Here is a 144,179-nt window from a genome sequence, read left to right on the forward strand (position 1 = left end):
CAGGACAGAACACAGGCAAAAAACAGACTCAGGAAACGGGATTCGTGACAGTACCCCCCCTCCGACGAACGCCACCGGGCGGACTACCCGGAGCGCCAGGGTGGAGGCGGTAAAAGTCACGAAGCAGGTCATCGTCAAGGATCTGACGCCGAGCAATCCAACTCCTCTCCTCTGGACCATATCCTTCCCAATCCACTAAATACTGGAACCCTCGACCCCGCCGTCTGGAGTCCATGATGCGGCGCACCGTGTAGACAGGACCACCTCCGATCATCCGAGGAGGAGGAGGACGAGGAGGAGGGGGCAACAGAGGACTGAGGAGAACCGGCTTGATGCAGGAGACATGAAAGGTGGGATGTACTCTTAGTGTAGCAGGCAACTTGAGTCGGACCACAACAGGATTAATGATCTTCTCCACTACAAACGGACCAATGAACTTCGGTGACAGTTTCCTCGACTCAGTCCGTAGAGGAAGATCCCGTGTAGCCAACCAAACCCTATCTCCGACGGTATAAGCGGGAGCAGGAATACGGCGACGATTCGCCTGGATCTGATACCGGTCAGAAACCTTAAGGAGGGCCTTCCTGGCCCGATGCCAGGTGCGGTGGCAACGACGAATGTGGGTCTGGACAGAAGGAACCGAGAGATCCCGCTCCTGAGAAGGAAACAAGGGAGGTTGATAACCGTACAGGCACTGGAAGGGAGACATCCCAGTGGCAGATGAAGGGAGAGTATTATGAGCATACTCAACCCAGGGTAATTGAGAGGACCAAGAGGTGGGATCAGAGGAAACAAGACAGCGCAGCGTGGACTCCATCTTCTGGTTGGCTCTCTCCGCCTGACCATTAGATTGGGGGTGAAATCCAGATGTGAGACTGACTGTAGCTCCAATGGCCAAACAGAAGGATTTCCAGACAGCAGAGGTAAACTGAGGACCACGGTCAGAAACAATGTCACAGGGCAACCCGTGGACCCTGAACACCTGCCTAACCAGGATCTCGGACGTCTCAGTGGCAGAAGGCAGCTTGGAGAGGGGAACAAAGTGGGCAAACTTGCTGAATCTATCCACAATGGTCAGAATAACCGTGTTACCAACAGAAGAGGGCAACCCCGTGACAAAATCCAGGGCCAGATGCGACCAAGGTCGCCGAGGAATAGGTAGGGGGTGAAGAAGCCCAGAGCTGGCCCGATTGGTACTCTTATTCTGTGCACAAACAGGACAAGCGGCAACAAACCTCCGGGTATCTTCTCCCATGGCAGGCCACCAAAATCGTCTGCGCAGTGGCGCCCTAGTCCGAGCAACACCAGGGTGACAAGCTATCTTGCTGGCGTGGGACCACTGAAGGACAGCAGAACGAACCGACTCAGGCACGAACAACCGACCGGGTGGACCGTTACCGGGCCCGGGCTGTGTCCGAAGAGCCGCCATCACCTCCTCCTCAATCCTCCATGTAATGGCTCCCACGACCATGTTCTGGGGAAGAATAGTCTCAGTCTTGGCCCCACTCTCCTCCGTCTTGGAGAACTTCCGGGACAGGGCGTCCGCCTTCCCGTTCTTCGACCCAGGTCGGAACGTCAGGAAAAAATTGAAGCGTCCAAAAAACAAAGCCCACCGGGCCTGACGGGAGTTGAGACGTTTAGCCGATTGCACGTAAGCCAGATTCTTGTGGTCAGTCCAGACCACAAACGGTTGCTCCGCTCCCTCCAACCAGTGACGCCATTCCTCCATGGCAAGCTTCACAGCGAGAAGCTCCCGGTTACCCACATCGTAGTTTCTCTCAGCTGGAGAAAGACGACAAGAGTAGAAGGCGCAGGGATGGAGTTTACCGTCAGTGGAGCTACGCTGGGACAGGATGGCGCCCACCCCCACATCAGACGCATCCACCTCCACAACGAACTGACGGGAAGTGTCAGGTTGAGAGAGAATCGGGGCGTTGGTGAATCGGCTCTTCAAATCTAGAAATGCTCGGTCTGCCTCAGGAGACCAACATAACTTTCTGGTGCAAGACGTCAGTACAGTTAAAGGGGCGGCCACCCGGCTGTAATCACGGATAAACCTCCGATAAAAATTTGCAAACCCCAGGAATCTCTGGAGCTGCAATCTCGTACCGGGCTGGACCCAATCCCGAACCTTCTCTTGGTCCATCTTGATCTCTCCCCTGGAGATGGTGTACCCGAGGAAGGACGTCGTGTGGGCGTGAAAATCACACTTCTCAGCCTTCACGAACAGACTGTTCTCCAACAACCGCTGCAGGACCTGCTTGACATGCTGAACGTGGCTAGAAAGCTCCTTCAAGAAGATGAGGATATCATCCAGGTAAACGAACACAAAAATACCAATCATATCTCTCAGAACGTCATTCACCATACTTTGGAACACAGCAGGAGCGTTGGTCAGTCCAAACGGCATCACCTGGTACTCGAAATGTCCCATCGGAGTATTGAACCCAGTCAACCACTCGTCCCCCTCTTTGATCCGAACCAAATGATAAGCATTACGTAAATCAAGCTTCGTAAAAACCGTAGCACCCTGTAAAGAATCAAAAGCCGAGCTCATCAAGGGCAGGGGATACTTGTTCTTGACCGTAATATCATTCAAACCCCGATAATCAATACACGGTCGAAGAGAGCCATCCTTCTTGCTCACAAAAAAAAAATCCTGCTCCCAGAGGTGATGACGAGGGCCGAATGAGACCTGCAGCTAGAGACTCCTTGATGTAGGTCTCCAAGGCCTCACGTTCAGGTCGAGAGATACTGTATAACCGTCCCTTGGTAAAGGCAGCTCCAGGAAACAGATTAATTGCACAGTCATAAGGTCGGTGGGGAGGAAGGGACAGAGCCTTCTGTTTACTGAATACTTCACCCAACTCGTGATATGTTTCTGGAACCAGGGACAAATCAGGAGGAGCAGAGTCACTGACCTGACTGGAAACGGCAGGAGAACAGGCAGTCCCAAGGCAGTTAGCATGACAATCAATGCTCCAACTAGTTACCTTACCCGTCACCCAATCAAACGAGGGATTGTGTTCCTTCAGCCAGGGGTAACCAAGAACCAGAGGAACATGGGGCGAGGACAGAATGAAGAAGGAGATAAACTCTGAATGATTCCCCGACAACAACATCTTAACCGGTTCAGTCCTCATAGTGATCCGTGCCAGACTACTGCCGTTCAGAGTGGTTGCTTCAATGGCTTCCGGCAATTGCTCCTTGGAAAGCCCCAGCTGTTCCACCAAGTCGGCATCAATAAAGCTGCCATCGGCACCTGAATCGATAAAAGCGTTCATCTCTAAGCTCTGATCCTTATTCATAAGGGTCGCAGGAAAACGGGGTCTGACAGGATCTTTGAGAGGTTGAAACTGGCTCGCTAAAATTCCTCCCAAAACTAGCGAGCCTGGCAGTTTAACGGGCGCTGTGGACAAGCGGAGATGTAATGTCCCGAGCTACCACAGTAGAGACAGCTGTTGGTCTCACGTCTACGTTGGCGCTCCTCCTTAGTTAGCCCGTGTCGCCCCACTTGCATTTGTTCAGGATCTGGTGGCAAGACCCCTCCACTAATCCCGTGTGGGGAATAACGATCAATACGTTCTGGTTCACTTCCTGAACCGAATGGTAACCGAGTTGCTGATTGATTGGATGGGCCCCACTGCTTCTCCCTCCTTCTCTCTCGGACTCTATTATCTACCCGAATAGATAAAGTGACCTAGCTGTCTAGGTCACTAGGCTCTGGATAGGATATCAGCTCGTCCTTGAGTTGCTCCGACAACCCCTGGTAAAAAGCTGCATGTAGTGACTCCTCATTCCAACCACTCTCCACAGACAATGTCCTGAACTCGATCATAAAGTCTGCCACACTGCGAGCTCCTTGGCGAAGAGTGAACAAAAGTTTAGCTGCGTCATTACCTCGGACTGGATGGTCAAAAAGCTTTCTCATCGCTCCCGTGAACTCCTGGTATGAAGCCATGCAGGTCTCCTGTCGTTCCCAAACGGCTGAAGCCCATTCCAGAGCTCTTCCACGCAGCAGTTCAATAACAAAGGCTATCCTAGCCTTGTCAGTGGCGTAAGAATGGGGCTGCAGATCAAACACTAACCCACACTGCATAAGAAACGAACGGCATCTTCCCAAATCCCCTTCATATTTATCAGGCGTCGGTACCTTGGGTTCACGGAAGGAAACCGCACCAGACACGGCAGGTGAGATGGGTGAAACAGATGGTGAATGAATCGCCGGCAAGCTGAGCTGATCCTGGATTTGTGTCAAGCTAGCAGAATAGTTCTGGATTGAACCCGCTATCTCCTGTAGCGCCGTCTTGTATTGTCCCAATGTCTTCCCCTACTGGGTAAGTCGCTCTGGATTTAGCGTCTGCTAAATGACTTAAATGTAAATGTAAATGTAATGGCATGGCAAACGGAGTCCAGGTCCGCTGGGATCATCCTTGGCCGGATCGTTCTGTCACGTTCTTTCAAAATCGAACCCAGAAGGAGACCAGGACAAGGAGAGTAGGAAGAAGGTGAGTATTTATTTACAAGTGAATGTGAATGGGTAGATATATCCAGGTGGCGTAGCGGGCAGCGGTGGTGAGTTGATGGGAGTAAATAGGTGGATCCAATGGGGTAGCGGAATCCTCCGACGACCAGGCGGGAATGGGGTAAATGATCCGGGTGAGTAACTGAAGGCAGAAAAAATGGAGGTAAGTTTAAGGCAAGCAATACGTAAAAAACAACAAAACAAATTCTATCCAACTTGAGGCTGATACTATGGCACAACATACTGTTCATGGCTAACGATCCGGCAGGGAATGGATGTCAGGTCCGGGCTTATGAAGAGGAGAGATGATGATCAGGACCAGGTGTGCAGATAGCTGATGGGATACAGGTGCGGGTAATCAAAACTGCCAACTGGCTACATTGCCCGGCAACCAGACAGGGTGCGTTCCAGGACGCCGGAAAAAAACACTCCAGGACAGAACACAGGCAAAAAACAGACTCAGGAAACGGGATTCGTGACACAAAGGGTATATAACAAAGTATTGAGATAAACTTTTGTTATTGACCAAATACTTATTTTCCACCATAATTTGCAAATAAATTCATAAAAAATGGCCATGGCCTTTTTTTGCCTTTACCTTTCTTATCTCACCTCACTTGCTCACATTGTATATAGACTTATTTTGTTTTATTTTGTTTTACTCCATGTGTTGTTGTATGTGTCGAACTGCTTTGCTTTATCTTGGCCAGGTCGCAATTGTAAATGAGAACTTGTTCTCAACTTGCCTACCTGGTCAAATAAAGGTGAAATAAAAATTAAATATATAAATCAACATTCAATCACTAACATACAGAAAACACTACTACACTTTTAGTAAAGAATGCTATCTAGTACCTAAAAGGGTACTTTTGTGGCATGGACACAAAAGGGTACTTTTTACTTTATGTGGCAGTCCCCACCCTTTGAAGAACCCTTTTTGGTTCCAAGTAGAAATATATAGGGTTCCATGTAGAAGCCTTTCCACAGTGGGTTTCCCAAAAGGGTTCTCCTATGGGGACAGCCGAAGAAGCCTTTTGGAACCCTTTTTTGTAAGAGTGTACTACTGTTGTTTAAAATGTGGTTGAAAACATAAGTGCTGTTACATAAGACACATTAGCCCTCGATCAAAATGTAAATACTAGGCTATAAATAAGGATATGTTGAAACCAATATAGAGGAAATGAGAGATTTCCAGTGGTCAAAATGCCAGGAGTTAAATTGTGGGCTAGCATATATCTCTGAGGAACTATGTAGATACACAATATGGCTGCTATATATGTGTGGGCTCAGGATTAATGGATTGCGGAGAGCCAGTGTGTGTGTGTGTGTGTGTGTGTGTGTGCGCGTGCGTGTGTGTGCTTTCTGTCCCTGAAAAGTCCCTCAGACCTCTCTCAGCTCGAGCCTGACTGAGCCAGCTCCCATGCTACCATGCTGTGGTTCTTGATCTTGCTCGGCCTTCAAAAACATCCACTTTAAAAACATTGCCAAAGATATCTGTCCCGGGGACTCTTAAAGCTGGCCTTGCTTGGTTTTCGTAAATAGACTGTCCAAAAAATGTTGTGGGTTTGGAAGGGCCATCCACGACAGCATGGCATCATTGTTGGCAGAGACTGGTAACATTGGCCAGACATGGCCACCGCCTCCTTCACACTGTGGAGAATGCACTTACGGGAAGATTCTTGTGAAATACCAACCAGGGAAGGGCTCTGGTAGAGCCAAACATGCTGTTTGAAAGAGAGTAGAAAAAAATAGTTCACATGCAAACCAGGAAGGGAAATGTTTGTATTGTAAGATTTTGTTAGTTGAACATCTGTCATATGTAGGGAAAATTCCAAATAAAGTGTTTAAGTAGTAAAAGCTTTCCTTCTTTGAACGGTGCTGATGATGCCGAGCCTGGACAAGTGTGTACGGTAAGATGCTGGGCAAAGGAGAGGGATATGTGTGTAGGAAGGCAACATACTATGAGGGCAAAATCGGTTGGATCAACCCACCTAAATACAGCCGATTACTAATACATCTTGGGTTAGGTTTAAGGCTTAGGGTTAGGCTTAGGGTTAGGCTTAAGGTTAGGGTTAAGGTTAGGGTTAGCATGCAGCCATGTAAACAGTCCAGACCTAGGTTTAATAGTAGCGAAGTAAGCTAAACCAAGAGCTAAATATTTGAAAGAAAACAAATACGAGTTGAGCCCTAATTGTTTGACATAATCACCTGTCTTCACTATAGAACATCAAATCAATATAGAAGACACAATGTAGTAAGTGCATTTACTTTTCTCAAACCAATACTACACAGTGCACATACACAGTAGCTACTTTAATAAATTATACAATGGGTTTCAAGTTGCACCATGCTCTCCGTTGAATTCCTTAGAATGTTCAGATCTTTTGAGTAATATATTACTCAACATAAGACATGCTCTATTGCAGTCTGCAATCTACTTTTTAAAGTAAAAAAATGAGTCTTGTTTGCTTTGTTTGGCGCCCTGGCGGGAAAGGTTCCAGATGGTTTATGTGTGTGTGTGTGTGTGTGTGTGTGTGTGTGTGTGTGTGTGTGTGCGTGTGTGTACATCTGTGTGTTAGTGTCTATGTCTCAATGTGGGTGGATAGGGTCAGTTGAGAAAATGCTTTGGAAGAACATCAGTCAGTCAGTCAGTCAATGAGTCGGTAGTAGATAAGCCAGAGCAAGGAGGCAGATAAGACATGATTGAGAGCTGCACTAACATGAGCTACAGTGTACAGAAGCACTGTGTGAGAGTTCTCCTTGTATAGGACATGACTGCACAGCATCAACCGGTCTTGACATTTTGTTCACTACAAGTTTCAAAGCACTGACGAATTGAGCTACTGACTGTCATCTGGTTTGATGGAAAACATGGATATCGGTAATTGTGCCTCTCACAGTCATTCAGCTATTATATTTTATGGGCCCATTAGTAGCAAATGGAGCATGAGAGAATTCCAAGAGTGTGCAAAGCTGTCATCAAGGCAAAGGATGGCTACTTTGAAGAATATAAAATACATTTTGATTTGTTGAACACTTTTTTTGTTTACCACATGATTCCATGTGTGTTATTTCATAGTTTTGATGTCTTTGTTATTATTCTACAATGAAGGAAATAGTCAAAATAAAGAAAACCCCTTAAATGAGTAGGTGTGTCCAAACTTTTGAGTGGTAGTGTATATTGCACTTGTAATATCTGAAAAATGACCATTATCTTTTTTACTTCTTCTAAATGGCTTATAGCTAAATACTGTAGATGTCCAGCTACATTAATAACGCAATGAGACAAACGAATGGTGCCTGACTAAAAGCATAAATCATATCGCGTAATCAAATCATGTTTTTTTTTTTAAATCAAATGGTGGTTGGAGGTTTTTAGAGTGAGTTCTGAGAAACCCAATCTCGCCTTATATGTTCTTGGGTGTCCTCCAAAGGCCTGTAGATAGCAGGAGCTATGGTGAGGTCTGAGAGCCACTCAATCACACTGCACGAGGCCATGAGAGCCAATGCGACATCTTCTGCAGTAATACACAAGCCAAATGTCTCTGAAAGTCATTGACATCAATAGTGTCGGCAAATGAAACTCTTCGCCATATATTTTCTAGAATCGGTTAGGTTTTTATTAACATACAGATTTTTATGTTATGTCAGTATGCTGCATATTGTATTTTGTGCACAAGTACTTAAATAGTGTCTTATAAACCCATATGGGCTGGGCCCCAAATGGTGTACGACACTGAAATAAAATCAAACAAGGCAATGGTAAACATGTGATCCCCCATGAATGCCTCCTTGGGCCACGTGTGACATTTCAGTTATAGTGTGTGACCACAGATGATCCATTATGTTGACCAGATTATCAAGTGGCTGCTCTAACAATGAAAACAAACGTCTTAGAAAATGGAAGGCAGTTAGCATGGGTACTAGTCTCTTCAGCTAATCCACTCCCTGTAATCCACGTCATGTGCCAAATACTTTTTGGCAATGACAAGGAGTGGCAAAATAGTGGATTGTTAGCAAAAAAGACTGGTAGTCGGACGAGAAGGCAGTCATGGGGAGGCAAGATCAGGTGGGACCATTCTAGCCAATGAGAGGGCAGATACGCATGTGAACAAGCAGCACAACTCCGATATGAAGTGATTTTTGCTGGGACGTGACGTTCTACTTATCAGTCCACTCGTAAAAATCTAAGCACTACTAAACTTCTAATCGAGCAAATAAACCATTCCATTTTTTGTTCAACCAAATTTGAAACTCATTGACCTTCAAACAAAAACTCCTTGCATGAGTGGAAAAATAACCACCTGCTGGAGAATACAGACTTTGTGCCCACTTATCCCTCTCGCTTCGCCACTTCCTCTCTGGTGTGACTAACAAATTGTGTAATTTGTTAGTCAGAAGTTTTGCCAAAATCAGGTGTCTGAGATATTGCATATGACTAACATACGAACAATTGACAGTTCCCCCCCCCCTGATTTCAATCAATCATATACCATCCATTACATTGTAGTATGATTGGCTGTAGTAGCAAACTTATTGCCCAATAGTGGTAGATAGAGGATAGTTTATTCAGCAAATACATGCCATTTAGCAGACACTTTAATCTAAAGTGATTTACAGTCAGTCAGTCAGTCAGGCATACATACATACATACATACATACATACATACATTTTATGTATGCATGTTCACACGAATCTAACCCACTACCCTGGCATTACAAGTGCCATGATCTACCAACTGAGCTACGAAGGACAATTTGGTCCTCAAGGGTTCTCCCCCTGCTGTTACAACAACAGCCCCACAGCACCACCCTCTGGACAACGCGTGTATATAATCTACAGACTGACTGAAGCGCTGTAATACCACACACTGGCTCTCCTCTGTAATACCGCTGGCTATCGCTGTTGTTTTGCTATTAAGTTAATTTAATTTAAAGACTATAAAAATCCCTTTGTTAAGTTGTGAGAGAGACCACAATCCTCCTGCTAGCTAAGTCATCAAGGCAAAGTGGTTTGAACAGTCTTCTTCCACGGTATGAAAACAAAACAAGACAGGTCTCAAACAAGCTGCCTCAATAAATACTGCAAGGTTGGATCTTACCTGTTTTCCTCCCTATCTTCCCTGGAGAGGGGATAACAAGCCATTGCTTATCATTTCTCTTTTTAAGTCTCAGGTGATGACATCCCGTGGTTCCTGGATGGGGACAGGAGGCTAACATCCTGTAATGTACAGCACAGGATTTATAGAGTAGCTACTGTATGTCAGAAGTCAATGATGTCATCTTAAAAGAAGTGCTGATAAGATAGAGGTGTGTGGGTGGCTGTGGAATGTTCTTCTGTAAACATTTAAGTGGTATACACACACACACGAGCACGCGCACACACACACACACACACACACACACAGAGATTGGGTGGGGAGAGAGGAATGTTTATTTTACGTCTTGTAATGGGAATGGGAATCAAAGAGCACCTGGGAAAGGGAACCATGACGAAACACTGATGTGACAGAACACAAAATTGTACATGTAGCACACGTTAGCCCTATGCAAGGCATAACGGAGTGGCCAGCAACCGGATGCATTCGGGTTTCAGGGATACAGCTAATTTAACCTATCTTCCTATTCAGCTGAAAACTGGATGTGGGAACTTCTCAGAGGCGTTTTCCTTTATGCCTGCTACGTTACATTAGCCCAATGCTAAACTCACCAGATGGCAGTGATTCAATTATATCATCAAATCATATCAAATTGGATTTGTCACATGCGCCGAATACAAAGTTGCATGCTTACGAGCCCTTCCCAGCGATGCAGAGAAATAAAAGTTTTAAAAAACTAGAACAACAATTGTAACACAATAAAATGATTGTGGGGGCTATCTACAGCATCTGCAGCAACTGAAATGACTGCAACACGTAACAAAGAGTCGCAGTTAGTTTCAGAGTGAGTGGCAAGGAATAAGTTAGCCCTAAATATTTATTAAACTAAAAGCATTGTATTTGGGACAAAACATTCACTAAACCCTAAACCACAACTAAATCTTGTAATAAATAATGTGAATATTGAGCAAGTTGAGATGACTAAACTGCTTGGAGTAACCTAGATTGTAAACTGTCATGGTCAAAACATATTGATACAATAGTAGCTAAGATGGGGAGAAGTCTGTCCATAATAAAGCGCTGCTCTGCCTTAACACTATCAACAAGGCAGGTCCTACAGGCCCTAGTTTTGCCGCACCTTAACTACTGTTCAGTCGTGTGGTCAGGTGCCACAACAAAGGACTTAGCAAAATTGCAATTGGCTCAGAACAGGGCAGCACGGCTGGCCCTTGGATGTATACAGAGAGCTAATATTAGTAATATGCATGTAAATCTGTTCTGGCTCAAAGTGGAGGAGAAATTGACTTCATCACTTCGTGTATTTATGAGAGGTATTGACATGTTGAATGCACCGAGCTGTCTTTCTAAACTACTGGCACACAGCTCGGACACCCATGCATACCCAACAAGACATGCCACAAGAGGTCTCTTCACAGTCCCCAAGTCCAGAACAGACTATGGGAGGCGTACAGTACTACAGAGCCATGACTACATTGAACTCTAACCACATCAAGTAACTGATGCAAGCAGTACAATTAGATTTAAAAAAACAGATAAAAAAACACCTTATTGAACAGCGGTGACTGTGAAGCAACACACACAGGCACAGACACACACACACACACACAATAACATAAGCCCTATACACACGTAGACATGGATTTGGCACTGTAGATATGTGGTAGTGGTGGAGTAAGGGCCTGAGGGCACACAGTGTGTTGTGAGATCTGTGGATTTATTGTAACGTTTTAAAATTGCATTAACTGCCTTAATTGTGCTGGACCCCAGGAAGAGAAATCTGTGAATGTATTGTAATGTTTAAAAAAAAAACAATTTTATAGGCTGCCTTAATTTTGCTGGACCCCAGGAAGAGTAGCTAATACAGATACAAACGCAAGAGGAATAAAATAGACAATAATTCAGTTATATACAGGGAGTACCAGTACCAGATCAATTTGCAAGGGTATGAGGTATTTGAGGTAGATACTGTACTGTATGTACATAAAGGCACACAGCAAATGAGCCAGTGTTGATTTTTCAGTGTTACATTTCTTGTGTTGATTCAGGAGTTAAATTCACACTGTAAGAGTGGTGTAACCCCCAGTTGTCACGTCTCTCGTCGGAATGAGGATCGGACCAAAGCGCAGCGTTTTAAGTGTTCATGATAGTTTATTTCTCACAAAACACTCGAACAAAATAACAAAGTGAAAAACCAAAACAGTTCTATCAGGGGCAGACACTAAAACAGAAAAGGCTGCCTAAGTATGATTCCCAATCAGAGGCAACGATAGACAGCTGCCTCTGATTGAGAATCACACTCTGCCAAAAACAAAGAAATTGAAAACAGAATTAAGGAAACTAGAATGCCCACCCTAGTCACACCCTGGCCTAACCAAAATAGAGAATAAAAGCCTCTCTATGGCCAGGGGGCGTGACGTTAATAACCAGAGTTATTGTTTTACACTTTTAGCACAGCAATCAAAACCACACCCATCATTATCATATTTCTAAGCATGCTCTAGATTTTTTATTTTTATTGTTTTTTTATATCTGTGCTTTTTTCATGTACATTGCTTGATTACTTAATCTTACGATACACAGAGATAAGTAATATACATTTTTCTAAACTTTAGGTAGTAGTTTAAGTAGCCATGTACCTTACTCTGACACGCAATCTGCATGTAAATTGCAGGTGAATAATCATCCCAGCTGCTGTACATCTGAACTCTGTCCAAATTACAATAGGAGTTACCAGCATAATGTGACTGGTCAACCTCAGCCATCAAAGTATGTCATTGAGTTGAATTTCTAATGACAGCATTTTATTGAGCACTCAATTAATGAAAGCAACAGGCCTTTATACCTTTGTCACTAACAAATACAGTCATGGGAACTCTACAATTCACTCAAAAAGAAAAGGCAACCTGGGTAATATGCTAATTAGGCTTTACAGCACACAGTGTTAAAACAACATCCTAAAATGGTTTGCAAAAATGTATTTCTTACACTGAGAAAGTTTAACAGCTTCAGCACTAAGCAAAGTGAGTCCTGTTTAATCTAAATCAAGTGTATACTGTAGCTGTTGCGTATTACTCAACAGTAGAGCTATGCAAACACCACAATCAAGATCATTTGAACATTTTCAAAAGTTATATTTTAAAACTGGTTAACATTCAGAGTTAAATGTACATCATTGGTTTTTCTGTGCAGGGTAAAGTGACAAGGCATCAGAATAGGTAACAATAAGAGTAAGATTAAAGAACAGAGTAGCAGCAACATATGATGAGTGTGAATGTGTGTGTGTGTTTGTGTGTGTCGGTATGCGTGTGTGTGTTATGTGTGTCTGTGTGCATATGTAGTGTATGTGAATGTATGTGGGTTTGTGTGAGAGTGTAAGCGTAGTGTGTGTGAGTGTGTACAGTATATAATGTGTATACCAAATACATTTAAACTCAGTTTTCACAATTCCTGGCATTTAATCCTAGTAAAAAGTCCCTGTCTTAGGTCAGTTACGATCACCACTTTATTTTAAGAATTTGAAATGTCAGAATAATAGTAGAGAGAATTATTTATTTCAGCTTTTATTTCTTTCATCACATTCCCAGTGGGTCAGAAGTTTACATACACTCAATTTGTATTTGTTAGCATTGCCTTTAAATTGTTTAACTTGGGTCAAACGTTTCGGGTAGCCTTCCACAAGCTTCCCACAATAACTTGGGTGAATTTTGGCCTACGTCTCCTGACAGAGCTGGTGTAACTGAGTCAGGTTTGTAGGCCGCCTTGCTCGCACACGCTTTTTCAGTTCTGCCAACAAATGTTCTATAGGATTGAGGTCAGAGCTTTGTGATGGCCACTCCAATACCTTGACTTTGTTGTCCTTAAGCCATTTTGCCATAACTTTGAAAGAATGCCTGGGGTCATTGTCCATTTGGAAGACCCATTTGAGACCAAGCTTGAACTTTCTGACTAAAGTCTTGAGATGTTGCTTCAATACATCCATGTAATTTTCCACCCTCATGATGCCATCTATTTTGTGAAGTGCACCATTGTTGAATTGCTGCAAAAAAAACACTACTAAAGGACATCAATGAGAAGAAGAGACTTGCTTAGTACTAGTTCGTATATTAGTACTAGTATCAAGAAGCCTAGTCAAGGACGCATCAATGCAATATTGGCACATACCATATTGCTAGAGATCAACGGAACAAAAGTAAACCTTGAATTTGTAGGTGTGAAATATCCCTCTACTGGCCAGGGTTGATCCATTTTAAGAAGTGCCAGTGGTTGGTGGAAGTCAAAGATCTTTGATAGGCGATTTATGTTTTTTTGCAAGTATGGTTTTGCGTAGGCTATTACGGTACTTATAATAGGCTATTTGGGCGGAAAGCTAATCCTCTTGAGGTCTGGAAGCACAGCATCCTGAGCGCATACAGTGTGATTTGTTTATCTGATAAAAAATATTTTATTACTGTGTAAATTGACTGGATATATTCACTGCCGTGTTAAGCCTAACATTAAGCTCATGAATTATGGGCTAACATGCATATGCTTCTAACGCTACATCTCGAGCCTTTCTCTGTCTTCGTGGTTTTGTTGTGCAATTAGGCACCTGGCCTCCCCACTGCCGGCTATTCCGCTTAAATATTGTGGAGTTCCAGGAAAAGCCAGACTACAAGGTTGGACACTTATTTTGAGTTATTTTATTTGACTAATATCCTAATTGAAGAGAGATGCACACTTACTCTTGCTTGCTGAATGTAAAATACATTCATTCTTTGGAAGGGTACTAGTTCTATGTGGAACCATCATGACTCTAGAACCCTTTGAGCTCTTCAATGGTTCTTTGCAGTTCACAAAAGGGTTCTTTGCTCTTTAAGTGATAATTAAAATGTAGGGGAGGCATCTCATTAGAATAAAAAAGAATGGTTCTAAATAGTATCAAATAGGGGTTATTTGGCTTGTAGCTATAGCAGAACCATTTGTGGTGCTATTTAGAAGCCTTTTTTGAAGGTTCAATAAAGAACCATACTCAAGTTCTAAATGAAGCCTGTATGGTGCTATAAAGTACCCATTTTTATGGTTCTATAAAGAACCATTAAAAAGCTCTATTTACACTCTAAAAAGAAAAGGTTCCTGGAGGATCCTTTAGGGGTTCTTCAAATTGAAGCTGTGGGGGAACCCCTATAGTTCTTCAAAGAACACCTATTAATGGTTCCTCTAAGAACATTTTTGACACCCCCCATTATTTTTTCATTATTATTAATCAGCATAACAATTACAACAATAGCACTATTTTTTAGTTGCCAGTGTTTTATCATGATTTTAGTGGCAAAGCAGAATTATTTTCTTTTAAATATGAGGAAAACCCCAAGTCAAATGTATCCTCTGGCATGTGGATGTTGATAATTATAATTATGCAGATGAGTAACAAAACGTAGACACAACAGTATTCTTACCTTGGTTTTTGTGGTAAAAATCGAGAATTAAAAAACGTTTAACTTTTGACAACAATTTTCATACACTTACCTTTTACAGAATGTAGATCCTCTGGGATCTTCATTGAAGAGCTAAGGGAAAAGCTGCTGTGACGGAGTCCTATAAGGTTTTAGAGAAATCATTCATTAACATTTATTGTAGATGATACATGTGATCTGCATAACATTATGAGACAAACCAATACCAATTGTACCTTTGTGGGCCTCCTCGTCAGTATACCTACAGACACATAAATATACTACATGACTGAAGTATGTGGACACCTGCTTGTCGAACATCTCGTTCCAAAATCATGGGCAATAATATGGAGTTGGTCCCCCCTTTGCTGTTATGACAGCCTCCACTCTTCTTGGAAAGCTTTCCACTAGATGTTGGAACATTGCTGCGGGTACTTGTTTCCATTCAGCCACAAGAGCATTAGTGAGATCGAGCACTGATGTTGGGTGATTAGGCCTGGCTCGCAGTCAGCATTCCAATTCATCCCAAAGGTGTTCAATGGACCTTGATTTATGGACCTTGCTTGTCATCCACAAAGTTGGAAGCACAGAATCGTCTAGAATGTCATTGTACGCTGTAGCGTTAAGATTTCCCTTCACTGGAACTAAGGGGCCTAGTCTGAACCATGAAAAACAGCCCCAGATCATTATTCCTCTTCCACTAAACTTTACAGTTGGCACTATGCATTCGGGCAGGTAGTGTTCTCCTGGCATCCGCCAAACTTAGATTAGTCTGTCGGACTGCCAGATGGTGAAGCGTGATTCATCACTTCAGAGAACGCATTTCCACTGCTACAGACTCCAATGGCGACAAACTTTACACCAGTCCAACCGAGGTTTGGCATTGCGCATGGTGATCTTACGCCTGTGAGCGCCTGCTCGGCCATGGAAATCCATTTCATGAAGCTCCTGACGAGGCAGTTTGGAATGCGGTAGTGAGTGTTGCAACCAAGCACAGATGATTTATACATGCTACGCGCTTCAGCACTCGGTGGTCCAGTTCTGTGAGCTTGTGTGGCCTACCACTTCGCGACTGAGTTGTTGTTGCTTCTAGACGTTTCCACTTCATAATAACAACAGCACTTACAATTGACTGGGGCAGCTCTAGCAGGACAGAAATTTGACAAACTGACTTGTTGGAAAGGTGGAATCCTATGACGGTGCTCTTCAGTAAGGCCATTCTACTGCCAATGTTTGTCTATGGAGATTGCATGGCTGTATGCTAGATTTTATTCACCTGTCAGCAATGGGTGTGGCTGAAATAGCAGCATCCACTCATTTGAAGGGGTGTCTACATACTTTTGAAGTGTTAGGGCAAAAAACAAAACGTGCACCCTTTGTGTCCAGTTTCTGTTTTGGAAATAATTTTTAAAAGAGTGAAAGTGTCAAATAACACAGCCATTTGCACAAATAATAAAATATAGATTGTATCATCATAAAACAATATGAATTTAGATCATGATGGGAGAAACCTTACCTTAAATTGAGGAGATATTTCAATTTTTCAGTTAAGTGCCTCCATGAGCTGTCATCTCAAATTAAAATAGAACATTTTCAGTTGGGCAATTAGGTTCCTGCAAGAACACCCAAGAACTAAAGAGGTTCCTCGATTAAATCCACCTCCTCTGGGGTTCTTGGAATAACCTTCTGGGGGCATTTTTCAGTGCCAACCCTAAGGATCTTAGAAGAACCCTTGCTAAACCCACATTTTTTAAATATAGCACCAGAAATAAGGGTTCCACTATGGCTACGAGACCTTTTGTGGCTATATAGAACCATTTTTTATGGTTTATTATAGAATCTTTATAGAGAGTGATTTTATAACCTTTCTTTATCTGAAAGGTTCTTTGTAGATCATTTTGAAGAACCATACAGGGTTTGTTATTCTGATCAGCCATATTATATTGTTAAAATTCCATAGGTGTTGTGTTAATTGTGTTAATATTTTGTAGTCGTTATTGAGTAGACAGATTGGACACCAATTATTGAGGAGAAGCAAGCCTTTATTGGGATTAGGGATTAATGTAATCAGACCTTGAGTTAAACTGGGAGGGAGAGCATTATTTGTGATGCTTTCAAAAAAGACCTCAGAAAAGGGGCTAACTGTTGAGAAAACGTTTTGTAAAACTCAGCAGATACAGTATACCATCAGTCCCAGGAGACGTATTCTGTTTAAGGTGTTCAATAGAATAAATGATCTCTTCAACTATTATAGGGTCATCACATTATTCCCTCTCAGTCTCCCAAATGTATTGTGTTTTTTTAACCCATATTTCACCAGGTAAGTTGACTGAGAACACATTCTCATTTACAGCAACAACCAGGGGAATAGTTACAGGGGAGAGAGGAGGGGGGTGAATGAAATTATTTCACATCCCCCCCAGAGAATAATTTTTGTTGTTGTTGAGGACACCTCACAATACTTAGCACGACACAACTTCCTGTAGAAGTTGCAACTAAACATAGAGATTCATTTGGGATCATCTGTGATGAGACCATTCATATTTAATTGTTGAATTTGATTATTTTTAGAGTGGTATTTTTCCAACCTGAAAAAAAACAAGATGAATTTTGTTCACCCTCCTCTAGCCATTTCTTCCGAGATCTGACAAAGGCTCCCTCTGCTTTCAGTTCATACTTATCATCCAACTTGTGTTGTATATCAAACAGAACAGATTTGTCCTCCTCTGAGAGACTTTCTACAGGCTTTTGAACAAGAGAGGATCTTTGTAGTTACAATTTCTTCTTCAGCTCCCCTTGTCTTGGCAAGAATAATCCCATATTTTCATAAGTACTTTCCAACCTCATATTTAAAATGCTTCCAGTTATTACTGTATGAATTGTCATTCATAGCTTTGTTCCAGAAGTGTGTCATTCAATTGCTTATCTCCATCTTGACCAACTCATGTTTTAATATAGAGCTATTAAGCTTCCAGTATGATGCTCTGCCAAGGCCATTATCAGAGATAAAACGTTTAATGTCAATATAAATAGCTCTATGATCTGTAAGGGGAGTGGCAAGGATGTTAACAGAAATATTATGTTTATCAAAACATTTAGACACCAGCCAAAAATCTATGCGTGGTTGTCTGGAGCGTGCCTTATTACTCCAAGTGAAAGACTTGTCATTAGGAATCTTTGCTCTCCAAATATCTATAATATCAAACCTTTCCATAAACTGCCTCAAACTTGTATTCATAGAAGTGGACTGTCCCTAAGGCCATCTATCAATACAATTATTCAGAGAAATATTCAAAATCCCCACCTACTGTAAGTAAAATATTAAGGAACTTGGTTAGCCAACGGAGAATATGCTTTTCCAATGATTCAAGTAACTGATCATTTTCAAGTTTGGAATTGTACCCATAAATGTTAGTAATAATAATGATGATGTTGATACAGTTGATAACAAGACAAAGAAAGTGACCAAAAGAGTCACAGTCAGAGTGCAAAATACTTCCATTTAAATTATTCTTTAGAGTGATTACTCCAGCAGAGCGTTCAGAACCCTGAGAGAGCCTTACAACATTTCCCCACCGAGATCTCCAGAAGTTGACGTCGGATGAATTTGAATGAGACTCCTGAAAAAAAAACATAAATCTGTTTTGAACTGTTTGGCAAATAAAAATCAAATTAAAATCAAATTAAATCAAATTTTATTTGTCACATACACATGGTTAGCAGATGTTAATGCGAGTGTAGCGAAATGCTTGTGCTTCTAGTTCCGACAATGCAGTAATAACCAACGAGTAATCTAGCTAACAATTCCAAAACTACTACCTTATACACATAAGTGTAAAGGGATAAAGAATATGTACATAAAGATATATGAATGAGTGATGGTACAGAGCGGCATAGGCAAGATGCAGTAGATGGTATCGAGTACAGTATATACATATGAGATGAGTATGTAAACAAAGTGGCATAGTTTAAAGTGGCTAGTGATACATGTATTACATAAAGATGCAGTAGATGATATAGAGTACAGTATATACGTATACATATGAGAAATAATGTAGGGTATGTAAACATTATATTAAGTAGCATTGTTTAAAGTAGCTAGTGATATATTTTACATTAATTCCCATCAATTCCCATTATTAAAGTTGCTGGAGTTGAGTCAGTGTGTTGGCAGCAGCCACTCAATGTTAGTGGTGGCTGTTTAACAGTCTGATGGCCTTGAGATAGAAGCTGTTTTTCAGTCTCTCGGTCCCAGCTTTGATGCACCTGTACTGACCTCGCCTTCTGGACGATAGCGGGGTGAACAGGCAGTGGCTCGGGTGGTTGTTGTCCTTGATGATCTTTATGGCCTTCCTGTGATATCGGGTGGTGTAGGTGTCCTGGAGGGCAGGTAGTTTGCCCCCGGTGATGTGTTGTGCAGACCTCACTACCCTCTGGAGAGCCTTACGGTTGTGGGCGGAGCAGTTGCCGTACCAGGCGGTGATACAGCCCGACAGGATGCTCTCGATTTTGCATCTGTAGAAGTTTGTGAGTGCTTTTGGTGACAAGCCGAATTTCTTCAGCCTCCTGAGGTTGAAGAGGCGCTGCTGCGCCTTCTTCACGATGCTGTCTGTGTGGGTGGACCAATTCAGTTTGTCTGTGATGTGTACGCTGAGGAACTTAAAACTTACTACCCTCTCCACTACTGTTCCATCAATTTGGATAGGGGGGTGTTCCCTCTGCTGTTTCCTGAAGTGCACAATCATCTCCTTAGTTTTGTTGACGTTGAGTGTGAGGTTATTTTCCTGACACCACACTCCGAGGGCCCTCACCTCCTCCCTGTAGGCCGCCTCGTCGTTGTTGGTAATCAAGCCTACCACTGTTGTGTCGTCCGTAAACTTGATGATTGAGTTGGAGGCGTGCGTGGCCACGCAGTCGTGGGTGAACAGGGAGTAAAGGAGAGGGCTCAGAACGCACCCTTGTGGGGCCCCAGTGTTGAGGATCAGCGGGGTGGAGATGTTGTTACCTACCCTCACCACCTGGGGGCGGCCCGTCAGGAAGTCCAGTAACCCAGTTGCACAGGGCGGGGTCGAGACCCAGGGTCTCGAGCTTGATGACGAGTTTGGAGGGTACTATGGTGTTAAATGCTGAGCTTTAGTCGATGAACAGCATTCTCACATAGGTATTCCTCTTGTCCAGATGGGTTAGGGCAGTGTGCAGTGTGGTTGAGATTGCATCATCTGTGGACCTATTTGGGCGGTAAGCAAATTGGAGTGGGTCTAGAGTGTCAGGTAGGGTGGAGGTGATATGGTCCTTGACTAGTCTCTCAAAGCACTTCATGATGACGAAAGTGAGTGCTACGGGGCAGTAATCGTTTAGCTCAGTTACCTTAGCTTTCTTGGGAACAGGAACAATGGTGGCCTTCTTGAAGCATGTGGGAACAGCCGACTGGGATAGGGATTGATTGAATATGTCCGTAAACACACCAGCCAGCTGGTCTGCGCATGCTCTGAGGGCGCGGCTGGGGATGCCGTCTGGGCCTGCAGCCTTGCGAGGGTTAACACGTATAAATGTTTTACTCACCTCGGCTGCAGTGAAGGAGAGTCCGCATGTTTTGGTTGCGGGCCGTGTCAGTGGCACTGTATTGTCCTCAAAGCGGGCAAAAAAGTTATTTAGTCTGCCTGGGAGCAAGGCATCCTGGTCCGTGACTGGGCTGGTTTTCTTTTTGTAATCCGTGATTGACTGTAGACCCTGCCACATACCTCTTGTGTCTGAGCCGTTGAATTGCGATTCTACTTTGTCTCTATACTGACGGCTTAGCTTGTTTGATTGCCTTGCGGAGGAATAGCTACACTGTTTGTATTCGGTCATGTTTCCGGTCACCTTGCCCTGATTAAAAGCAGTGGTTTGCGCTTTCAGTTTCACGCGAATACTGCCATCAATCCACGGTTTCTGGTTTGGGAATGTTTTAATCGTTACTATGGGAACGACATCTTCAACGCACGTTCTAATGAAGTCGCTCACCGAATCAGCGTATTCATCAATGTTGTTGTTTGACGCAATACCAAACATATTCCAGTCCACGTGATGGAAGCAATCTTGGAGCGTGGAATCAGATTGGTCGGACCAGCGTTGAACAGACCTCAGCGTGGGAGCTTCTTGTTTTAGCTTTTGTCTGTAGGCAGGGAGCAACAAAATGGAGTCGTGGTCGGCTTTTCCGAAAGGAGGGCGGGCCAGGGCTTTATATGCATCGCGGAAGTTAGAATAGCAATGATCCAAGGTTTTACCAGCCCTGGTTGCGCAATCGATATGCTGATACAATTTAGGGAGTCTTGTTTTCAGATTAGCCTTGTTAAAATCCCCAGCTACAATGAATGCAGCCTCAGGATATGTGGATTCCAGTTTGCAAAGAGTCAAATAAAGTTCGTTCAGAGCCATCGATGTGTCTGCTTGGGGGGGAATATATACGGCTGTGATTATAATCGAAGAGAATTCCCTTGGTAGATAATGCGGTCGACATTTGATTGTGAGGAATTCTAAATCAGGTGAACAGAAGGACTTGAGTTCCTGTATGTTGTTGTGACCACACCACGTCTCGTTAACCATAAAGCATACGCCCCCGCCCCTCTTCTTACCAGAAAGATGTTTGTTTCTGTCGGCGCGATGCGTGGAGAAACCAGCTGGCTGCACCGACTCCGATAGCGTCTCTCCAGTGAGCCATGTTTCCGTGAAGCAAAGAACGTTACAGACTGGGATCCATTCCGTTGTCCTGGGTGGAAGGCAAAACACAGGATCCGCTCCGGGAAAGTCATATTCTTGGTCGTACTGATGGTGAGTTGACGCTGCTCTTATATTCAGTAGTTCTTCTCGACTGTATGTAATGAAACCTAAGATGACCTGGGGTACCAATGTAAGAAATAACTCGTAAAAAAAACAAAAAACTTCAGAGTTTCCTAGGAACGCGAAGCCGAGGCGGCCATCTCTGTCGGCGCCGGATAACCCCCTAGCATTGAGTGAAACTATAGACAACGACAAACTGGAATATAGAACAGAAGTACTACGAGCTAATATAGATTTAAATGATTGAGTGAGAATAGTTTAAGCATAACAAATATAACTGCCAGACCAAGAAACAACAAAGAGTTTGTTCACTGCCTATAATGCATGTAAAAATAACAAAAGTGAGAGAAAAAAACAAATAATAAATAGACATTACTCTAGTAGTCCTGTACAGTTAGAACGAAAGTGAAATCACCTAACATGCTGACCACACACACATACATGTTATTCAGTCATTATTCAGTCACACATAAAACGGTCAACCGAATCGTTTCTAGTCATTTCTCCTCCTTCCAGGCTTTTTCTTCTTTGGACTTTATATGGCAATTGGCATTTAACTTTTATAATAAGGTGTATTACCACAACTGACCGACCGACCTCAGTTCATCTTTCAATCACCCACATGGGTATAACCAATGAGGAGCTGGCACGTGGGTATCTGCTTCTATAAACCGATGAGGAAATGGGAGAGGCAGGATTTTCACCGTGTTCAGCGTCACAAATAGAACTGACTTCTATTTTAGCGCTTGACGCTCTTTGGCGTGCGAGAGCGTCAAGCGCTAAAATAGAAGTCAACGCGGTGAAAATCCTATTTGTGACGCTGAACGCGGTGAAAATCCTGCCTCTCCCATTTCGTCATCGGTTTATAGAAGCAGATACCCACGTGCCAGCTCCTCATTGGTTATACCCATGTGGGTGATTGAAAGATGAACTGAGGTCGGTCGGTCAGTTGTGGTAATACACCTTATTATAAAAGTAAGCCGCTTTCCCCTCTTTTTCGTGCTTTTCCATTAGCTGGCCACGTTTTTTCTCTTCTTTCTCTGTTTGGTTTTTCTCTTCTTTCTCTGTCTGCTTTCGAGAGGTCTTCAGCTGTCTTCTGTTGTTGTCACGTAGGAAGTTTGATTTTTTTTGCTGCTTTCCAAGTGGCTTCCCTGTAGATCCATGATGGGAACTGGAGAATGACACCTCTGGGCTTGGAGTCACCCTGCCTTCTCGTGACGAGGTTATGTACAGTGTCAACAACATCTGCTAGCTTAGCCTTCTGCTCAGGTAGGACAGCTTGGCAGACTTTGATGGTCTCTTGCCGCATGTTCTCCCCATTTGCTTCAGGAACTCCATACAGTCTCAGATTCCCTCCTCTTCTTAGACACACTTTTCGATGTGGGCAACCTTCTACATAACATCCTTGATTTCCATGCATGCAAAATCAAACATTTTTAAGCTCTCGATTTTCATTGCGTTGTCACTGACCATTTTCTCTATGGCATCGGACCTTGTATTGATGAGCCTGGAAAGAGTGGCAATAACATCATTATTGGCAATGGCATCAGGGCCCAGTTCAAACATGCGTTTCTTGGAAGCTGGAGGTTTGCTTGGGGTTATAGGCAAAGAAGGAAAATCCTCGTCTGACACCGTAAGTGTCATAGAATCTGTCAGGCCAGTATAGTTGTGGCAGTTGTCAATCAAAGCATTTGCCTCCTGCATAACAACGTTGGATGATGCCTGAGCATTGCTAGCTGAGAAGGTAGCCATAAGATTTCTCTTTTTGTCAGCGCGCTGTGACATTTTGAAAAATACAATCTTAAATGACTTGGTGTTTTGGATCCTCCCCGGATCAAATGGAATCTTTCCTAGTGGTTTACTCACGCTGGGTCCTCACTAGTTACCACCACCACAAAGTCTGAAACTCTGCCCAAAATGTTACTTCTAAAATGTTACTTCTTAAAATGTGATTTTAAACCTAATCCTAACCTTAACCCCCCTGCTAACCTTATGCCTAACCCTAACCTTAAATAAAGACCAAAAAGCTCATTTTAGCTTCATACATTTTTGCGATATATAGGCAATTTTGACTTTGTTGGTGAGGTAACTAGTGGAAACCCTCGCACAGTTTGAAGAATGGAAAGAAACATATGTTACAAAACATCAAAATATGTGTTGGCCGATTATTCGCCGATTGTCATTGAGTCAACTCTTACGGCATGATTTTTTTTATGCGTCTTGCAGACAAAAGGACCTTTATTGTAGAAAGAAAACTTGGGACGCCTGAAAAGGGGTTGGGATATGAGACTGTCTTTGGATGATAAATGCAGCCACATGGGGAAAAACATTGCTTAAACCTCTTAAGGATCCAACACTTTAAAAAAAAAAATTGCCTAAAATGACATACCCAAATCTAACAGCCTGTAGCTCATGACCTTCAAGGATATGCATATTCTTGATACCATTTGAAAGGAAACACTTTGAAGTTTGTGGAAATGTGAAATCAATGTAGGGGAATATAACACATTAGATCTGGTAAAAGATAATTATTTCTTTTTTTTTGTACCATCCTCTTTGAAATGCAAGAGAAAGGCCATAATGTGTCATTCCAGCACAGGCACAATTTAGATTTCGGCCACTAGATGGCAGCAGTGTATGTGAAACGTTTTAGACTGATCCAATGAATCATTGTATATCTGTTCAAATATATATCTGTTGTATCAAGTCTGCCCAAATGTGGCTAATTGGTTTATTAATACATTTTCAAGTTCATAATTGTGAACTCTCCTCAAACAATAGTATGGTATTATTTTACTGTAATAGCTACTGTAAATTGGACAGTGCAGTTAGATTAACAAAAAATTAAGCTTTCTGTCCATATCAGATGTCTATTCAGGGATTTTTTTGTTTGTTACTAACAACCTCATGCTAATCACATTAGCCAACAACCTTCATGCGGGGGGACACCGATCCTGCGGGGGGACACCGATCCTGTAGAGGTTAATTAAACCACGACACAGAGTTGGGGGTGTTCGTTTAATTTGGAATAAGCTTTTATTTTAATATTTACCACTGTAGCAGTAGAAATAGCAATACAGTGCATTCGGAAAGTATTCAGACCCCTTGACTTTTTACACATATTGTTAAGTTACTGCCTTATTCTAAAATGCATTAAACAAATACAAATTCTCATCAATCTACACATAACACCCCATAACGACAATGTGACAATAGGTTTTTAGACATTTTTGCAAATGTGTATATATATATATAAAATACATAAATACCTTATTTACATAAGTATTCAGACCTTTTGCTATGAGACTCGAAATTAAGCTCAGGTGCATCCTGTTTCCATTGATCATCCCTGAGATGTTTCTGCGTCTTGATTGGAGTCCACCTGTGGTAAATTCAATTGATTGGACATGATTTGGAAAGGCACACACCTGTCAGTAAAAGGCACATAACAGCCCACTTGGAGTTTGCCAAAATGCACCTATCAGACCATGATCAATAAGATTCTCTGGTCTGATGAAACCAAGATTGAACTCTTTGGCCTGAATGCCAAGTGCCATATCTGGGGGAAATCTGGCACCATTCCCACGGTGAAGCATGGTGGTGGCAGCTTCATGCTGTGGGGATGTTTTTCAGCGGCAGGGATGAGGAGAGTCAGGATCGAGTGAAAGATGAATGGAGCAAAGTACAGAGGGATCCTTGATGAAAGCCTGCTCCAGAGCGCTCAGGACCTCAGATTGGGGCGAAGGTTAACCTTCCAACAGGACAACCACCCTAAGCACACAGCCAAGACAAAGCAGGAGTGTCTCTGGGACAAGTCTCTGAATGTCCTTGAGTGGCCCAGCCAGTGCCCAGACTTGAACTGATCGAACATCTCTGGAGAGACCAGAAAATAGCTGTGCAGCGACACTCTCCATCCAACCTGACAGAGCTTGAGAGGATCTGCAGAGAAGAATTGGAAAAGTCTCTAAATACAGGTGTTGCCTAGCTTGTAGCATCATACCAAGATGACTCAAGACTGTAATCACTGCCAAAGGTGCTTCAACAAAGTACTGAGTAAAGGGACTGACAACTTAAGTAAATGTAATATTTCAGTTTACATTTTTTACAATGAGCAACATTATCTAAAACGCTGTTTTTGCTTTGTCTTCATGGGGTATTGTATGTAGATATACGAGGGGAAACAATATTTAATCCAGTTTAGAATAAGGCTGTAACGTAACAAAATGTGGAAAAAGTAATTGTGTCTGAATACTTTCTGAATTCACTGTATACAGGCTGGACAGGCGGTAATCACTGCCAAAGGTGCTTCAACAAAATACTGAGTAAAGGGTCTGAATACTTAATACTGAATACTTACTTTAAATTTGATAGCTCCTTTTATTTTTTTATTTTTTGCCCCCAAAAAAATGTAACGTGTTTTTGCTTTGTCCTTATGCCATATTGTGTGTAGATTGATGAAGATTTTTTTAAAGTACATTTTAGAATAAGGCTGTGTGTCACGCCCTGGCCATAGAGAGGCTTTTATTCTCTATTTTGTTGGGCATTCTATGTTCATTTTCTATGTTTTGTATTTCTTTGTTGTTTGGCCGGTGTGGATCTCAATCAGAGGCAGCTGTCTATCGTTGTCTCTGATTGAGAACCATACTTAGGTAGCTTTTTCCCACTGGGTTTTTGTTGTTAGTTGTGTTCTGTTTTTGTGTCTATACCAGACAGCACTGTTTTGGTTATTCCCTTTGTTATTTTTGTATTTAGTGTTCAGTGTCAATAAAATAACATGAACACGTAACACGTTGCACTTTGGTCCTCACATTCTTCCACCATCAGCCGTTACACTGTGATATAACAAAATGTGGAAAAAGTCAAGAGGTCTGAATACTTTCTGAATGCACTGCAGCAGAATGATTGAATTAGCATTATTTAGGAACCCCCCATCCATTTGAGGGGACTCATGTCCAGTGGCGACCTGTCTTTCAGGGCCCCGCCTGTTTTGAGCCCCACCTGTTTAGCTGTTTTGCATGTAATTTCGGCATTCATTTGTGTTCCATATCAGTTTGCAAACAATGTACAAACAAAATTATCCCTGACTTAATAAAGCCGCATACAAATATGGTCTTTTTCTTGAGTCAGATAGCTCCAAATTGCGGGTGTTTTAGCCTAGCTCCGTGCTTTCTGTGGTGGAGGGGCAGCCAGCAAAAATACAGAGCCGTAGGCGTTGGTAATCTTCTCTTAAAGTGCCATGATAGGCTCAGTGTTCGATTCTATAGGGCGAGCTGGGCAGTTCAACCCCCCCATTGGGTGCTGCCATGGATTTACATTAGAAGTGTCCGTCCAAGAAGGCTCAAGGCCATTTGCCACAGATAAAATGATGTCCAATCACGGGATATCTACCGTAGCTTTGATTGGACTGATCATGTCAACATCACACTTTCAAAATATTAGCTAGCATACTATACATGCTTATACTTAGAGCTAAGTGTTACTGATTTAAGAATAAACATTATGAATTTACTGAACATAAATGTGATAATGTTTGCGTGTGGTTCAAAAGTCAAAACTCACGGTGACGTTTGCTATTATTGAAGGAGAATGCAGTTCTTATCGACTTGCAGAAATCCACAAGGAGTCAGTAGAAACCATATTTCTTTAAGCAAGTCAGCCATATCAGCTATGGTTTTTAAAAAGGCAGTAAATGAGGCTGAATGAACTGTTTTGCTGCCAGACGAGGCTCCGCTGATAACCAGGTGTAGCGGTGGTAAGAATTAACTTCATGGTGCTGGAAGGAAAGCTCTGCTCTTGGGTCAGCTTTATGTAGGCCTGACTGCGGGCAATGTTTGTCACTGTTAAAGAGCAATTCATATATTGTTTAGCGTTGTGTAGCAGCTTTGCAGGTATACATCTAAATAAAATTGGCTGAGTTTGCCCCACCAAGATTTACGTGCTAAAATTCCCACTGCTCATGTCTCATTCATCTTAAACATCTTCAACCGATCGCTATCTGCACCTACCCGCCTGTCCAACATCACTACTCTGGACGGCTCTGACTTAGAATACGTGGACAACTACAAATACTTAGGTGTCTGGTTAGACTGTAAACTCTCCTTCCAGACCCATATCAAAATCTCCAATCCAAAGTTAAATCTAGAATTGGCTTCCTATTTCGCAAACAAAGCATCCTTCACTCATGCTGCCAAACATACCCTTGTAAAACTGACCATCCTACCAATCCTCGACTTTGGCGATGTCATTTACAAAATAGCCTCCAATACCCTACTCAACAAATTGGATGCAGTCTATCACAGTGCAATCCGTTTTGTCACCAAAGCCCCATATACTACCCACCATTGCGACCTGTACTCTCTCGTTGGCTGGCCCTCGCTTCATACTCGTCGCCAAACCCACTGGCTCCATGTCATCTACAAGACCCTGCTAGGTAAAGTCCCCCATTATCTCAGCTCGCTGGTCACCATAGCATCTCCCACCTGTAGCACTTGCTCCAGCAGGTATATCTCTCTAGTCACCCCCAAAACCAATTCTTTCTTTGGCCGCCTCTGCTGCCAATGACTGGAACGAACTACAAAAATCTCTGAAACTGGAAACACTTATCTCCCTCACTAGCTTTAAGCACCAACTGTCAGAGCAGCTCACAGATTACTGCACCTGTACATAGCCCACCTATAATTTAGCCCAGACAACTACCTCTTTCCCTACTGTATTTTATTTATTTATTTATTTTGCTCCTTTGCACCCTTTGCACATTCTTCCATTGCAAAACTACAATTTCCAGTGTTTTACTTTCTATATTGTATTTACTTTGCCACCATGGCCTTTTTTGCCTTTACCTCCCTTCTCACCTCATTTGCTCACATTGTATATAGACTTGTTTGTACTGTATTATTGACTGTATGTTTGTTTTACTCCATGTGTAACTCTGTGTCGTTGTATCTGTCGAACTGCTTTGCTTTATCTTGGCCAGGTCGCAATTGTAAATGAGAACTTGTTCTCAACTTGCCTACCTGGTTAAATAAAGGTGAAATAAATCAAATAAAAAATAAAAATTCAGCAGGTCTGAGACCCCCTGGGCCCTCGCAATTTGCACTCTGAGCTATGTGTTTGTTGTGTAAAAATGGGCTGTATTTATGGAGCAAAAATAAATGGAACCATATTACCACTAGAGGATGCTATCACTCAGTTTGATGCAAAGCTACCTGGTCCTCAACCAGACCGCTCTCTGTGTAAACACCCATTCTCTTACTTAGCTTATTAGAAGAGTTCTCGCATTTTCTATTTACCTCAGTGATCGTAATTTGAGTAATTCAGCAGATACTCTTATCCAGAGCGACTTACAGTAGTGAGTAAATACACACACACAAACACACCTGTCTCTCACTCACTCACTCACTCACTCACTCACTCACTCACTGCTGAATATCACTTAAGCAGAGTAAGAGCTCCAGTGCTGTGTCTAAAGATGCTATTGACTTTGCAGTGAAAGAAAGAGAGACTGCCATGCCATGCTGCCCCTGCCAAGTTTCCCCTCCTCAACATCACTGGCCTGTCCTATGTACTAATAATGACCGCTCAATGCTGGTCTGACATGGACAGACAGGGAATATTTTATGGATCCTTAAGTAGTTTTTGCGGGTATCTGAACTTTACTTTACTATTTATATTTTTGACAACTTTTTACTTTTACCTCACTACATTCCTAAAGAAAATAATGTCATTTTTTTACTCCATTTTTTACTCCATACATTTTCCCTGACACCCAAAAGTACCAAAAGTTACATTTTGACAGGAAAATTGTCAATTTCACGCACTTATCAAAAGAACATCCCTGGTCATCCCTACTGCCTCTGATCTGGCGGACACACTAACAAATGCTTCATTTGTAAATTAATGTCTGAGTGTTGAAGTGTGCCCTGGATATCCGTAAATAAAAAATATACAATTGTGCTGTCTGGTTTGCATAATATAAGCAATTTGAAATTATGAATACTTTTACTTTTACTTTTGATACTTAAGTATATTTGAGCAATTCCATTTACTTTTAGTATATTTAAAACAAAATACTTTCAGACTTTTACTCAAGTAGTATGACATTTGAGTACTTTTTCCACCACTGGTTGAAGCATCCATCATCAATAGGAATGACAACCGTTGTGTTCTCAGATATTCAAAAACGTGTCTTATAAGAGTAAGAGAACAAGAAAAAAGCCATAGATGTTGTAGTTCGGAGGAAGGGAAAGAGGATACCTAGTCAGTTGCACAACAGAATGCATTCAACCGAAATGTGTCTTCTGCATTTAACCCACTCCCTCTGAATCAGATGTAGAGTAGCTGTGCTCAATTTTTTTCCAGAGTCAGTGTCAGCTGAGGTAAAATAACTAGAGCAGCTCATAGCCCAGCCTTCCAACCAGTCAGTCAGTCAGACGAGGACAGTCTCTGCCCAGAGCACAGTCAGCAGTGGTGGAAAATATATACTTAAAATATACTTAAGTATCAAAAGTAAAAGTATGAATACTTCCTAAATGCTTATTATTAAGCAAAGCAGGTGGTACTATTTTCTTGTTTTTAAAATGTACAGATGGTGGCACACTTCAACATAATTTACAAAAGATGCATTTGAGTTTAATGGGTCCACCAAATCAGAGGCAGTAGGGATGAACACGTTATTTTGTGTGTGAATTGGACCATTTTCCTGTCATGCTAAGCATTCAAAATGTAACGAGTACTTTTGGGTGTCAGGGAAAATGTATGGAGTAAAACGTACAATATTTTCTTTAGGAATATAGCAAAGTAAAAGACATGTAAAAGACATGTTCCCAGCACAGGAAGATGTGCAGACACAACACTGAGGGGTTGCCTTCAGCACACACACACGCACGCACGCACACACACACACACACACACATATTAAAGGGCAGGCATAGCGGGGTGCCTGTGACTCATGCCTTGATAAAAGAGGTCTGACGATGTAATGGGAAATTATTTGATTTGGATTTTATTTACTGTTGATATGGATTTATATGGAACGTATTGGAGCAACAACGGCTCAGCTGCGAAGTGGTAGGCCACACAAGCTCACAGAATGGTACCGCCGAGTGCTGAAGCATGTAGTGTGTGTAAATCGTCTGTTGCATCACTCACTACTGAGTTCCAAACTGCCTCTGGAAGCAACGTCAGCACAATGTTCGTCGGAAGCTTCAGAAAATGTTTTTTTTTTTATGGCAGAGCAGCCACACACAAGCCTACATTTGGTGGAGGAGGAATAATGGTCTGGGGCTGTTTTTCATGGTTCGGATTAGGTCCCTCAGTTCCAGTGAAGCGGAATCTTAACGCTATGGCGTACAATAACATTCTAGACGATTCTGCTTCCAACTTTGATGCAACAGTTTGGGGAAGGCCCTTTCCTGTTTCAGCATGACAATACCCCTGTGCACAAAGTGAGGTTCATACAGAAATGGTTTGTCGAAATTGGTGTGGAAGAACTTGACTGGCCTAACCTCAACCCCATCAAACACCTTTGGGATAAATTGGAACGCCCGCTGCGAGCCAGGCCTAACTGCCCAACATCAGTGCCTGACCTCACTAATGCTCTTTTGGCTGAATGGAAGCAAGTCCCCGCAGCAATGTTCCAACTTCCAGTTGAAGGCCTTCCCAATTAGAGTGGAGGCTGTTATAGCAGCAAAAGGGGGACCAAATCCATATTAATTGCCATGATTTTGGAATGAGATGTTCGACGAGCAGCTGTCCTCATACTTTTGATCATGTAGTGTATGTAATAAACATAATTGTATGTGGGGGAAGACACAGACAAGACGCAGACAGACACATTCCCTCGGGCCAAGGGAAACAGGAGTTACTTACCATGTAAGTAAAATATTTTATTATGTTGTTTTCACTTTACCGTTACATTGACATTTTAGTAATTTAGCAGTTGCTCTTATTCAGAGCGACTTACAGTTAGTGCATTCATCTTCATCACTTGTTAGTCTATAACTACTGATGTTCCTACCTTTGACCTGTTTAACTGCCAGTATCAAATGCTTGCCATTGTTGAAGACTGAGCCGTGGACACATTGATAATGAATCGAAATCTGGAAAAATTTGGAAAAAGTGAAGGGGGTCTGACTACTTTCTGAATGCACTATACTTAATGAAACCACAGTAACAGGGCAGGAGCTTAGCAACCAACGTGAAATAGGCTACAGATCTGAGAGGTCCTTACTGTACAAGCATTAGACAGCCTTACATTGTGTTTTAATATCTCGACATCATAATAACTGAAAGTAGAATAACATATATAAGTCTACTTACTGTTGGCCTACTGTTTCTGCCTGAACTCTTGACCTGTAACAGACCCATATCCTTATCAACATTAATCACAGCAGGATACTGTCGAGACCTCCTCTCCATCACCGGCACTTGGAGATAACTACTACCCACAAACCCCTTCTCTCTCTCTAATCGTCCTGTTGTGTGTGGCGCCATGGTGATGAGGTCTTAATCTCTGACACCACGCTAAGGCAGGACAGATGGCCACCACCTGACCAAGGAACCATAGAAACAGCACCCCGCCTCTGAGGTCAGATATGTCATTCGTCATGGACACTGGAGAAATCTACCGCAATCCACCTGATAAGGAAGCGAAGGTGCAGGAAGATCAGAGAGTAAATGACCTCATTTAACTTTTCATGTGTATAACTTCTCTAAATGTATGATCCCATTTGCCCATTTTTTTAAATAATCATTCGAAAATGTATAAAGACCAAAGACCAAAACATTCAGTCCAGGTGTACCTTAATTCTATTTTTTATTATTTTTAGCAATTCTCAATACGCCTTTTAGGGGCTCTGACAGTCCTTTTTGGTCGTTCTGCTGTTCTGACTGAATTGTCCATTTCTAAAGGCATTTTACACTTCAGCAGTATCCTCCTGATGATCCTCAGTCCCTTGAGTGAATGGCTGAAGCCTTAGATCTACTCTGTTTCGTCTCAGTTGTGATCCATGCTCTGTTTGGTACTCATAGGATCGCGATGCAACTTCTCTCTGCACACACCCTTGCTGCATCCAGGTTCCTATAGTGATGTATCTGAGTCGTACATGATCTCCAGGTTTCAGTTCAGGCAAGTGTCTTGCACTTTTGTCGTGTCGCTGTTTTTGATTGTCTTTCTGGTCTTCCTTCGCGAGGTTGACTTTGTGAGCACCTCTGGGTGTTAGCCAGTCCTCATGGATGGGTAGGTTGGTTCTAATGCGACGTCCCATCAATTTTGTGCAGGTGAAAGTCCGTTCTGCAGCGGTGCGCTGCTGTAGATCATCAGATTTTTTTAGGAAATCCTCCTTTCCATCGTGTGCCTTTTTCATCAGGCTTTTGACCATTTTGACTGAACTCTCTGCTAAGCCGTTGGACCTTGGGAAGTTGGGGCTGGAGGTGTTGTGTCGGAATCCCCAGTCATTAGCGAACTATCGGAATTCGGAACTTGAGAACTGCGGGCCATTGTCCGAGTACAGTTCAGACGCAGCCATGTCTTGCAAAGACTGATTTCAGGTAGGTGATTACAGCTTTGCTGGAGGAAGTTGGCAGTGTTGCTACTTCAGGGTAGTTTGAGTAGTAGTCGGTAACAACAATGTGACTTTTGCCATTGCTGTCAAAAAAGTCAACTCCAACTTTGTAGTTGGGTACTGAATGAAGCATTAGCGGCTGTGCTTGCTGCTTTGGCCTGTAGGTCAAACACAGTTCACATGAAGCAGTGGTCTGGCTGATTTCCTGGTTCATTCTTGGCCAGTACAATACTTCTTGTGCTCCTCTTTGCATTTTTCCTCACCCAAGTGGCCCTCGTGTATTTTCTGTAGCATTTCTTTGCGTAGTGTCATGGGAATGACAATCTTGTTGCCTTTGAACACTATGTCATCCACAAAGGTGAGCTCTGCTCTGCACATCCAGTAATCCTGTATTCTCCTTGGACAGTTGTTTTTCTGTGCATGCCATCCTATCAGTGTTGTTTCTTTCAACTCTGTTATTGTTTGGTCAGCTGCGGTCTCTCTTTTGATCTGATCCATTCTCTCAGAAGAAACAGGAAGTGATGCTACGATCATGGCGGCGTAGGCCTGAATCTCAGTGTTTTTCTGTGTGTCGAAGCTCTCTTTCTTTTCGACTGCTCGGGAAAGAGTGTCGGCGGCGAACATGAATTTCCCGGAGTATAGATCATCTTCACATCATACTTTTGCAGTCTGAGAAGAAGAAGTTACAGGTCTGTGAGAGCCAGAAATCTTGCTTGTTTGTAGGTGACCAAATACTTATTTTCCACCATAATTTGCAAATAAATTCATTAAAAATCCTACAATGTGATTTTCTGGATTTTTTTTCTCATTTTGTCTGTCATAGTTGAAGTGTACCTATGATGAACATTACAGGTCTCTCTCATCTTTTTAAGTGGGAGAACTTGCACAATTGGTGGCTGACTAAATACTTTTTTGCCCCACTGTATATCTTGACCAAAAATACAGATGCCTTTTAAATTCTCATATGTGTTAACAAATACGACTAATAAATCTGTGGCTAAAATAAATAAAATATGGGTGGGAGATTGGACAACCATGTCTAATTCCTCTAGTAATAGAGAAACGAGGGTATGTTCTATTACTCATAGCCACCAAACTGCTAGTATCACTATACATCATCCTTATCACTTTACAGAAATTCTCCCCGCACCCAAAAGTAGAGAGAGTTCAAAAGTAGAGTTGTGCTCTAAAGTGTCAATCATTTTTACAAAATCTAAAAACAATATAACCCCATCTTCTTCTATGAACTCACTGTAACCTTTTTTCAGCCTATTAGCATAGACATTGGCTTGTGACTTATAGTTGCCAACAACGTGATTGGTCTCCAATTGTCAGAGTAAAAGAGAGTCCTTCTTTGGTTTTGGGAATAAGAACTGCCATGTAGTAACTATCATTAATGTGTTTGACTGTTATTTTATAAAATAATTACATACCTCGTTCAATTATTATGCAAATAAATTAATCATATAACAATTCATTAAGTAGTAATCTGGGAATCTGTCACCAAGGAAAAAGTTATTTAACGAGTTACTATCTCCTGACTAAACTCTAAAGATATAAATATCTCTTACATCAGTCAGTCAATTAATTAATTATTATTTACCTTATCAGTCTCATTCTGAATGTCGCAAAATTCCCTAGCATAAATTATGAACGATATACAAATTGGCCTAATTATTTATTTATTAACTAACTAAATAATCAAACAGAAATACATAAACACAGTATAGTTATTGGTTACAAACACAATGCAATGAAAGGTCTCTGGTGGACTAAACCGATATGACAGCTTGTTACACAAAATGGCGGATTCAAAAGAGAGGGACAGAGAGAGACAAAGGAATTCCACGATCGTACATACAGCTGATAACTATGCTCATGGAAATGTGAATACTTTGCTCATGAACAGGAGCTCATTTGAAAGAATTGCAATGTACATATTTACGTGTGGATGTCTTTGCTGTCTCTCTGTTGATAACACTCAATCCATCTACGGGAAGTAATTTGACAGAAAGTCTCTGGTTGTCCGCCTGAGGTCAGCATGTCCTTTGTAGCTGTAGCGTCTCTGTCTCGGGGTGTCTGTTAGACCGGATCTTCCAGAGGAAGTGTTCGTTCGAATGGATCTTTCAAAGTACCACCCGGTGGTTCTTGTCAAGTTTACTAGACTAAACAGCTCCAGTCTTCTTCTTCTTCTTCGAGAAAGAGATTTTCAGAGTTTCTAACCATTTCGTACTTTTCAGCTCACGCGGTCAGTCACGCTGGTCTAATGTAGAGCTAGATCCTTTTTACACGCCTGTAGCAATCCGGCAATGTACTGGTCTCTAGAGATTTCAATGCCTACCATTTCAACGTGCAGCCACGCTCCACGTTTTTCTCATCTCATAAAATCGAACCATTCGTGACGTCAAGTTCAACCGCATCCGCCTGCTTGGTCTGGTATGTTAATTCTTCACGAGGGGTTTTATGCACTCTGGCAAATGGGGCGTTCCATGACGCCGACATAATGTCTGTGCTCACGTGGGTGTGGTCACTGACTGGGTAAGACTTTATATGAACAACTATTCTCTCATTTAAAAGGCTAACATCACATCTTCTCACAAATAGTTTCATATTTAATCATATAAGTTCCTCAACATTTAGATGTGAATCTGATAACTGGGCCGTATATATTTGTAGAGGTACAGTTATTTAGTTATACCGTCCTTCATGATATCACAAAACAACAACTGTTGGACTTGTCTATTCTTTAAATACCCACGGATCATTCCCAATGTTTGGATAACAGAAATATTGTTTTATTATCCAGCCTTTTGATGTTCTAGTTTTGGCTGTAGAAAGAGTGTATTTACTTATTAATAATCACTTCAAGATCATCAGATATAATACATTAACATACATGGATGAAATGCTTTACCTAGTCTGCCTACTTTTCTCCAAATTAAAGAAATAATATGTAATTTCTCACCTTTCTCAATCCATTTGGCCTTGAGCGGATGAAGGCACGCTGTACCTTATCGTTGTATATGTCGTCCATTTCATATTGCCATTTAGCAAGCTCAGCTTTTTTCATCATCATTTAAATCAAGTTTACTGCTCAGCCTGTTAACATCAACAATAATATAATTATTTTTTGAGGTAGCATTTCATCAGTAGTGATGGCAAGACATCGAATTCTGAATTGAATAATTTCCCATTTGTTAGTATCAGAAAGAGCAGAATCGAGACAGGTCTCTCTGATAAGATCTTTAGACTGTAAACAAAAATGATAATTATTTAAAAGAAAATAGTTACATTTCCAGTGTCCTTTAGAAAAACTATTGTCATCATCAAAACAAAAAGAAAGGACAATGGTCTGTCAGAGGAGCTAAGGAAATACTACATTCACTGACAAGATTCAGAAGATTGGACGATACCAAAAAATAATCAATTCTAGAGTTGAATCTTCTGTCGCTAGTTGTAAGAGTTCAACCAATAAAATAGTTTTAAAGTTGGATTCTGAGAGCGCCAAATATCGGAAAGTTGAAAATTGGAGCGGAAATGAAGAATTGAGTCATTAAAACAATGGGCTGAATGCCTGGTGGGATACCTATCCATCAGGTCATCAGGTCATCAGGGGCAACCATTATAATCACCTCCAACAATAATGTTATCTGTTGAGTAGTCGTTTTTTTCAACTCAGTTAAGAGTTTGCTAATAGATGATAGAAGAAGATTGTATGTTAAAACCTTAAATAGTTACCAATATGTAACGTGACCCATTATATTTGAAAACAGTAGTTATCCAGAGACCCTCATCATCACACGTGCTTTCTAAAACTGTACTTGGAAAATGTCTAAAAGTGATTGCCACACCAGCAGCATGAGATGAGCCATGATCTTGTCACCCTATTGTGATGTCACCCTATTGTGAAGTCCAACATTTTAAGTCAACACCTGAGGAATATGTCTCTTGTTCAGGGATAAAAAGGAAAGAGAAATGTTGAAGGAGAAGAGTATCTGAGAATAAACAGGGACCCTGAATAATATAAAAGTAACATAAGCGCTTTAGAATTATCTTGACGAACAGTAACGACCATATAAAAGAAAAGTAATGGATATATCGTGTAATAACATATCTTATGTTAATAATTTACATCTTCAATTGAACTCTCAAACGTTAAATGAATAAATAAAACTCTGAAGACTAATCAAGCCATATGAAGGAAATAAATTGAGATTTACTTACATGATATCGATCTTGAAACAAAGTGAAATAACTAAAAACGGACTGATATTTTAGCAAGCCATCAAATGACAGCAAACAACAAACACACTTAGTGTGCTTACCTTGGTTAATGTTTACATACAAAACTCGCCACTACAAAACAATATGGCCCTATGCAATATCACCTACAGTGCCCTCGGAAAGTATTCAGACCCCTTGACTTTTTCCACATTTTGTTACGTTACAGCCTTATTCTAAAATGGATCGAATTAAAATAATTCCTCAGCAAACTACACGAAATACCCCATAACGACAAAGCAAAAACAGTTTTTAGAAATGTTTTCAAATGTATTAAAAAAGAAAACAGAAATACCTTATTTACATAAGTATACAGACTCTTTGCTATGAGACTCTAAATTGAGCTCAGGTGCATCCTGTTTCCATTGATCATCCTTGAGATGTTTCTACAACTTCACTGGAGTCCACCTGTGGTAAAAAATAAATTGATTGGACAAGATTTGGAAAGGTACACAGTTGACAGGTGATGTCAGAGTAAAAACCAAGCAACGAGGTCGAAGGAATTGTCCATAGAGCGCTGAGACAGGATTGTGTCGGGGCACAGATCCGGGGAAGGGTAACAAAAAATGTCTGCAGCATTGAAGGTCCCCAAGAACACAGTGGCCTCCATCATTTTTAAATGTAAGAAGTTTGGAACCACCAAGACTCTTCCTAGAGCTGGCCGCCTGGCCAAACTGAGCAATTGGGGGAGAAGGGTCTTGGTCAGGAAAGTGACCTAAAACCTGATGGTCACTCTGGCAGAGTGCTACAGTTCCTCTGTGGAGATGGGAGAACCTTCCAGAAGGACAACCATCTCTGCAGCACTCCACCAATCAGGCCTTTGTTGTAGAGGGGCCCAACGGAAGCCACTCCTCAGTAAAAGGTACACGACAGCCAGTTTGCCATTAGGCACCTAAAGGACTCTCAGACCATGAGAAACAAGATTCTCTAGTCTGATGAAACCAAGATTGAACTCTTTGGCCTGAGTTCCAAGCATCATGTCTGGAGGAAACCTTGAACCATCCCTACAGTGAAGCATGGAGGTGGCAGCATCATGCTGTGGGAATGTTTTTCAGCGGCAGGTACTGGGAGACTAGTCAAGATTGAGGCAAAGATGAATGGAGCAAAGTACAGAGAGATCCTTGATGAAAACCTGCTCCAGAGCTCTCAGGCCCTCTGACTGTGGCGAAGGTTTACCTTCCAACAGGACATTGTCCCTAAGCATACAGCCAAGACAACACAGGAGTGGCTTCAGGACAAGTCTCAGAATGTCCTTGAGTGGCCCAGCCAGAGCCCGGACTTGAACCCGATCGAACATCTCTGGAGAGACATGAAAATTGCTGTGTTAAGCAATGCTCCCCGTCCAACCTGACAGATCTTGCGAGGATCTGCAGAGAAGAATGGGAGCAACTCGCAAAACACTGGTGTGCCAGGCCTTTAGCGTCATACCCAAGAAGACTCGAGGCTGTAATCGTTGCCAAAGGTGCTTGAACAAAGTACTGAGTAAAGGGTCTGAATACTTGTGTAAATGTGATGTTTCAGTTTTACATTTTTATAAATTAGCAAAAATGTCTAAAAACTGTTTTTGCTTTGTCATTATGGGGTATTGTGTAGGTTGATGAGGCGGGGAAAACTATTTAATACATTTTAGAATAAGGCTGAACCTAACAAAATGTGGAAGAATTCAAGGGTTCTGAATACTTTCCGAAGGCACAGTATATGCTGTGTTCAGATAAACGGTTGCATGAATAAAGGAAGTGTGATCATAATCATTAGGATAAGATATCCTAAATTCCCCCTAGCCTTCAGATGTGAGCCAAATGGCACACTTGCACTTGATACTGTATGTGTTTTTAGGCTATGGATGAGAAAGAGAACTTGACATTTCCAAACGTTTATGCGGCTTCGCGATCTATTGACAGCAAGGGTTGCATTAAATAGGCACAATATTTTTTTTATGATGCATTTGAAGTGAATTCATTCGCAAAAAACATACAGACAAAGCATTCACTGTGAAAGTTGATACAAGTAGGCCCTTCATACTGTATATAGGCTACGTGCAGCACTTTGTTCAATTTATCTGAATCAGTTATTTGCTTTCTTGCTCAAATCGCGAGCAACACCTGCCAAACTCAGACATTTCTCTCAAAACACAGGAATGTCAATTCGCACGGGACTACTTTTCCCTAAAAAACAGTAGGTCACTCTGGCTGGAATTGTTACTCTCCTGCCATGTAGAAATTACTGACATGGCGGATTCGGACGGGAGGAAAATTACAGATGTGGTGTTTTGTGCTCATGCGCCTTAAATAGATTACCCCACCTCCCCCAGTAAAACTAATCTTGTCCGAATAGGGTTTATGTCATGGATAGAGTATGTGTTCTTAATGTTTGGACACTTCGTGTGTGTGTGTGTGTGTGTGTGTGTGTGTGTGTGTGTGTGTGTGTGTGTGTGTGTGTGTGCATTGTTCAATCAATTGGTGAAAGAGAGCCTCAAATACCACATTCATTTGTACATATCCACTGTATACATGATTTGCGGCAGCGTTGGTTCCTGTTTCAAACACGTCTTCGGTCACGTTTGTGTGGGTCAATCAAAAATACCCTAATGATTGGACGACAATAGATTCTCCCACAATACAGGTGATGGCTGCAGGATGAACTTGGAGAAGAGCAACTGCAGGAACATGCAGTTGACTGCAGCCAAAACTTCAATAACTTTGGTCACGTGATTTTTTGATAAAGTGCAAAACACTTTGAAAGGCGGTGACCAACCTGACAGATCTCATCTCCTTAACATCTTCTTAATTCACTGTAAAACCAAATAAGTTCTGGCTACTCAAACATTTTGATGAAAGTGATTCCCCAAAAAAGATCTGTTAAGAAACGTATAAAGCTGAAGTGAGCAGTACTACCTTAATATGAGTAATACAAATGTTTTTTAGAGTAAGGTATATGTAAGTTTAATGACCCCACTAAGCCACGCACGCAATAATTTCCCAATGTACCTTGCCTTTTCGATTGAATTGTGGAGTTACCACCCATGACTGTATTTGTTAGTGACAGAGACATGTTTGTTGAATTCATACTTTGTCAGTTCTGTGACCTTCACCAAGTGAGACCTATCTAATCGCACTTAATATATCTGGGTACATTTATTTAAAGTGATTTTGTAGTCATTACTCAAACTGATAGTGTCACAGTGGGTTCAAATTTGAGATGTATCAGCTGTAAAAAAATATATATAATAATTATGCCCCCACTAAGCCACGCCTCCAATATATACTGTGTGCTTTGTCTTTTTCGAGTGAATTGTAGTTACCACCAGGAGCACAACTTTCACTGAAATTGCATTTTTTGTCCCCCTCAGTTTTAATATTGGAAAGTGATAGGAAACGAGGCAACGGTGTGCTTTTGTCAAGTCCTGACCATGGAAAGCCTGTATTTTCTATGGTAGAGTAGGTCAGGGCGTGACTAGGGGTGTTTAGTCTAGTTTATTATTTCTATGTGGGGTTCTAGGTTTATTTTTCTATGTTGGTGTTTGTGTATGATTCCCAATTAGAGGCAGCTGGTAATCGTTGTCTCTAATTGGGGATCATACTTAAGTTGCATTTTTCCCACCTGTGGGTTATGGGATATTGTTTATGTTAAGTTCCTGGTTAGCACTGCATTGTCGTCACGGTTCGTTTATTCTTTATTTTGTTTTGTATTTGCTTAAAGTTTCACTATCATTAAAATATGTGGAACTCAACATACGCTGCGCCTTGGTCCGACCATTATTATTACGAACAACTTGATAGCTTTAGGACCATGCGGACGCTTCCGAGCGGTCGGGTAGGCTGTTTGGAGTGTTTATCCGACTGCATATAAGGAATATATATATATATTTCTATAAGTCCCCCCACTTCTAAAAACAACAGTTTTGGTTACCACCCATGGCTGTATTTGTTAGTGACAGAGACATGGTTGTCAAATTTGTTTAGTTTCAGCCATGTGGCCTTCACCAAGTGAGTTCCTAGATGCATGTTATCATTATAATTAAATTATTTATGACAATACATTACATATCTCATAAGGCCTTAATTTGATGCCTAGCTTCACCCCAATAGAGTGGCCTAAAACTCATGGTTTTACATGCCACATTGGGTCTGCGAGTTGGGTTGCAGAATTCTGTTCATTTTCCCCAAATTCCCAGATTTTCAAAACATCCTGGTTGAAGGATCTCCGGGAACCTTCCAACTGGGATTTCTGGGATGCTTGGGCAATTTATTAGAATTTTGCAAGTCACGTTATGCTGATTTGCAAAGTGATGTGTAATTCCTATTGGAATTAGTGACGTTACATTTGATACCACAAAATAAATAACGTTGTTTTCTAAACTATTCTAATATGTTGGATTTAATGCACCTGTTACTGTGATGGTTGTTCCAGTTTAGATGATTGAGGTAGTCTCAGTATTTCATCTTCTTTACTCAGTCATTTTTTTTGCAGGTTGTGTGGTGATTAACAATGCTACTTGTTGGACATCCTAATTCTGGTTGTATTAAAATAGGACGTACACATCACTTTGCCAGCCAATATACATTTACATTTACATTTAAGTCATTTAGCAGACGCTCTTATCCAGAGCGACTTAATGTGGTTTGCTGGCCTTAATGTGGCTTTTAAATCAGGAGATTCCTAACACCGCTGTGTTAGGTTATAACCAGGTCCTCAAAGAAAGGCCTTACGATGGATGTAATGTAATGTCATAAATAATACAATTTTAAAAACTAATAAGGCTGGTGAAATTGTTCATTGAGGGTTCTAGGAAGAACCCTCCAAAGATAAAATGGTTCTCGGTACTGCACCTTCATAGGGGTTCTATGAAGAACCTTCAGATGATCAAATGTTTATTGGTAGAACCCTTCATAGAGGGTTTTAGGCATAACCCTTCATAGTGGGTTCTAGCTAAAACCATATACAGGGGATTCTCTAAGAACCCTAAATAGAGGGGTCTAGATTGAACCCTCTCTGCAAAGGGTTTTACCCAGCACCAAAAAGGGTTCCCCTATGAGGACAAACCGAATAACCCTGTATGGTTATACGCACCTTTTTTTCCTAAGAGTGTAGCTGTCTGGCTTTCATGTCCTTGTCTTTTGAACACTCCTTTCATGTCAAAAGCGTCTTCTTTTTTTTAACATAATTGTCAGACAGTCAAGATAGGCTTTGTTCTAATTAATATGTACACATCTGTTTATTGTGATGTATCTTACCATATCAAAAACTGGGGATTCACAATGAGGGGAGCTGGATAATGTAATTAAGGGAATACTAGGGAATGCCGTGATATTATCAAATCAAATGTTATTTGTCACATGCGCCAAATACAACAGGTAATTTGATTTAAGGCACTTGGGAATGAACGGCATATATGCAGTTGTAAAAAAAATCTACTGCAATATATCGTTTTACAAATACAACTAAAAAGGTCTTTGTTTGTGGATAGCAAATTGCATTTGTGGAAAGCGATTTACATTTGTGGATTGGTGATTTACATTTGTCGATTGGTGATTTACATTTGTGGACTGGTGATTTACATTTGCGGAAAGTGATTTACATTTGTGGATTGGTGATTTACATTTATGGTAAGTGATTTACATTTGTGGAAAGTGATTTACATTTGTGAAAACATTTGGCATGATATTGATCCCATAGTTTGATTCGCTGTGGATGGGACCAAGAGCGCACCAGAGCACCGATTTATCGTGTCCCTCTCCTCCCCCAGTTGCAAATCATGACACAATGTCTAGGGGTATAAAAGCAGGACCACTCCTTTCACGGCGCACTGTAAGTCTGGTGACGATCACTCAACTCCGTAGCCGGACAGGGGTGTGTGCTGCCTGGTGTGAATGCGAGGATGGCGACGCTTGTGGAGTCCGCAGATATTGAGACTTTAAGTAGCTCGAGCAACGTTATGGCATCCCCGATGTCCGCGAGTCTCTCGCACCGTTTTGTTGACAACAAATTTTACCTGCTTGTGGTTATTGGGGAAATGGTCACGGAGGATCACTTGAAGTGTGCCATTGCCGATATAGAAAAAGGTAAGAAGATTGAGGGATGGGATATCCTATTACGATTTTGAGGATGTGGGGTAGGCTAGCCTATGATGGTAGCGGCAGCAACAACATACTTTGTCATAGGCTACAACTATACTCTATCTTATTTGGAATATTGTGAGAAGAACTAGCCTAGGCCTACATCACGCGCCAAGTCTGGATCCATGCTTTTGAAACTTCGGCTACTTTACGCATAACACTATCTAATTTTGGATGTATCCACTTCCATAGGCATTATTGACAATGATGCTCTCGGGCAACCAGAAAAAACGTGAACATGATAGTGTTGTTGTTAAAGTGATGTGTTATTGCAGGCTGCGCGCACGGCCCATCCCAGTGTGGTATCTGCAAATCTGTGGTTAACGCAAATCAAACAGATGGCATCGGTCCACACCTCAACACCCTTCCCCCCTTCACCTTCCTCCATACACCATTTCTATAGGACAGAATATAGTATGTTATGGAAAGGTATAGCCTACCTTTCCATAACATAATATATTCTGCAGTGTTACTTTAAATCAGTCACACACGTGGAAAAGCTGTCGGGATTCGGGAATGATTCAGCATTCTTATTGTGCGTCAATGAGACATGTTTTTGCTTTTCTTGGGGATGTGATGCGGATCAGGGCCAGGATATAAGACCACCTGCGTCAATACATTTGTCATGTTTTGGTTTAGTGCATCCGTTGTTTCGTTGTCGGAAATGTATTCATAGGCCTACTGTTATAGAGGGGCCAGGGCCTATATTATGCCCTTTACCCACACCTAAACTATAAAAATATATATATTTTTGGTGTTACATAGCATCGCTACACTTTGCATTCGCACTTACTGAGACAGCTTTTGTTCCACAGTGTCACATTTTGCCTATGGGAACAACAAAGGAGGGTGTAGGCTAGGCTTCTTATTGGCCGGTGTGCGCACTCCAATAGTTCCATATTTTGAACACGATGTTGCTTTATGTACATGCGTGATAACACTCCTATTGCTGCTGCATCTTAAATCATCCACCGTGCCCGCCCCAACAGGACCCATCCCATTCCTCATCCTTGCTTTCTCATTCCTGTATCATGGTCTCTCTCATCCGACACCGGCATGTAGGCGTGGCCCACTCCGCACTGCGGTCCCTACGGAAAGTCGTAGGGAGCAGTATTCAAACATAAACATAAAGGCGTTTGGGAATGACGGTGCTTGTTTCGTCTGTCAGCATTGGTTGGGCCTTGGGTGGTCATACAGGTTGGCATGACAAGAAGAAACTGTGGCGGTAGAAAAAAATGTGTGGGCGGATTACAGCGCCATGTTTCGTAAACGTGTGGAACACTGAAAAACCTGCTGAGGCCTACTGCACAGGAATGATCAATGACAATTAATGCTGTGGTTTTCTCCTATATTCTATTGTTTACAGTATAAACACACTATTAACAGAATTGCATGGATTATAAAAACAACATATGATGGAATCCTACACGTTCATATTTTAGGCCATATTCACAAAAAAAGATGTTTATGCTTAGTAGATGGGGCCTATATTTTGAAGAGTTATTTATGAATTATGATGGCAAATCTGTTCATATGCCTTTGCTAAAAGAATGCATGCTTTACATGAATTCCCTAAGGGATTTTAAAGGGAAAACTAGACATTTGTTTTGAAACCTATTATAATATTTATGCATTTGTTATTATTATGTGTTTGGTTGCGTTCTTGGCTAGCTTGTTGCATGTGTTGTTTAATGTCTGGTTTGAACGGGTCATGTCAGATATCAATCAGGAATTGGACACAGCTGCATCATGCTGTGCACACAGTTCCAGTAATGCTTCGTCATCTTCTAGCAGGGCATTTTCTCTCCTGATGAATCAATCAGCACAGACCAGGCTTCACCCTTTGGTGTTCTACTGTTTGTGTCTTCATCACCTCCATGATGTTATCCCTGGACTTGACCGTGTCCAGACTGCTTGCAAATACGTTGCACCTTATTTTGTCCTATAGGCCTACTGGTTGTTATCTGCACTTTGGGGTCAATGTTGTTACTGTCTTGTATTACAGTGTGGCAAAAAAAGTATTTAGTCAGCCACCAATTGTGCAAGTTCTCCCACTTAAAAAGATGAGAGAGGCCTGTAATTTTCATCATAGGTACACTTCAACTATGACGGAGAAAATGAGGTAAAAAAATCCAGAAAATCACATTGTAGGATTTTTAATGAATTTATTTGCAAATTATGGTGGAAAATACGTATTTGGTCAATAACAAAAGTTTATCTCAATACTTTGTTATATACCCTTTGTTGGCAATGACAGAGGTCAAACGTTTTCTGTAAGTCTTCACAAGGTTTTCACACACTGTTGCTGGTATTTTGGCCCATTCCTCCATGCAGATCTCCTCTAGAGCAGTGATGTTTTGGGGCTGTTGCTGGGCAACATGGACTTTCAACTCCCTCCAAAGATTTTCTATGGGGTTGAGATCTGGAGACTGGCTAGGCCACTCCAGGACCTTGAAATGCTTCTTACGAAGCCACTCCTTCGTTGCCCGGGCGGTGTGTTTGGGATCATTGTCATGCTGAAAGACCCAGCCACGTTTCATCTTCAATGCCCTTGCTGATGGAAGGAGGTTTTCACTCAAAATCTCACAATACATGGCTCCATTCATTCTTTCCTTTACACGGATCAGTCGTCCTGGTCCCTTTGCAGAAAAACAGCCCCAAAGCATGATGTTTCCACCCCCATGCTTCACAGTAGGTATGGTGTTCTTTGGATGCAACTCAGCATTCTTTGTCCTCCAAACACGGCGAGTTGAGTTTTTACCAAAAAGTTATATTTTGGTATCATCTGACCATATGACATTCTCCCAATCGTCTTCTGGATCATCCAAATGCTCTCTAGCAAACTTCAGACGGGCCTGGACATGTACTGGCTTAAGCAGGGGGACACGTCTGGCACTGCAGGATTTGAGTCCCTGGCAGCGTAGTGTGTTACTGATGGTAGGCTTTGTTACTTTGGTCCCAGCTCTCTGCAGGTCATTCACTAGGTCCCCCCGTGTGGTTCTGGGATTTTTGCTCACCGTTCCTGTGATCATTTTGACTTCACGGGGTGAGATCTTGCGTGGAGCCCCAGATCGAGGGAGATTATCAGTGGTCTTGTATGTCTTCCATTTCCTAATAATTGCTACCACAGTTGATTTCTTCAAACCAAGCTGCTTACCTATTGCAGATTAAGTCTTCCCAGCCTGGTGCAGGTCTACAATTTTGTTTCTAGTGTCCTTTGACAGCTCTTTGGTCTTGGCCATAGTGGAGTTTGGAGTGTAACTGTTTGAGGTTGTGGACAGGTGTCTTTTATACTGATAACAAGTTCAAACAGGTGCCATTAATACAGGTAACGAGTGGAGGACAGAGGAGCCTCTTAAAGAAGAAGTTACAGGTCTGTGAGAGCCAGAAATCTTGCTTGTTTGTAGGTGACCAAATACTTATTTTCCACCATAATTTGCAAATAAATTCATAAAAAATCCTACAATGTGATTTTCTGGATTTTTCTCATTTTGTCTGTCATAGTTGAAGTGTACCTATGATGAAAATTACAGGCCTCTCTCATCTTTTTAAGTGGGAGAACTTGCACAATTGGTGGCTGACTAAATACTTTTTTGCCCCACTGTATATATATATATATACAGTACCAGTCAAAAGTTTGGACACAGCTACTCATTCAAGGGTTTTTCTTTTTTTAACCAATTTTCTACATGGTTGAATAATAGTGACAACATCAAAATGATGAAATAACACATATGGAATCACGTAGTAACCAAAAAAAGTTTTAAACAAATCTAAATATATTTAAGATTTTAGATTCTACAAAGTACCCACCCTTTGCCTTGATGACAGCTTTGGCATTCTCTCAACCAGCTTCACCTGGAATGCTTTTCCAACAGTCTTGAAGGAGTACCCACATATGCTGAGCACATGTTGGCTGCTTTTCCTTCACTCTGCAGTCCAACTCATTCCAAACCATCTCAATTGGGTTGAGGTCAGGTGATTGTGTAGGCCAGGTCATCTGATGCAGCACGCCATCACTCTCCTTCTTGGTCAAATAGCCCTTACACAGCCTAGAGGTGTGTTGGGTCATTGTCCTGTTGAAAAACAAATGATAGTCCCACTAAGCTGATGGCGTATCACTGCAGAATGCTGTGGTAGCCATGCTGGTTAAGTGTGCCTTGAATTCTAAATAAATCACAGACAATGTCACCAGCAAAGCACCCACACCACCACACCTCCTCCTCCATGTTTCACGATGGGAACCACACATGCAGAGATCATCCATTCACCTACTCTGCGTCTCACAAAGACATGGCGGTTGGAACCAAGAATCTCAAATTTAGACTTATCAGACCAAAGGATAGATTTACACTGGTCTAATGTCTATTGCTCGTGTTTCTTGGCCCAAACAAGTGTCTTCTTCTCATTGGTGTCCTTAAGTAGTGTTTTTTTGTTGTTGCAGTAATTCAACTACGAAGGCCTGATTCACACAGTCTCCACTGAACAGTGGATGCTGAGATGTGTCTGTTATTTGAACTGTATGAAGTATTTATTTCGGCTTCAATTTGAGGTGCAGTTAACTCTAATGAACTTATCCTCTGCAGAAGAAGTAACTCTGGGTCTTCCTTTCTTGTGACGGTCCTCATGAGAGCTAGTTTCATTATCGCGCTTGATGGTTTTTGCGACTGCACTTGAAGAAACTTTCAAAGTTCTTGAAATGTTCCGGATTGACTGACCTTCATGTCTTAAAACCTCTTAGGGAAGTTCAGAATTCAAGCAGATTTTCGCAGCTTTTTGTTAAAAATCGCGCAACATTTCAGCGCCCTGCTATTCATGCCAGGAATATAGTATATGCATATGATTAGTGTGTGTGGATAGAAAACACTCAGACGTTTCCAAAACTGTTTAAATCACGCCTGTGGCATTTACAGAACGTGCGTTTCATCGAATAGTGCATGAAAATCTGTTCACTGAAAATGGAAAAATATATTCTTCCGCGACTACAGGCAATTGTTCAAAGCGAACAGAATTACATAGAGCCGAGTTTTCATTGGCTACAGCTTCCCCAGGTTGTCTAGAGTCACGTCATTTGTCGCGCAATTGATTCTTGGTCTAACCGAAACAAGGGAACTCCTTTCCTACTGTCCCCGCCCAGATTTTGGTTCGCCCTTTTCAAGACATAATTTTCTCCACAGACAAGCTAATCATTTCACATCGCCTCCTGAGGAATTTTATCGCTTATTAACGTGTACTAATACCTAAAGTTGCATTACAAAAGTATTTCGAAGTGTTTTGTGAAAATTTATCGTCGACTTTTTGAATTTAAAAAAATTACGTTACGTTATGAAATGCTATTTTTTTTTCTTTACTCGCGACGGAGTCGTAGCTCGAAATCTAGGCTATATATGGACCGATTTAATCGAAAAAAGACCCTAAATGATGTTTATGGGACATCTAGGAGTGCCAAGAAAGAAGCTCGTCAAAGGTAATGAATGTTTTATATTTTATTTCAGCGTTTTCGTTTGCGACGGCTAACGCAAAATCTGTAGTTTTAGGTGACGGTGCAGTATTTTGAGGGTGCATGGTATCAGATAATAGCTTCTCATGCTTTCCCCGAAAAGCATTTTACAAATCTGACTTGGTCGATAGATTCACAACGAGTGTAGCTTTAATTCAGTATATTGTATGTCAATTTTAATGAAAGTTTGAGGTTTATCAACCTCTATGGTGGCGCTCTTGAGCATTTCTGCTGATTGTGGTCCCCACTTCGGTACCACGTCCTCAAAGTAATGAGTGACTGTCGTTTCCCTTTGCTTATTTGACCTGTTCTTGCCATAATATGGATTTTGTCTTTTACCAAATAGGGCTATCTTCTGTATACCACCCCCACCTTGTAACAACACAACTGATTGGCTCAAATGCATTATTAAGAAGGAAAGCAATTCCACATATTACCTTTTAACCAGGCACACCTGTTAATTGAAATGCATTCCAGGTGACTACCTCATGAAGCTGGTAACTTTTTTGGTTACTACATAATGTGTTATTTCATAGTTTTGCTGTCTTCACTAGTATTCTACAATTTTCTTTATTTGTACTATTTTCTACATTGTAGAATAATCTCTCCTTGGCACTGCTGCTTACATATATATATATATATATGTATATATATATATGTATATGTATTTAAGCAGCAGTACCAATGAGAGATGATAAACAACAACATAATCCTGGTTATCATGGCTCAGCCTTGGCCAGCAGCACCACCCAAAGCACTTGGCAAACCGAAGTAAAGCACTTATAGATATTTCCATTTATAGATTTCCTCTCTCATGCCAAATGGTATATTTTAATTCCAGGACAGACCCAATGAACTGGAAGAGTGAGACCAATGTTTAATAGATGCTGGTGACAACATTGAAACTTATAATTTGAACAAATCTGGACCTGTTGCCAACCCAGCTAACACATTTGGTTCCTTGGAAGTTGTGGGAATGTACATTTTTGGTTCCCTATTGGTTCTGGGAATGAAGCCATTAGTTTCCTGACCTGTAAAACTGAATGTTTTTTCAACGTTCTGAGAACAGAAGTGAATATTTAGCCTGTTCTGAGAATGTTCATTTTATGTTGTAAATAAACAATGTATTTCTGTTTTTTTTTTATATATATATAAATTTGCAAACATTTTTTTTTTTTACTGTTTTTGCTTTGTCATTATGGGGTATTGTGTGTAGATTGCTGGAAAAACACATCAATCTTAGAATAAGGCTGCAACATAACAAAATGTGGAAAAAGTCATGGGTTCTGAATGCTTTCCGAAGGCACTGTATGTCCTGCCTCAAACATCATTATGCCTAAACCAATATACAGCTACACTGGCATCAAAAGACATTCAAATCCAAAACAATCACTGCTGCACACCAAAGCAAGGGAGATTCTGAGAACGTTTTACTTTCCTATGATGTTTTATTTACCTTCTGAGAACACAAATTACAAGTTATTTGAAGGTAATTAAATAAAGTTCTGAGAACATGTTTCAATGAGTCTTTCAATAACACTGCTAGCTTAGGTTAACTGTTTTGAACTCCAGGCACAGATAGGACACATGGAAATTCATATGCTTAGGCATTAATTATGCAAACATATTTATTTTTTATTGTGGCACGGCGTCAGTGAGATTCAAATCTATGATCTCCTGTTCTCTATCAATGGAATTAGTCCGCTGGATGGAGCTAGCATGACATGTTGTTTTAACGCATACATAGCTGTTCATTTTAGTCTATTCAAACAGACCCTATTTCAAAGGAAACAAGTGCTCATTAAGATCAGGATGGGCCAATTAGTGGGCACAGCCAACACACCTCGGCACACTTAACAAGATAGAGGATAGAGAGAGTTTTGTTGATGCTGAGAACGGAATGTAAATGTTTTTAAATAACATTCCTAGAACATTACTAATGTTTTCTTGTGTTTTTTTATGGAACGTTTTCTTAATGTTCTGAAAGCATGACTTTAAATAGAACCATGAGGAAACCTGTAGAAAACATTATGCTGAAGGACTGAAATTCTCACAGAAGAATGATGTTTCTTAACATTCTCTAAACATTTTGAGAACATTACTTTAAATAAAACCATGAGGAAACGTGAAGGAAACGTTATGCTGAGGTACTGCAATTCCCACTTAATGTTCTGAGAACCATATGTTTCTTAGAACATTATGTGCTAGCTGGGTATCCTGCAGCATTCCCAGAACATTATGGGAAGGTATGCAAATTAAACATAGGACAACCACGCTCTCACCAAGCTCTAAGAAACATATGGTTCTCACAATGTTACCTGCTAGCTGGGATGGCCCTTGATGCAACATGCATGGGGAATATTCATAGTGTGCTAGCCTCTGCCTGGCTAGCCTAGTGATAGAAGAAGTGGGTTTTTGCACTGATGTCTTTCTGTTCCTCAATCTTTTTGTTTTGTTTTCCGTGCAGGGATTCGCTCATGGGACACCAACCTCATCGACTGTAACCTAGACCAAGAACTCAAGCTCTTTGTCTCCAGACATTCAGCCCGTTTCTCTGCAGACGTACGAGGTAAGGTCAAGCACAAAACAAACGTGAAGATGTGACAACGCACCATTGGCAACTTTACAGTCTATGCGTGTTTAATGTTGGATATTCACCCTATACTTCACTTCTTTACATTTTCAGAGGATGCCTCTCGCTCTCTCTCTCTCTCTCTTGCTCTTTCTCTCCTTCTAACTCTCTCTCCTTCGTCAGGTACTAGGTGCAGTAACGCCCAGCAGTGTTTAGTGTGTGATCTCTGTGCTGTCTGTGATTGTATTATGTGTCTCTGGATCTGTAGTGTCAGAAGTGAGCTTGGTTGTCTCCCTATAGAGTGGGCAATAAAGCAGTGGTCCTGATAGACTAATAGCTAGCAGGACATGTGGCATCACAGTGGACAGGGTGACCTTGACCGGGAACAGACGTGCAGCCGACCTTTTAGCTTCACAAGGGGTCCCATTTTATAGGCCTTATTCCATAGGGATAATCTACCTAATATCCATGTTATTACATTGCAATATACAGCTTTTATTACTATGGAATATTGTCTCTGTATTGTAAAGTATAACCCATACAGGTCATGATCAGCTAGGCTGCCCATTGGGCTGATGGCTCCAGCCAAAAGAGAATAGATGGCAGGTGTCGTGGTTTGTGTTGATTACAAGCACACACCTACCTGGTGTAAGTTTGAACTGTACCTAGACAGTATACATAGATTCATATTTTTACTATCCTTGGAAGAGAACATTTCCCACATCTCCACGAGTACAAAGGCTATTTTAAGCTTAGGGGTTAGGTTTAGGGTTACAATTAGGGTTAGGGCAAGGGGTTAGGTTTAGGAGTTAGGGTTACAGGTTAAGGTTTAGGGTTTAGGGAAAATAGGGTTTTTGAATGGAAATCAATTTTAAGTCACCATGAGGATAGAAAAACAAGTGTGTTTGTTTGTGTGTGTGTTTGCCTTTATGATCTGACCTCTCTGACCTTCGGTTGTGTCATTGTCAACTGACAGCCGGTGAATCAGCAGCAGTTTGTATATTTACATACCTAGAGGTTTGCATATTCAATTTGTTTAGTTTATTCTTGCCAATGATTGTGTGATGTTGGGATATCCTTGGTGGATGCAGTGGAATACATTGAGTCATGCTACATTCAAATAATATGAAATCCTCACAAACAAACCAAAATAGATGCTAAATATAGATGAAAACCAAAGCCATTTATTACCATAGTGGTCGAACCTGGATTCTAGCTGTGTGGATTCTAGCTGTGTGTCTAGTCAAAATACACTTCTAATGTCGACCACTAAACAGTGACACAGCAGGGGTCAGTAGCCATTTTACTTTCACCTCACTGAGCATAAAAGCCTTTAAGTGAGGTGAACTGTCCTCCTCTTTATTCCTCCTGTTATCCCTCTCGCTCTCTTTCTCTCCTCCAGCCTCGCCCTCTCTTCCTCTCTGTGTGTGTGTTGTTGCCGAGCAACGCGGCCCGGGTGCAGATGCACAGGAGAACCGTGGGTAATTAGCTCGATGAACCCCCCCAGTGGCCTGGGTCTGGGCCTCACAATGACTGATGGAGGGAGGGATAGAAGGAGGGAGTTGGGGGAATGAGAGTCAGATGAACTCCTCAGTAGCCTGGGTCTCACAATAAAAGGAGGGAAGAGAGGGATGCACTGTAAAAAGAAAAAAGTTTAAAAAGAAGAAAAAATAAACATGTTGATTCAACGTACAATATGATTGTGGGTTTGCTCAATAAAATAGCATTGAAGTTGATTCAACATAGGATTGTCATTTTTTAATTTTACTAGGCTGTAACAAATTCTTATTTTCAATGACAGCCTAGGAACAGTGGGTTAACTGACTGTTCACGGGCAGAATGACAGATTTGTACCTTGTCAGCTCGGGGATATGAACTTGCAACCTTTCGGTTACTAGTCCAACGCTCTAACCACTAGAATACCCTGCCGCCCCGTAATGTAACCAGCTGCAATAGAATTGTGAGTTGGCTCAACATTTGGGCATATAGCTGACCCAACATACATTATCAAGTTAAATTGTATGTTCACTCAACTTTGAATTTCAGGTTAAGTGAACAAACAATTCAACTTGAGAATGTATTCTACCTTATTTACATATTTCCCAGAGTGCCTTTCCAGTGAATTGTAGTTACCGCCCATGCCTGTATTTGTTTAGCGACAGAGACAGCATTGTTGTATTCGATGCATTGTAGTACTTTAGCCATCACCAAGCGAGTGCCTAAGTCAAGCCTGGGCAAAGGTTGGCCTGCGGGCTATATGTGGACTGCAACTTTCAATATGGCCAATGGAATCATGCTCAGATCACAAAAATAATTTGGTTTACTAAAGTTTTGAGAAAAATATTTGTTATTCAAATTAAAAGCCCATTGAATACTTGCCTTTGTGTAATGATTTAACTCCCATGGTTTGTGGGACATTTATTTTTAAGGAACATATAAACAACTGCACGAGGACAGACAGTGACACACGACAGGCTAACACACGTCACAGTTACAAATAGTAGCTAGCTATAAATTGCGCAAAAATTTGTTTTTCAAAGATTTCAAAGAAAAGGAAAGTAGACAATGAATGTAGGGTGTTCCAGCAAGAGTGGACATAGAAATATGTCCTTATTGAGGTGTCAGGGAAAGCTGTGTGCTAAGGGTGCAAAGAGAGCATTGCTGTCTTGAAAGACTACAATTTGTCCCGACACTTCCAGATGAGGCATGCAGAGAAATATAGGAATATGTCTTCTGAGCAGACGGCAAGTGCATCAAGTGCAGAGTTGCTTTCTCATTTGCAAAAGCAGTAAGGACGTTTCACAAAACTGCATTCATTAAACAACGGAATTGCGAGAGCTAGCTACAGTTGAAGTTGGAAGTTTAGGTAGGAGTCATTAAAACTCGTTTTTCAACTACTCCACACATTTCTTGTTAACAAACTATAGTTTTGGCAAGTAGGTTAGGACATCTACTTTGTGCATGACACAAGTCATTTTTCCAACAATTGTTTACGGACAGATTATTTCACTTATAATTCACTGTATCACAATTCCAGTGGGTCAGAAGTTTACATACACTAAGTTGACTGTGCCTTTAAACAGCTTGGAAAATTCCAGAAAATTATGTCATGGCTTTAGATGCTTCTGATAGGCTAATTGACATCATTTGAGTCAATTGGAGAAGTACCTGTGGATGTATTTCAAGGCCTACCTTCAAACTCAGTGCCTCTTTGCTTGACATCATGGGAAAATCAAAAGAAATCAGCTAAGACCTCAGAAAAAAAACTGTAGACCCCCACAAGTCTGGTTCATCCTCGGGATCAATTTCCAAACGCCTGAAGGTACCACGTTCATCTGTACAAACAATAGTACGCAAGTATAAACACCATGGGACCACGCAGCCGTCATACCGCTCCGGAAGGAGACGCATTCTGTCTCCTAGAGATGAACGTACTTTGGTGTGAAAAGTGCAAATCAATCCCAGAACAACAGAAAAGGACCGTGTGAAGATCCTGGAGGAAACATGTACAAAAGTATCTATATCCACAGTATAATGAGTCCTATATTGACATAACCTGAAAGGCTGCTCAGGAAGGAAGAAGCCACTGCTCCAAAACCACCATAAAAAAGCAAGACTACGGTTTGCAACTGCAAATGGGGCAAAGATCGTACTTTTTGGAGAAATGTCCTCTGGTCTGATGAAACAAAAATAAAACTGTTTGGCCATAATGGCTATTGTTATGTTTGGAGGAAAAAGGGGGAGGCTTGCAAGCCGAAGAACACCATCCAAACCATGATGCACGGGGGTGGCAGCATCATGTTGTGGGGGTACTTTGCTGCAGGAGGGGCTGGTGCACTTCACAAAAGAATGGCATCATGAGGTAGGAAAATGACGTGGATATATTGAAGCAACATCTCAAGACATCCGTCAGGAAGTTAAAGCTTGGTCGCAAATGGGTCTTCCAAATGGACAATGACCACAAGCATACTTCCAAAGTTGTGGCAAAATGGCTTAAGGACAATAAAGTCAAGGTATTGGAGTGGCCCTCACAAAGCCCTGACCTCAATCCCATAGAAAATGTGTAGGCAGAACTGAAAAAGCATGTGCGAGCAAGGAGGCCTACAAACCTGACTCAGTTACACCAGCACTGTCAGGAGGAATGGGCCAAAATTCACCCAACTTATTGTGGGAAGCTTGTGGAAGGCTACCCAAAACGTTTGACCCAAGTTAAACAATGTAAAGGCAATGCTACCAAATACTAATTGGGAATGTGATGAAAGAAATAAAATCTGAAATAAATCATTCTCTCTACTATTATTCTGACATTTCACATTCTTAAAATAAAATGGTGATCCTAACTGACCTAAGACAGGGAATTTTTACTAGGATTAAATGTCTTGAATTGTGAAAAACTGGAGTTTAAATGTATTTGGATAAGGTGTATGTAAACTTCCGACCTCAACTGTATGTACTGTCCCACAAAATTGCTAGACATAGCAAGCCAATTGCTGAGGGCGAATTCATGAAATAATGTTTAATTGACTCTGCAGCAATACTTTGCCCCGACAAGATAGCAGTTTGAAAATGTTTCCCTGTTAAGACGAACAGTGAAACGGCATGTTGAGGACATTGCAGAGAATATGGAACAGCAGTTGAAAGACAAGGTAAATTATTTTGTGGTTGTTGATATTCTTACGAGGCCTAACCCCAGACTTTGAAATTACAGAGAAGCTTGCTTCAGTGCAGTTAATGAAGACCACAGGGAAATATTTGTTGGAGGACGTTAGTAAGTGTGTGGCAATGCTGGGACTGAGTTGTGAAAAGTTATCCAGTCTGACCACTGATGGGTGACCAAACTTGGCAGGAAAAAACATTGGCCTTTTGAAAATGATACAAGATCAAGTAGCTGAGCTGAACCCAGATCAGAAAATGCTTTTCCTGCATTGCATTATTCATCAGGAGGTGCTCTGTAAATGTGTTCTGAAAATGAGCCATGTTGTGGATACAGTCACTAAAGTGGTAAACTTCATAAGAGCAAAATCTTTAAACCACAGGCAGTTTGTCTCACTGTTAGAAGAGACAGAGTCGGGTCATGCAGATCTCCCCTACCACACAAACAGTAGATGGCTGAGTTTGGGGAAGGCACTTGAAAGGGTTTGGGACCTGAAGTCGGAGATTGCTGAGTTTTTGCAAATGAAAGGAAAATATGTGGATTTCCCTCAACTGCAAGATAAAGAATGGTTGGCTGTTTCTGCCTTCACCGTGCAAATCATGGCCCTCATGAATGAACTGAATTCCGAACTACAAGGGAAGGGCCTTTTTGCACATCCTTGTCAAAGCCTTCAAGGGAAAATGACTCCTCCTGACCGACCAAGTAGAAGCCAACAATCTCACCCACCTTCCGACACTACTAGTCTGTTCCCTGTCAGATGACCAGCGGAAGAAGTATACATCGCTGCTGCGTGCTTTGAACGGTAAGTTTTCTCAGTGTTGGAAAATTACATGCTGTTGGTTTCCTCTCCTTTCACCTTCAATGTGGATAACGCTCCCACTGACCTGCAACTTGAGCTTATCGATCTTCAGTCTGATGCCGTGATTGGAGAGCTATTCAAAACAATGTCACTGATAAGGTTCTATGCATCTCTCGATGAACAAAACTTTCCAAACATTAGGAGTCATGCTCAGAAGATGTTTGTACTGTTTGGGTCAACCTATGTATGTGAACATACATTTTCAGTGATGAAATATAACAAGTCAAGGCACAGGTCATCTCTCAGCAATCCTGCGCATAGCGATGTCAGAAACTATACCTGACTTCACTGCTCTAGTCAATGCCCATCAGAGACTTCACTCCCCACACTGGTTGAGTAGTTTAAATGTAATGTTGAGCTCTCTCTCTTTCCTGTGTTGTTGTGCATGCCCGTTAACAAGGGTTCTGTCCGTGGTGCTGAATGCACAGTGTACTTTTCCCTCCGTGTAGTTCATTGCATGTGTAATAATGAAAATACCTACCAAAAGGAGAACATGGATGTGGTTTATTTCTGTGCATGTTAAAAAAGTATAATAAGTATCATATCTGGAGGCGATTTACAGTAGATATATCGGTCAACACAGTCATACACATTATGTATAATCCTGTAATATGATTCTGGCCCGCAATGGCAAAAATATATTCTAATGTGGCCCACCATGGAAAATAATTGCCCAGGCCTGGCCTAAGTGAACATGTTATCTTTAAAAATAAACACTTTATGACATTACATTTATCATAAGGCTTTTCTTTGAGAGTTACACCCTAACACAGTGGGTTGAAACTCTTGGTTTAGAAAAATGGCATTATGCTTGCTTGCAAAGTGATGTGTATTTCCTATTGGAATTCAGCCACAGAGTGGATATCCAACTATATTGCTTATTGAGACTACCTTAATGATATAAACTGAAAAAGCCATCTCAGTAACAGGTGCAATAAGTCCTTCTACTAACAGATTAGAAAAAAATCGATGTTATTTATGTTTGTGTAGCATACGATTAATCAACCAATCAAAGTACATGCAAAAACACAGATATTGAAACAAGCAATTCTGAATATCAACCTGCAAGATAGCATGCTGGGAAATATGATAGTGGAAAAGGTTGAGTTGTTTTAAGCAAACATGAATTCGTAATTTCACTCAACAAAATTGTTTAAATTCAGCTGATTTTGAGCGGAGTTTGTTGACACTAACACATTATCTCATATTCTTGTCCTTCTGAAGTCCACTCAACTTGCAAAATTACGCTGATTAAGAAGTTGGTGAAGTTGGCTTTTTTACAATGTGGAGGGAGAGAATAATAAGCTGTGTAAAGTCTTATAACATAGTAAGGATGATTTATGAGAAGCTTCTCATCTAGTATTCCCCACAATCAAAAATGTAATTAGATATGATATAAATAAATAATATGCTCCTAGGAGATAATTGACTAGAAATGTCATTACCATTTTGCATGGTGTATAAATGATGGTGTTATCCATGTTGAGAAATGTACTATGCTGGTGTGCTTTTAAACTGTCTTCATTGTGCTGGAAATTGGCCTGGTTTTAACACCGCTTCCCCAATAAACACAATTATTAACAAACATAATTAAGCAAGTGCATCTGTTCTCATGTGGATCCTCATTTAAAAGCTTTGAAAACATCAAAAGCCTACCATACTAACAGCGTTATCACTTATGGTTAATAAAAACAATTGAATCCTGGGCAATGCCATGATAACGGAGTGACACCGAGACTCATATTTTTCACTTTAAAATGTATGTCCAACCAAAACCAAACGATTGCAAAGTTAAACAAACTATACAAGTCTATGCACAATGACTACTTTTAACCATTTCTACAGAACATCTTACAAAAATACATTTACTTGAAGAACAGTAGAGATGCAAAGTTTAGTAACAGAATGACAGTTTGTGCACAATACCCGAAAGGACACTTTTCACCAAAACCACTAGTTATTGCTGAAAGGTTTAGGTTCCACAGAATAAATCAGGAATAGGGAGAATCAGTGACGATGGTTGCTGCTGCATTAAATAAACTATCAGAGCACTGTGAGTTGAATGATGTTCTAAATGACACCATTAGAGACAGACTAGTATGTGGCCTACGGAGTGAAGCTATACAAAAGAGACTATTGACAAAGTAATCTGACCTTGGCAAAGGCCATTGAAGTCAGTGTGTCCATGGAACGAGCTGCTAAAGAGGCTCAGCAGTTGAGTTCATCAGTAAAAGTGCACAGAGTTGCAAATGATATCAGAGACAGGGAAATCAAGGCACATTATTATTATATATATTTAATTGTATCTTTATTTAACTAGGCAAGTTAGTTAGGAACAAATTCTTATTTATAATAACAGCCTACACCAGCCAAACCCAGACGACGCTGGGCACTGCCCTATGGATTCGAACCAGGGTGTCTGTAGTGATGCTTCTAATGCTGAGATGCAGTGTCTTAGACTGCTGCTCCACTCAGAACCCCTGTGGTAATGTGGGACATCAGGCGTGTACATGCTGCTGTAAGGACATGGATTTCTGAGCCTGTGATAAAAAGGGCCACATCAAACGAGCCTGCAGAAACAAAAAGAGCTCCGAGAAAATGTCAGAGACTGAAAACAAGAACGAGACATTCCAGGAGCAGATCATGCATTCTGATGAAGAGAAGCGGATTGCTTTCGCATCGAGGACATTGAACAAAAGCAGAAACTATCGCACAGATAGGACGAGAAGCCCTAGGCATCATCTTTGGAGTGTTTCAGTTTCATCAGGATCTGTACTGGAGGAACAGCTCCAGCTTCCGTCACTTAATGCAAGCTTATCAAATAAAAGGACAGCTCATAATAATGGATGGAACAGAGCAAATGGAATGGCATCAAACACATGGAAACCTTGCGTTGATATATTTAATACCATTTCACTTATTCCGCTCCAGCCATTACAACGAGCCCGTCCTCCCCAATTAAGATAGCACCAACCTCCTGGGTGTAGACTAACAGACAACAAAAGTTTTTACCCTTGTAGGATGGTAAAAATTAGGGCGACTAAATCAATGGAGGCCAGAGGAAATAAAGTGGTCATAAATCAGGAAAATAGGCTGGATGCTGTGGGAGAATGAAGGCTACCATTGAACTTGTCATCTTTCTTCTCAAATCCAGAGGACATAAAACAATATAGAGGTAAGATAGATATCGATTTTGAGACATGAGTATTTTTATATTTTAGTATAGGGTGTTCATATTAAATACTGTTACGGTTTTCTTCTGGTGAAAGAAAGGACCAAAATGCAGCGTGGTTATTTATAAACATCTTTAATAAAGATAACGTGAACAATAAACATATACAAAACAAGAAACCGTGGAAAACCAAAAGCAGTCTTAACTGGTGCAAAACACAGAGACAGGAACAATCACCCACCAAAACCCAACACAAAATAGGCTACCTAAATATGGTTCCCAATCAGAGACAATGACTAACACCTGCCTCTGATTGAGAACCATATCAGGCCAAACATAGAAATAGACAAACTAGACATACAACAGAATGCCCACCCAGCTCACGTCCTGACCAACACTAAAACAAGGAAAACACACAAGAACTATGGTCAGAACGTGACAAATACAATGTAACTGTTTCAAAGACTTCTCACAAAAACAAGCGTATCTCTGTAAAAATGTCAACGGAGCACTGAGCGTACCGCAAATTTTTTTATTTTCAAAGCCTGATTCAGCTTGTGTCATGTTTATTTTGCTATTTGTGACCCGCGGAAACATCTAGGAATACTACGACCACAAAACATTTTGTAGATAAAGCTGCACCGCATCTGTCAACTTAGTTCAGTGCTTATTATTGAAAGTAATTAAACTACGAAATACAGCTTTTAAAAAATATATATAATGTTAATGATATGTTAGAGAAAGACCCCTTTTGAACAATTCAGAACATGAAGAATTAGATTTGTCTTGGCAAAGTCTATTTTATAACATAAGGATGTGAAATGTCCTCACCAAGCGCGTTTTCACCCATTTTGGACACACCCTAAAGAGGGGAGACGAGGTCAGTGAAATATCAAGGGACCTCTGGATTCAGTTCAAATCAAATTTGATTGGTTACGTGCACATGGTTAGCAGGTGTTATTGCGAGTGTTGCGAAGTGCTTGTGTTTCTCGTTCCGACAGTGCAGCAATATCTAACAAGTAATCCAATTCCACAACAACTTCCTAATACACACAAAGCTAAGTAAAGGAATTGAATAAGAATATATACATATAAATAGAGTTGAAGTCGGAAGTTTACATACACCTTAGCCAAATACATTTAAACTCAGTTTTTCACAATTCCTGACATTTAATCCATGTAAAATTTCCGTTTTTAGGTCAGTTAGGATCCCACTTTATTTTAAGAATGTAGAGAGAATGATTTATTTCAGCTTTTATTTCTTTCATCACATTCCCAGTGGGTCAGAAGTTTACATACACTGAATTAGTATTTGGTAGCATTGCCTTTAAATTGTTTATCTTGGGTCAAAAGTTTTGGGTAGCCTTCCACAAGCTTCCCACAATAAATTGGGTGAATTTTGGTCCATTCCTCCTGACGAAGCTGGTGTAACTGAGTCAGGTTTGTCGGCCTCCTTGCTCGCACACACTTTTTCAGTTCTGCCCACAAATTTTTATTTATTTATTTTATTTCACCTTTATTTAACCAGGTAGGCAAGTTGAGAACAAGTTCTCATTTACAATTGCGACCTGGCCAAGATAAAGCAAAGCAGTTCGACACATACAACGACACAGAGTTACACATGGAGTAAAACAAACATACAGTCAATAATACAGTATAAACAAGTCTATATACAATGTGAGCAAATTAGGTGAGAAGGGAGGTAAAGGCAAAAAAGGCCATGGTGGTAAAGTAAATACAATATAGCAAGTAAAACACTGGAATGGTAGTTTTGCAATGGAAGAATGTGCAAAGTAGAAATAAAAATAATGGGGTGCAAAGGAGCAAAATAAATAAATTAAATACAGTTGGGAAAGAGGTAGTTGTTTGGGCTAAATTATAGGTGGGCTATGTACAGGTGCAGTAATCTGTAAGATGCTCTGACAGTTGGTGCTTAAAGCTAGTGAGGGAGATAAGTGTTTCCAGTTTCAGAGATTTTTGTAGTTCGTTCCAGTCATTGGCAGCAGAGAACTGGAAGGAGAGGCGGCCAAAGAAAGAATTGGTTTTGGGGGTGACTAGAGAGATATACCTGCTGGAGCGTGTGCTACAGGTGGGAGATGCTATGGTGACCAGCGAGCTGAGATAAGGGGGGACTTTACCTAGCAGGGTCTTGTAGATGACATGGAGCCAGTGGGTTTGGCGACGAGTATGAAGTGAGGGCCAGCCAACGAGAGCGTACAGGTCGCAATGGTGGGTAGTATATGGGGCTTTGGTGACAAAACGGATTGCACTGTGATAGACTGCATCCAATTTGTTGAGTAGGGTATTGGAGGCTATTTTGTAAATGACATCGCCAAAGTCGAGGATTGGTAGGATGGTCAGTTTTACAAGGGTATGTTTGGCAGCATGAGTGAAGGATGCTTTGTTGCGAAATAGGAAGCCAATTCTAGATTTAACTTTGGATTGGAGATGTTTGATATGGGTCTGGAAGGAGAGTTTACAGTCTAACGAGACACATAAGTATTTGTAGTTGTCCACGTATTCTAAGTCAGAGCCGTCCAGAGTAGTGATGTTGGACAGGCGGGTAGGTGCAGGTAGCGATCGGTTGAAGAGCATGCATTTAGTTTTACTTGTATTTAAGAGCAATTGGAGGCCACGGAAGGAGAGTTGTATGGCATTGAAGCTTGCCTGGAGGGTTGTTAACACAGTGTCCAAAGAAGGGCCGGAAGTATACAGAATGGTGTCGTCTGCGTAGAGGTGGATCAGAGACTCACCAGCAGCAAGAGCGACCTCATTGATGTATACAGAGAAGAGAGTCGGTCCAAGAATTGAACCCTGTGGCACCCCCATAGAGACTGCCAGAGGTCCGGACAGCAGACCCTCCGATTTGACACACTGAACTCTATCAGAGAAGTAGTTGGTGAACCAGGCGAGGCAATCATTTGAGAAACCAAGGCTGTTGAGTCTGCCGATGAGGATGTGGTGGTTGACAGAGTCGAAAGCCTTGGCCAGATCAATGAATACGGCTGCACAGTAATGTTTCTTATCGATGGCGGTTAAGATATCGTTTAGGACCTTGAGCGTGGCTGAGGTGCACCCATGACCAGCTCTGAAACCAGATTGCATAGCAGAGAAGGTATGGTGAGATTCGAAATGGTCGGTAATCTGTTTGTTGACTTGGCTTTCAAGACCTTAGAAAGGCATGGTAGGATAGATATAGGTCTGTAGCAGTTTGGGTCAAGAGTGTCCCCCCTTTGAAGAGGGGATGACCGCAGCTGCTTTCCAATCTTTGGGAATCTCAGATGACACGAAAGAGAGGTTGAACAGGCTAGTAATAGGGGTGGCAACAATTTCGGCAGATAATTTTAGAAAGAAAGGGTCCAGATTGTCTAGCCCGGCTGATTTGTAGGGGTCCAGATTTTTCAGCTCTTTCAGAACTTCAGCTGAATGGATTTGGGAGAAGGAGAAATGGGGAAGGCTTGGGCGAGTTGCTGTTGGGGGTGCAGTGCTGTTGACCGGGGTAGGAGTAGCCAGGTGGAAAGCATGGCCAGCCGTAGAAAAATGCTTATTGAAATTCTCAATTATGGTGGATTTATCAGTGGTGACAGTGTTTCCTATCTTCAGTGCAGTGGGCAGCTGGGAGGAGGTGTTCTTATTCTCCATGGACTTTACAGTGTCCCAGAACTTTTTGAGTTAGTGTTGCAGGAAGCAAATTTCTGCTTGAAAAAGCTAGCCTTGGCTTTTCTAACTGCCTGTGTATAACGGTTTCTAGCTTCCTGAACAGCTGCATATCACGGGGCTGTTCGATGCTAATGCAGAACGCCATAGGATGTTTTTGTGTTGGTTAAGGGCAGTCAGGTCTGGGGAGAACCAAGGGCTATATCTGTTCCTGGTTCTAAATTTCTTGAATGGGGCATGTTTATTTAAGATTGTTAGGAAGGCATTTAAAAAAAATATCCAGGCATCCTCTACTGACGGGATGAGATCAATATCCTTCCAGGATACCCCGGCCAGGTCGATTAGAAAGGCCTGCTCGCTGAAGTGTTTCAGGGATCGTTTTACAGTGATGAGTGGAGGTCGTTTGACCGCTGACCCATTACGGATGCAGGCAATGAGGCAGTGATCGCTGAGATCTTGGTTGAAGACAGCAGAGGTGTATTTAGAGGGGAAGTTGGTTAGGATGATATCTATGAGGGTGCCCGTGTTTAAGGCTTTGGGGGGGTACCTGGTAGGTTCATTGATAATTTGTGTGAGATTGAGGGCATCAAGTTTAGATTGTAGGATGGCTGGGGTGTTAAGCATGTTCCAGTTTAGGTCGCCTAGCAGCACAAGCTCTGAAGATAGATGGGGGGCAATCAGTTCACATATGGTGTCCAGAGCACAGCTGGGGGCAGAGGGTGGTCTATAGCAGGCGGCAACGGTGAGAGAGACTTGTTTTTAGAGAGGTGGATTTTTAAAAGTAGAAGTTCAAATTGTTTGGGTACAGACCTGGATAGTAGGACAGAACTCTGCAGGCTATCTTTGCAGTAGATTGCAACACCGCCCCCTTTGGCAGTTCTATCTTGTCTGAAAATGTTGTAGTTTGGAATTAAAATTTCTGAATTTTTGGTGGTCTTCCTAAGCCAGGATTCAGACACAGCTAGAACATCCGGGTTGGCAGAGTGTGCTAAAGCAGTGAATAGAACAAACTTAGAGAGGAGGCTTCTAATGTTAACATGCATGAAACCAAGGCTATTACGGTTACAGAAGTCATCAAAAGAGAGTGCCTGGGGAATAGGAGTGGAGCTAGGCACTGCAGGGCCTGGATTCACCTCTACATCGCCAGAGGAACATAGGAGGAGAAGAATAAGGGTACGGCTAAAAGCAATAAGAATTGGTCGTCTAGAACGTCTGGAACAGAGAGTAAAAGGAGGTTTCTGGGGGCGATAAAATAGCATCATATCATCATATAATGTACAGACAAAGGTATGGTAGGATGTGAATACAGTGGAGGTAAACCTAGGTATTGAGTGATGAAGAGAGAGATATTGTCTCTAGAAACATCATTGAAACCAGGAGATGTCATTGCATGTGTGGGTGGTGGAACTAATAAGTTGGATAAGGTATAGTGAGCAGGACTAGAGGCTCTACAGTGAAATAAGCCAATAAACACTAACCAGAACAGCAATGGACAAGACATATTGACATTAAGGAGAGGCATCCTTAGTCGAGTGATCAAAAGGGTCCAGGGAGTGGAGAGGTTGGTTTGGGGGTCACGGCGATTTAGACAGCTAGCCAGGACATCGGTAGCAAGCTAGCATAGGATGGAGGTCTGTTGTTAGCCACCTCTTGCGTTCCGTCAGTAGATTAGTGGGGTTCCGTGTGGTAGAGGGGATTAGTCCAAATCACACAACAACAAAAAAATAAAAACAATAGATATAGTTATAGAGGCCCAAGAAGAAACATAATAATAATAAAAATATATAAATTGTCCGATTGTCTATTCTGAGAGCAGCCGGTAAGACAGCTAACGGTTAGCAGGCCGCAGATGGGCGTTCAGGTAACATCAGCCGGATCTCCTTCGGGTAGATAACGTCGGCAGTCCAGTTATGAAGGCCCGGTGGGGCTCCGCGTAGGCAGTAAAACGGGTCCGGATAGGTGACTGCAGCCCAGGAGTGATTGATGGAACTCTTCACCTGGCTAGCTCCGGAGTAATTGATGTTTGCTCCGGAATCGACGAAAGCAGATAGACACACGGATAGCAGCCAGCTAGCTGTGAGATCCGGGAATGAGTGTCCAGAGAGCAGTTGAAATCCAGGGACATGGGAGAGAAAAATTGGTCCGGTATGTTCCGTTCCGAGCCGCGCTGCGCCGTACAAAACTGGCGATAGATTTTCGAGCTAAAGGATAGCTGATGACCACAAACCGTGGTTAGCTGAATACTAACGAGTTGCCAGTAAAGAAGCTAACTAGCTTCTGAACTAGCTTCTGATTAGCTTCTGGCTAGCTCCTGGCTAGCTTCTTTGAGTTTCTGGCTAGCTTCTGGCTAGCTTCTTGGAGGATTGCAGATTTGAGGTAAATAATACTTATTTATAAATATAAATTGGTGAGGCGGGTTGCAGGAGAGTGTTTTGAAGATGAGTTGATGGAAAATAAAAATAAAATGTATGTGAAAAAACTTGTAAATATATATATATACAGGACACGACAAGACGAGGACAAAAGACGTCTGAACTGCTATGCCATCTCGGGCGTTCTATAGGATTGAGGTCAGGGCTTTGTGATGGCCATTCCAATACCTTGACTTTGTTGTCCTTGAGCCATTTTTCCACAACTTTGGAAGTATGCCTGGGGTCATTGTCCATTTGTAAGACCCATTTTTTATTTATCTGTTATTTTACCAGGTAAGTTGACTGAGAACACATTCACTTACAGCAACAACCTGGGGAATAGTTACAGCGGAGAAGAGGGGGATGAATGAGCCAATTGGAAACTGGGGATTATTAGGTGACCGTGAAGGTTTGAGGGCCGGATTGGGAATTTATCCAATTTAGCCAGGTTAACACCCCTACTCTTACGATAAGTGCCATGGGATCTTTAATGACCTCAGAGAGTCAGGACACCGTTTAACGTCCCATCTGAAAGACGGCACCCTACACAGGGAAGTGTTCCCAATCACTGCCCTGGGGCATTGGGATATATTTTAGACCAGAGGAAAGAGTGCCTCCTACTGGCCCTCCAACACCAATTTGCGACCAAGCTTTAACTTCCCGACTGATGTCTTAAGATGTTGCTTCAATATATCCACATCATTTTCCTGACTCATGATGTCATCTATTCTGTGAAGTGCACCAGTTCCTCCTGCAGCAAAGCACCCCCACAACATGATGCTGCCACCCCTGTGCTTCATGGCTAGGATGGTGTTGTTGGGTTTGCAAGCCTCCCCCTTTTTCCTCCAAACATTATGACCAAGAAGTTCTATTTTTGTTTCATCAGACCAGAGGACATTTCTCCAAAAAATACAATCTTTGTCCCCATGTGCAGTTGCAAACCGTAGTCTGGCTTTTTTATGGAGGTTTTGGAGCTGTGGCTTCTTCCTTGAATGGCCTTCCTGTGAAATCGGGTGGTGTAGGTGTCCTGGAGGGCAGGTAGTTTGCCTCCGGTGATGCGTTGTGCAGACCTCACTACCCTCTGGAGAGCTTTACGGTTGTGGGCGGAGCAGTTGCCGTACCAGGCGGTGATAGAGCCCAACAGGATGCTCTCGGTTGTGCATCTGTAAAAGTTTGTGAGAGCTTTTCTTCAGCCTCCTGAGGTTGAAGAGGCGCTGCTGCACCTTCTTCACCACGCTGTCTGTGTGGGTGGATCAATTCAGTTTGTCCGTGATGTGTATGCCGAGGAACTTAACTTACTACCCTCTCCACTACTGTCCCGTTGATGTGGATAGGGGGGTGCTCCCTCTGCTGTTTCCTGAAGTCCAAAATCATCTCCTTTGTTTTGTTGACGTTGAGTTATTTTCCTGACACCACACTCTGAGGGCCCTCACCTCCTCCCTGTAGGTCGTCTCGTCGTTGTTGGTAATCAAGCCTACCACTGTAGTGTCGTCTGCAAACTTGATGTTTGAGTTGGAGGCGTGCATGGCCACGCAGTCGTCGTTGAACAGGGAGTACAGGAAAGGGCTCAGAATGCACCCTTGTGGGGTCCCAGTGTTGAGGATCAGCGGGGTGGAGATGTTGTTACCTACCCTCACCACCTGGGGGGCAGCCCGTCAGGAAGTCCAGTACCCAGTTGCACAGGGCGGGGTCGAGACCCAGGGTCTCGAGCTTGATGATGAGTTGGAGGGTACTATGGTGTTAAATGCTGAGCTGTAGTCAATGAACAGCATTCTCACATAGGTATTCCTCTTGTCCAGATGGGTTAGGGCAGTGTGCAGTGTGGTTGCGATTGCGTCGTCTGTGGACCCATTGGGGCGGTAAGCAAATTGGAGTCGGTCTAGGGTGTCAGGTAGGGTGGAATTGATATGGTCCTTGACTAGTCTCTCAAAGCACTTCATGATGACGGAAGTGAGTGCTACGGGGCGGTAGGCGTTTAGCTCTGTTACCTCTCCGCGCACCTCCCCACTCTGCAACAGTACGTCACCAGTCCAACTCACTCAACTCGCATCCTGGACCAGTGTTATGACAATGTTATAAGTACGCATACAAGGCAGTGTGCAGTGCACCTATCGGGAAATGAGACCATTACTTTATCCATCTCCTACCGAGATAAAGGCAATAGGTGAAACGCGAAAATCCCATTCAGGGGATAGAGGAGAGTAGGGAGGAGCTCAAAGATTGCTTTGACATCACAGACTGGGAGGTGTTCTGGCAGGGATCCCCACGAGTTGACAGACCGTATTACGTCACACATCCAGTTCTGTGAGGATACTGTCAATAACACAAAAACTGTCAAAATATTTCCTAACAACAAGCCCTGGGTGTCTTAGGACTTGAAATGTGCCTCAATGAAAGGAAGTTTGCATTCCTGAAAGGAGATACTGAAAATGAATTCAGGTCAAAAATGTGGAAAGCAAAAAACAACTTCAAGGATAAAGTGGAACAGAGGTTCTGTACAGGCAATCCAAGACAGGCATGGGAAGGGCTTACTGCAATGATGGGATGAGAAGGGAAATGAGAGAACAATAAAATGCAGACTGTTCATTCTTTGTAAAATAACTAAACAGTTTTTATGGAAGATTTGACTCTGTCTATTTTAAAGACAAATGTATACAAATATGTGAGAGCATCCCCAAATCCTCTACTGTCCAGATAACAGAGAATGAGGTGGCCTCATGCTTGTCAAATATTAAGCCACACAAAGTGCCGGGCCCAGACAGACTACGGGGCAAAGTACTGAAGGTCTGCGCCGACCAGCTCAAGGGAGTCTTCACACGACTGTTTCAACTCCTGCTGAGCATCTGTACAATGCCAAAACTCCTGGAAGGTGTTGACCATTGTACCGGTGCCTAACACGTCAGGGGCCTAAGACGTCACCAAATGACTTTCGACCTGTGGCCCTCACGCCCCTTCTGGCCAAATGCATGGAAAGGGGTGTTAGTAAGCATCTTACCTTTTCCATTGCAGATCAACTGGACCTGAGCATGATACCCTGACCTTGGTGAACATGGTGGCTAGTCACCTTCAACATGCAAAATCCTATGAACACATTTTATATATTGATTTTAGTTCAGCTTTCAATGCAATGCAAATACACACACTGCTGAAACGACAACTGGGCCTGAATGTCAATGAAGGCCTCGCATGTTGGATCAAGGACTTTTTAATTGACGCCCACAGAGGGTTCTCATGAATGGGGTCCTCTCTGATGAACTGACCCTGAACACACGGGCGCCCCAGGGGTGTGTCCTTTCCCTGTTGTTGTTCACTATCTACACTAATGAGATGAAGATCCAAGGAAACAATGTGAGCCTTTTTAAGTACGTGGATGACATGGCTCTGGTAGAACTCTTTTTTTAAAGATGCTACGTCAGATGGGGACAGCTATTTTAAACAGACCAACAACCTTCAAGAATGGTGCCGGAAATCGTCTGAACATCAATGTGGAAAAGACAAAGGAGCTGATCATCAATGGCAACAACTTACCAATGTCCCAACTACTCTTTCTGAAAGACCAACCAGTGGAGGTGGTTGAGTGTTTCAAATTGTGACACAAATTGATAACAAGCTGAGGTTTACAGAGAATGCAGACTGTATTTTTTTTAAAGCAAGCCAGCGCCTGTTTTTAATCAGGAAATTGAAGGGGTTTGGGGTCAGCAGCTTGGTGGAGAGCATCCTCACGTTCAATATGACAGTCTGGTATGGTAATCTGAGCATGAGGAGCTAAAGCAAACTGACCAGAATAGTAAACACAACTAGCAAAATAATTGGTCGACCACAGGCGCATTTGAGCAGTCTGTTCCACAAGGCAACAAAAAGAAGGCACTGGCTGTTTGAGAGGCTTCCCTCTGGCCCGCACTACAGAATGCCCATGGCCCAGAAGAACATGTTCAAACATTGTTTTTTTTCTTGTGCTGTTGGACTACTAAATGCAAACTAAATTGTGTCGGTGTATGTAGTTATCTATCCAGTGCAGTTGGGACAGCGGTCGGTTGTGAGTGAATGTTTTAATGTCCTCTATGTTTTTAGTGTATGCAACATGATGGACTGACTGGTTTAAATACATTTACATTTAAGTCATTTAGCAGACGCTCTTATCCAGAGCGACTTACAAATTGGTGCGTTCACCTTAAGACATCCAGTGGAACAGCCACTTTACGATAGTGCATCTAAATCTTTTAAGGGGGGTGAGAAGGATTACTTTATCCTATCCTAGGTATTCCTGAAAGAGGTGGGGTTTCAGGTGTCTCCGGAAGGTGGTGATTGACTCCGCTGTCCTGGCGTCGTGAGGGAGTTTGTTCCACCATTGGGGGGCCAGAGCAGCGAACAGTTTTGACTGGGCTGCGCGGGAACTGTACTTCCTCAGTGGTAGGGAGGCGAGCAGGCCAGAGGCGGATGAACGCAGTGCCCTTGTTTGAGTGTAGGGCCTGATCAGAGCCTGGAGGTACTGAGGTGCCGTTCCCCTCACAGCTCCGTAGGCAAGCACCATGGTCTTGTAGCGGATGCGAGCTTCAACTGGAAGCCAGTGGAGAGAGCGGAGGAGCGGGGTGACGTGAGAGAACTTGGGAAGGTTGAACACCAGACGGGCTGCGGCGTTCTGGATGAGTTGTAGGGGTTTAATGGCACAGGCAGGGAGCCCAGCCAACAGCGAGTTGCAGTAATCCAGACGGGAGATGACAAGTGCCTGGATTAGGACCTGCGCTGCTTCCTGTGTGAGGCAGGGTCGTACTCTGCGGATGTTGTAGAGCATGAACCTACAAGAACGGGCCACCGCCTTGATGTTAGTTGAGAACGACAGGGTGTTGTCCAGGATCACGCCAAGGTTCTTAGCGCTCTGGGAGGGGGACACAATGGAGTTGTCAACCGTGATGGCGAGATCATGGAACGGGCAGTCCTTCCCCGGGAGGAAGAGCAGCTCCGTCTTGCCGAGGTTCAGCTTGAGGTGGTGATCCGTCATCCACACTGATATGTCTGCCAGACATGCAGAGATGCGATTCGCCACCTGGTCATCAGAAGGGGGAAAGGAGAAGATTAATTGTGTGTCGTCTGCATAGCAATGATAGGAGAGACCATGTGAGGTTATGACAGAGCCAAGTGACTTGGTGTATAGCGAGAATAGGAGAGGGCCTAGAACAGAGCCCTGGGGGACGCCAGTGGTGAGAGCGCGTGGTGAGGAGACAGATTCTCGCCACGCCACCTGGTAGGAGCGACCTGTCAGGTAGGACGCAATCTAAGCGTGGGCCGCGCCGGAGATGCCCAACTCGGAGAGGGTGGAGAGGAGGATCTGATGGTTCACAGTATCGAAGGCAGCCGATAGGTCTAGAAGGATGAGAGCAGAGGAGAGAGAGTTAGCTTTAGCAGTGCGGAGGGCCTCCGTGATACAGAGAAGAGCAGTCTCAGTTGAATGACTAGTCTTGAAACCTGACTGATTTGGATCAAGAAGGTCATTCTGAGAGAGATAGCGGGAGAGCTAGCCAAGGACGGCACGTTCAAGAGTTTTGGAGAGAAAAGAAAGAAGGGATACTGGTCTGTAGTTGTTGACATCGGAGGGATCGAGTGTAGGTTTTTTCAGAAGGGGTGCAACTCTCGCTCTCTTGAAGACAGAAGGAACGTAGCCAGCGGTCAGGGATGAGTTGATGAGCGAGGTGAGGTAAGGGAGAAGGTCTCCGGAAATGGTCTGGAGAAGAGAGGAGGGAATAGGGTCAAGCGGGCAGGTTGTTGGGCGGCCGGCCGTCACAAGACGCGAGATTTCATCTGGAGAGAGAGGGGAGAAAGAAGTCAGAGCACAGGGTAGGGCAGTGTGAGCAGAACCAGCGGTGTCGTTTGACTTAGCAAACGAGGATCGGATGTCGTCGACCTTCTTTTCAAAAATAAATGTGTATGATGTGAGAATGTATGTGTATGTGATCCGTTTAAGGGACGGTGATGCCAAAGAAAAATGTCCATTCTGGATGGACAATAAAGTTTTATTCTATTCTATTGAATATGTTAGTCCATATTTACATTTCGTCAGCCAACAAGATGATTAGGCTCAACAAACAGCAAAAGCACCAGCCTATGTCAATTTACTCATCACCCATAGTACAAAAGTTGCCCTTTTCTATTGGTCAACTTGTCCTTCTGTGCGAGAAAGAACCCTAATCCAAACATAGTCTGGGACAGTTGTTGGATGCGACAGATCCCAAATTAATACAAACACTCGCATCAAAAAAATGTTTAAAAGCAATGAGGCTGATGCAACAGTTCAGAACGTTTAGCTTCACATGTTGATAAACTATTTAGGCTATTTCTTCACATTATAAGCACAGCAATACGCACACGTGTGAAAGTGTGAATGTTCCAAAATTCAATCAATTAACAATCCAACACCTTTCTCAAAAGTGACCACAAATGCGATTATGCATGTAATGCTTTATCATAAAGGTGTTTTTTTTAATGGTGAAAATTATCTTCCCCTATCTTGCGTCGCCTATGTATGCCAGTTTGGCTCTACACCAGTTATAAAGCAGATTAATGTGCTTCATTTTAAGAAGTTCTTTGGCCACTTTAGTTGTGATACAAACCTTATCAAAACATATAGGTCTATGGGCTAGGTTACATGAGGGGTTCGACTATGATTTGAAAAAGTAGCAAAAAAAAATGAACGTGCTGTTTCTTGCTTTACTGCACACTTTGGGCATAATTCGCAAGTGATAATATATCGTTCACAAGTGATAGGTTAATATTGTCACCCACAGAATATTCTTAATTTAATATTGTCTTTACATATACTAAATAATATATGTGTAAATTCGTTTTGATTTGGAATGGACCATTATAATGCACCTGTCGTAGAAAAGGGGAATGTATGCGTTTCCTGTGGTTCATGTTCATGCCAGCTAGCTAGGCTATACTCCTGTTGTAAAGTGAAGCAATGTGCTTAATATTAGGAAAGTTGAGAAAATATATAATAGGCCTAGCTTGTAGAAAGCTGATGGGATCCTCCTATTTTTAATAGAGGCCATCAAAACTGTTTTCTCACGCAACTGCAAAGCCTATAGAAATATTGCACAACATGAGCTCTCATGAAGTGTTTGATTTGATGTTCGATTACATTTTCATTGATGTCAGTGATTAGAGGGACAATAGAGGGCTGTTAGCCAACTTTAGGAGTTAGAAAGCTTGGTAGGCTACTAATGACCATCAGCAGCATCAGAGCTTGGAGAAGCCTAGTTACTGTGACTAAACGGGCACTTGGAATTTGACTGTGGTGATTTTATTTATTTGTTATTTAACCAGGCAAGTCAGTTAAAAACAAATTCTTATTTACAATGACGGCCTAGGAACAGTGGGTTAACTGCCTTGTTCAGGGGCAGAACGACAGATTTTTACATTGTCAGCTCAGGGATTCGATCTAGCAACCTTTCGGTTACAACACTCTAACCACTAGGCTACCTGCCACCCCTACAAATGACTTGTGACCGCCGGTGTGGCGGTAAAACAGTCACTGTAACAGCCCTAGCCATGGGATGTTTTTTCCACACTGTCAATGCCATTGAAACTATTTCTTTGAAGTTTTTCAATACATTTTAATATTTGTAGCTACTTTAAGTAAATACCTGCAGTCAACTTGTGCAATAACGTTAGGAGATGAAGCAGATCGCGTTCTTCATTTCACTTTATTTTACATTATGAAGCTTACTGTAGTTCCCCAGTGTGTATTGACAGGGGTCGCATTTTATATTGTAAGTCAAGTGTTTTTTTGATTCATTCGAGTAATCAGGGTGTGCAACTATAGAAATAATGTAGCCAGCTACATTTCCTAATATTTTGCTTAAAGTTAATCTCACATTTTACCAGAGAAAGTAGGCTGGGTACTCTGAGAAATGTACCAGAGAAAAGTAACTACACATCAGTCACAGCGTTGTCTGCTGATAGAATGCTGTTCATGAATTCTCATCCGAGTGGAGTGGTGCAACTGAAGAACAAAATTTGTCTGATGCCGAGCAGAAATTCCGCATTAACACAAGCCTTAAGATGAACTTGATAGTTATCTAAGTAAGTTACTGAATTAATAAGGCGACAGGGCTTCATATTGTGTAAGCTTTCTGCCGTGTTTGAGAGGTCAAAGCCCTTTGGATGAGTTATCTGTACAGCTGATATCTTTTGATTTCCTTTTTTTGTTTTTTTCTCCTCCCTTCTTGGCTCGTTTGCTCCTACCCCAACTTCTCAGAGCAGAAAAGTCCAGCCCATTGCCCTAGCGACTCCAGACTCCACACAGAAACAGGGTACACACTTTGCTTCAGGCGGCAGGGTAGCCTAGTGGTTAGAGTGTTGGACTAGTAACCGGAAGGTTGCAAGTTCAAACCCCTGAGCTGACAAGGTACAAATCTGTTGTTCTGCCCCTGAACAGGCAGTTAATCCACTGTTCCTAGGCTGTCATTGAAAATAAGAATTTGTTCTTAACTGACTTGCCTAGTAAAATAAATAAAAAGAGTCAGACAGTCTTCAGACAAGCATTTGCACAATGTCTCTCGTTCACATATGCTTGTAAATGTCCAAACTCACCAAAAATTATATTCGGTAGCTCCTATCTATAGATGTATAACTTTATGAGCTGGATTTTCCGTCTTTGCAATTTGTTTATTTTCTTATGCATATTTAGCTAGTAGCCTCTGTGGTAATTCACTATTACTTGTGCTAATGTTGTTAGCATTCTAATACACACAATAGTATTTTTGGTGCCCCCTTGTGTACTAATCCGGTAATACCTTAAATCCCTGGCTAAGAGAAGGACGGTATGACCATATGAAAATCTGGATACCGCCCAACCCTAGTTTCACATGGCCTTTCCTTCCCACTGAGAGATAGGTGGAGGGGTTGGAAGGACGGAGGGGTAGAGGGATGCAGGGGGTGGAAGAGGGTAGCAGAGAGGGCCCTTTTATCATCCAAGCAACTGTAATTGTCAGGGGTCAATCTAGCTTCAGTGGCCCTTCCATTATTGTTATCTCTTTCTTTTAAGGGGTAATCTAAAGGGATAAAGTAAACAGAGGCATTTTCCAAGGTGCACGGAGATGGGTGTGTTAGTTGTGTTTCTAGAAAATGAATGCTGGGACTGTGGCCTAGTACTGCATATAGCTGAGTTTTAACATTTTATTTTTGGGTTGAACTGTTCCTTCTGTTCTCTGCAGAAAAGTAAAGTAGGGCACTAACCAAAGCATTTGATCTACATAGAAACCCTGAAAAAGGGGAACAAAACGCCCACTTTTTCATTCCATTAGCTGCAGGGCTGTGCACAGTCCTTTTTGGGGGGCATATGCTCAACCCAACAAACAAAAAAAACACTCAAACGCTGTCACAGACTCGTCAAGCAATTATTACAAGAGGAGAATGCAGCACAATCTGACGAGTAAAGTATTTTGCTAAACTATTTTGAAGTGGAAATGCTGCACTTATTAATAATGACCAACACTATTTCAGTTAAAATAGACGATTGTAAGAAACACTGTAGCCTTGTTGCCATGCGCAAACAACCACTGTGCAATTGTAGCCTGTCATTACAGCCATAAAAGGTTATGCATTTTCTAAGTGCAAGATAGGCTACAGAAATAAACTGTGTTTTATACCTGCATGTGGGGCTGAAAGTCATTCATGTAAGCAGCCAATTTCAACTAGGGATATATCATGTCACTTCTCTGGATTCCAAAGCAAGCAAAATCATATGGCCTATTGGTAACGGAGGTTGCAGGATTGGATGGAAAGCATGTTCTGTCTGCATCACCTCATCAGCCTGCCAGCAGTATGCTCATTGCCAGCGAGGTAGTGACAAAAACTTTGTTGAATCTCAAACGAACGATAGCAACGCCACAGCTAGCAAGATTAGCATTAGCTCTGAGAGCACTGACGACAGTTCAACACGGTTCCTCTCCGCAGCCACTTCCAATTCTTCTGGCATGCTTGCTGCTCTCCTCCGGGAAATTCAAGATGGTAAAAAAGGACTGTCACTAAAAATGTACAAGAAATCGTCTGAACTTCATTCTTCATTTGACGGCCTGAAATCCTCCCTGAATGATCTGCTTTTGAGAGCAACTGAGGCTGAGTTGCACATCAGCACCATTCAAGATACCATCACATGTCATGACCAGGTGATCAAACAGCTGCAGAAAGACTATTCCTATCTCAAAAACAAGGTGGACTAGATGGAGAACCAGAGCAGACGTAGCAACATCCATGTGGTGGGATTGAAGGATGACAGCAAGGGCCGTGATCCCGTCGTTTCTTCACTAAGTGGATACCTGATGTCCTGGGCATAAACAACTTCACCAAGCCACTAGAAATCGAACGCACCCACAGAGCCTTGATGCCAAAACCCACACCAGATAAGCTCACACGGTTCCTCTATTACCAGGACAGGGAGAAGATACTGTGACCTGAAAGAGCCAAAGGGGACATCACCGTTGCTGGCAAGAGGGTCCATCTTTTCCCAGATATGAGCGTGGATCTCGCATGTCGTCGCAAGCAGTTCACTCCAACCACCACAGACCTGAAGGAGAAGAATATCACTGACTACCTCATTCACCCTGCGTGGATGAAAGTTCAGTACAATAGCCGAAGCCATCTCTTCGACACGCCGAGAGAAGAACTGAACCGCGTTTGAATTACAAAGGTCTATCGGTGGAATTTGACGCAGTTATTGGATTTATTTTGTTTTTGCTGTCCTGGGACTGAACTGCTAATGTCTATTTTGAATTTGGATGTGATTACCCCACGATTCGGCCGCTACAGGTGAGTGGGACTGTTACTGAGTTCTATTACAATCGTTATTATGGGACATTTACGGGACAGCATATTTTGGTTTTGATATTGACTGGGCGACGCAAAATCAGTAGGCCTAGGCCTACTGCTTTTTCCCTCATTTATGTTTCTCTTCTTCTCCTGAAAAGAGACTCAAGCAGCCCTTATTGTTGACAGTAAAATATTCAGCATAGAAAGCTCGTAGATTTTAGTTTATGTCAAAGTTTAGCTAGTAAGAGCAAGATGGAAAGCGAGCAACAATGTATCTCTGCAAATGTTTTAGTCCAACTATCGGGTTGGGTTTTTTCTATGGTAAATGTTGTTTCCTTCCTAAAGAGACACATGGCGCCGGAAGAGATGGCCACCGTTTTACGGTCTCCTAACCAATTGTGCTATTATGTGGGGGGTTTTCTTCGCGATATTTGTAAATGATTTTGTACATAATGTTTCTGCAACCGTATCTTACGGAAGAAAATAGCTTCTGGATATCAGGACAGCGATCACTCACCTCGGATTAGACAAAGATTTCATCATCAACAACAAGCAGGACTCACACGATATTCTCCAAACACCCTACAGGGCAGACATCCCAATTATTCGCAAAAGGAAGCGACACAGAGGACGAAGAGCCGGATGCCTCGTCCAGACCCATAGAAGACAACTAGGAAAGCTGCCGTTGCCGTCAATATTACTCGCCAACGTGCAATCATTGGACAATAAATTAGACGAGGCACGATCTCAAATATCCTACCAACGGGACATCAAAAACTGTAATATCCTATGCTTCAAAACAACGATCCTACGAACTTGGAGAGAAAGCCCATATAGTATTGGCATGGCAACAGGAAAGTAACACAATTAATTCTATAGAAACTCTTACTAATGAGATATCCTTACACCCTACTGAAATGAATGATACTTTGAAGAAATACTCTATACTTCCCAATCAAAGATCAACTCATTTCTCTCCTCTCTCAACCTCCCATGCCAGAGGAGGACAGAGAGTGCCTGAGTGATCATTTCTCAGTCCCTGAATTGTTGGAGGCCATTAAATTTTACCTTCTCATTAATCTCCTGGGGAGGATGGTTTTTCCCCAGAGTTCTATAAAGAATTTAAGGAGCTATTGGTACCCTACCTTACGGAGGTACTTTTCAGAGTCATTTTCTGAAGATGTGATTACAGTAATTCCCAAGAAAGGGGAAAACCTCTAAAGTGCACCTCCTATAGGCCACCAAGATGTTATCTAAGAGACTGGAGTCACCCCTCCCTCTGCTGGTCATCCCAGATCAGACTGGCTTCATAATTACAGTTTTTTTTTGATTGCTTAAGCACGATTTTCAAAACAGGGCCCGTGTTTTCAAAACACTACACACAATTAGCACAACCGCACACCCAATTAGCAAAACACTACAGATCATTTGCAAAATTAAACACTTGTAAAAACTATACACTTCTTTTTAAAAACCACACTTTGTTTACCATATGAAACACACACGTTTCACATTACTATACTCTGTTTGCACGAGTTACACTCTGCTGTGATAAACCTAAAACACTTTTAGCACTTCTACTTCCCTATGATTAGAGTAGGCTACTATCAACAGAGTACAAATATAATGTAAATTCATCAAACACTACACAAGACCAATGTTGCAGACTGAAGAAACTCATTTATTTCTCAACACGCCCAAAATGTTGACATGGAGATTCATAATACTGTAACCAAACGTCACTTTACGTATTGTAAGTAAAAAATATTTAAAAATTAATAACTACACATTGTCTCTTCGCCTAGCTGGATCTGGCCAGAGAATTTCATCAACATCGCAGGCAATGTTGTCATTAGCAAGACACCTTGGAAAGAAATGTCTTGAATGACGAATCCATCCTTGCATTGCTGCTACCTCCATCTGGTCACAGGCCTCCTCCATGGCTTGGATGAGGGGTACCTCAGCCTGGAGACGGAGATCATATACCTTCCACCGCCATGCCGAGAAAAACTATTCTATAGGGTTGAGGAATGGAGAGTATGGTGGAAGATATAGGACGGTGAAATGTGGATGTTGCTGAAACCAGTTCTGAACCAGAGCAGAGCGGTGGAAAGACACATTGTCCCAGACAACAATGTATTGCATATGATCGATTTGATTTGCTGCTGTTATGTTGTGCAATTGGTCCAAGAATGTATGTTTGAGTGCTGTGTTGTAAGGGCCCATATGGGCATGGCGGAGGAGGATCCCATTCTGTGTAATGGCTGCACAGAGTGTTATATTACCCCCACGTTACCCTGGGACATTGACTATAGGCCTGTGGCCAATGATGTTTCTTCCCCTCCTTCGTCTTCTCGTCAGGTTGAACCCAGCCTCATCTACGTAAATGAACTCTCCATCCATTCGTAAAACTCTCTGAAAAAGTGTCAGGCAAAATTTTGTAGTTCAGTGTAGATCTAGTATACATATTACAGTACAGTAAAAGATTATGAGACAGTTTGCAAGATCAGACTGCTAAAGTGAATACATACCTCTGCCGCAGTCGTTTCACCCTTTCGGAATTGCGCTCGAAAGGCACTCGATAAATTTGCTTCATTTGAATTCATTTTTTGGGGGGGGATTCGTGCCAGTGTTGATGTTGAGACCTTATGGATATCGTTGAAAATGGCGTGGTTATTGACAATGTTAGCTTGGAGCTGCTTGAGTGTTATAGCATTGTTGGCCAAAACCATGTTTACTATCTCCCTCTCTTGCTGTTCTGTGAACATAGGAGGCCTTCCCCCTTGGCATCCCTGACCCTCAATCCTATGTAGAAGAAAAAAACAGTATACAATAGTACAGTAATTTCACAGGAAAAGGTAACAGAAGTGCTGATAGTGCATAGAATACAGTACTGTAAGCAGTTACTGAAACCGTGCGTTTTTGATATGATGATATTTTTACAATACCTATTTTCCAGTCTAAATGTTCTCATCACACTTGCCACTGTATATCGGCTTAGATTTGGCTGTACTCGCAGTCCAGCCTCCCTCAGCATCAGGCCGTGGTTGACAACGTGGTCAACCAGTGTTGCGCGGATCTCATTTGTCAGATTCGGTCCTCTTTGAGCACCTTCTTGTCTTCCCCTTCCTCCCCTTCCTCCTCGTCCTCCCCCTCATCCTCCTCGTCGTCCTCCTCCTCCTCTTACTCTTTCTCTGACTCTTTCCATTGTGCTTGAAGACCAATGAACTCACCTGCTGCTTTTTATAGTGCTTATACACCTGATTGGTGTGTCTACAATTAAGCAAACGAGTGTTTGCACACCTGATGACTGTGTTGAACCAATAGGTTGGAGGGTGTGGTCATTTGACAGTCAGTGCTTTGGTATTGCAAGGACGTGACTTCATAATAGATTTTTGTGTATAATGTATGTTAAGTGTGTTTAGTGTCTTGCAAATCACTGTGTGTAGAGTTTTGCAACAAGTGTGAGGTTGACAATGTGCTTATAGTTATGCAAATATGGGCTGATGTTTTGCTTCTTGAGTGTAAGGTTTTGCTAATAGTGTACTACTTTTAATTTTAGTGTGTAAGCAATCCAAAGAAACTGTAATAGATTGTCCTCCAATAATCTCAGAAAAGTATTTGATACAAAAACAATACCTAGTGTTGCAGTGTCCCTCAACACCGAAAAGGCCTTTTCTTTCACTTTTTAGAAAAGTTTGGTTTAGGCATCATGTTTTTAAACTTGGTAAAATCACTCTCGTAAAACTAAGATCTCATAAAACTAAGATTGCAATCAATGGGATTACTTCCTCTTCTTTCCCTCTCTATAGGGGGAACAGACAGGGTTTCCCTATTATCCCACACCTCTTCGCCCTCGCCATTGAACCGTGGGCTGAGGCTATAACAGAATATGTGCTTTGAAATTCACTGCTCGACTGAGGGACCTTACAGATCATTTACAGATAATTGTATTTGTGGGGTACAGAGATGAGGTATTCATTCAAAAATCATGCTTATCTTATCATGTGACTTGTTGAGCACATTTTTACTCCTGAATTTATTTAGGCTTGCCATAACAAAGTGGTTGAATACTTATTGACAGTTCAGCTTTTCATTTTTAATTAAGTTGTAAACATTTCGAAATAAACAACATAATTCCACTTTGACATTATATGTAGGCCAGTGAAAAAAAATCTAAATTTAATCCATTATACATTCAGGCTGTAACACAACAAAATGTGGAAAAAGTCAAGTGGTGTGAATACTTCCTGAAGGCACTGTACACGGCTTTGAGTTTGGGCTATCAGTTTTTGTGGTCGACCTTATCTTGTTTCTAACGAACCCAGAACATTCCCTCTCTCACTTGCGGAACCTATTACAGTGTTATAGTTCATTTTCTGGATACAAGATACATTTTTTTTTTTAAAGTGAAATTTGAACTTGACCGTCATACCATCAAGCATAATGGTTTCAAATATTTGGGCATATTGATGGATGGTAACCTGAAGAACCTCTATAAACTCAATTTGGCCAGCTTGTTGCCAAAGGTGGAGGGTAACCTGTGTAAATGGAAGGACTTGCCACTCGTTTTACTGCGTAGAATTCATGTAATTCAAATGAATGTCCTGCCCAGATTTCCATATTTGTTTAAATCTCTCCCAATCCCTGTACCCGCAGCATTCATTTTCTCTCTCAACAAGCTGACTAGACACTTTATCTGGCACAGTAAAACGCCTAGGGGTTAGCCAGGACAAACTGACCCTTGATTACGGTCAAGGGGGCTTAAACCTCCCCAATTTTAGAATGTATTACTTGGTTGTGCACTCTAGACTATGGCCCTTCCCCCTCATGGTTGAACATCGAAAGGTTTCATGTACGTGAGGACACTAGGGCAGATTTGTTTTACAAATGGGACATAAAGTCTATAAAAACTATCACAGACAACCCTTTAATTATACATTCCGTCCTGACTTGGTTTAAACTGCATGAGCTGTTCAGACGAGAGGGATTAATTCCCCTTAAACCCCTCTATGGAACAATAGATTGCTTCCCATGTTTCTCCAGAACAGTAACTTTAGATCATGGCCTGATAAGGGTATTACTCTTCTGAAACATTGTTATGAGGAGGGAAATCCTATGTCCTTTGAACTGCTGCAACAGCAATACCACTTGTCTAACAAGGACTCCTTTAGTTACCTACAACCTCATTTTATCAGGGTGAATCTCAAGGGCCAGTGGAACTTATCGAAGATGTCACCTATCGAACAACTCTGCCATGTGGACCAACCACTGTTCAAGACCATTTCCTATGTTGACGATCTATTTATGTCAGGATTACCACTGCCTGGGTTAGATAAACCCTGAATTAGATGGAGAAAAAAATATCTGGATATCAATCTTAATGAGGGGTTATGGAGTGACCTATGCAGGGATGGTGTTACATCTACATTGAACTCCAGATACAGACTGATCCAGTTTAATTTCCTCCATCAGCTCTATATCACCCCATCTAGACCTTCACAAGTTCCACCCTGGTATCTCCTCCCTATTTTTTTTTTAGATGAACAGTAGATGAAGGAACATTCCTCCATTCAACTTGGCAGTGTTCAAAACTACAGTTTCTGGCAAGGGTATGTGATGCCATATCCTCAATCCATGGGGTTGCGTTCCCCTTAGACCCAGAGGTTTGTCTACTGGGTAACTTTACTAATTCCTATCTTTAAAAAAAGCAGAAATATTACTAGCAATTGCCAAAACATGTATAGCCTTGAAATGAAAAGCAGATACCCGCTGCCAATTGGAATGTGACTATCCAAAGCTATCCCACTGGAGAAAATGACTTATTCGTTGAGGGACAAGTCAGAGACATTTTACAGAATTTGGCAACCCTTTATTGATTTTATGGAGAATCTCCCCTCACATCTCATTGATTGCATCTCTGTATAATCCTCATCTAATCATACTTAATGTGCAATATGTAGCCTCCTGCATGTGACTGTGTGAGCCAATGTCTCATTTATTTTTTTATTTTATAAACATTTTGTAGGTACGTTGTCTTGTAAGGTTATTGTCACATTGTTATATTGTTGTCAAATGTCTTTTGAAAAATTCAAAAATGGTATATATTTTTCATTTTTGAGTAAATTATACCACCACCGAAAAGGGGCATTTGCTCGACATAGGTAGATGAGGCATGGCAACAGTCCTCTTACCCATCCTCCTTAGGGGGAGTGTACCAGCTTAATGGAGGATATCCTGTTGAGCACAAGAGGTGTAGGCCGCCTCCTCCACCACCCAGCCCTCTCAGGCTACTTTTGGAAATATGACCAGGCTTAGCAAAGGCAGGTTGGATTTAATCACATTATCAGGCACGTAATGTGGTTGAATTTAACTCCACATGTAAAACTTGTAAAGTTGTATTTCTGAGAATAGATTTCATTGTTTTTAATGTAACCTTGTTACATCTGTGCACGTGCCTGATTTAGCTGCCACCTGCTAAGAAGACGGGGCCGGTAGAGAAATAGCCTGTGTTTGTGATGTTTGTGTATGGAGATTGTGTTTCCCACAGTCAATTAGTATTCTTATACAGAAACACAGAGGCCCTGGTTCTAGGCTGCAGGGTTCTGCTTATCAATCTCCATGAAGACCGTGGGGTTGAAACATTTCCCCTGGACTTTAAAGTAATAAATCTGATGCTGTTAAGCCAGCCTTGGAAAATGAATGAACACACGGCAAGAGAATACAGTAATAGCTCCAGCTAGTACAACACAGCGTCAAAGAGACAACCAGTTATTTTGAACATGAACTGAGCTAAGCTTGTTCCGCAATTTTAAAATCACAGTTCTCTCCCTGGAATAAAATAAACGCTGTGGATTTCCAATAGCAGTCTGTGTGTCAGTATCAAATCTTATAGGCAGCTATCCAAGACAAACATCAACTCAGAAATGATGGATATCTGCATTTCCGCCACAACATTTCCACCATGGATTAAAAAGAAGTCCTTCGACTAGGAACCACGTCTGCTTAACCTATTCCTCCTTTCTAATTTGGAGTGCATGATCCATTGGCCGTTGAAGGTTTAAAAATATATATATACATTACAGGATGCGCAACCGGAAATAGAAACATTACTATCGAGCTAAATCTATTCCTCTGATATGTGAGCCAGTCTTGCATTAGTGGCAGTAGATTGAGCACCTCCTCCATAGTGAATGACAGCCCTCAGGAGGAGGGTACAGCAGGTGTGTTAATGGGTAGGAGGATCGATCGGGAATATGAAATATGTATGGCTAAATCAGCCCTGAGGCCAGAACCTACTGCTGTATGGAGCCCCCCCAGACATTCGCCCTCTCTCTGAGATAATCACGACTGGTAGTCTTTCTATATACCAGCAGAGCAGATCCCCAACCCCGCCCTCAACCTCCAAGAAAGCATCATGCATTTCAGTTATTTCTGTTCTGTTGTAATCACGGTGTTAGTTTTACAAATCTGGACTGGTTTTCCACTAGTGATAGAACTTAAGCTTTTACGAGTGTTGACATGTTATGATATGTGATAAATCAAAAATAGTTTTTTTTGTAAATTATGAGGAGCATAAACGCCTGTCTCTTGAATCAAGTAATGTAGCAGCAGTATACCATGGCTGTAGAACCTCTTGGTAAATACCACCACGGCTCACCACGATGAGTGAAAGGAGGAGACAGAGAGAAAGATCGATTCCCACTGGGCACACACTGGTTGAATCAACATTGTTTCCATGTAATTGCAATGAAATTACGCTGAACCTGTGTGGAATAGACATGGAATTGGTCTATGCCCAGTGATTTGGGATGCCACTCAGGTGATTTAAAGGAAGGCATCGCAACTACTGTAGGTGAATGATGACTCTGTGGTTTGCCCTCAGTGTGTTGGTGCAACTTGGACCAGAGGAGCACAAACAAAAGGCAGAGGCACACAGTTGGATTAAATAGAGACTACATGACAGTTTGGAATTGTTATATTCTGATGCTCACCAACTCACTGTTTGCTCTTGATTGGGTAGTTATCAGGAAGCACAAGTCCTGTTTCCTCATTAAATTATGTGTGGCGTAAGAACACTGAATTCATGCATTAACATGTTGAAGGGTTACCCAGTTGGTTCTTAATATATAATAATGGCGAAGGAAAGTATTCAGATAAAGCAAGCTGCTGAAAGTTCCTAAAACAGTGATTTCTTGTTTAGTCAGATTCTGAGTAGCTGGGCTGACTCTTGGATCCAGCCATTTCATGGCTATATTGGACAGGCAGTGATAAAGGCCACCTCTGGAGGAACATGACCATTTACATAGTCACATTAAGACTGTCAGAAACATCTGTATCTGAACAGTTTGATTAATAGACAGACAGACAGTAGAGAGAGAGAGAGAGAGAGAGAGAGAGAGAGAGAGAGAGAGAGAGAGAGAGAGAGAATACATGAGATTCCACAATAAATTAATAATGATTGCCTTTTGATATTAAAGGAGAGCATTATGGAGTTGGAGTTACATGATTAATGATTTAATGAAGAAACACTGGATTCATAAGATTCATACTGAAACAAATAGACTACAAAGAGATGTTTCTTTCTCACCGATTCCCTGGTTGAATTGGAAGTGACTGGGGGTAATTGGTGGTAATGGCTTCTTGGTGACAGTCTGTGGCTGGTGGTTTGTGGGTGATTAGTAGGCTGTGTGGGTAATTGGGTGTGTGCAGCCTTGATGATTGAGTGGAGGAGACTACTAAGAACATTTAGTCTCTGGAGGGCAGACATGCCATACTGGCCTGACAGGGCAAAGGAAAAAAATGATCTGCTGCAACTGTAGCCTCTGATTTAATAGGACAATTGAACATTTTCAGCTATTTAAGGCATGCTTTTACATGGACCCACTATCAAAAAAACGTACGAATCAGCAAAAAATGTAAGCATTTCATTTATATATTTTCCACAGCACACATTGATTGAGTTATTCTGTTTCCCTTTGTTGTTTTCAGGGCAGAGAATTCTTCATCACAAAAGCAGCGTTCTCGAGACAGTAGTTCTTATCAACCCTTCAGATGCAGCTGTCAGCACTGAGGTAAGTACATTCCATAAATACATAAATGATCTAAGGCACTGCAGTGCTTGAGGCGTCACTACAGATCCGGGTTCGATCCCAGGCTGTGTCGCATCTGGCCGCAACCAGGAGACCCATGAGACGACACACAATTGGCCCAATGTCGTCCTGGTTAGGGGAGGGCTTGGCCAGCCGGGATGTCCTTGTCCCATTGCGCTCTAGCGACTCCTGTGGCGGGCCGGGCTCATGCATGCTGACATGGTCACCAGTTGAACAGTGCTTTCTCCCACACAATGGTGGGGCTGGCTTCCGGGTTAAGCGAGCAGTGTGTCAAGAAGCAGTGCGCCTTGGCAGGGTCTGTTTCGGAGGATGCATGGCTCTCGACCTTCGCCTCTCCCGAGTACGTACGGGAGTTGCAGCGATGGGACAAGACTGTAACTACCAATTGGATATCACCAAATTAGGGCGAAAAAGGGCTATATACATACAGTACATTGGACACAAGTTTGGACACACCTACTCATTAAAGGGATTTTCTTTATTTTTACTATTTTCTACATTGTACAATAACAGTCAATACATCAAAACTATGAAATAACACATGGAATCATGTAGTAACCAAAAAAGTTATATTTTATATAATGTAGTAACCAAAAATATATTTCATATTTCAGATGCTTCAAAGTAGCCACCCTTTGCCTTGGTGACAGCTTTGCACTCTCTTGGCATTCTCTCAACCAGCTTCACCTGGAATGATTTTCCAACAGTCGTGAAGGAGTTCCCACATATGCTGAGTAATTGTTGGCTGCTATTCCTTAACTCTGCAGTCCAACTCATCTCAAACCATCTCAATTGGGTTGAGGTTTTGTGTTTGTGGAGGCCAGGTCATCTGATGTAGCACTCAATCACTCTCCTTCTTGGTCAAATAGCCCTTACACAGCCTGGTGTGTTAGGTCATTGTCCTGTTGAAAAACAAATGATAGTCCCACTAAGCGCAAACCAGATGGGATGGTGTATCACTTCAGAATGCTGCGGTAGCCATGGTGGTTAAGTGTGCCTTGAATTCTAAATAAATCAAAGAAGTGTCCCAGCAAAGCACCCACACCATCAAACCTCCTCCTCCATGCTTCACGGTGGGAAGCACACATGCGGAGATAATCTGTTCACCTACTCTGCATCTCAAAGACACTGCGGTTGGAACCATAATTCTCAAATTTGGACTCATCAGACCAAAGGACAGATTTCCACCAGTTTAATGTCCATTGCTTGTGTTTCTTAGCCCAAGCAAGTCTTTTCTTCTTATTGGTGTCCTTTAGTAGTGGTTTATTTGCAGCAATTCGAACATGAAGGCCACACAGTCTCATCTGAACAGTTGATGATGAGATGTGTCTGTTATTTGAACTCTGTGAAGCATTTATTTGGGCTGCATTTGGGTCTTTTACCAAATAGTGCTTTATTCTCAATACCACCCCTACCTTGTCACAGCACAACTGATTGGCTCAAACGCATTAAGAAGGAAATAAATTACACAAATTAACTTTTAACAAAGCACACCTGTTAATTTAAATGCATTCCAAGTGACTACCTCATGAAGCTGGTTGAGAGAATGCCAAGAGTGTGCAAAGCTGTCATCAAGGCAAAGGGTTGCTACTTTGAGGATTTGTTTAACCCTTTTTTGGCTACTACATGATTCTATATGTGTTATTTCATAGTTTTGATGTCTTCACTATTATTCTACAATGTAGAAAGTAGTAAAATAAAGAAAAACCCTGGAATGAGTAGCTGTGTCCAAACTTTTGACTGGTACTGTATAAACAGTTTTATATATTACCCATTATTATTTTCTCCTAACCCTACCACCTCTCCCCTAATAGGAGTAAATTAATGGACAACAACACTTAGGCTTCTACTTCCAGCTTATACATAATATATACAGTGCATTCGGAAAGTATTTTTGTTAAGTTACAGCCTTATTTTAAAATGGATTAACTAGTTTTTTTCCCTCATCAATCTACACACAATACTCCATAATGAAAAAGCAAAACAGGTTTTTAGACATTTTTGCTTATTTAAAAACTGAAATAATACATTTACATAAGTATTTTTTCAGTACTTTGTTGAAGCACCTTTGGCAGCGTTTACAGCCTCGAGTCTTTTTGGGTATGACGCTACAAGATTGGCACACCTGTATTTGGGGAGATTCTCCCATTCTTCTCTGCAAATCCTCTCAAGCTCTGTCAGGTTGGATGGGGAGCATCACTGCACAGCTAGTTTCAGGTCTCTCCAGAGATGTTCAATCAGGTTCAAGTCCGGGCTCTGGCTGGGCCACTCAAAGACATTCAGAGACTTGTCCTGAAGCCAGTCCTGCGTTGTCTTGGCTGCGTACTTAGGGTCATTGTCCTGTTGGAAGGTGAACCTTCGTACCAGTCTGAGGTTCTGAGCGGTCTGGAGCAGGTTTTCATCAAGGAACTCTCTGTACTATGCTCCATTCATCCTTCTCTGAATCTTGACTAGTCTCCCAGTTCCTGCCACTGAAAAACATCTCCACAGCATGATGCTTCCACCACCATGCTTCACCGTAGGGATAGTGCCAGCTTTCCTCCAGATGTGATGCTTGGCATTGAGGCCAAAGAGTTCAATCTTGGTTTCAGCAGACCAGAGTACCTTGTTTCTCATGATCGGATTCCTTTAGGTGCCTTTTGGCAAAGTCCAAGTTGGGCTATAATGTGCCTTTTCTTGACGAGTGGCTTCCGTCTGGCAACTCTACCATAAAGGCCTGATTGGTGGAGTGCTGCAGAGATGGTTGTCCTTCTGGAAGGTTCCCATCTCCACAGAGGAACTCTGGAGCTCTTTCAGAGTGACCATCGGGTTCTTGGTCACCTCCTGACTAAGGCCATCCTCCCCCGATTGCTCAGTTTGGCCGGTGGTTCCAAACTTCTTCCATTCAATGGAAGAAGGCCACTGTGTTCTCGGGGCCCTTCAATGCTGTAGACATTTTTTGGTACCCTTCCCCTGACCTGTGCCTCGACACAATCCTGTCTCTGAGTTCTATGGTCAATTCCTTCAACCTGATGGCTTGGTTTTTGCTCTGACATGCACTTTCAACTCTGGGACCTTATACAGACAGGTGTGTGCCTTTCCAAATCATGTCCAATCAATTGTATTTACCACAGGTGGACTCCAGTCCACTTGTAGACACATCTCAAGGATTATCAATGGAAACAGGATGCACCTGAGCTGAATTTAGAGTCTCATTGCAAAGTGTCTGAATACTTATGCAACTTTGGTATTTCAGTTTTTAATTTTTAATACATTTGCAACATTTCGAAAAACCTGTTTTCGCTTTGTCATTGTAGGGTATTGTGTGTAGATTGAGGAGGGAAAAAAGTATTTAATACATTTTAGAGTAAGGCTTTAACATAACACAATTTGGAAAAAGGGGAAGGGGTCTGAATACTTTCCGAATGCGCTGTACATTTTCTACGAACCCAGTATATTTTACAATAGTTATGTTTTGTTTGTTTTTAGTCCCATCCTTCAGCTCAACTCCTCCCATCTGTCTCTGAACACCATCCAGTTTTGATTTCTATTTGCCAAATATTTTTGAACTGTGCTGTGATGTTTCACAAAAGTTCAGAACCTTTCTATTCTCATAGATTCTACATATTGTACATGTCATTTTTTTCTTTCTAAGAGTATTATATTATTGATCGATTGACTATGACTTTTTAATCAAAAAGTAACACAATAAAATAACAATAAAGAGGCTATATACAGGGTGTACCGGTACCGAGTCAATGTGCCGGGGTACAGGTTAGTCAAGGTAATTGTTCAGCAGTCTTACGGCTTGGGGTTAGAAGCTGTAAATCACCCAGCAGTGCTAATTGCAGAGGGGGACATAACTTGGCAGGGTGTCTGGGGGTCATCCCATTTTGGGGGGAAATCTAAAGCACATTTCCTGCATTTCTACACAATATAATATGACCCATGGCCCTTCTAGCCATCTCTATTTAGAACAACAAAAAGTAAGCAAAAATGCCCACAGTCATCAAACTAGGTAAGAGATCATTAAATATGTTTAAGTGATTGATAAGACTAAACTCGATCCATGATAATGCATTAATCAATATTGTGTTGCAGCTTTAACCAATAGCCTAACAAATGAACAACTCTTACAAATAAAGTACAAATACAACATTTGATTGTCTTTAAAACATCCTCTATATCAAATTTCAGCCAGACCGCCCAGCCAACCGGAGCCACCTACACTCCCGACCCCCACCGGTCTAGTCAATAACTCAACTTTCTCCCCAACACAACTTCCTTCCCATCTTTTTTTTATGCCTCAAAGGAAAGGTTTGGAAAACACCTAAACATTAACACACAGAAACAGTACACCCACCATATAATTCATATCATAGGCCTAATAGTACTTGCACACAATATATCTGGGTCACCCCGTCCTGCCCCTAGGGGTCCACGGCCACGTAGCGCCCCAACCTAACACACCCCACTCAGCTTTAGAATCTTAGTGAAACATTTATTATTGGTTTCAGGTGTGTTAAGCCAGAGTGACAGCAGTACAGCAGACCCCCAGGGCCAGGACTGAGCAGCCCAGCAACTAGGAATTGCCTAAATCTCCCCTGACGTGGGCATGTTTTCAATATAGACTCCTTTTGTCATACAGTATTCCATATATGACATCCAGACCTTATGAAAGTTGCACAGTATACCCTTAATCTTAAAACAAATCTAGTGATACTGTACATAACTTGACATTTCGTCCATACATTGTGGGTGGATAACCAACCTTCCAATTAATTTTGTATATATCTTTTTTTTATTTAACCTTTATTTAACGAGGTTCTCTTGGATAATATAATGTATAAATGTACACCAAGGTAATTCTTTGAAAACCCGACTGAATTGGAGATAGAAACTGAGTTACTACAAAGAAAGTCTTTCAACTGTGAGTTCACCAGGTTTTCCAAAACCTTTTCCAGTACAGACAGTTCATAAATGATAGGTCACACAGTTTCTTCTGACAACAGTCTCCAGTATCAACATTTCCATGCAAACAAAAATAGGGAGAAGGGAGAATCTGTAGACATGCTGAGATTAAAGAATTGAGCCAGCCTTCAAGACCACAACATATGCAAATATGTCCCCATTTGTGTTATACACTTCCAGCAGAATAATACCATTTCTGAGTGCATGATATTCAGTTTCACTGGCATGTTGTACATTCAATGGATGGTCTTAAACTGCAGTAATTTATGTCTGAGATTATATGAACCTGACGGAGCATTCTAACATATCTGTATACGTTCATCATCATCAATAGCGTCTCCCAGGTCTTCCTCACAATTTTTGTTTGACATGTTTTGTGTCATCGGGAAAAACTCTATCAACCCTTAATACCGTTTGGAAATCAACTTTAGAGGTTTGTCAGACTGCCTTAAAATAGCATCTGGCTTGTACAGTGATTGCTGTATAGAGAGAATAAAGTATTGTATCTGCAAAAATTCACCTCACAGACTGGTCTTCCCTGGCTGCCTGACTCTGCTGAGACCCCTGTCACCATCTGATCCTACTAAAATGAGGCATGACAAAGAATTACCTTGGTGTACATTTAAACATTATACACTGCTCAAAAAAATAAAGGCAACACTTAAACAACACAACGTAACTCCAAGTCAATCACACTTCTGTGAAATCAAACTGTCCACTTAGGAAGCAACACTGATTGACAATAAATTTCACATGCTGTTGTGCAAATGGAATAGACAACAGGTGGAAATTATAAGCAATTAGCAAGACACCCCCAATAAAGGAGTGGTTCTGCAGGTGGGGACCACAGACCACTTCTCAGTTCCTATGCTTCCTGGCTGATGTTTTGGTCACTTTTGAATGCTGGCGGTGCTTTCACTCTAGTGGTAGCTTGAGACGGAGTCTACAACCCACACAAGTGGCTCAGGTAGTGCAGCTCATCCATGATGGCACATCAATGCGAGCTGTGGCAAGAAGGTTTGCTGTGTCTGTCAGCGTAGTGTCCAGAGCATGGAGGCGCTACCAGGAGACAGGCCAGTACATCAGGAGACGTGGAGGAGGCCGTAGGAGGGCAACAACCCAGCAGCAGGACCGCTACCTCCGCCTTTGTGCAAGGAGGAGCAGGAGGAGCACTGCCAGAGCCCTGCAAAATGACCTCCAGCAGGCCACAAATGTGCATGTGTCTGCTCAAATGGTCAGAAACAGACTCCATGAGGGTGGTATGAGGGCCCGACATCCACAGGTGGGGGTTGTGCTTACAGCCCAACACCGTGCAGGACGTTTGGCATTTGCCAGAGAAAACCTGATTCACACTGAGCACATGTGACAGACGTGACAGAGTCTGGAGACGCCATGGTGAACGTTCTGCTGCCTGCAACATCCTCCAGCGTGACCGGTTTGGCGGTGGGTCAGTCATGGTGTGGGGTGGCATTTCTTTGGGGGGCCGCACAGGCCTCCATGTGCTCGCCAGAGATAGCCTGACTGCCATTTGGTACCGAGATGAGATCCTCAGACCCCTTGGGAGACCATATGCTGGTGTGGTTGGCCCTGGGTTCCTCCTAATGCAAGACAATGCTAGACCTCATGTGGCTGGAGTGTGTCAATAGTTCCTGCAAGAGGAAGGCATTGATGCTATGGATTGGCCCGCCCGTTCCCCAGACCTGAATCCAATTGAGCACATCTGGGACATCATGTCTCGCTCCATCCACCAACGCCACTTTGCACCACAGACTGTCCAGGAGTTGGCGGATGCTTTAGTCCAGGTCTGGGAGGAGATCCCTCTGGAGACCATCCGCCACCTCATCAGGAGCATGCCCAGGCGTTGTAGGGAGGTCATACAGGCACGTGGAGGCCACACACACTACTGAGCCTCATTTTGACTTGTTTTAAGAACATTACATCAAAGTTGGTTCAGCCTGCAGTGTGGTTTTCCACTTTAATTTTGAGTGTGACTCCAAATCCAGACCTCCATGGGTTGATACATTTGATTTCCATTGATCATTTTTGTGTGATTTTGCTGTCAGCACATTCAACTATGTACAGAAAAAAGTATTTATTAAGAATATTTAATTTATTCAGATCTAGGATGTGTTATTGTAGTGTTCCCTTTATTTTTTGAACAGTGTATTATCCAAGAATGTAATCAATGGTTCAATAATTGAAATGACCATTATTCCCAGATCCCAGGCTGTAACTTTAATCTTAAACTGCTACTGTAGGTCTACCCATCAATTCAAGATGGAACTTTGTATCATTGTAACATAATGGAAAATTCACTTGAGCTCCGTACACTGGTCTTCCCTGGCTGTCTGACCCTGCTGGGACCCCTATCACCATATGATCCTGCTGGGACTCTTGTCACCATCTGATCCTGCTGGGACACTTGTCACCATCTGATCCTGCTGGAACCCTTGTCACCATCTGATCCTACTAAGACATGATGAGCATAGTGTTGTGTACTGACTGCACTAGAGGGCTGCATTCCCGCGGGAAACCTGCTGGACATGCAGGTCTCGACAGAGATCATTGCAGCACGACTCACAAGTCCTCAACTGGCAGCTTCATTAAATAGTACCCGCAAAACACCAGTCTCAACGTCAACAGTGAAGAGGCGACTCTGGGATGCTGGCCTTCTAGGCAGAGTTGCAAAGAAAAAGACATATCTCCGACTGGCCAATAAAAAGAAAAGATTAAGATGGGCAAAAGAACACAGACACTGGACAGAGGAACTGCACCCCGAGTCGCCTCTTCACTGTTGACGTTGAGACTGGTCTTTTGCAGGTACTATTTAGTGAAGGTGCCAGTTGAGGACTTGTGAAGGCATCTGTTTCTCAAACTAGACACTCTAATGTACTTGTCCTCTTGCTCAGTTGTGCACCGGGGCCTCCCACTCCTCTTTCTATTCTGGTTAGAGCTAGTTTGCGCTGTTCTGTGAAAGGAGTAGTACACAGCGTTGTATGGGATCTTCAGTTTCTTGGCAATTTCTCACATGGAATAGCCTTCATTTCTCAGAACAAGAATAGACTGATGAGTTCCAGAAGAAAGTTATTTGTTTCTGGACATTTTGAGCCTGAAATGCTGATGCTCCAGATACTCATCTAGTCTAAAGAAGGGCAGTTTTATTGCTTCTTTAATAGCTGTGCTAACATAATTGCAAAAGGGTTTTCTAATGATCAATTAGCCCTTTAAAATGATACATTTGGATTAGCTAACACTATGTGCCATTGGAACACAGGAGTGATGTTTGTTGATAATGGGCCTCTGTATATGCCTATGTAGATATTCCATAAGAAATATGCCGTTTCCAGCTACAATAGTCATTTAAAACATTAACAATGTCTATACTGTGTTATTTTAATGGACAAAAAATGTGCTTTTCTTTCAAAAACAAGGACATTTCTAAGTGACCCCAAACTTTTGAACGGTAGTGTACGCCTAAAATAACATTGTGGGACTGCGGTTGGGTTTGGGACCAGTTCTTGCGGTTGCAGGTGGGAGTCGGTGTCACGCCCTGACCTGAGATATCTCTGATTTCTTTATATTTTGGTGGATACTAGGGTGGATACTCTAGTTTTTGTACTGTCTAGGGGTTTTGTATTGTCTAGGGGTTTTGTATTGTCTAGGAGTTTTGTATTGTCTAGGAGTTTTGTATTGTCTAGGGTTTTGTAGGTCTAGGTATTTGTATGTTTATGGTGGCCTGATATGGTTCCCAATCAGAGGCAGCTGTTTATCATTGTCTCTGATTGGGGATCATATTTAAGTAGCCATTTCCCTTTGGTGTTTGTGGGTTCTTGTCTACAGTAAGTTGTCGTTGTGCACTTCAGTAGCGGCACGGTTCGGTGCAGGTGTGGGCGTGACCTCTACTGTGCACCATGACAGTGAAGCCTGTAATGTTATTGCTGTTTATTACTGTGCCATTGTGAAAAGTAGGGAATTAGCTTGGGAAACTGACAGATCAATAACGCACATTTTATATACTGACTAATACAAATCACATTGCACTGATTAAAAGGTCAGAATATCAATCTTCAATCATTTGGCTGATAGTTTCATCGTTTGATTCAGGTTTAGTTTGATTGAGGCAGAAATAATAGCTAATGTAAGCCAACTTTTAGCCAGCGCTCTCTCTAATGGTACATCAACTGGGGCGGCAGGGTAGCCTAGTGGTTAGAGCGTTGGTCTAGTAACCGGTTAGAGCGTTGGTCTAGTAACCGGAAGATTACAAGTTCAAATACCTGAGCTGACAAGGTACAAATCTGTCATTCTGCCCCTGAACAGGCAGTTAACCCACTGTTCCTAGGCCGTCATTGAAAATAAGAATTTGTTCTTAACCTCTTACCTTTACCTGGGACGCTTGCGTCCCAACTAGAGCTCTGGAAATGCAAATGCGCTACGCTAAATGCTAATAGTATTAGTTAAAACTCAAAAGTTCATTAAAATACACATGCAGGGTATCAAATTAAAGCTACACTCGTTGTGAATCCAGGCAACAAGTCAGATTTTTAAAATGCTTTTCGGCGACAGCATGAGAAGCTATTATCTGATAGCATGCACCAATACACTACAACAGAAAAGCACAGCAGGGGACGTAAACAAAATAATTAGCATTTCGGCGTTACACAAACCGCACAATAAAATAGAAAACAGTCATTACCTTTCACCATCTTCTTTGTTGGCACTCCTAGATGTCCCATAAACACTATTGGGTCTTTATTTCGATTAAATCGGGCCATATAAAGCCAAGATATCGTTATATGTAGACTGTGTGATAAACGAAAAAAACAGCGATTTCACAACGTAACGTCATTTTTAAAATTCAAAAAGTAGACGATAAACTTTCACAAAACACTTCGAAATACGTTTGTAATGCTACTTTAGGTATTAGTAAACGTTAATAAGCGATAAAAATCATCCGTAGGCGATGTACATATCATTAGCTGTCGTCTTGGAAAAAATTTCAGGAGAGAGCTCTTCCGGAATGATCTGGGCGGTGACCGGAGGTACGTCGTGCCCCTCTTTCGGTTCAACCAAGAATCAAAGAGGATTAAATTCACAAGATACTCGACAACATGGGGATGCTGTGGGAGTTGAATGCTCGGTCTTATCTAATTCGGCTCACTGTTAACAATTGCGGTAGTGGCGCAAGGATATTTATTTCCATTTTCTGTGATCAGGTTTTCCTGCGCTTTCCGATGTAACGCACGTTATGTAATAGCCACAGTCGTGATTTAACCAGTTTTAAAAACGTCCGAGGGTTTCCTATACACACATTCTAACCATATGAACGTACTATATTCCTGGCATGAGTAGCAGGGCGCTGAAATGTTGCGCGATTTTTAACAAAATGTTCAAAAAAGTAGAGGGTCGACTGAAGACTGACTTGCCTAGTTAAATAAAGGTAAAAAATAAAATAAATAAAAAACTGCCGAAAGCTTGCCAAGTTAATTTACTTCTGAAATGTGACAAAACAAAGGCTACAAAACATGTCCATACAAACATCTGCTGTTAGATAGCAATATGAGGTGGCTATTATTACTATCTGACAGATAACTAGAGGCTAAAGTTGATTAGGCTGTGATAGCTACTCACATTCACCTCAGTCGAGAGGGTATGAAACATTAGCTAACTTTACTTGCAGGTTACAATAGCTACTCAATAGCTTATTCATTCACCTATTCATTCACCTCAGTCGAGAGGGTATGAAACATTAGCTAACTTTACTTGCAGGTTACAATACTAGCTCAGCACTGCGAATAAACACTAGTTTAGCTTTTTTTCTGTTAAGTTAAACAGCAGTTACCTTGCCAGCTACATCAGTCAACTAAAGAGTAGCCAGTTTCTATTTATTTTACAAGCCGGTGAACGAGCGCAACACATACACTGAACTATGCTCAACTCTCCCGTGCTGGTGCAGCCAGCCTTCCAGAGGTTTTGCCTTCACACAGCCCGTCAGCCCGCCTACCCCACCGCTGCCTTGTTTTGTATGACATTCCAATGATAAAACTGAGGAGGACAAAAATGCAATTTCAGAATATGGGGGACATGTCCTGTCCGTTAGTCGTATTGCTTGGGGATAGAAGCTGTTCAAGAGCCTGTTGGTGTCAGAGTTGATGCACTGGTACCTCTTGCCATGCAGCAGCAAAGAAAATAGTCCATGGCTTGTGGTTGGAATCTTTGACGAGTTTCCGGGCCGTCTTTTCACACCACCTGATATAGAGGTCCTGGATGGCAGGGAGCACAGCGCTAGTGATGTACTAGGCTGTCCGCACAATCCTCTGTAGTGCCATGCAATTGAGGGCGGTGTTATTGCCATACCAAGCAGTGATGCAACCAGTCAATGTACTCTCAAGGTACAGCTGTAGAAACTTTACAGGATTTGAGGTCCCATGACAAACCTTTTCAATTCTTCTTCATGACTGTGCGTGTGTGTTTTGACAATTTTAAGTCTTTAGTGATTTGGACATTGAGGAAGTTGAAGCTGTCTACCTGCTCCCCTGACGCCCCTTCAATGTGGATGGGGGATGTTTGTGTCATGTATTGTCATGTTATGTCTTGTTCCTGTTCTTTCTCTTCTCTTCGTTTCCCCCTGCTGGTCGTATTAGGTTACCTTCTCTCCCTTTCCTTCCCCCAGCTGTCCCTCATTCTCCTCTAACTACCTCGTTTACTCTCTCCCACCTGTTCCCTCTTTTCCCTCTGATTAGGTCTCTATTTCTCTCTCTGTTTCTGCTTCTGTCTTTGTCGGATTCTCGTTTGCTTCGCCCTTGTCCCGTCCTGTCGTAATCTGCCTCTTCATTAGATGCTGCGTGTGATCAGGTACCTCTGTCCTCTACGGCCCGCGCCTACCCGGAGGGACCTGCAGTCTGTTGCCGCTAGCCCTGCTATTCGCCTCTGCTGCTAGAAGGGGACTAGTCAACCGATACATCTGAAGAGGATTTATGTTTTCCCTGTGTTTGGACATTAAAAGACTCTGTTTCTGTTAAACCGCTTTTGGGTCCTCACTCACCTGCATAACAGTTCGCCCCACCATTTCCTGTAGTCCAAGGTCAGCTCCTTGGTCTTGCTGATGTTGAGGGAGAGGTTGTTGCTCCGGCACCACACTGCACCTCACTGACCTCCTCCCTGTAGGCTGACTCATCGTTGCCGGTGATCAGGCCTACCAACTTCGTGTCGTCAGCGAACTTGATAATGGTTTTGGAGTTGTGCGTGGCCACACAGTTGTGGGTGAACAGTGGGGGCCCCTGTGTTAAGGGTCAACGTGGCGGAGTTGATGTTGCCTACCCTCACCACCTGGTGTCAGCCCGTCAGGAAGTCCAGGATCCAGTTGCAGAGGGAGGTATTCAGACCCAGAGTCCAAAGCTTGGTGCCGAGCTTGGAGGGGACAATGGTGTTGAACGCTGCGCTGTAGTCAATGAACAGCATTCTCACATAGGTATTCCTCTTATCTAGATGGGTGAGGGCAGTGTGGAGAGCAATTGAGATTGCGCCGTCTATGGATTTGTTGTGGCGGTATGCAAATTGGAGTGGGTCTAGGGTGGCTGGAATGGAGGAATTAATGTGTGCCATAACCAGCCTCTCAAAGCACTTGATTATAGAAGTGAGTGCTACAGGGTGGTATTCATTATGGCATGAAGCCTTAGAGTTATTAGGAACAGGAATGATTGTGGCCATCTTAAAACATGGGGATTACAGACTAGGACAAGGAGAGGTTGAAAATTACCATGAATATGCCTGCAAGCTGTTTTGCGCATTCTCTGAGAATGCGCCCTGGAATACTGTCGGGGCCGCGGCCTTGCAGGTGTTGACCTGATTAAAGACCCTTCTCACGTCAGCCTCGGAGAGCGAGATCACACAATCCTCTGGGTCGGTGATGGCTGGCTCAACATTGTTGTTGTCCAAATTAAATGCATTTAGTTTGTCTGGTAGAGAGGCATTGTTGGGCAGATCACGTTTGGGTCTTCCTTGCAATCCGTAATGGATTGTAGCCCCTGCCACATGCCTCCGGCGTCGGAGCCTGTGTAATATGACTTCACATTTTTCCTATATTGTCCTTTTGCTAGTTTGACTCTGCAGAAGTCATAGTGGGCCTTCTTGTATTTATTCCTGTTTTTGGCGGTCGCATAAACTATGATTGCAAAAGAGATTCATGTCACAATTGCACTGAAACTCCAATGAAGCATATGTCTTTCTGACATGTTTGATGCCTTTTTTCTGCTTAGGTTTGTCAAATGATCTCAGACACAGCCAGACACAAGCTGCTGGTGCTTTCAGGACAATGCCTTGAAGACACAGGAGAGCTGATTCTGCAGTCCGGCTCATTCTCTTTCTTCAACTTCATAGATATATTCACAGACCCAGAGGTGAGTCAAATTGAGCAAATTGTTTGCTAAACAATTACTATACAATTATAATTGTACTAATTTTACTGACCTATCAATGAGCAACCCTCATCAATACATCAGATACAATACATTTGTCATCTGTTATCTGTCATAATTGTGTTAATAAATTTATTCTGTTTGATCAAACAGTCATGATTTTTATCTCAAGTCTGGAAATATTTCTCTCTTCCCCAGATTGGTGAATTGCTCATCACTATTCACCCAGCAAACAAAGCAAGCCTAGCCCTCTACTGCCCTGAGCAAGGCGACTGGAAAAATTCAAACCTGGACAAACACAACCTACAAGATTTCATCAACATGAAGCTCAACTCACCCTTGATACTCCCAGAGATGGAAGGTCTCTCAGAGTTCACAGAATACCTGTCGGAGTCAGTAGAAATCCCATCGCCATTTGACATGTTGGAGCCACCAACCTCTGGTGGTTTCCTGAAGCTCTCAAAACCATGCTGCTACATCTTCCCTGGCGGCCGCGGCGACTCAGCCCTCTTTGCGGTGAACGGGTTCAACATGCTTATCAACGGGGGCTCTGACCGTAAGTCCTGCTTCTGGAAGCTGGTGAGACACCTAGACCGGGTAGACTCCATCCTCCTGACCCACATCGGGGATGACAACCTGCCTGGCATCAACAGCATGCTCCAGAGGAAGATGGCTGAGCTGGAGGAAGAGCAGTCCCATGGATCCCAAGCTACCGGCGACTGGGTGAAGAACCTCATATCCCCAGACATTGGAGTTGTGTTCTTGAACATTCCTGAGAATATAGGGAAGCCTGCTGAACCCAACTTCAGGGTGAGGAGAAACATTGAAGAGGTGGCACAAACTCTCCATTACCTGAGCAAGCTGAATCTGAGGCCTGAGCCTCTGCAGAGGCCAGTCGGGAACACAATCGAACCCATCATTCTGTTTCAGAAGATGGGTGTGGGGAAGCTTGAGATGTATGTGCTTAGCCCATCAAAGACCAGCAAGGACCTGCAGCACTTTATGAAGCAGTGGACAGGTAGTGAGAAAGACAAAGCCTCTGTTCTTCTGCCCAATGGAAAAGAATCAGAGCTCCCAATCTCTTACATGACCTCAATATCTTCATTGATCGTGTGGCACCCATCAAACCCTTCAGAGAAGATAGTGCGAGTTCTTTTCCCTGGAAATGCCACTCAGTATCACATTCTTGAAGGTTTGGAAAAACTAAAACACTTGGACTTTTTGAAGCAACCAGTTGTCACTCAGAAAGAGCTATCTTCGAACTTGGCTCCAGCCTTGAAGCAGGCAAAGTTGAAACATAAAACTGACAGCAAAGAGAGTCTGAAGTCAGTCTCAAGGCCATCACCAAGCAAAAGTTTCAAGAAAGAGTCAAAGGAGGAAGCTCCAGAGAAGGCAAAGACAGACTCAGAATCAGCTCGAGAAAAATTTGAGAAAAAAGAGAAACCTTTGGTGAAAAAGGAGAAAGTGAAGGCACCGGAAAAAGAAGTGAAGGCTAAAGCAGAGCCGACACATGAAACTCCAGAAAAGAAGAAGCCTGAAATTAAACCAAAAGCTCTTAAGGAGAAGATTATCAAGAAAGAACCCAGGAAGTCTGTAGAAAAGAAAAATGATGAAAAGGAGGTAAAGAAAGAAGTAGCGAAGGAAGATGAGAAGCTAACATCTAAAAAGGAGGAAACACCCAAAAAGGAACAGAAGGTAAACAAAGAAGAGGTAAAGAAAGACATTTTAAAGAAAGACAAAGATTTCAGGAGAGATTCCCCAATGAAGGTAAGGAAGGAAGAGAAAAAGGAGCAAAAGAAAGAAGATCTAAAGAAAGACATAAAGAAGCCATCCAAGGATGTAAAAAATGCTTCATCTGCATTAGGTGAAGGGAAAAAACTTGCACCAAAACCAAAACCTCTGAAAAAAGATGACACTATAAAGAAAGACTTTGGAAGCCCTTTTAATTCCAAGGGGAAACCAAAAGTCACCAAGAAGGACACCAAAGCCACAGATGCTAAATCTGCTGCTGCAGGAGCTGCAGCTGTCACAGCAGGAGTGGTAGCTGCCACTTGTGCTGCGGAGGTCCTTGAGACAGAAAGAGCCACAATGTCTTCTCCAGAGGACCTCACCAAGGACTTTGAGGAGCTCAAAGAAGAGGAGATCGTTCAGGAGGAAGCGCCGGTGGTGGTCCACAGAGAGGCCATCCTGCACTCTAAGGAGTCTCCTGAAGCAGAAGAGTCTCTGGATGAGGGGATCACAACCACTGAGCATGAAGGAGAAAGCAGGGAGACCCCAGAGGAACAGGAGCATAAAGGCAAGTTGAGTGGCAGCGGCAGTGAGAAGTTTGAAGATGAGGGAACTGGGCTAGATTATGAAAAGAAGGGAGAGACAGAAGAGGTCCATGAGCCAATGAGAAGGGAAATGGACAAGCATATACATGCTGAGGATAGTGAAGACAAGGACTCTGAGGATGAGAGTGCGGATGCAGACCAATATATAAGAGATCATAACAGAAATGAAAGAGAAGTACAGAAGCTAGGTCTGTCTGTAACACACCCTCACATAACATCTGAGCCTCTCTCTCCGGCTGCATCTATTCACGATGAGACCCTTCCAGCTGGCTCCGACGACGACGAAGTAGCCTCAGATGATGAGAACCGAGACGAGGCATACACTGCTACATCTGGCCACACCCAGTCAACTATTGAGATCTCCAGTGTGCCTACTCCAATGGATGAAATGTCCACTCCAAGGGACATTATGAGTGATGAAACCACTAACGATGAGACAGAGGATTCTCCCTCTCAGGACATGGCCAGGTTTGGAGGAACCACGTTAGGAGACTTTGAGAGGAAGAGGCTGTCTCCGCTACAGGACGGCCCAGAGTCAGACCATTCAAAGAGTAATGCCACTGAAGGCAGGGACTACCACGCTTCTGCGTCCACAATATCTCCACCATCTTCACTGGAAGAGGACAAAGAGGAAGGATTCAAGTCAGACAAATTTGGTCTTGATTCGGCAAGACTCAGCTCTGCACTCTCCACTACTTCTCCTCTCATACGCTCCCCTTCAGCTCCCAAAGGAACCTTTGACTCATACCCCTCTGGATTCGCTGTACCAATTGAGCTGTGCACAACACTTTCAGGATCATCAAAGGCAGCAGCAGGGTCTTCCACCAGCCCCGATGACAAGACATTGGAAGGAACCACCTCACCTCATTCCTCTGGTCACACACCTTACTTTCAGTCTCCTGTGGATGAGAAGTATGGCTCTATACCACCTGCAAATGACCATGGTCCTGTAATCATAGAAGTTACGGGTGACAAAGAGGATTCCATCAGGGTCAGCCCCATGGATGACCCAATTCCAGACCACACCTCACCTGTAGAGAAGGTGCTCTCCCCAATGAAGAGCCCACCACCAGTAAGAGGAAAGACACACTTTGATTTAGATCAAATGTTAACAATACACTTGAGTCAAGATGAGAAGAAAAATGGAGCTAGAGACAGTAACTCAGTCTCATCCACAAACCCCTTCGCAGGTTTCAAAGAGGAGAGTAAAATGTCGATCTCAGAGGGAACCACGTCTGATAAATCGGGCAGCCCTGTTGATGAGGCTGTAGCAGAGGACACTTTTTCACACGTCGCCTCGGCTTCCACCACCTCACTGGCCACCAGCTCATTCCCAGAGCCTATGACAGATGACGTTTCCCCTGCTCTCCATGCTGAAGCCGGCTCCCCTCAATCAACAGAGGTGGAGGACTCCTTGTCTGTCTCTGTGGTTCAGACTCCAACCCCCTTCCAGGAGGCAGAGATCTCTCCCAAGGGGGACAGCCCCAGGCCCATGTCAATCTCTCCAGACATCTCACCAAAGACGGCCAAATCAAAGACACCAGTACAGGAGCCCAAATCCCCAGAACATTCGACCATGTCACTTGGTCAGGAGTCCCCTGACCACTCATTAGCCCTGGACTTCAACAAACAGTCTCCAGAGCACACCTGTGCAGGCAGCTTGCGCGCCACGGAGAATGGGCCGACAGAGGTGGACTACAGCCCGTCAGAGGACAATGATTTGAGACCCGCTGAGCAGTGCCCACCCACTATGGACAAGCCTATGCTCTTCAAAGAGAATGACTCAAGTCACGCCACCTCTGTGTCCCCTTCAGATGCATCCCAATCCACCCCCTCGACCACTACACCTTGTCAGATGAGGGAAATGTCACCTGTCTTAGCCCAGCAGATGGATAAATCCCCTGCCATCCCCTCTTCATCCTCCTATGCTTGCTTCACACAGAAAACAGAGATGTCTCTGGGAGCAGAAACTAATCCCTTCAAATGTAGAGATTCCAAATCCCCTGTCAGTCCCAAGGTTCCCTCCCCATCCTACCTTCCACTCTCCTCAAACCTCTCTGACTATCAGAAGTGTGCAGGTGGCTCCAAGGATCCAGACTCCTCCAAGAAGAGCCCTTCTTCTGGTTCCAGAACAGATGTTGACCTATGCTTGGTGACTTCCTGTGAATACCGACACCCTAAGACAGAGCTGTCCCCCTCCTTCATAAACCCCAGTCCTCTGGAGTACTTCATGAATGAGGAGAACCCTCTGGAGGAAGAGAAGCCCCTGGCTAAGTCAGATGGAGGACCTCCACCCCCCAGCAGTAAACTACACGCTAAGCAATGTGAAGAGACTCCACCAACCTCCATCAGTGAATCTGCCCCGTCCCAGACAGATTCGGATGTTCCCCCTGGGACTGAGGAGTGCCCTTCAATTACAGCAGATGCAAACATAGACTCTGAGGATGATTCTGAGACACTTCCCACTGACAGAACCCTAACGTACAGACACGCAGATCCTCCTCCAGTGGCCCCCAGGGACTCTGCTCCGTCTCCAGCCCACCCAGATGTCACCATGGTGGATCCGGAGGCTGACAAGCCACCCCCTGACGACAACAACCAGACCAAGGACAAGGACTCAAAGGCAGAGGGAGCTGAGAAAGCTAAGAAGAAGAAGCTCACCAAGACTAAGTCCTCCTCTCCGGCCAGAAAGACTGGGCTCTCAAAAGTAAAGGATTCAAAAGTAATAGCCTCTCCCAAAAAGAGTGCAGGAGAAGGGAAAGATGCCAAAAATGCCACCAATACCTCTGCGTCAAGGGGTGCGAAAAGTGCCACATCAGGTAAGACCTGGTACTCATCACTCATCTTTTCATACTTGCTCATGTGTTTAGATCCGTTGCTTCTTTTTCTGATTGAAAAAAAACAAGTTTAAGGTTTAATTAAGCTCTGTTTGCCTCGGTATAGTTTCACATTTCTTTCATCCATGATGTACGTTGATTTTCTAACATCTCTGTCTCAGGTTCAGGTAGTGGAAAGGCGGCAGCGGCAATGCCCGTACCCAACTGCCCTCCCACATACATGGACCTGGTTTACATCCCAAACCACTGCAGCGACAAGAATGTGGATGCAGAGTTCTTCAAATGGGTCAGGTCCTCCTACTATGTAGTCAGTGGCAATGACCAGACGGCCCGGGAGCCCAGCAAAGCTGTCCTGGACTCACTGCTGGAGGGCAAAGCCACGTGGGGAAACAACATGCAGGTACAGGGAGACAGTCAAAATCTATCGGAATTAACTGTGCTATAATGCCATAGTATCAGAAAGATAGAGACGATAGACAGGGCTTAAAAAGTGTACATAGAGGAAAAATAATATATACCTGTATATATTTGCCTTTTAGAGCGGAACCAAACAAAGAGTTTTGAGTTTTAGAAAAAAAAAAAAACTAACCTCCTTTCCCTGTTGGCAGGTGACCCTGATCCCGACCCATGACTCAGAGGTGATGAGGGAGTGGTACCAGGAGACTCACGAGAAGCAGCAGGACCTGAACATAATGGTGCTGGCCTCCAGCTCCACCGTGGTCATGCAGGATGAGTCCTTCCCCGCCTGCAAGATAGAGCTGTGAACCTGATCCCGGGCCTCGTTCCGTTCCAAATTATGCGTCTCTTCTTCCCTTCATTTCTCCCTTCACTGGAGTGTGCACTCCATTGACATTCCAAGAGGCACTTTCAGAGTGAGGGGACTGATGGAGGGAAGGGGTCGTAGTAATTTAGATTGGAACAACCCTCTGGACTCTCCTGATCAAAGGATCTGGTAACCGAGAGATCTAGTGATCAAGTGGATCATGTTGTTAGTGGTATCTTTGAGTTGGGGTGAGGGATGACATAGACATTGAGTATAAACCATGTAAACACGTCATTTAAACAAAGCCTCTTTGACAACATTAGCTTACATTACAATTATGTTTGAGTTTGAAATGACAATCGCAAATGTAATTGTCCACAATACTCAAACAAACTATCTCACACAAGTTAGCATCAGCTTTGTGGAACACTTTCAATAAGGAATGATGTTATAATAATATCCGGTATGCATGAAATATAAGACCTAAACCAGTGTGGAGAACATGAAGAGAAGGTCCCATCGTATATATTGGTGCTCTTGACGTAGATTTATTTATTCAGAAAACTCTCTTTCCCATGAGCACCAATTATATATGTATCAAGTAACATATAGATAGAAGAATCCATGAGAATACACTTGTTCATACTGGGGAAAAATAGATCTGACAATAATAAAAAATAGATATGATGAAATTAATTTATCCTCAAGGTTGGGACTACCAATTTAAAAGTCAAAATTATTCTGGTACATGCTGACAACTTAGATATTGGGTGTGATAGTTTAATAGGTCATCAAGCAGTCTTAATCCACTGATTACATCTCTGTCCATAAAAATAACTAATATATAAGATTGATTTAACCCAGCTGCGTACACCAAAGGATCGAGGAGAACTCATTTAAGTTATTGCCTTAGGAAGTGAATTGAATGTAAAAGATTGATGCACTGAGGACAAATAGAAGGCAGCATAAACTTAAAATAAAATAAAACGAGTTTGTCCCCAACTATCAGATATCTGTCTCTATCTGTATAGAGCTAGTTTCGTTTGACACTGCAGTGACGGAGTATGAAGAAATACATAGACCAAGTTCAAGTTCAACTGCACTGACGGGCCTGTGGATCATGTTAACTGTCTTATTCCATTGCGACTATTTTGAGAACAATACAATTCTAGTAAAGATGTATCCATTCATTGTGTATCCATTCTGTTTGCGCCAAATATTGTTGATTGTTTTGCCCATTAGTTAATAATGGGCGCCATGATTTTAAACATTTTATCTCAGTGTTTTTAAAAGTTGTTATTTATTCATTTTAAACGTATACAATTCAGTATAAAAATAATGACCTTCTTGCGGGAGAATTGTTTAATGCAAGGTCAAACGTGCATTACAAATAAGTAGAACTTGTTGGCCAAATGTCAAATATGTTTCTTGACCAATTGAATTTGAAAAACACTGTTTCAAAATGATATCTGTAACGTTCAGAAAGATTCAGAAATGGTCTGCTAACGTTTGTGTTGTACTGATTTCAATAGAACTCTATGTACTGTACTCTCCTGCTCAGTCCGTCCTGCAGCCTTTTGTGTCAACCACAAATGGAGCCCTAGCGACTGCTTGAATGTGCCACAATATGTTCCGGCTTTCCTAAGCTTAGAATTTTTATTTTTTTTATTTTTTAACACTGTACTATAATTATATATAGCTTTGTGGCAGGGTGACTGGCCGAAAGAAATGTGCATGAATAATGTAAAATATACCAAGTATTTTTTGTCTTTTTAAGGATGGGGAAATATGCCCTTAACTGCCAAAAGAACAATGCAAGGCTGTGCTAATTAATATAAGACATACCCCACTGGGAACAGACGTCGGTTCAACGTCTTTTGATTTACATTTGGATTAGTCGTCAAACTATTGTGAATTCAACATGAAATCAACAAAAAGTGTTGACATGATTAGATTTAGATTCAAAGTTGGGTGTAAAAAATAGTCAATTCGCTTATGTTGATTACTTTTTGCAAATCCAATCAGTTTTTCACATTGATTCAACGTCATCACATTGAATTTAATTTTTGAAATGTTGTGGAAACAATGTTGATTCAACCAGTTTTTGCCCAGTGGGAGGTACATTAATAGTTGGTTGTCTTTGAGGTGTTGCCTGCTACGCCATTACGGCATGGAGTGAAAAGTGAAACGAGCGGCCCCATCCTTTGACTATGTTGGCCGTTTTAAGGTCTTTAAATCTGCTCCATCATAGTCCATGGCCCTGTAGCTACTCAAAGAGGACGTATAGAACCTCGGCCAACCACAGGTCTGTAGAAAAAAGTGGTCAGATGCCTTGTGATGGAATATGGCAGTACCTCTGCCAAAATCGCTATGAGTCAGGTAAAGCGCTGTATAGATACGCCTTGAGAAGAGTAGAACACGGGGCAGAGTGACTGTTTTGGGTGTGAGTTCCAGGTGTGAAAGACAAAAAAACTTTAAAAGCCAGGACAAATAATAAGAAATGTAGCGCGAAGCCATGAACAGAACAATAGAAAACTCCAACCGCACACGTCAACCACAAATGACCGTGCCTATTTGGATGCCATGAACATACAACCATCCTTTACTCAGAACAAACGGTCACTGTTAGGTGAAAACTCACAACGTAGACAAATTAGTACAGTCAACCAACCAGAGGCAGGGACTTAGTTACTGTCTCCATGGCAACACAATTATCCAGTTGTCCTGTACAGCTCTGCAACAGGAACTTTTAACCATAAACATAACCATTCTGCCGTTCAACTACAAACTATAGTGACCGACCGACCACGCACACCACTCTTTCTTGACCTTTCCTCACGCTACTGCTTTATTGTATTCCTTGCTTTCTATAATCCCTGTAATCTCTCTATCTTTCTCTCTTTTGGATGATTGTTAATACTGTCTGCAGCCTTGTGATATAAAATTGTCTCGTGATCTCTGCATCTTCCCTCTCGTTTTCCAAACTCATACCTAATGTAGCGGTTAGTTTCAAGTGAAAGTATTACTTAGTGCTTTTCTGATATTTGCGTGCAGTATCTCCTCTCCCCTCCTATAGGACATTTGATGTAAAGGGCACAACTATTAAAAAGGAAACCTACAAAAAGAACCGCAATAAACTCATGTTGTGGAGAATCATGAATGTGTGTCTTGGTGTCCTTCTTTCCTGAATGAATGTACAGTATCAGTCAAAAGTTTGGACACACCTACTCCTTCAAGGGTTTTTCTTTCTTTTTTACTCATTTCTACATTGTAGAATAATAGTGAGGAACAGAGAGAAGGGAGGAGAGATGGAGATGAGGGAGGAGAGATTGAAGGCCCAGGAAGTCAACCTGTTTGTCACACTGGTTATAACCACTGGGATGGATATGGGTGCTAGTCTAGTCTAGGCTGCAGCCCGCCTTGAGACACACATTGTCCCGTGAGGAACATGTTGTGCAGAGTTTTAGGCAATGAGGGTGTGAGAAGCATGATAATGTAATAATTTAACTTCAGCTGAAAATGTAAACAAAACTGAATAAGGTAAAACAAGCCATCAACAATCGATATTATTGAAACTGATGGAACAAATAATCAACTAACCGTTACGATAAACTAGACTATGGGCATTGCACTCGCAGGTGGTCTATAGAGTTTTTAAGGTGCCCTTTCCCATGGCAGCATCATTAACGTCTGTCTGTTTGGGCCACAAGAACACATGTTCAGTTTGGAACAGGTTGGAACAGAGGCTTAATGAGCTAGTTATACAGGGGAAGGTTATCACTGTAACCCCTCCAGATTGACACAACCACGCACTCACGCTCACAAGAACACACCCATACACTCGTAACTCCTCCAGACGACATGAATTACTCATAAGTGCTGATGGGGAATTCCCCTAATTAACTGTGTCCAGCCCAGTAGCCATATGGGGTCATTCTGAGTGCAAACATTGTGACTCGCTATCTATTCTGAAAAATAAAATAAAACTCAACATGCAACAATTTCAAAGATTTGGCTAAGTTACAGTTCATATAAGGAAATCAGTCAACTGAAATAAATAAATTAGTCCCTAATCATTGGATTTCAAATTACTGGGCAGATGGGTGGGCCTAGGAGGGCATAGGCCCACCCACTTGGGAGCCTGGCTCAGCCAATCATAATGAGTTTTCACCCCACAATAGGGCTTTATTACAGACAAAAATACTCCTCAGCCCCTCCCCTCACTGACGATCCTGCAGGTGAAGAAGCTGGAAGATGTGTGAAGAAAATGTGGAGGTCCTGGGCTGGAGTGGTTACATGTGGTCTGCGGTTGTGAGGCCGGTTGGACGTACTGCCAAATTCTCTAAAACGACGTTGGCGGCCACTTATGGTAGAGAAATTAACGTTAAATTATCTGGCAACAGCTTTGGTGGACATTCCTACAGTCAGCATGCCAATTGCATGCTCCCTCAAAACTTGAGACATCTTTGGTATTGTGTTGTGACAAAACTGCACATTTTAGAGTGGCCTTTTATTGTCCCCGCACAAGGTGCACCTGTGTAATGATCATGCCGTTTAACCAGCTTATTGATATGCCACACCTGTCAGGTGGATTATCTTTACAAAAGATCAAATGCTCACTAACAGGGATGTAAACAGAGAGCGAGTCAGAGAGAGCGATTCGGTGGCCCATGCCAACCGTTTCAACCAGGACATTTATTTATTAATGATGATGGCACAGGCCCACCCCGGGGCACTTTCCAGCGCCCAGACGAAGAGCACACAGGGACAAATCAAAGAACAGTCCGTCGTTAGTGGAATAACTTGGCAGAGTCAGAGGAAAAAGTCTGGGTTGCAAACTAGACCCATTGTATAAGCTATGTGAATTGGTCAGCTGGTTGTGTCTGTCCACTTTAAAAGCCACTACAAACCTGCAATATGTCTGAATGACTGTAACTGATGTTTGCATTTAAGATAATTATTATTCTCCAAAATGAAGACAGATTATTAAATGAGATCCAAGAAATCTAATTTTTCAAACCATCAGGTAGAAGGAAAGATAAGAACAGAGCTTTTTTAAGGTCTAGGAGACCTTACAAAAAGTACATACTGTATCAGAGACTCAGGCTCCACAATGTCACAGATAATCCAGCAAGGGATGTAAACCAGCCAGGATGTGGGAGGAGAGGACTAGCAACACAGAGGATGGGGCAGTCAGAGTGTCAGAAGAATGTGTCTAGTCAAGGACATTCACCAAGGCCACACTGTCTATTAATGTGTGTGGGAGAGAGAGAAGGAGAGTTCAGACAGAAAGAAAGAAAGGGAGAGGGGAGACAGAGAGCGAGAGGAAGAGGAAGAGAGAGAGATGCAGAGAGAAAGAGGGAGAGACCGAAAGACAGAGATGCAGAGAGAGAGACCGACCGACCAACCGACTGTTAACACAGTGTTCTTGACTTCTTTCTTATGTCATTCTCATTGGCACCAAATGTTTTTTTTATTATTATAAGGGATAGAATGCGGTCAGACGATCAGATAATTGGCATATACATTACTGTTACTGAATTTCCATGTGGGCGAGGATATGGGACATTTTTATCAAAACCTATTAACTAGGGAAGAGGAATTTATAACTGAATTTTTCATAACATAGTTACAGCAAATCTCCTTATTGTATGGGACACTTTTAAATGTGCCTTTAGAGGCCATACAATTCAATACTCATCTCTAAAACAAAATCAATTTAGGTCAAAAGAGTCCATACTAACAAGGTAGAAGGTCTAACAAAACAGATAGATAGCAATAAAAACTGTACCATAGAGGCTAAGAATAAGTTACAGGAAAAACAAAAAGAAATGGAGGAACTTATTCAAAAAAGATAAAGTGTAATATGTTATAAAAAAAGGAAGCAAACTGAATGGAATATGGGGAAAAATGCACCAAAATATTTCTGTATCTTCATCATAGAAATGCTACCAAAAAGAATTTACTGAAACTTGTTACAAATGACGGAGGCACCCACAATTCACCAAATTATATTTTGAAAGAGGAAGCAAAGTACTTTAAACCTATGAGCTTCTATGTGGCACTGCGTCTCAGTTTTAGAGGTGTCACTACAGACCGTGGTTCAATTCCAGCCTGTATCACAACTGGCTGTGATTGGGAGTCCCATAGGGCGGCGCACAAATGGCCCAGCATCGTCCTTGTTAGGGTTTGGCTGGGGTAGGCCGTCATTGTAAATAAGAATTTGTTCTTACGTGACTTGCCTAGATAAATAAATAAAATATCCTCTAACCAAAGCTAATTGTATGGATTTTCTATTAATAATGTAAAATTAACAGCCATACAGAAAGACTCATGTGAAGGAGAAATTACAGAGGAGGAAATTCTTGATACAATTTAAGCCTTTAAGTCCGAGAAAACTCTGGGGCTGGATGGCATAACAGTTGAGGCGTACCTAACCTTTTTTGACATACACATAGGACCGTTATTAGCATGTTTTAACCACTCCTATGTAAAAGGTAGATTATCAGAAACTCAACAAGGAGGTCTGATTTAATTATTACTGAAACTTTCCAAGTGGGAAATATAAAAAACCAGTCCATGAAAAAATTGGAGGCCCCTTACATTTCAATGTTGAGCAAAACGTATAGCACATAAAAATTAAAAGGTATTGTCGGACATTATTCATTCTAATCAGACAGTTATTTTTACATGGACCATACATTGGAGATAATATAAGGCTGGTAAGTACTGGTAACAATAGAACACAATGAAAAATCTAGGAAACCAGGCCTGCTATTCATAGCTGACTTTGAAAAGGCTTTGATAAATTACAACTGGAGTTTATATATAAATGCCTGGAGCATTTCAATTTTGGAGAATCTCTTACAAAATGTGTTAAAATCATGGTGTAAAATAGTAAATAATAGCTACTTCTCAGAAAGTTTTAAACTGTCAAGAGGAGTAAAACTAGGTTGTCCACTATCGGCATATCTAATTATTATGGCCATCAAAATGTTAGCTATTAAAATCAGATCCAACAATAATAGCAGGGCTTCAAAAAGAGAGACTGGGGAAAAGCAGAAGCTGAGACAAAACGCTGGTTGACTTGACAAACAAGACGAACTGGCAACAGACAAACAGAGAACACAAGTACCCAGGGGATAATGGAGAAGATGAGCGACACCAGGAGGGGGTGGAGACAAGCACAGGGACAGGTGAAACAGATCAGGATGTGACATCTACAGCCTCATAGAGGATCTAGATAATGTCTCTAAACTCTCTGGATTATGACAAAATGATGACGTGTACTATATTATGTATTGGATCACTAAAAATACAACTTTTACATTATTGTGTAGTTTACCAATAAAATGTTCCTGATGATGATGTGGATATACTTGGTATACATATCCCGAACTAAAGAAATTATCTCACTCCAATACATTTTAATAGAAAGTTAGCAAACACAGATAAGATCTTGCTACCATGGAAAGCATAATACCTTTCTATTTGTGGAAAAATCACATGCCTATTTATAAGATGAATATGAATTTGGAGGGCAGAAATTATTAAATATAAAAGCATTAGACCTCTCCCTAAAGGCTTCAGTCATACAAAAGTTATACTTAAATCCGAACTGGTCTTCTAACAAATTAGTAAGAACGTCTCACTCTATGTTCAAGAATGGCCTTTTTCCCTTTATTCAGATCACAAGCTCTCACTTTCAGTTATTTGAAAAGGAAATGATCTCCCAAATATCGCTATTTTTAAAACAAGCCATAGGAAGTTGGTTGCAATTTCAATATAATCCACCAGAAAAGACAGAACAAATAATACAACAAATATTGTGTTTAAACTCAAAAACACTAATTGACAATAAATAAATAAAATATTAAAAAATAATCTTCGTAAATGATATTAAAAATAGGACTGTTGGAGTTATGTCACACATGCAGCTAACAAAAACATATGGACATACAGTATCTGCTCTACCCAAAATTCCAACCAACTAATTGCAGCATTTACCGCAAAAAATGGAAGAGGAAAGTAGAAAGGGGCAAAGGTAAGGATCTTGTCTTTCGGCCCTATATTAGAGACCATAATTAGTTAAAGAAAATTGTGATAAATCCAAAAGTATACCAGTTTCATTTAAGGACCAAATTGACAGCCATGCCATAAAGATTGCAAAATAGTTGGGAAGGGATTTTTGACGTACCGATTGATATGCAAAAAACGTACAACATTCCCAGCTCTGCAAATTTTGCTGCAAAGCGACAGAATCATTAGATAACTTGTTCTGGTACTGTCCATACTGTATGTAGCTTGTTTTTGGTCACAGGTCCAGGAATGGCTGAAGAACTGCAATATTTACCTGGACCTAACCCTGCAGATAGCACTACTGGGTGATCTGAAAATGTCATTGATCAATAGTATAATAATACTTTGAGCAAAAAAGCTTCCCCTTCACCCAAATCCAGATCGCAGATGTTCTGAAAGAGCTGTAAAACCTGGATCCGTACAAATCATCTGGGCTAGACAATCTGGACCCTCTCTTTCTAAAATTATCCATCGCCATTGTTGCAACCCCTATTACCAGTCTGTTCAACCTCTCTTTCATTTTGTCCGAGATCCCTAAAGATTGGAAAGCTGCTGCGGTCATCCCCCTCTTCAAAGGGGGTGACACTAGACCCAAACTGTTACAGACCTATATCCATCCTGCCCTGCCTTTCTAATGTCTTTGAAAACCAAGTTAATAAACAGATCACTGACCATTTTGAATCCCACCGTACCTTCTCTGCTGTGCAATCCGGTTTCCGAGCTGGTCATGGGTGCACCTCAGCCATGCTCAGGGTACTAAACAATATCATAACCGCCATCGATAAAAGACAGTACTGTGCAGCCGTCTTCATCGACCTGGCCAAGGCTTTCGACTCTGTCAATCACCGTATTCTTATCGGCAGACTCAATAGCCTTGGTTTCTCAAATGACTGCCTCACCTGGTTCACCAACTACTTCAAAGTTAGAGTTCAGTGTGCAAAATTGGAGGGCCTGTTGTCCGGACCTCTGGCAGTCTCTATGGGGGTACCACAGGGTTCAATTCTCTGGTCAACTCTTTTCTCTGTATATATCAACGATGTCGCTCTTGCTGCGGGTGATTCCCTGATCCAACTCTATGCAGACGACACCATTCTGTATACATCTGGCCCTTCTTTGGACGCTGTGTTAACTAACCTCCAAATGAACTTCAATGCCATACAACACTCCTTCTGTGGCCTCCAACTGCTCTTAAACGCTAGCAAAACCAAATGCATGCTTTTCAACCGATCGCTGCCCACACCCGCCCCACCCATCTAGCATCACTACCCTGGACGGTTCTGAGCTAGAATACGTGGACAACTACAAATACCTATGTGTCTGGCTAGACTGTAAACTCTCCTCCAAGACTCATTTCAAACATCTCCAATCCAAAATCAAATCTAGACTCGGCTTTCTATTTCGCAACAAAGCCTCCTTCACTCACGCCGTCAAACTTACCCTCGTAAAACTGATTATCCTAACGATCCTCGAATTCGGTGATGTCATCTACAAAATAGCTTCCAATACTCTACTCAGCAAATTGGATGCAGTCTATCACAGTCCCGTCCATTTTTTTTACCAAAGCTCCTAATACCACCGACCACTGCGGCTTGTATGCTCTTGTCGTGTATTTGGCTATACCGGATTAAGTGATATGACATGCTATTCTATAAAAATCATTTCTCTGTGATTAATATTACCTGATTAAGCTAATCAGGTAGATAATTAACAAAAAAGTCTGGCCACCACGAAATAATGTTTATAGAGCTGTTATCTTCCCAAATAAACTCTTAAAGACCTAGTAATATTTACATCAATAACAGTCCATATTAATCGTCACCTTATTTCAGTCTCATCTGAAAGTTGTAAATTCTTGGTTATCTTCACGAACTCTGGCTAACAAGGTAAATCAGCAATACAAACTTTGGTTTAATTATTTATTTACTAAATAACTAAATAATCACACAGAATTACATAAACACAGAATGGATAGTATGTCATACAGAAAATGTCCCTGGTGGACGGAGCCGACATGACGGCTGGTTACACAAAGGAAGGGGGGTTGGGTTTCAGTGAAAGAGTGGGAAGACTGAGGAACAAAGGGAGAAGCTATACTATCATAAATACAGTATCTTATGCATTCTAAATTACTGCCCATTTGAAAAAGGAGAATGGAATAAATATTTACTCTGAGCTGTGCTTCGGTAGGTTGGTCGTAGATGGTGGCCTTGTAGCCCAACAGAGATCTTCCTTGTCCTTTGAAGAGTGTCTATGGTGGTAAACTGGATACTTGATAGTATTGTGTTGTTTGTTAGAACAGATCCTTTGTCCGTCCTTTCCTAGCCCACGTTTACAGCTAGATACCCTAGGAGGTATCACTTCTTTAGTGAATAAGAGTTCAAAGTTCACACGAAGTTGCCATCCTTTAAGCTCATGCTATATTCTGGCTGGTATGGTCGAAATTCATCCGTTCGGCATGTCGATCGTCACCTTCACATTGAATCACAATGCTAATATCATTAGGTTATTATCTGAATCCTTCTGACATCGGACCGTCGCCCTAATGTACCCGGAACAGGAAGTTACATTGTCGACAAGGGCTTTATATAGGAAGGGAGAGAAGGGGGTGTTTCATAGTTTATAACCAATGTCTCTTCACATGGGCGGGCCATTGAGTTGTGCCTAGTTCACTATTGAAAACCAAATTCTCTCATTTGGAAGCTAAAATTACATTTAATCTTTTCACAAATATTTTCATATTTAAACATTTAAATTGCACAACAATTTCATGTGAATCTGATAACTATAATGTGTGGACTTTCCAAGATACAGTTTATGTCATCCTATTATTAATAAGAATGTCTCAGCTGACAACCGAACTGACATCATATTCATTAAGTACCAACGCATATTTTCAACTGGTTGGATTACCGAAATATGGTTCCTTTCCCCCCACCTTTTGATGTTCCCAGACTCTCTATGTTTAACAAAGGATTACCAAGAGTCCCTCTGTAGAGTCAAGAGAGAGGGAAGGGAGAAAAGTATTTATGGGGGATCATAAACCTACCCACAGGCCAACGTCATGACACTCTAGTCGGCTGGCCCTCGCTACATATTCGTCGCCAGACCCACTGGCTCCAGGTCATCTATAAGTCTATGCTGGGTAAAGCTCCACCTTATCTCAGCTCACTGGTCACGATAACAACACCCACCCGTAGCACGCGCTCCAGCGGGCATATCTCACTGGTAATCCACAAAGCCAACATCTCCTTTGGCCGCCTTTCCTTCCAGTTCTCTGCTGCCAGTGATTGTAACAAATTGCAATAATCGCTGAAGCTGGAGACGTACATTTCCCTCAGTAACTTTGAACATCAGCTATATGAGCAGCTAACCGATCGCTGCAGCTGTACATAGTCCATCTATATATAGCCCACCCAATCTACATACCTCATCCCCATATTGTTTTAATTTACTTTGCTGCTCTTTTGCGGGGAGAATAACAGCGAGTGTCTTCAAGTGTCTTCTCTCCCCATGTGGCACATGTGATGTGCTGGTGAAATTTAGGGAGAATTGCAGGCAGCATACCAATCAGCCAGTGTGTGGCTTCCATGCCCTGTGAGCCACTGAGCCAGTCTGAGTAGCTAGTAATGGTGCTTTCAAGACATCTGGGAACTCCTAACCCTAACCCCGCCATTGGTTGAGATACAGTATGCTCTTGAATAAAGGGTTCGTGTCACATTTTGGCTGATACATTGTTTAGAAATATATTTTGGGGGACTCAATATACTCAATATACCAAATCGAAACTAAAGTATATCAGATAATGGACCTACATTCATTCAGCTTCTTGACTGTGTCCAGCTAGCTAATAATCACCATGAAATGAAAGCCAGACAGTCAGGGAGTATCACAAATTGATTGACAATGGATAAAGGACTATTTTTTTGCACATTTTGACGGTGAGTAAATATAACACATTTTCAGTGCGGCCCATGCGTCCCCCGATGTAAAATGAGTTTGACAACACTGACTTAGGTAAGACATTAACATTTTAGTAATTTAGCAGATGCTCAAAGGCACGTCGACAGAAGTTTCACCTAGTCGACTCGGGGAGCCAAACCAGCGATCTTTCCCTTACTGACCCAGCTCTCTTAACCACTAGGCTACCTGCTGCCCGAATACCTACATCCTCCTCTGTCTATGTCTCCACACACCTCTATACACCGGGTATCTTGTATCCAGTCCCATCAGTTGGTTAGCTGTGTCAATTCCATCAGCTGTGTTAAATAGTAGATAGAGGGGCTGAAATACTGTGTCCATCTGTTGGCATTTCGTGACTCAGCTACTGGGCGTTGTCCATGGGTTCATGTGAGGGGCCAACAGGGTAAAATACAAACTCAGCTGCAATCAACCCAGCCTCTCTCTCTCTGTCTCTCTCCCTCTGTGTCTTGTCCCATAAAGACCCAGGAGCCTCTGTCTACAGCGTAGCCCTGTCTGACTGACCCTCAGGTGCCTGGTTTGGTTAGAACACAGAGGCAGTAGAGGCAGTCCCTCTACCAGCTCAGCCAAACGCTCTCATTTAAATGTTACTTTAAAAAGGGCAATGCAGTTAAGAACAAATTCTTATTTACAGTGATGGCCTAACCTTGACCAATTGTGCACCACCCTATGGGACTCCCAATCAGAGCAAAATGTTATGCAGCCTGGATTTGAACCAGGTACTGCTGTGATACCTCTTGCACTTACATGCAGTGTCTTAGACCACCACACCACTCAGAAGTCCAGGAGGACAAGGAGCCCTGAGTGGATTGGCCAGTTTTATATTTCTCCTCTGCAGGGGAACGAGCTTCCCTAATGGACCTGAAAGAGGGAGGGAGAGCGAGAGGGAGAGAGAACTGAAGAGAGAGAGCGAGAAAGCAGAGAGAGACAGGGAGAGGGAGAGAGAGAGAGAGAGAGAGAGAGAGAGAGAGAGAGAGAGAGAGAGAGAGAGAGAGAGAGAGAGAGCTTGCACCAAACCTAAACTCTAGAGATTTTGCCAAGCAGTATCCATATATTACCAGTTTGTTGAGATAATTGTAAGTAGTACACTGAGTGTACAAAACATTAACGACACCTTCCTAATAATGAGTTAGTTTTGCAGCCTCAATTTGACGGGGCATGGACTCTACAAGGTGTCAAAAGTCTTCTACAAGGATGCTGGCCCATGTTGACTCCAATGATTCCCACAGTTGTGTCAAGTTGGCTCGATGTCCTTTGGGTGCTGGACCATACACACAGGAAACTGTTGAGCGTGAAAAACATAGCAGGCAGCTATCCAGAGAAGCACTATATTGATCTTCACTTAACGTTTTGCTCTACTATCGGAATTGTGATCGAATCAACGCAATGTTAGCCACTTTCAATGCAATATACCAAAACAAAACGAAATCTGCAAAACTAACTGTGCAAGAGATGTTCTTGTAGGCAGAGCGCATTGGATTAGGATTCTATTGCATTGACTAGGACAGAAATAAAAAGCAAGGGATGCTGCTATTCTTTCACTGTGAAACTCATTCACTGAGATTTCCTGCCAATCTGCTATGTTTTGTTCCACACTTGTAAGCTGCATCACAACAAGGACAGAACACCCAGTAGCTGTGGCATTTAAAAAAAAACTTTATTTAACTAGGCAAGCCAGTTAAGAACAAATTCTTATTTGCAATGATAGCCTACTGGGGATTAGTGGGTTAACTGCCTTGTTCAGAGGCAGAATTACAGATTTTTACCTTGTCAGTTCGGGGACTTGATCCAGCAACCTTTTGGTTACTGGCCCAACACCGTAACCTACCTGCCATCCCATGCCCCATATCTCTCACATGGGTGTTGATGATTATATTATCACATTTGTGGAAACACAGTCATTTAAAGCTGGGGAGACTTGACAAAATGCACATAGAAATGTGTGTTATCGATCTGTCATTCTCATTAAAAGTAAGACTAAGATGTGGGTTATATATTATAAGTGCACGATTTCTATGCTTCCCGTTTAAAGTTTCATTTTGCGTCTTACTTTTGGTTTGGTACACTAGCTGCAAACAGTTTTTTATTTATTTATCCGTTATTTTACCAGGCAAGTTGACTGAGAACAACATTCACATTTGCAGCAACGACCTGGGGAATAGTTACACAGGGGAGAGGAGGGGGATGAATGAGCCTATTGTAAACTGGGGATTATTAGGTGACCATGATGGTTTGAGGGCCAGATTGGGAATTTAGCCAGGACACCAGGGTTAATACCCCTACTCTTACGATAAGTGTCATGGGATCTTTAATGACCTCAGAGAGTCAGAACACCTGTTTAACGTCCCATCCAAAAGACAGCACCCTACACAGGGCAGTGTCACTGCCCTGGGGTATTGGGATATTTTTTTAGACCAGAGGAAAGAGTGCCTCCTTCTGGGCTTCCAACACCACTTCCAGCAGCATCTGGTGTCCCATCGAGGAACTGACCAAAACCAACCCTGCTTAGCTTCAGAAGCCAGCCAGCCAGCAGTGGTATGAAGGGTGCTATGGTTGAAAATACAATATTTTTGGTCATGGAAAATAGATTTGATTGTGTTTAGATGGTACAATGATTCTCTACACTATACTTGCTTGTTTTGTCACAAATTTAAACTAGGCGAACTATTAGAATACTCAAGGGTTTTTCTTTATTTTTACTATTTTCTACATTGTAGAATAATAGTGAAAACATCAAAACTATGAAATAACACATACTGTATGAAGCATGTAACCAAAAAGGTGTTAAACAAATCAAAATATATTTTAGATTCTTCAAAGTAGCCACCCTTTGCCTTGATGACAACTTTGTACACTCTTGGCATTCTCTCAACCAGCTTCATGAGGAATGTCTTGAAGGAGTTCCCACATATGCTGAGCACTTGTTGGCTGCTTTTCCTTCACTATGTGGTCCATCTCATCCCAAACCATCTCAGTTGGGTTGAGGTCGGGTGATTGTGGAGGTCAGGTCATCTGATGCAGCACTCCATTACTCTCCTTCTTGATCAAATATACCTTACACAGCCTGGAGGTGTGTTTTGGGTCATTGTCCTGTTGAAAAACAAATGATAGTCCCACTAAGCGCACACCAGATGGGATGGCGCATCGCTGCAAAATGCTATAGTAGCCATGCTGGTTGTGAGCCTTGAATTCTAAATAAATCACTGATTGGTGTAGTGCTGCAGAGATGGTTGTCCTTCTGGAAGGTTCCCCCATCACAGAGGAACTCAAGAGCTCTGTCAGAGTGACCATCGGGTTCTTGGTCACTGGGTGGCCAGCTCTAGGAAGAGTCTTGGTGATTTCAAAATTATTCCATTCAATGCTGCAGAAATGTGTTGGTATCCTTCCCCAGATCTGTGCCTTGACACAATCCTGTCTCGAACCTCTACGGACAATTCCTTCGACCTCGTGGCTTTGTTTTTGCTCTAGCATGCACAGTCAACTGTAGGACCTTATATAGACAGGTGTGTGGCTTTCCAAATCATGTCCAATCAATTGAATTTACCACAGGGGTACTCCAATCAAGTTGTAGAAAGATCTCAAGGATGATCAATGGAAACAGGATGCAACTGAGCTCAACTTCGAGTCTCAGAGCAAAGAGTCTAAATATTTATGTATATAAGGTATTTCCGTTTTTTTTTTATAAATGTGATAACATTTCTAAAAACCTGTTTTCGCTTTGTCATTATGGGATATTGTGTGTAGATTGCCAATGTTTTTTTTATTGAATCCATTTTAGAATTAGGCTGAAACATAGTAAAAAAGTGGGACAAGTAAAGAGGCCTGAATACTTTCTGAATGCACTGAATACTGCTCTTGCAGTACACATCACAGCCCATAAAACATATTCTTATATCAAGTTTCAGACAGCAACAACAAGAAGAATGCTAACTGAACATAACATTGTAAGTACAAGTAATTTTACAAATGGTAAAAAAGGTACATAGATTTTATATATATATATATATATATAAACAAATAAATGCAGAAAAGAATGTAACATTATAAAAGTAAATACATGTTTTGTGAGTCTACATTGTCACTGGTTTCGGTACTACGTCTTCTTTCCTCTTTCATAAATTCCTCTGTAGCTGTGGCATTTTAGGATAACAATTTCTATTCTAGGGTCTCAAAACTTCAGCTGAAATCAACAGTCAAAGTTACACTTACTGTATGGTTGATGTCCTCAGATCTTCTTGAGGTTGAGTGCTTTCCAGACTCTGGCTTCAGCTCATAGTCTTTATCAAATTGCGGCATGAGGTCTGCCTGCTCTCCAATGGTCTTGCTGACTTTCTGTGCAATGTCAAACTGGGCATGGGCCCCTTGATGTTGGATGAGGTATTTTGTGTGGCACATATTGTGTTTGCAGTTCTTGCATCAAATACTTTGGTATTGCTCTGGGTGGATTACCTGGAAGACATACAGCATACTAATTCTTTCCAAAGGATCTCTAAGTATCTGTGACTTTGTGCCAGAAGTAATTGTAACAGTGACCTTAAATAATAGGAAAAGATGGCCTCTCGGGTGGCGCAGTGGTCTAAGGCACTGCATCCCAGTGCTAGCTGTGCCACCGGAGACTCTGGCTTTGAGCACAGGCTCTGTTGCAGCTGGCTGTGACCGGGAGGTCCATGGGGTGACACACAATTGGCCTAGCATCGTCCGGTAGGGATATCCTTGTCTCATTGCACACTAGCGACTCCGGTAGCAGTGCTCGCTGACCAGGTTGCTACACATTGGTGCAGCTAGCTTCCGGATTGGATGCACGCTGAGTTAAGAAACAGTGCGGCTTGGTTGTGTTTCGGAGGACGCATGGGTCTTGACCTTTGTCCCTCCCGAGCCCGTACAGGAGTTGTAGCGATGAGACAAGATAGTAACTTCTAACAATTGGATAACATGAAATTGGGGAGAAAAACCCTCCCTAACCTGGATGACACTAGCCCAAATAAAAACAAATATAGGAAAATAAGGTTTGAATATCTGAGATTGTGCATTTTGCAACACATTTGCAATAATAAACTTTGTATGCGCCACAATTGTCAAGGAAAAATAACATTATCTAGGATACAATTGAAGTTGATCAACTGAAGTTATTATTAAATGTGAGCCTGTAGGACTTGTGCAACAATGTTTTCAACTGATATGTTGAGTCTATGAACACTGTAATGACTCATACTGGGACAATAAACAAACAAACAATCTAACAAAGGTTCACCTGTAGCTGCATGGCCTATTGCATTGACAAAAGAGCTGTAGCCTACTTTCGTTGTTGTCACTTACAGCCGATAGATAATAAACCATAAACCTGTGCTTCCATCAGTTGAATTCCTATATCTTGCGGCTGGTCAACAGTCGCTGGGGTTGGGTTCCTGAATAGGCCTCCTGGCCTCTCGGTGCTTTCCGGAACAGAGACACTTTTGGTACTTCTGGGGGTCGAGACAGCTGCGGAACATATTTTCCTTCTAACTCTAGTATTGCTCTTTCCCCCACAAAACAGACGATTCTTTCCACATTATTGGCACTTCTTTTAAATTTGAGTAGAAGATTGCGACAGGAGCCACATACTGCTTTTGAAAACCCATCACTCAGTGCGACCGGTCCCATTATCTCTTCTTATTAAGCCAGTGTGTAGTCTGGTTGCAATAAAGATGATTTGCCTCTCAAAAAGTTGTGTTTGTTCCTGTTACAGTCGTACGGTTCAACACAAACATGGCAAATGTCAACATATTTTGATGGGGTTTTAATTGCCGATTTCGCTGCAATGTTCACGCACTGTTGCACCTACAACAGTGGTTCCCAAACCCCCAGAGTTGTATTTTTTTTTCAAGCAAGAGTTCCAGCTTTAAACTTACTCTTGATAGTTGTAAAAGTAGAATGCACAAGGTTCAATTTCTAAATTGGCTAGTGCATCATCGGCTCCTATTGTCGTGTTAGTCATTGCGTAGCTTAGAGAGCTATTTATAACTTGTCAGAAATATCCAGATCAACTAGCCCATGTCAGTAAACATTTTTTTATTTTGTTTTCTTTAGCCCATAGATATTGCTGTAATTTTTTGTGCACTCAAATATCACATGAATAGACATTAGAACATTTTCTTTAAAATGGCTAAATGTTTTTTGTACCCCATGACAAAATGTGTATAACTACAGGAAATAAGATTTAAACCTGCAAAATGTTCTCCACCAACAAGAGGACTGTGAACGGTTTGTGTCATGAACAGTGCTTGTGCCCATAGAAATAGACGTGGCACGTGCGTGCAGGGGATGTTCCCCAATTCTGGAAGAGGGGGCCCTGAGTGAAAAAGTTTGGGAACACCTGATCTAATGAGGACCTCCACCCAAGCAAGGCATTTGATTGGTTTGACGTGTTGTGCGGCATTTCTGAATTTACACCGGGGTTCCCACCATTTTCTAGCGGATTTGTGACATGAACTTCCCCAGGTTTCCCATTTAGGGAAGTCTGGTTCTCCACGAGGCTAGCCAGCATAAACTAGCTGGGAAGGGCTTGTAAGCAGGGCCCTGCAGAGACCTTTTAGGGGACAGGTGCTTCTACTAAATGCTTCTGTAGCTACATTTTTTTTTAAAGTTGAGCTTTTTACAATTAACAAAAAATATAAATGCAACAAAGAGTTTTGCAGTTCATATAAGGAAATCAGTCAATTGAAATATGTTCATTAGGCCATAATCTATGGATTTCACAGGACTGGGAATACAGATATGCATCTGTTGGTGACACATACCTTAAAAAAAGGGGCATCCCAACACTGGCGTTTCTGGGGGGGGGGGGGGGGGGGCAGTGCCCCTGTGACAACAATTTTGGACCCCATTGTGGCCCCCCTAAATGTGCAGTATGATATCATTTTTACATAACACATTTTTGCTATTGTTCTTTTTTATGAACATGGTCTTTTGTCTGCTAATGCAGTGAAGAAAACGATATGACAACAATAACGTCTAATGTAACTGACCCATCTAAAAGTACAACTGGCCCCAGCTTGGCCCCCCCAGTTGAAATCGTCTAGAACCGCCACTGCATCCCAAACATGCTCAATGGGTATGTAGCCCATGGAAGAACTGGGACATTTTCAGCTTCCAGGAATAGTGTACAAATCTTTGCTACATGGGGCTGTACATTATCGTGCTGAAACATGAGGTGATGTCGGCAGATGAATGGCACGACAATGGGCCTCAGGATCCCGTCACGGTATCTCTGTGCATTCAAATTACCATCGATAAAATGCAATTGTGTTCGTTGTTTGTAGCTTATGCCTGACCATACCATAACCCCACCGCCACCATGGGGCACTTTGTTCACAACGTTGACATCAGAAAACCGCTCGCCCACACGACGCCATACACATTGTCTGCGGTTGTGAGGCCAGTTGGACGTACTGCCAAATTCTCTAAAATGACGTTGTAGGCGGCTTATGGTAGAGAAATTAACATTAAATTCTCTGGAAACAGCTCTGGTCGACATTCCTGTAGTCAGCATGACAATTGCACGCTCCCTCAAAACTTGAGATATCTGTGGCATTGTGTTGTGTGAGAAAACTGCACCCTTTAGAGTGGCCTTTTATTGTCACCAGCACAAGGTGCACCTGTGTAATGATTATGCTGTTTAATCAGCTCCTTGAAAATAATGATTATTTTGGTAAAGGAAAAATGCTCACTAACATGGATGTAAACAAATTTGTGCACAAAATTTCAGAGCAATAAGCTTTTTGTGCATATGAAAAATGTATGGGATCTTTTATTTCAGCTCATGAAACCAACACTTTACATGTTGCATTTATATTTTTGTTCAGTACACATTTTAGTCATTTAACAGACACTCTTATCCAGAGTGACTTACAGGAGCAATTCGGGTTCAGTTCTTTCCTCAAGGGCACATCAACAGATTTTGCACGTAGTCGGCTCGGGTATTCAAACCAGCGACCTTTCGGTTACTGACCCAACACTCTTAACCGCTAGGCTACCTGCCACCCACAAAGCATCATTGGCCAATGTATTTCTGCAACAACACACTCACTCATCACAAATTGTAAGCAAGATAGTAACAGTGCCTCCTAAAGACATGATTGACATCAAGAAAAGAGTGTGGGTTATCAGCTGATCATTGATGTTGATGATTTTTTTTATTTTTTTTATTAACTAGGCAAGTCAGTTTACAATGACAGCCTACCCCGGCCAAACCCACCCGGCAGCTTCAGTTGACTGGGGCAGCTCTATCAGGGTAGAAATTTGAGGAACTGATTAGTTGGAAAGGTGGCATCTTATGACTGTGCCACGTTGAAAGTCACTGAGCTCTTCAGTAAGGCCATTCTGACAGGAGTGTATCAAGCCCTTGAATCAAGACGGTGGATGGTGGTTGGAAGAGCGCGCTTGTTTGAAATGGAAAAGCGTCACTGTAGCTTGTGATAAAGAAGAACATCAAGACGAAGCAGCTGCTTTATATATAATTGGGATGCACTGTTGAGCGCTACATCCCGAGGGGTTTGTGCTGATTTTACGGAGATTGTGACAGCCGGTTAAATGGAGACTGCAAGGGCAGTCCCTTGAGAAGGCAAGAACAAGATGAATATCAGGAGAATTGTAGTATTATCATAAGGAAATGTATACTTGGAATACGGAGGAGGAATAGAGGGAAAAGAGAGGCAGGTGAGGGTCTAAGAGAGAAAGGGAAGAAGAGGGTGAGCTTTAGTCGGTTAAAAATGGCCGCAAAAAGGGAGACAGGAGGAGAAATGGAAATGAATGAGGTCTAAGTATCGGAGGTGGTAGATGTGGTGAAGCTCTCAGAGCCCGAGGCTTGCACCGAGGGTCAGAATAAATATGAGCATGTGACAGTAGGAGTGAAGTTTTTGGAAAAAGCTGACCCTTGCCTTTTGGCTGATCCATTTGTGGTTTCAGGGTCGGTGAAAACAGAGTTGGGTGCTGTGGAATCGGTGAGGGTAACCAGAGGTGGTCTTGTGATAATTCTTTGTGTTTCTGCTGGTCAGGGGGAGAAGGCGCTCCACGTTAAATGAATGGGGGAAAGAAATGGGAACTGTTTTGCTCTCAAGAAAAGGGCACCATTGAAAGGAGTGATTACTGGGATAGCAGTAAATGTAAAAGTTGACCAGCTGAAGGGGAAAATTCCCGGTGTTTGTGATGCTCGTTTGGTGCGACTTAGACAGGGTGGCATGAGTGGTGAAACAGAAGAGTCATTGTCTGTTCTTTTGAGTTTTGATGTTGAGTCTTTGTCCGACAAAGTGATGTTAGGATATATAAGTTATCCTGTATGAGCTTTTGTGCCAAATACATTATGTTGTTACAGGTGTCAAGCTTATGGGCATGTGGCATCACTGTGTAGGAGGGAGGTTCCTAGGTGTGAGAAGACTACAGAAGGGCATAAGACAAAGGAATGTGTAACATTGGGCAAAGTAGTGATATGTGTTAATTGTAGAGGTGCCCATGGGGCTGGGGATCAGAAATGTCCATGCGAGAGAGGCAGGTTGAGGTTTCCAGGGTTAGAGTAGTGCAGAAGTTGTCATATGCTGAGGCAGTGAAGAAAGGAGAGGAAGATGGGGCACTGGGGAGGGATCCTGAGAGGAGTGGTGTGAGTAGTAGATCTGTACCAGTAAAAGGGATACAGTGCCTTGTAAAAGTATTCAGAACCCCTTGGCATTTTTCCTATTTTGTTGCATTACAACCTGTAATTTATAAATGGATTTTTATTTGGATTTCATGTAATAGACATACACAAAACAGTCTGAATTGGTGAAAAAAAATACTGGTGGTGCGTGCATATATATTCACCCCCTTTGCTATGAAACCCCTTAATAAGATCTGGTGCAACCAATTACCTTCAGAAGTCACATAATTAGTTTTAAAAAGTCCACCTGTGTGCAATCTAAGTGTCACATGATCTGTCACATGATCTCAGTATATATACACCTATTCTAAAAGGCTTCGGAGTCTGAAACACCACTAAGCAAGGGGCACCACTAAGCAAGCGGCACTATGAAGACCAATGAGCTCTCCAAACAGGTCAGGGACAAAGTCATGGAGAAGTACAGATCAGGGTTGGGTTATAAAAAAAAATATCAGAAACTTTGAACATCCCACGGAGCACCATTAAATCCTGTCACGCCCTGATCTGTTTCACCTGTTCCTGTGATTGTCTCCATCCCCTCCTGGTGTTGCTTATTCTCCCCAGTGTATTTATCCCTGTGTTTCCTGTCCAGCTGTGCCAGTTCGTCTTGTATGTTCGTCAAGTCAACCAGCGTGTTTTTCCCCGTACTCCTTTTGCGAGTTTCTTTTTGATAGTCTTTCTGGTTTTGACTCCTGCCTGACTCTGGACTTCTTTCCCACCTGCCTGGTCATCCTGCCTGCCCAGGTCTTTATTCTGCCTGCCCAGGTCTTTATTCTGCCTACCCTTTGGTACATTTTGGACTCTTTTGCCTGTCATGACCATTCTCTTGCCTTACCCTATTGGATTAATAAATATTGTAAGACTCCCAAACATCTGCCTCCTGTGTCTGCATCTGGGTCTTGCCTTGTGTCATGATAAAATCATTATTAAAAAATGGAAAGAACATGGCACCACAACAAACCTACCAAGAGAGAGCCGCCCACAAAAACTCACGGATCAGGCAAGGAGGGTATTAATCAGAGAGGCAACAAAGAGACCAAAGATAAACCTGAAGGAGCTGCAAAGCTCCACAGCGGAGATTAGAGTATCTGTCCATAGGACCACTTTAAGCTGTACACTTCACAGAGCTGGCCTTTATGGAAGAGTGGCCAGACAAAAAGCCATTGCTTAAAGAAAAAAATAAGCAAACTCGTTTGGTGTTCACCAAAAGGCATGCGGAAGACTCCCCAAACATATGGGAGATGGTACTCTGGTCTGATGAGACTAAAATTGAGCTTTTTGGCCATCAAAGAAAATGCTATGGCTGGCGCAAACCCAACACCTTTCATAACCCTGAGAAAACCATCCCCAGCGAAGCATGGTGGTGGCAGCATCATGCTGTGGGGATATTTTTCATCGTCAGGGACTGGGAAACTGGTCAGAATTGAAGGAATGATGGATGGCGCTAAATACAGGGCAATTCTTGAGGGAAACCTGTTTCAGTCTTCCAGAGATTTGAGACTGGGATGGAGGTTCACCTTCCAGCACTATGCATACTGCTAATGCAACACTCGAGAAACACTTGAATGGTTTAAGGGAAGCATTTAAAGGGGAAGCATTTAAATGTCTTGAGAATCTGTGGTATGACTTAAAGATTGTTGTACACCAGCAGAACCCATCCAACTTGAAGGAGCTGGAGCAGTTTTGATTTGAAGAATGGGCAAAAATCCCAGTGGCTAGATGTGCAAAGCTTAGAGAGACAAACCCCAAGAGACTTGGAGCTGTAATTGCTGCAAAGGGTGTTGTGTAAATCAAGTTATACAATCAAAAATCCATTTTAATTCCAGGTTGTAAGGCAACAAAATAGGAAAAATGCCAAGGGGGTGAATAGTTTCATATGCCACTGTAGGCCAACAAGTGATATGTTTCAGTTAGATAGGATTTATAGCAATGGTTATCAACTGTACTGCAGGGATGGAACATAAGTTGCAGAAAATTGTGGTTGTGGTTGCAGCCACAGAGAGGTATTTGGGTGTGCGAGACTTGACATCAGAATAGTTAAACGGTGTGTTAAGGGGTGGTGTCCCAACCTTTCAGGTTGTTGGCCTGAGGTAGGACTAAATAGATTTAAATAGTGGAGTAGGGTGGTGTTGTTTTTATTTTTGGAGTGTAGTAGTAGTAGTAGTGTTAGATGGTAGTTTTTTTTTCTTCTTCCAAGCAAAGAATAAGGGAGTACTGCCAATGTTTCTCTATGGAGATGCAATGTCTTGTGTGCTCAATTTTATACACCTGTCAGAAACAGGTGTGGCTGAAATAAATCCACAAATTTAAGGGGTATCCACATACTTTTGGTGATGTAGTGTCCGTATAGCGCCTCCCACATTACCCCATTGTAGTTGAAATGTAAAATGGTTAAGGTAAGGTTACGGTATGGACGTCACAAGGAGGCCAGATAGCACTTAACATTTCGTCTTTGAGGACATATTTCCATTATAGTGGTCACTCGACTAACTTGTCAATATAAAATAACATCTTTGTTATACCATTTTGGTTGGAAGCAAATTGTGTATGGAACACTGCCTCCTGCAGGTTGTATGACGTTTTACCTTTCTGTTCAGCATGTGCGAAATTAATTTCTTTGACTTGATATAAACACTACCAGACATCGGACAGCGAATAAGAATGGAAATGAGATGGAAAGAGATTGATTATTGAACTCCATGACAGTCCATTGGTCAGAAAAAATATTCGTTTTACCTAGACATTTGGAAATCCAATGTAAAAAAAAATAGTAAACACGGTGACAGGGCGCAGACATTTTGGAATGTACCAACTAAATCGTGTAAAAGTGGAGAATAAAACGTATATATTTATATTTCTCCATTGTTACATAAGCTATTAATTGCATGGTAAACAATAACTATAATTAGTCAATGTATACCCAGTTTGCTGTGCTTCTAACAAACCCGGCGCAGCGTAAGCAGATTTTTTTCTTCACCCTTGGTTGTCGCAGTAATAGTAGAGTCAGGGGGCAACATGGCGCTTGGAAGAATCAGCGTCTGCTTCCGAGTACTGCTTCATGATATTCCCTCAAAGGGATTATGTCGTGGCCTCATACAATCGGACTGTATGACATGCAGGGTAGGAGGTATATGAATAACGTATTTTATGTATATGATGTCATGGCGCAGTTTCTGTGCCGCTAGCGCTTGCTTGTCGACCACCACGGAATCTGTCTCGACTCAATGTCAATGTTGTTGTGACGGCGGCTGAGCTGTCTCTCCTGTCCTGTTATCATATTTATCTATCTTGGAACTACTTCAACTTTCCATACGAATGTGTAATGCATGCAGCCAATTATCACAAGTGTTGAACTTGTTCAGATCCGTGGGAAAGTACAGTACAGTACCCGGTCCTGTCCAGATGGCCTACAGCTTTTGTCAAATTGACAACAAAAGTTTTTTTGTTGCATTTGAGCTAAAGCCTTTTCTTAACCTTAACCTAATTCATATCCATGTATATGCTGACTACTCCTGTTGCTTCATTCATTTCAGCAAAAAGGCATCTGCTGTCAGAGGATGTTGTCAAGCTACAAGAATTTCAGCAGCGGAAACTGGCAGTGGCTCATCAAGTGTCCGGATCAAAAAGTAGGCTACTGATTCTAATATGACCTTACTGTTTGGATCTAATACTACCGTACCACAACTACTACTTTTGAAGTTGACAGACCCATGTTATATTCTCCAGGTCATTATATTGAGGTATTTAATCAAAAGCTGATGAAGAAACAGCTAGTATTGAAGGATGAGTTAAAGCTGCTTCTACACCTTTGCCAATCTGCAGAGGACATGGTCACAGCCAGAGGTGCCATCTACAGGTATGGGTCACAGTGAGATACTAGTTTCTTGCTAATGCATTGTGGCCACTGGCCTGATGATTTAGTATTTCATACTTCACATATTCAGTGGTGTCAAACTCTATCCTGAGTATGCTCACAATTAGCTGTCAAAACAGACCAGAAGATGAAGTCTCCTCAACTGTGTTAGGGACAGATAAAGCATAAGTTTGAAATAGTTTAATGCAATCTTGTAGTTTGACTAATGCTGGTAGTCTGGGGCTCCTTAGTGGCGCAGCGGTCTAAGGCATTGCATCTCAGTGCTAGAGACGTCACTACAGACCCTGGTTCAATTCCAGGCTGTATCACAACCAGCCATGATTGGGAGTCCCATAGGGTGGCGACACAATTGGCCCAGCATCGTTAGGGTTTGGCCGGTGCAGCTGTCATTGTAAATAAGAATTTGTTCTCAACTGGCTTGCCTAATAGTTAAATAAAACTAAATTCAGTTGAAATTAATCATGGGTCTGTGTTTGTATATGTTTGTGTGTTCTGCTGTCCAGGTACCATGAGGAGAACAGAAACGTAGCATTTGGAGAGTTTAAGTTTGGTCCTCTCTTCATGAGGCTGTGCTATGAACTGGGGCTGGAGGAGATGGCTGCTGCCACACTGACAGACAAGGTAAACAATCTATTAATACGCAGTACTTAGACTATAATAATTAATCATCTCTGAATGAACTAAGAATAACAAGTGCTATAGAGATCATATGATGTAATTATTTTAGTGCAGTCCCATAGACTAGGGCATTGATTGAAGTTTACACATACTGTATTTGGTCAAGTTGTAAATATACGATCTTCTTTCTCTAACAGGATTTGAGAGGATTCTTCTCGGACTCAACCTCCTTCAATATTGCCATAGACATGCTGTTTATGAAAGGATTATATGAGAGTAAGTGACATCCTTTTAATAATAAAAGCCAGCAGGCATTCAACAAGAAAGGGTATATTTATAGATGACTGATCTCTGTCATCTCTAAACCCTGTCCATACTACTAGGTGGTCTGGATGTATTGCGAGACATGAAGAACCAAGGTGTGCCATTCAACAAGGACACGTTCACATTAGCAACTGGTACTTGCTATAAACTGGTGAGGATTTGTCCACCTTGCAGACATTGTATTGTTCCACCCTATAGACCTTTTCAACTGTCAAAACAATAACACGTTCTATATGCACGCACAACCAAGAGGTTCCAGAGCAAACATCCAGTGCTAGCTAGCTAATTAGTTGGCCAGCTAGCACAAAATAACAAGTTCATATTTCTTGATTCAACCGAAAAGAACAGAACAAACGTGTCATATTCACAAATTGACTTGCTTACCGGAGAGACACTAAACAAAATCCTCAGAGAGCGTTTATTTCCAGTTCATTCTCTTTTTGCTTTGGTGGTGTTAGCTAGCTGCAAATTGGCTAGCACGGCAAATAACCACATAGCTAGCGTGATCAGCGTACCTTGTTAGCCAACTAGATAAATTGTTGGCTGTCGTGAGAGAAATTAATCTAACAAAACTAAATGTAGCTAGCATAGGAGTCCAATGTAAACAGGTTTCGTAATGCTTTAGTTGTTAGGAGTGTACTGATAATAAGTAGGACATGTGGCATCCTGTCAACTTTGATGGAAAAAAACAATGCATATTCATGGCATGAAGCTAGTAACATAGCATCTCGCTCAACTGAATACAGGCGGTTGACATCAACAACCCTCATTGAATATTCCAAAAGGGATTACAATAGTGACATGTATCTTATCAGTATATGCATAACATTTGTCAATAGACAGGTGATGTAATGCCCTGTTTCCTGTTTACCAGAACACTCCAGAGTCCTATAGAATCTGTACTGCCCTGATGGAGGAGGGACAGACCAAAGGACACATGATACCCAGGCACGCCTACTGCTTCACTGTGGCGCTAGCACTTAGACAGGTTGGTCATCCATCCTCTCTCGCACTCTCGCTTTCTCTCTCATATACAAATGTGATTCAATATATTTTATTTTCCTTCCAGAATGATGTTGAAAAAGCACAATCCATGTTTGGTCAGATTATGAGCACTGACAGCAGAATATGCCAAAATCTCAAAGTGAGTTCTAATATTCAGTCTTCACTATATCTTTGTAATGTGTCTAGCTCCCACCCTGGGAGCAGCCTATTTGATGTAGTTTTGTGGTGGTGTTCCAGGTTCTGATACTGGCTATGGCAGGAGCTGTAAAAGAATCCCTCTTCATCCTGACCCTAGCCTTGGGTTCTAGCACCACTGTCTTTATCAAGAAGCCTGAATTTGCACAGGAAGTGGTGAGAAAAACACCCTACAAATGGATGTTTGTAATGTCTGATGCATAACCTATACGTTATTATCCAGTCACAAATATAATTCATCAATACGTGTGTGACGTATTTCTTAGGTGGACCTGGTGCGTTTGCGGAGTGAGGACAGTCCTTTGATGGCGGGTGTGGAGGAGGCAGTGTCCCGTCTCCAAAATGCTGGTCAGGTGACACAACGGAGCCTGGACGAAATGTTGTGTCACACCCCCACGGGGAAGAGGAGGATGCCCATAGGAATGATGGAGGAGAGATTGATCAGCCGGAGGACTCTGAGGCCCCTGCAGTCCACTCTGCTCTCAGAGTGAGGAGGAGGACTAGGTGTATCTCCCAGCATGTTTGAGGGGATCGGTTCGTGGTGCAGAATCGCCAATCTTGACCCCACAATGAGTAGTTATTTGGGATGCAAGGTGATTTGTAGATCAGTGATTCTGTGCAGTTCGACTGCAATGTAGTCATCCTAAACTTTAGCTGTCCCAGTCATGGCCATCTCACACCACTCAAAAGGGACTGAACAGAGATGGTCTCTGAGCTTTGCTCTCTCTCTCTCTCCACCTGGACCTTAGTTATACTGTACCAATCAGTGAAATCAACCTTTCCTCTCAACCAGAGACCCCTCGGTATCCTTCCTTCTTGGTATTTTTGGTCTATCCTAAAATATGCTTTAGGATGGAACCGATATACTTGTAAGTTCAATGGCTTGGGAGATCCTTTAGAGCCTTTCAGAAAGAATAAACTCCTGGCTGTGGAAAGGCTCCCTTGAATTCAAGGGATGCTCACCTCACATCAATGCAACACTATAACATCAGACATTGACAGCAATGTGTGGAAAGAAGAATGTAAGGGTATGTGAGACACACCTGTAATTGTTTGATCAAAATGTATTAAATATTGAATGCTATAAAAACAGTATTTTTCTTAGTTTTGATAGCACTAATATTTTTCCTCTACTTTGCTTTGATTCCTGTCACCAGTTCCTCCTTACATTAGGTAGTTGCATTTTATTTTTAACATTTTATTTCACCTTTATTTAACCAGGTAGGCCAGTTGAGAACAAGTTCTCATTTACAACTGCGACCTGGCCAAAATGAAGTAAAGCAGTGCGACAAAAACAACAGAGAGTTACATATGGGATAAACGAATGTACAGTCAATAACACAATAGAAAATCAATAACACAAATGCATCATAGATATACCTGAATGACTCAAGTGAAAGTCACCCAGTAAAATATTACTTGAGTAAAAGTATTTGGTTTTCAATATACTTAAGTATCAAAAGTAAATGTAATTGCTCAAATATACTTAAGTATCAAATTCCTTATGTTAAGCAAAGCAGATGGCCACATTTTCAAGTTTTGTTTTAATTTACACATAGCCAGGGGCACACTCCAACACTCAAGACATCACAAACAAAGCATGTGTTTAGTGAGTTAGCCAGATCCGAGGCATCAGGAATGACCAGGGATGTTCTCTTGATAAGTATGTCAATTAGACCATTTTCATGTCCTGCTATGCATTCAAAATGTAATGAGTACTTTTGGTTGTCAGGTGAGCTGTATGGAGTAAAAAATACATTATTTTATTTTGGAATGTAGTGAAGTATATATAAAAGTTGTCAAAAATATAAATAGTACAGATAGCCCCGGAAATCTACTTAAGTAGTACTTTAAAGTATTTTTACATAAGTATTTTACACCACTGATCACATGATTGTATCTTGAATGCACCCACCCATTTAATATTGGCGCTGTAGAGTGCAGCATCTGCAGGACCAGCAAAGATTGTTATAACTAAACCAAGATAAACCACAGCGTGTCGTTTCTGATGGAAACAAATTAGTCATAGTGGGCAGAACAAGCACGAGCTAGTGAGATCCTATTGGGATCCTATGCGTTCAAGCATATTTCAGTTAGGTAACGCCTACTCTGCCAAGTGTGCATGTGCAATACCGCAATTCGCGTTTGCACTCCTAAACAACGCTTCTTTTTTCTTTTTTTACTTTTGCAAAGGGTAAAGTCTACAAAACTTAGTCCACTCTGTTCGTATCATAATTGTAGTTTTAGGAGCAGAAAACTTTATTGAGCTGTTTCATCGATGAGAAAATTAGCAGAATTTCGGGCAAAATCCATTAAGGTCCATCTTCTCCCACTGCTGGCCACTGGGGTTCCTCAAACTACCCGCCAAGCGGATGCTTCTCATTTATACATCCGGTGAAATATCTGTCTCATTGCTCTATCTGTGGTACTAGCCTCTGCTGAGTACAAAACAACTTGATGTTCCGGTTTTCAGGGGAAATGGGATGCCTGTGACGCACTATCGTCACTAGTTACCACGGCCACGAAGTCGTAAACACTGCATATTAATACAATGTATTGAGTTAACATGTGATTTTAAGCTAACATTAACCATAAGATTAACCACATTGCTAACCTTGTACCTAACCCTAACCTTAAACTATGACCAAAAAGCTAAATGTTTGTTTTCATTCGTTTTTTCAATATAGCCAATTTTGACTTTGTGGCTGTGCTATCTAGTTGAAACTGAGATATAATAATAACGCTGTGACGCAACTAACAAGGCGACAGTCTATCTTTTTTTTTTATTTTTTTTTTTATTTTTTTTTTTATTAACAACAAATCAATACATAAAGCACATGAGGGAACACAAGCATACATAGATTACAAACAATGGACAATCGAGCTAGGGGGTACAATTTCACATTACAATTACACAAGGACCTTAAGGGACATGCATATACTTACAATTCTAACAGCTTTTTTGTTAGTAGAGCATTTAACCGTCTTAAAATACAGTTCAATTTCTTTTTGTAGGATACGAAAATGTGGTTTTCTGTTTGTAAATTTACATTTGTGTATATGAAATTTGGCCAAAAGAATAATGAAATGAATTACATAAAAATGATTCCGCTTATTTCTATTGTATGTAAAGAATCCAAACAGTACATCTCTCCACAATAGTGTAAAATCTTCATAAATGTGTTCAATTATAAACCTACTGATGTCTTGCCAGTCTATCTTACCACCTCTGAATGTACTATATTGGTTGAACAATGCAGGAAGGAGAGTGTCCCCCTAAAGTGTTTTTTCTTCTCATCAAAACCAGTATGAAAGACCGTACAGTATGGTTCTAGAAATTATGTGCCAGTATATAGGTGGTATAGACAAGATACCGCCGACAGATATGGCAGCTCTGTTTCTAGCAAATTTGCAGTATTTTGCTTTTTTGTGTGTTATTTCTTACATTATCAGCCCAGAATGTTTTTTGTGTTATTACATACAGCCGGAAATTACTTTTGGATATCAGAGCATCGGTAACTCACCAGTGTTACGACCAGGAATTACGACTTTCCCGAATTGAATCCTTTGTTCATACCCCCCAGGACAATTGAGTCTGCTCGAAGACGCCGCCGGCGGAGAAGAGGTATTCGGATTGGACTTCTAGTACAACTCAGGAGGCGTGCACAACATCCCATGCTTCCGAGTATATTACTTGCTAATGTTCAGTCTCTGCACAATAAAGTAGACGAGCTCAGGGCGAGGATCTCCTTCCAGAGAGACATCAGGGACTGTAACATACTCTATTTTACGGAATCATGGCTCTCTCCATACAGCAATCTGGGTTCTCAGTACATCGCTCAGAAAGGACTAAAGAACTCTTTGGGAAGAAGAAAGGCGGGGGTGTATGTTTCATGATTAACTATTCATTGTGGGATTGTGATTATGTACAGAAACTCAAGTCATTTTGTTCATCCGACCTAGAATACCTCACAATCAAAAGCTGACCGTATTACCTCCCAAGATATTTATCTTTGGTTTTATTCACAGCCGAGTATATTCCCCCTTAAGCTGATACCACAACGGCCCTCAAGGAACTACACTGGACTTTGTGAAAACTGGAAACCACATATTCTGAGGCAGTATTTATTGTAGCTGGGGATATTAACAAAGCAAATTTGAGGAAAACGCTACTGAAGTTCTACTAACACATTGACTGTAGTACTTGCGATGCTAAAACACTTGACCACTGCTACTCCAACTTCTGGGATGCCTACAAGGCCCTCCCCAGCCCTCACTTCGACAAATCAGATCATGACTGCATTTTTCTCATCCCTTCTTGTAGGCAGAAACTCAAACAGGAAGTACCCGTGCTAAGGTCTGTTCAACGCTGGCCTGACCAATTGGAATCCATGCTTCACAATTATTATTATTATTTTATTTAAATGTTACCCTTTTTTCTCCCCAATTTCATGGTATCCAATTGTTTTAGTAGCTACTATCTTGTCTCATCGCTACAACTCCCGTACGGGCTCGGGAGAGACAAAGGTTGAAAGTTATGCATCCTGCGATACACAACCCAATCAAGCCACACTGCTTCTTAACACAGCGCGCATCCAACCTGGAAGCCAGCCGCACCAATGTTTCGGAGGAAACACTGTGCACCTGGCAACCTTGGTAAGCGCGCACTGAGTCTCTGATGGCACAGCTGGCGCTGCAGTACAGAGCCCTTAACCACTGCGCCACCCGGGAGGCTGCTTCACAATTGTTTTGATCACGTGGACTGGGACATATTCCGGGTAGCCTCTGAGAATAACATCGACGAACACACTGACACAGTGACTGATGAATTCATCAGGAAGTGTATAGCAGATGTTGTTCCCACTGTGACTATTAAAACCTACCCAAATCAGAAAACGTGGATAGATGGCAGCATTCATAGAAAACTGAAAGCGCGAACCATCGTATTTAACCATGGCAAGGTGACTGGGAGTATGGTTGAATACAAACAGTGTAATTATTCCCTCCATAAGGCAATCAAACAGGCAAAATGTCAGTACAGAGACAAAGTGGAGTCGCAATTTAACGGCTCAGACACGAGACGTATGTGGCAGGGTCCACAGACAATCACGGATTACAAAGGGAAAACCAGCCACGTCGTGGACACCCAGGTCTTGCTCCCGGACAAGCTAAACACCTTCTTCGCCTGCTTTGAGGTTAACACTGTGCCACCGACGCTGACCGCTCCCAAGGGCTTTGGGTTCTATGTTGTCCATGGCCGACATGAGTGTTATGGCATTGAAGCTCGTTTGGAGGTTAGTTAACACAGTGTCCAAAGAAGGGCCAGATGTATACAGAATCGTGTCGTCTGCATAGAGGTGGATCAGGGAATCACCCACAGCAAGAGCGACATCATTGATATATACAGAGAAAAGAGTCCGCCCGAGAATTGAACCCTGTGGTACCCCCATAGAAACGGCCAGAGGTCCGGACAACAGGCCCTCCGATTTGACACACTGAACTCTGTCTGCAAAGTAGTTGGTGAACCAGGCGTGGCAGTCATTTGAGAAACCAAGGCTATTGAGTCTGCCGATAAGAATATGGTGATTGAGTCAAAAGCCTTGGCCAGGTCGATGAAGATGGCTGCACAGTACTGTCTTTTATCGATGGCGGTTATGATATCGTTTAGTACCTTCAGTGTGGCTGATGTGCACCCGTGACCAGCTCGGAAACCGGATTGAACAGTGGAGAATGTACAGTGAGATTCAAAATGGTCAGTGATCTGTTTATTATCTTGGCTTTCGAAGACTTTAGAAAGGCAGGGCAGGATGGATATAGGTCTATAACAGTTTGGGTGTCACCCCCTTTAGAGTGTCACCCCCTTTGAAGAGGGGGATGACCGTGGCAGTTTTCCAATCTTTAGGGATATCGGACGATAGGAAAGAGAGGTTGAACAGACTGGTAATAGGGGTTGCAACAATGGCGGCGGAACGTTTAAGAAAGAGAGGGTCCAGATTGTCTAGCCCAGTTGATTTGTACTGGTCTAGGTTTTGCAGCTCTTTCAGAACATCTGCTATCTGGACTTGGGTGAAGGAGAAGCTGGGGAGGCTCGGGCACGTAGCTGCAGGGGGTTAGAGCTGTTGGCTAGGGTTGGGATAGCCAGGAGGAAAGCATGGCCAGCAGTAGAGAAATGCTTATTAAAATGTTTGATTATCATAATTTTATCGGTGGTGACTGTGTTTCCTAGCCTCAGTGCAGTGGCCAGCTGGGAGAAGGTGCTCTTGTTCTCCATGGACTTTACAGTGTCCCAAAACTTTTTGGAGTTAGAGCTACAGGATGCAAATTTCTGTGTGTATTGGTTCCTGACTTCCCTGAACAGTTGCATATCGCAGGGACTATTCGATGCTATTGCAGTCCCACACAGGATGTTTTTGTGCTGGTCAAAGGTAGTCAGGTCTGGAGTGAACGAAGGACTATATCTGTTCTTAGTTCTACATTTTTTGTAAGGGGCATGCTTATTTAAGATTGTGAGGAAATTACTTTTAAAGAACGACCAGGCATCCTCAACTGACGGGATGAGGCCAATATCCTTCCAGAATACTCGGGCCAGGTCGATTACAAAGGCCTGCTCGCAGAAGGGCTTTTGGGAGCATTTAACAGTGAGGAGGGGTGGTCGTTTGACCGTGGACCCATAGCGGATGCAGGCAATGAGGCAGTGATTGCTGAGATCCTGATTGAAAAAAGCAGACGTGTATTTGGAGGGCAAGTTGGTCAGAATAATATCTATGAGGGTGCCCATGTTTACAGATTTAGGGTTGTACCTGGTGGGTTCCTTTATGATTTGTGTGAGATTGAGGGCATCTAGCTTAGATTGTAGGACTGCCAGGGTGTTAAGCATATCCCAGTTTAGGTCACCTGACAGAACGAACTCTGAAGATAGATGAGGGGCAATCAATTCTCATATGGTGTCCAGGGCAAAGCTGGGAGCTGAGGGGGGTCTATAACCGGCGGCAACAGTGAGAGACTTATTTCTGGAGAGATTCATTTTTTAAATTAGAAGTTCAAACTGTTTGGGCATAGACCTGGAAAGTATGACAGAATCTCTGCAGTAGATTGCAACTCCTCCCCCCAGTTCTATCTTGACGGAAAATGTTGTAGTTGGGTATTGAAATTTCAGAATTTTTGGTGGCCTTCCTAAGCCAGGATTCAGACTTGGCAAGGACATCAGGGTTGGCGGAGTGTGCAAAAGCAGTGAGTAAAACTTAGGAAGGAGGCTTCTGATGTTAACATGCATGAAACCAATGCTTTTTCAATTACAGAAGTCAACAAATGAGAGTGCCTGAGGACACGCAGGGCCTGGGTTAACCTCCACATCACCCGTGGAACAGAGGAGGAGTAGGATGAGGGTACGGCTAAAGACTATCAAGACTGGTCGTCTAGTGCGTTGGGGACAGAGAATAAAAGGGGCAGATTTCTGGGCGTGGTAGAATAGATTCAAGGCATAATGTGCAGACAGGGGTATGGTGGGGTGCGGGTACAGTGGAGGTAAGCCCAGGCACTGAGTGATGATAAGAGAGGTTGCATCTCTGGACGTACAGGTTATACTGGATGAGGTCACCGCACGTGTGGGAGGTGGGACAAAGGAGGAATCTGATGCATGTAGAGTGGGGCTAGGGGCTCCACTGTAAACTAAAACAATGATAACTATGCTAAACAACAGTATACAAGGCATATTGACATTTGAGAGAGACATAAAGCAAGGCATAAAGCAATCACATGTGTTGATTGGGAGAGCTAGCTAAGACAAGAACGGGTAAGACAAGAACAGCTAATCAGCGAAGACAACAACAACAGGTAAAATTACAATGAATGGGCAGAGGGTCGGTTAACTACACACAGGGTCTGAGTTCGGGGCTAGGGCCGACAGATAAACAAAAAAAACAAAAGCAAAATGGAGTACCGTGATAAATGAACAGTCCAGCCGGCATCAGCTATGTAGCCAAGTGATCATAGGGTCCAGTGAACAGCAATAGATGGAGCAGGGAAGCCGCGGCGTAGTCGTTACTACGCTGGCATGCGGGAGACACTGCATTTAAAGTTAGCAGGCCGGGGTAAGTAGAAGCATCTGCTCCAACGTCCGGCAATGGCCGATTGAGGGCACAGCGGATAGAATTATGTCTGCGGACCAGTTGTGGTGGTATGGCGGGGCGCCGTGTCAACGAAGGGACCGGGCCAGATGGCGAAAGAGGTATTGTAGTTGTAGTAATTTTGTTTGCTAGCCGGGAGATGTGCCTGGCTCAGGGCTAACTTCGGGGCTGGGTCACTCGGAGGCAGCTAGCTAGCTGTGATGACCAGGAGTAATGGTCCAGGGTTTACGACAGGAATCCGGCATTGTAGTGGAGAAAAACAGTCCTAGGCTGGCAGGATTTATCCAGGCTAAAAATCGGCTGGTGCCTGTACAGAGGGTAAAGGCTGCTAGCAGTGGCTAAATAGCTAGTAGTTAATTAGCTGGTTAGCTGCTGATGGCTGGCTTCTGATGAAAGTTTTGGCTATAAGGTCGGAAAAAAATAGCGGATCCGTGTCACATTGAGTGAGGTGGGTTAATAACGGAAGGTATGTTTAATAAAGAAAATGGAAAAGAGATTGAAAAATAAATTGAAATATATACAAAAAATACAAACAGCAAACAAGAGGACGACAAACCACGTCTGCACTGCTACGCCATCTTGGTTTTCCAAGAACCACGCCCTGTGCAACTGAGTCCTGGACTTCCTGACGGGCCACCCCCAGGTGGTGAAGGTGGGAAACAACACCTCCACTTTGCTGATCCACAGCACAGGGGCCCCACAAGGGTGCGTGCTCAGCCCCCTCCTGTACTCCCTGTTCATCAATACCTGTGTGGCCACGCATGCCTCCTACTCAATCATCAAGTTTCCAGACGACACAACAGTAGACCTGATTATCAATAATGATGAGACAGCCTACAGGGAGAAGGTGAGGGCCCTGGCGAAGTGGTGCTGGGAAAATAACCTCTCCCTCAACATCAACAAAATGAAGGAGCTGATCTGAAATGGTCCACCCACACAGACAGTGTGGTGAACGAGGCGCAACAGCGTCTCTTCAACCTCAGGAGGCTGAAGAAATTCGGCTTGGCCCCTAAGACCCTCAAAAACTTTTACAGATGCAAAATTGAAAGCATCCTGTCGGGCTGCATCACCACTTGGTACGGCAACTGCACTGCCCGCAATCGCAGGGCTTTCAATAGGGTGGTGCGGTCTGCCCAACGCATCACCGGGGGCACACTTCCTGACACTTCCACTTCCTGCCCTCCATGACACCTACAGCACCCGATGTCACAGGAAGGCCAAAAGATCATCAAGAACATCAAACCACGAGCCACGGCCTGTTCATCCCGCTACCATCCAGAAGGTGTGGTCAGTACAGGTACATCAAAGCACGGACCAAGAGACTGTAAATCAGCTTCTATCTCAAGGCTATCAGACTGTTAAATATCCATCACTAGCCGGCTACCACCTGGTTACTCAACCCTGCACCACTCCGCCAGGGCCCTAGACTGCTGCCCTAAATATACATAGTTTGGAATGGAACACTGGTCACTTTAATGTTTACATACTGCCTTAATCATTTTATATGTATTTACTTCATTCTAGTCAATGACACTCTGACAATGCTCATCCAAATATTTATATATTTCTTAACTCCATTCTTTTACTTTAGATTTGTGTGTATTGTTGTGAATTGTTAGATATTACTGCACTATTGGAGCTAGGAACACAAGCATTTATCTACACCCACAATAACATCTGCTAAATATGTGCATGTGACCAATAAAATTTGATTTGATTTTGATCTAGTTTCAGGCGTTTATTTTACCCCTGCGACGTGCTGGCAGGCTACGTTAGGTTACTGCAGTACCACCGCTAGAAACACACCCACATGTAAACAAATGGTGACGTACAATATTTTAATCAGTCCAGGGAGGTTCATGGTGGACAGAAGTGAGGGAGAGGCTGAAAGCTGTGGCTAGCGATCAATCGTTGATAATCAAACAATCAATCAATCAAACTTTACTCGGTGTGGGAGCGGTTCGGCACTGCTATGCTGTGACTGGGTCAACGATGGTAGGAGATAGTGATGGAGAAGAAAGTGAAGCAAGTATGGAGCATAGTGGTACAAATAAAGAGGGGAGTGAGAAAAAGAAAGTGGTAGAGAAAGGGAGTAGGGGTTTGATGGGGAGCGAGAGGTCTATGGAGGCAGAAAAAGGAGTTTGAGGAGAGAAACTTAGCTTCCAACGCTAGCGGCAGTTCAGATGTAGAGAGTGCCGAGGAAGGGCAAGATAAGTCGCGAGGGGAGCATGGAGGTGAGGAGGAGCATAAAGTGATTCTGAAGTTTAGGGAGGAAAGGGAGAGTTGGAGCAATGAGTCCGATAAGGTTGACGGCTGTGATAAAATACTTGATTGGGGAAGTTATCCATGCTAAAGTGTTAAGAGATGGGAGCTTGTTGGTGTTCTGTAAAAAAAAGAAGATCTCAGAGTGAAGCAAAT

The 144,179-nt window shown here is 42.3% G+C and overlaps 2 protein-coding genes across 3 annotated transcripts; both read left to right on the forward strand.

Moving 5' to 3' along the window:
- Positions 1-43,565: 43,565 nt before the first annotated feature.
- LOC115101078 (microtubule-associated protein 1B-like) lies at positions 43,566-109,049 on the forward strand. The gene is made up of 7 exons (XM_029620260.2): positions 43,566-43,800; positions 51,822-51,923; positions 86,477-86,559; positions 99,804-99,944; positions 100,161-105,114; positions 105,294-105,532; positions 105,741-109,049. The coding sequence occupies exons 1-7, from the start codon at positions 43,617-43,619 to the stop codon at positions 105,894-105,896; spliced, it is 5,859 nt and encodes a 1,952-aa protein (XP_029476120.1). The 5' UTR covers positions 43,566-43,616; the 3' UTR covers positions 105,897-109,049.
- Positions 109,050-130,605: 21,556 nt separating this feature from the next.
- On the forward strand, positions 130,606-134,739 carry ptcd2 (pentatricopeptide repeat domain 2). 2 transcript variants are annotated; one of them, XM_029688987.2, is made up of 10 exons: positions 130,606-130,746; positions 131,153-131,245; positions 131,346-131,475; positions 131,997-132,114; positions 132,309-132,387; positions 132,495-132,586; positions 133,310-133,423; positions 133,505-133,579; positions 133,678-133,791; positions 133,902-134,739. In XM_029688987.2, exons 1-10 carry the CDS (start codon positions 130,635-130,637, stop codon positions 134,124-134,126), a joined length of 1,152 nt encoding a protein of 383 aa, XP_029544847.1. In that variant the 5' UTR covers positions 130,606-130,634; the 3' UTR covers positions 134,127-134,739. The 2 variants fall into 2 exon arrangements, with proteins under 2 accessions (XP_029544847.1, XP_029544848.1); XM_029688988.2 differs by having other exon boundaries at positions 130,606-130,739.
- Positions 134,740-144,179: the final 9,440 nt, after the last annotated feature.

Source organism: Oncorhynchus nerka, linkage group LG19, assembly GCF_034236695.1.
Source record: "Oncorhynchus nerka isolate Pitt River linkage group LG19, Oner_Uvic_2.0, whole genome shotgun sequence".
Taxonomy (NCBI): Eukaryota; Metazoa; Chordata; class Actinopteri; order Salmoniformes; family Salmonidae; genus Oncorhynchus; species Oncorhynchus nerka.

What these genes read in the sequence shown, in the direction of transcription:
- LOC115101078 (XM_029620260.2), top strand. Translation starts at nt 43,617, where the DNA reads ATGGCGACGCTTGTGGAGTCCGCAGATATTGAGACTTTAAGTAGCTCG. An exon ending in CATTGCCGATATAGAAAAAG is followed by an intron (nt 43,801 to 51,821) that starts GTAAGAAGATTG and finishes TTTTCCGTGCAG; the next exon opens with GGATTCGCTCATGGGACACC. An exon ending in TGCGAAAAGTGCCACATCAG is followed by an intron (nt 105,115 to 105,293) that starts GTAAGACCTGGT and finishes TCTCTGTCTCAG; the next exon opens with GTTCAGGTAGTGGAAAGGCG.
- ptcd2 (XM_029688987.2), top strand. Translation starts at nt 130,635, where the DNA reads ATGGCGCTTGGAAGAATCAGCGTCTGCTTCCGAGTACTGCTTCATGAT. An exon ending in TATGAAAGGATTATATGAGA is followed by an intron (nt 132,388 to 132,494) that starts GTAAGTGACATC and finishes CCATACTACTAG; the next exon opens with GTGGTCTGGATGTATTGCGA. An exon ending in GAATATGCCAAAATCTCAAA is followed by an intron (nt 133,580 to 133,677) that starts GTGAGTTCTAAT and finishes GTGGTGTTCCAG; the next exon opens with GTTCTGATACTGGCTATGGC.